This window comes from Mobula birostris, chromosome 11 (genome assembly GCF_030028105.1).
Source record: "Mobula birostris isolate sMobBir1 chromosome 11, sMobBir1.hap1, whole genome shotgun sequence".
Lineage (NCBI taxonomy): Eukaryota > Metazoa > Chordata > Chondrichthyes > Myliobatiformes > Myliobatidae > Mobula > Mobula birostris.
Window position 1 is genome coordinate 49,249,125 of NC_092380.1, and position 121,858 is coordinate 49,370,982.

The 121,858-nt window shown below is 42.5% G+C and overlaps 1 protein-coding gene across 1 annotated transcript; it reads left to right on the forward strand.

Annotated features, from left to right (window-relative positions):
* The first annotated feature begins 26,223 nt into the window (after nt 1-26,223).
* f2 (coagulation factor II (thrombin)) lies at nt 26,224-113,743 on the forward strand. The gene is made up of 14 exons (XM_072272209.1): nt 26,224-26,338; nt 43,162-43,322; nt 58,758-58,782; nt 60,371-60,430; nt 63,050-63,155; nt 69,827-69,963; nt 71,178-71,471; nt 72,959-73,090; nt 87,099-87,222; nt 92,358-92,525; nt 95,417-95,590; nt 99,783-99,961; nt 107,109-107,179; nt 112,598-113,743. The coding sequence occupies exons 1-14, from the start codon at nt 26,263-26,265 to the stop codon at nt 112,745-112,747; spliced, it is 1,857 nt and encodes a 618-aa protein (XP_072128310.1). The 5' UTR covers nt 26,224-26,262; the 3' UTR covers nt 112,748-113,743.
* The last annotated feature ends 8,115 nt before the right edge of the window (nt 113,744-121,858 follow it).

The following is a 121,858-nucleotide window of genomic DNA, read 5'->3' on the forward strand; positions in this document are numbered from 1 at the left end:
GTTTACCAAGTGATGCGCTGGCTGAAACAGCTAATGTTCAAACATTAGTCACCCTCTTTCCTTCACTGGTTAAGCATTTCTTAACTAGTTCAGCTTTTAAGCAAGCACAAGCTATTGACTGGTCAATAGTATAAATGATCTGCTGAATCAGGCACACCGTCTCTGTGTTTCTATCTTTGACTCTTCTGAAGAACATCTTTGTCCAATAATCAGATTTATCTTCTACAAAGATACGTGACAAATAACATCTCATGATATAGTTGTTCAATTCTTTTAATGTAGTCCACAGAAGCACAGACTGACATGGTAGCACAGTACTTTACAGTATAAGTGATTGCAGTTCAATTCCCGCGTTGCCTGTAAGGAGTTTGTGCATTTTCCCCGTGACTGTGTGGGTTTTCTCTGGTTTCTTAGGAGGTTAATTGGCCATTATAAACTGTCCCATGATTACGCTAGGATTAAACGAGAGATCGCTGGGCGACGTAGCTCGAAGGGCTGGAAGGGCCATTCCCAGTTGTACCTCCACAAAAAAAAACCTCAGCAGATGAGCCAGCATCTATGGAGAGGAATAAGTAGTCCACATTTCAGAATAAGACCCTTCATCAGGACCCAAAATATTGGCCACTTATTCCTCTTCGTAGATGCTGCTTGACCTGCTGAGCATTTTGTATGTGCCACTCTGGATCTCCAGTAGCTGCAGAATACCTTGCGGATTTAATGTAGTCCATTCAGATAAAAAAAATACTCCTATACTCCAAAGTTAATTTACTTATAAGAGGAGTCACTAACATAAAAGTTTCTAAATTATTGAACAATTGGACTTAATTATTCTTTCCTCATCATCAATACTTTTGCAAGTATTTATTACTCTGTTGCTAAAATTATACACTCATATCATGAGTCTTACTTACTTCCCAACACAAGTATTTCTTGTATATAATAGTCATAGTAGTCATAGTCATACCTTATTAATCCCAGGGGAAATTGGTTTTTGTTACAGTTGCTCCATAAATAATAAATAGTAATAGAACCATAAATAGTTAAATAGTAATACGTAAATTATGCCAGTAAATTATGAAATGTCCAGGACCAGCCTATTGGCTCAGGATGTCTGACCCTCCAAGGGAGGAGTTGTAAAGTTTGATGGCCACAGGCAGGAATGACTTCCTATGACGCTCTGTGTTGCATCTCGGTGGAATGAGTCTCTGGCTGAATGTACTCCTGTGCCCACCCAGTACATTATGTAGTGGATGGGAGACATTGACCAAGAAGGCATGCAACTTAGACAGCATCCTCTTTTCAGACACGACCTAAAAAAGGAAGATATAACTTGTTTTCATCACATGAAATTTCAAAGCAAACCTCTTTTTATCAAGAGTAAATATTTGTTCTAAGATAAAGCAAGTTTAATTATTGACTCTTAACCACACATAACTCAAAGATGATCAATGAATGATGTACTAGAAACCCAACAGAGAGAAAGACAAAATTTGTTATTGTCACATGTACTGCAGTACAGTCAAAAGATGGTCGTGCATACTTTTTATGCAGATCAAATTATTACACAGTGCATTGAGGTAGTGTAAAGTAAAATAACAGAATACAGAATAAAGTTTAACAACTACAGAGAAACTTGCATGCATGGAACATAGGACATAGGACACTACAGAACAGGATCAAGCCATTCAGCTAACAATGTTGTGCCGAACAAGCTAAAAAGCAAATAAACATCCAAACTCTAATCCCTCCTGGACCCTGTCTATATCCCTCCATCTTCCTTACATCCAGCTGCCTGTCCAAACGTCTCTTCAAAGCCTCCAATGTATTTGCCTCAATCTCAGGCAGTGCATTCCAGACATCCATCACTCTCTCAGTAAAAAGGTTGACCCTCACATCTCCCTTAAACCTATCCTCTCTGACCTTCAATGCATGCCCTCTGGTATTAGACATTTCAACCCTGGGAAACAGATAACTGTCTGTCCACTCTTATCTATGCATCTCATAACTTTGTAAACCTCTATCAGATCTCCCCTCAGAGAAAACAGACTAGTTTATCCATACTCTGAGATAGCACATGCTCTCTAAATTTGGCAGCATCCCCTGGTAAACCTCTTCTACACCCTCACCAAATCCTCAACATCCTTCATATAGTGGGGTGACCAGAACTGTACACAATATCCTAAGTGTGGCCGAACCAGAGTTTTAAAAAGTTACAACAAAACCTCTTGACTTTTGAACTCAGTACTTCAACTAACAAAAGCAAGAATTCCATAAGCCTTCTTAACCACCCTATCGACCCGTGTAGCTATTTTCAAGGAGCTATGAACTTGGATCCCAGGATCTATCTGTTCAGTGACACTGTTTAGGGTCTTGCCCTTAACAGTGTACTGTCTCCTTGCAACACCTCACATTTATCTGGGTTAAACTCCATCTGCCATTCCTCTGCTCATATCTGTAACTGATCTATATTGTGTTGTATTCTTTGCAAGACTTCGGAACCATCCACAACTCCACCATGTCTTGGTATCATCTGCAAATTTACTAACCCACCCGTCTACGTTTTCATCCAGGTCATTTTTATGCATCACAAACAGCTGTGGTCCCAGCACAGATCCCAGTATAACACCACTAATTACAGACCTCCAACTCAAATAAATCCCTTCAACCACTACCCTCTGTTGTCGATGCGCAAGCCAGTTCTGAATCCAAACAACTAATTTGCCACGGAGCCCTTGCATCTTAATCTTCTGGATTAGCCTCCTGAGGGACTTTTTCAAATGCCTTACTAAAATCCATGTAGACGACATCCACAGCCCCACCCTCATCAATCTCTCTTGCCACCTTGTCCAAAAACTCAATCAAGTTGGTAAGGCATGAGCTGCCATGCTGACTCTCCCTAATTAGGCTACGGGTTTCCAAATGCTCATACATCCTATCTCTCAGAGTTTCCTCCAGCAATTTTTCTACAATTGATGTGAGACTCACTGGCCTATAGTTCCCAGGATTTTCCCTTGTTCCCTTCTTCATTAGGGGGGGCTTCTTCACACAGAGAGTGGTGGGAGTATGGAATGAGCTGCCAGACGAGGTGATAAATGCGGGTTCTTTTTTAACATTTAAGAATAAATTGGACAGATACATGGATGGGAGGTGTATGGAGGGATATGGTCCGTGTGCAGGTCAGTGGGACTAGGCAGAAAGTGGTTCGGCACAGCCAAGGAGGGCCAAAGGGTTCTATGGTTCTATGGTAAAAGATCAATGAGCAGGTAAACAAAAAGGTGCATGATCATTATAAGGCAGATTGTGAGGTCAAGAGTCCATTCTATCGTACTGGGAACCATTCAATAGTCTTAAAGCAGTGGGATGGAAGCTGTCTTTGAGCCTGGCTTTCAGGCTTTTGTATCTTGTGCCCAGTGGGAGAGGGGAGAAGAGAGAATATCTAGGATGGATGGAGTCTTTGATTGTGCTGAACGCTTTACTGAGGCAGCAAGAAGTATGTACAGAGTCCTGGAGGGGGTGCTGGTTTCCATGACACACTGAGCCACGTCAGTGCAGACAGAGAAGTTGCTATACCAAGTTGTTCTATATGCAGATAGCACGCTTTCTATGTGCATCATTTACAAATTGATTCGGGTCCGTGAGGAAGTAGAGGGGCTGATAAGCTTTCTTGGCTGTGGCATCTAGATGTTTGGGCCAGGACAGACTATTGGAAATGTTAACTCCTAGGAACTTGAAGCTCTCAACCTCAGAACCATTGAAATAAGCTGGAGCTTGTGCACTGCCCCCCTTCCTGAAGTTAATGACCAGCTCTTTTGCTGACATTGAGAGTAAGTTTGTTGTCATGCGCCATGTCCCTAAGCTCCCTATCTCCTGCCTGTATTCTAACTCATTGTTATTTGAGATCTGGCCTACTACAATGGTACCATCTGCAAACATATACAGTAGATGGAGTTAGAGCAGAATCTGGCCACGCAGTCATGAGCATATGGGGAGTAGAGTACGGTCAGAGGATGCAATCTCGTGTAACAATGGTGTGTGGAATAATTGTGGTGAAGTTGTTGCTACCTGTCCTTACCAGCCGTGGTCTGTTGGTTAGGAATTCTGGGATCCAGTTTCAGAGGGAGCTGTTGACTCCCAGAACTCGAAAGTTTGGTGATGTGTTTGCATGAAGTTGCAGTATTGAAAGTCGAGTAGTAGTCAGTAAAGAATAATCTAACATTGGTGTCTTGAATATCTAGATGCTCCAGAGATGAGTGTAAGGATGAGGGAGATGGTGTCCCTGCTGGTGTTTCAGTAGTAGGTGAATTGCAGTGGGTCAAGATTGGAGTTAATGTCTGCCAAGATCACCTTCTCAAAGCACCTCATGACAGTGGACATCAGAGCTACTGGGAGGTAGTCATTAAGGCACATTACCTTGTTTTTCTTAGGTACCAGGATAATAGAGATCTCCTTAAAGCAACTGGCAACCTCAGATTGGAGCAGGGAGAGGTTAAAATATCAGCAAATACTCACTCTAGCTGATCTGCACAGGATCTAAGGACATGGTTAGGGACACCATTTTAGCCAGTAGCTTTCTGTGGCTTCACTCTGTAGAAGATTGATTTCACATCTGCATCATTGACTGTGGGTTCAAGTGCATTGGAGGCTGTCAGGGTGAATGGTGACATACAAATCCCTGTTTAAAACATAAATAAAATGTTTTCAAGATTTGGAAAGCATTTCAACTGTTAGGAATTATTTCAGTCATTACTCCAGATAATGTCAAGGTATGAATTCAATATGCTCTGATATCACATCAGAATCACAAAGTCTTGTGATATCTTGAATTGACTCATCTCTCGAGTAGTAGTTAACTGTATAAATATCAGGTATAGATTGCAGTAGTATATGATGATCATTGTCTGTGAGTGTGTCTCTTACTGTGATCAAATAATCTATATGGTCATCTCTTAGTCTTCCAACCTACCTTTTCGTACCCCTTGCACTTCTTTTTGTCTACCTGCACTGCACTTTCTCTATAACTGTAACACGATATTCTGCATTCTGTTTTCTTTTTACTACCTCAATGAAATTATGTATGGCATAATCTGTCTGGATCGCATGCAAAACAAAAGCTTTTCACTGTATTGTCATATGTGTGACAATAACAAACCAATACCAATACCAACCTTCCATTTCTGCATAATACTACATTTGTCACCTCCTTACCCACATTTGTAACTGTTTTTCTCCCTTTGAATATTCTTCCCTTGGAAGTTTATTTGTATAATAAACTATTATTCAGGGTTATTATTATTATTGTTGTTCAGGTTTAGAGACAATAGACAATAGGTGCAGGAGTAGGCCATTCAGCCCTTCGAGCCAGCACTGCCATTCACTGTGATCATGGCTGATCATCCACAATCAGTATCCCGTTCCTGCCTTCTCCCCATATCCCCTGTCTCTGATATCATTAAGATCTCTACCTAACTCTTTCTTGAAAGCATCCAGAGAACTGGCCTCTACTGCCTTCTGAGGCAGAGCATTCCACATATCCACAACTCTCTGGGTGAAAAAGTTTCTCCTCAACTCCATTCTAAATGGCCTTCCTCTTATTCTTAAACTGTGGCCTCTGGTTCTGGACTCCCCTAACATCAGGAACATGTTTCCTGCCTCTACTGTGTCCAATCCCTTAATAATCTTATATGTTTCAATCAGGTCCCCTCTCATCCTTCTAAATTCTAGTGTATACAAGCGCAGTTGCTCCAATCTTTCAACATATGACAGTCCCGCCATCCCGGGAATTAACCTCGTGAACCTACACTGCACTCCCTCAATAGCAAGAATGTCCTTCCTCAAATTTGGAGACTGAAACTGCACACAATACTCCAGGTGTGGTCTCACCAGGGTCCTGTACAACTGCAGAAGGACCTCTTTGCTCCTATACTCAACTCCCCTTGTTAGGAAGGCCAACATGCCATTAGCTTTCTTCACTGCCTTCTGTACCTGTATGCTTACTTTCAGTGACTGATGAACAAGGACACCCAGATCTCATTGTACTTCCCCTTTTCCTAACTTGACACCATTCAGATAGTAATCTGCCTTCCTGTTCTTGCCACCAAAGTGGATAACCTCACATTTATCCACATTAAACTGCATCTGCCCACTCACCCAAACTGTCCAAGTCGCCTGCATTCTCATAACATCCTCCTCACACTTCACACTGCCACCCAGCTTTGTGTCATCTGCAAATTTGCTAATGTTATACAAGTGAAAATAATTTTTCTGTGCAAACTGTAAGAGGTAAGCCTTGATAAATTAGATAAGTACACTGCTACACAATGTAGAGCAATAGTGGCTTCCATTAATGTCATTCCCCAGAGACTGTGCATGCCCCTTTCAAGGGAAAATTAGCCATAGTGCAGCAACACTGCCTAATACATCACAGGTAAATCCCCCCCACTACTGGCAATATCTGTAGGAAGCTCAGTCTCTATCATCAAAGATCTCCACCATTTGGGCCATCTTTTTGCAGCTACCATCAGGCAGAAGATACAGAAACTTGAAGTCCCAGAGGACCAGATTTTAAAAAAAACACCTAATTCTCTCCAACTATTTGATTCTTGAATCATCTGGAAACCCTAATCACTACAGTTTAGCCCTTCGCACTAAAATGGATTTTTTTTTGGGTGATAGCAGTTCTTAAATCGTAGCCTCCACCTCCCAGAGCAACAGGTTTGCGGGTTGCCAACTATTCCTAGTTTTCCCTTAAATCACACAGTACCAGGACATCATTGAAGAATCTGGATCCTGAATACCTTTCCCAACAGTGCACTTTCACCAGAAGATCTGCAGCTACAATATTTACCAATATCACCTGAACTCCAATCATATGTGGGAAGTAAAAGCTGGCCATATGGTTGGTGCATTGCTTTCCTTCCAGCTTCTCAGTTGATAAAAATCCAATGTCTACTCACTGTGTAGAGTACACACTGCACCTATGGTGATACACTGCACCATTTCCCATGTTCTCTCCCTTGTACAGGAGATGGTGCAGTGTGAGTCTCACTGTATCCACTCTCCTCCTTCCTCTGGAGATGGTGCAGTGTGAGTCTTACTGTATCCACTCTCCTCCCTCCTCCGGAGATAGAGTAGTCCGAGTCTCTCTCTATCCACTCTACACCCTGCTCTGGAGATGGTGCAGTGCGGGTCTCACTGCATCCACCCTCCTCCCTCCTCCAGAGATGGTGCAGTGTGAGTCTCACTCTATTGACTCTGCTCCCTCCTTTGGAGATAGTGCAGTGTGGGTCTCACTGTATCCACTCTGCTCCCTTCTGTGGAGATAGTGCAGTGTGGGTCTCACTGTATCCATTCTGCTCCATCCTTTGGAGATGGTGCAGTGTGAGTTTCTCTCTGTCCATTCTGCACCCTGCTCTGGAGATGGTGCAGTGCGAGTCTCACTGTATCCACTCTGCTCCCTCCTGTGGAGATAGTGCAGTGTGGGTCTCACTTTCTGCACCAGGAGGTGCTACATCATGTTTCACATTGTCTGCTCCCTAACACATGTCACACTTACACCCTGTGCGTTGGTATGCTGCTCTTGTGCTGTGCTAATATTTGATCACCTGTTGTTGATTGGTGACTCAGCCAGTTTATTCACTTCATTATGTTCTTTAACATGGTTCAACTGAAAAGCAAATTTTGTTTTGCAACCACTTGACTAACGTCCTTTGAAAGTAAATGACTACTTGGAATGTACACCACAGACGGGCCATTTGACCCAAGCAGTACAATCTAGCATTTATGCTCCATTCTACTCATCTAAGTCCATCAGCACTGCCTTCAATTCTCTTCCATCTCGTATGGCAGTCCAGCCTCATCATAAATACTAATCAATTCAAACATTCCCTGGGGGAGCGAATTCCACATTCTCACCACCCTTTGGATTAAGCAGTTTTCAGTTTTAGTTTCCCATTCCAGTCTAAATGGGAGCAATTAACACTGTACTTGACAAATATTTCAGAAATGTAAGCAAAGTTAATAAAATGACACCTCTGCAGCTAAAATTAGTTGTTGATTGAATCACCAGTGTTATGACTAACAAGATCAAGCCTTGTCTGAATGCATAATTTTCCTCATCCATCTGGAACGAGGGCTGCCAGCTTCACTGTCTGGCCACTCTTCATGCCATGCAGCATTGCCTGGAGTTAGATTCTCTGCTTCCATACTCTTCTCCTGGGGTGGTCCAACAAGGCAACCCAACCCCAACACTCACATCCAACACTAGCCTCTGTGATTGTTCATGATAATTTAATTATTCATTAACATGAATACCAATCTCTTTGCTTCTGCCATTCCACCCTTTTGAATGTAGTCTATCCTTTATAGTTCCAAAGCAGATAACCTTACATTAGCTCCTGTTAAAGTCTATTTATCACAGGTCTTAACTACTTGCTGCTGCCATTAATGTCCTTTTATATCTTAATATTTCCATCTTTGCTACCTAAATTGAAATTCTCTTTTCCCATTTCTCTTCATGTTTAAACTTTTAATTTAATCCCCATGATTATTTCATTATGCCTCCAGATTTTGTATCATCTGTAAATTCAGACATTACTTTGTCTAGCTCCATATCTGAAGTATTATTGTACAAAATGGACAGTGAAATTCTTCAAACTCCTATACCATTGCCCCTTAATCTGGGAAACAATGTTTAACGTTGATTTCCAATTTTAAATCAACTTCATGTTACTCAGCTCCATTTCCCGCACTCCTACCCTCACCTCATCACCCCACGGTTGTATCAGTGATACGGTTCCCCTTGTCCTTACCTAGCACCCCCTGAACCTCCATGTCCAGCACATCATTCTCCTCAAGTTTTGCCTTCTCCAGTGGGATCCTACCATGAGGCACATCTTTCCCTCCTCAAACCCTCTGCCTTCTGTAGGGATCACTCTCTGTGTGACTCCATTGTCCATTTGTTCCTCCCCACTAATCTCCATCCTGGCACTTATCCCAGCAATCGTGACAGGTGCCCCTACACTTCCTTCCCCAAACAGTCCTTCACCTGTGAGTCTTTTGGGGTTATCTGTTGTACCCGCTGCTCCTGGAACACATTGGTGAAACCCAGCACAGTTTGGAGGACCACGTCATTGAGCACCTACCAAGAGGTAGGAACTCCCGATGGCCATCCATTTCAATTCGACTTCCATTCCCATTCTGACATTCCTGTCCATGGTCCCCTCTACTGCTATGATGGGGACAACTCAGGATAGAGGAGCAGTACTGCATATTCTGTCTGGGTGAACATCAATTTCTCTTTCCGGTAACCAAACCCCTCTGTTTCTGCTTCCCCCTCCCCTCTTCTTCTCTCTTTTCCTATTTCCCATTCTGGTAAACCTCTCACCCCTTCGCTTCCCCTCTCCTGACATTATTAACTGTCTATCATCTCCCTCTGGAGCCCCTCTTCCTTCCCATTGGTCCATTGTCCTCTCCTATTAGATTTCTCCTTCTTCAGCCTTTTACCATCTCCTCCAAGCTTTCTACTTCATCCCCACCCACATTCCCCCATCAGCTACCCTCACCGATCACCTGCCAACTTGTACTCCTCTCTCTTCCCTATCTTCTTATTCTGGCTTCCGTCCCCCCCCACCCCCCTCCTTTCCAGTCCTGATGAAAGGTCCCCTTCTTATTCCCCTCAATGGATGCTGCCTGGGTGCTGAGTTCCTCCAGCACTTTTTGTGCATTGCTCAGGATTTCCAGCATCTGCAGAATCTCTTGTCCCTAATCTCTTTGCATTGTTTCCTCTGTAGCACCTGTAAAGGGTTTAAAAATTAAATGCTTACCACATTTGCCGCATTTCTCTCTCCATAGTATATGTCACCTCCTCAAGAAACCTTAACAATCTCCCTTCTGACTTCCTGCATATGGGCAGTGAAGTATTAGCGATATATCTCCTGGTCAGGATAGTGTGCGACTTAAAGAGGGATGGTATTCCAATGCAGTTCCTGATCCTGGCATTCAATCCAGTAGAGCATCAAGCATTTGCAAAGCAAACTTGTGTCAGTGGGATCTAACAGCAATATACTTAGAGGACAAATGTTTACATCTGCTTTTGTTTGAGGATCTAATGATCTTGCAATATTCTTGTTGCATTGATGTCACTCACAAAGGACATTATAGCTTTTTAAATTGTTATGCATTGAGACCCAAGTTTTGTGTTATGTCGAGTTTCCAAACATTTTCCTTCTTTTTAAATTGTGTGAAGCAAATAACAAGTGAGTTTTGAGCACAGACCCTCTGCTTTGTGAAATATACAGTGTATGAACTATGAATCGGTTTACAGTGAAATGGTGACTAATTTCATGGTGCTCAATCCCAGGGCAGGCCTAAAACTAAATGACCCCACAGTGCCTTGAACTGCTGCGTCAGTGATGTTATTTTCCATTGCACCACTATTCAGTGTGTCATTCACTGTTTGTTCCTGGTACAAATATTTAAACAGCGCAAAGATGTTCTGTGCACAGCGAAAGAAAGAATTTACATTTCTACAGGGTGTTTCACGTTTCTACAGTGCTGCGTCTGCTACTTTTCACATTATATGTCAATGACTGGATGATGTTAATTGATTGCTTTGTGGCCAAGTTTGTGGAGGATACAAAAGTAGTGTTGAGGCAGCAGGTAATCTGTAGAAGGACTTGAACAGATCAGGTGATTGGGCAAAGAAGTGGTAGATGGAATAACAGTGTAGAGAAATGTATGGTCATACGCTTTGGTAGAAGGAATAAAGGTGTTGCCTATTTTCTAAACAGGAAGCAAATTCAGAAACCAGAGGTGCAAAAGGAGTTGGGAGTACTTGTGCAGGATTCCCTAAGGAATAACTTGCAGGTTGAGTCACTGGTAAGGAAGGCAAGTGCAACATTAGCATTCATTTCAGAGGACCAGAACATAAAAGCAAGGTGGCTGAAGCTCTATATTGCATCAGTCAGACCACATTTGGAACCTCATTTGGGCCTCATTTCTAAGAAAAGATAAGCTGGTATTGGAGAGGGTCCAGAGAAGGTTTACAAGAGTGATTCTATGAAAGAAAGAGCTTTTGTATGAGAGTGTTTGACGGCTTCAGGCTGTACTTGTTGGAGTTCAGAAGAATGAGGGATATCCTCAAACTATCAGGTTTTCTTTGTCCCACCTTGTTTACAATAGAATTCCAGTTCTTACTTCGAGTGAGACCTTCATCTTCGTTAAAATTCTCATTCTCCTGTAAGTAAGAGCAGGAGTTTGATTGTAAGCAAGGTAGGACAATGGAAACCTGATTGGTTGAGGACTAACCAATCAGGAGGGACAGATAATGTGGGTATATACATGTTTCCCCCGCCATCTGAAGGTAGAGTGTTCCTATGAAAGAGTTCGTAAGCCGGAGTGTCGTAAAGTGAAGAAGCAATTACCATTTATTTATATGGGAAAAATTTGTGAGGGTTCACAGACCCAAAAAATAACCTACCAAAACATGCCAAATAGCACATAAAACCTAAAATAACAGTAACATATAGTAAAAGCAGGAATGATATGATAAATACACAGCCTATGTAAAGCAGAAATACTTTTCTACCATCATTGCGGCATTGTCCACCATAACGAAAATCTCACGCAAGTGCTCTCGGCAGAAACACTCTCTCCAGTAACCTTTAAGCTATGAAGCTGCCAAATCGTACCAAATAACACAAAAAAATACACAGCCGATATAAAGTAGAAATAATGTACGTACAGTGTAGTATCACTTACCGGAATCGGGAAGACAGCGACAAGCACACTGATGATGGTGTGTTTGGCTGAGTCATCAGAGGTTGGGGTGGTGCAGTGGTCCCCACCCTCCAGGCCGTGGACCGATACCGATCTGTGAAGCATGCAGGGATGCAGCGGTAGCCAGGACGCACCCAGCACATCTTTAAGAAAAAAGCCGAAATAAACAAGCTAATTAATTAGGTGCCACCCGGCACGTAAATGTCGGCCCAGTCCAAATCGCCTCTGATCTAGGCCAACATTTATGTGCCAGGCAGCACCTAATTAATTAGCTTGTTTATTTTTTCTTAGAGAATGTGCTGGGTGTGTCCCGGCTACCGCTGCATGCTTCGTGGATCGGTATCGGTCTGCGGCCTGGAGGTTGGGGTGGTGGGACACTGGGGTGTCATCTCATCGTCGTCTGTTTCCATCAGGGCAGGCAGGTCATCTTCTTCTATGTCTGCCTGCCTCGATGTGGAAGGTCGAGGTTCGTCGTCTGTTGTGGCTGATGTGGAAGGTTTGAAAAATGACAGTATGCTTGACTGCTTAGCCTCGTGCATTTTTCTATCATACAGTTCTTTGTAAGCACTCAAACCATCCTGCAAATATGCCCTAAACCTACGTACCTTTTCAAAATTAAAGTCGTACTTTCTGCAATCATTGCAGCGAAAATCTCATGCAGTTGCTTCACGTTCAGTTCCTGGACGACTTCACTTTCGGTCCGTTCGCTACTGCATTTGGTTTCGATTGTTATCCTTTCCTCTTCCAATTGCATCAGCTCTTCATCTATCAGTTTTTGGTCATGGGATGCCAAAACCTCTTCAACATCATCTTCGTCAACTTTCACAAGCCAAACTCACTTTGTTCTTACTTCGTTCACCACGATCGAAATGCTTAATTATGTCTAGTTTTACGCTAAGTGTAACACCTTTCCAAGCTCTTTTAGGCTTTTCCGATACCTTAGAACTCATCTTGCTAACGGATGCTCAACATAAATCGAGATAAAGCACAGATGCACACATGCATGTGTTTAAACAATGCCAGCTAGAATGCAGTTCCGGGGGAGGAGTTTGGCTGCTCGGGGCGCGCGCTGCCTTTTTTCTTAACAGTGGAAACACCTTCTGTTAGCGAAAGCAGGTAACTAATGTAGGTGTTTCGTAACAGCGAAAAGTGAACGTTCGAAAAGCGGGGGACACCTGTATACCACTGGACTGCACGTGCCTAGGCATTACCCTGATGGAGATGGTAGAATTTGTCATTGAAACGCTGGTTAAAATCAATACCTGTACCTGGCTGGAAGCCCGAGAAGAGTTTATTAGTTGTATACACTGGGAAATCATTAGATACTCTTGAATATTAAACAATCAAGTGATACAAGGGTACTGGTGTTGGGGAGAAGCATAATCTTTTAGAATGGCTGAGCATGCACATGATCATCACCAAATGATCTACATCTGCTTTTATTTCTTGTGTTCTTAAGTTCATATTACGGTACTCTGGGTAGGTCTGTCACAATGTTATAGTTTACATTTACATTTTCGCTGAGGCTCCTTTTTTCTAAACAAAACCCTTCAGATTTAAGATGGTGCTGCTGAAGCACTGCTGGCAGCAAAAACAACTATTAATTACTTTATTAATCACAATTTTTCTTGAAAATGATCACTGTAATTAATATCCTGTAACTTCGGAGTCAAGCTTTAGAACTGCCTACATGACCAGGCAATTTTGCGGTGCGAAGTCTCGAAGGTGGCGAACGGTTGCGGCGTGGCTTGTATGGGCCAAATAGAGGTGATGAGTTCCGGTCCCAAAACCGGGGAATGAGCCAATGTTTGGCTGCTCGAGCTGACTTGGGGGCAGTTCAAAGCCGCAGAACTGAGGCGAGGCAGAATCGGGGTGTCAGTGCCTTGGGCCGAGAGCGGTGAACAAGCTGAGGTTTGAGTGCGGGGCTGAATCGAGGCGGCAGGTCCCAGACCTGAGAGTGTATTGAAGCAGCAGGGCCAGGGTCTAAGACGAGGAACAACCTGCTGTTTGACCAGTTTAATTACCAGGTCAGATTGAATACGTCAGGGTGTTGGGGCCAAGAGGAGCGGGATGGGCCAGTGTTCAGCTTGCTGGCTCACGCAGTTTATTCGTTTCTACACTGAACTGAGGTTCTGGTTTTCAACTACCGGGCTCCTGGACCGGCTTCGTGGCTGTGAACTCACTTTCATGAATTTCAGTTCTGGATATTATTTGCATGATTTGTTTTTTTTCTGCACATTGTATGCTTGATGTTCTTTTGTAATGGGTTCTATTGGGTTTCTTTGTTTTGTGGCTGCCTGTAAGGAGACAAATCTCAAGGTTGTTTATTGTATACATGTTTTCATAACTAAAAGAACTTTGAACTCTCTCCATAACTGTAAATCCTCAGCTTTTGGCAACATACTTAAAAATATTTCCTTTTCCTGAAGACACACAGCTTCTTCACCTCCGCTGTCAAATTCCTGAACAGTCCATAAACACATGAGCACTCCCTCATTATTTGTCTTTTGCACGATTTATTTTGTAAGTTATAGTATTCATTATGTCTTGCACTGCACTGCTGCCGCAAAACAACATGTTTCACAGTATACAGTATACCAGTAATAATAAACCTGATTCTGATTTCATTTTCTCACATTCTCATGGTGACCAGAACAGCATAAAGTACTTATGCTGTCACCTAATCAGTGCCTTATACGTTCAAGCATGCACTCTGTATTTCTTTATGTTCAGCTGTTTAAAGCTAACATCTCTTCTTATCTGCCAATCCTGGGATCAAACAAGGTACATTCTAAAGTGACTCAGTTCCTTGACTCTTTTTTCGTACACTGCAAATTATCATGCACTCTCTTGTCTTATTCGACCTATCCAAGTGCACGACCTTCATCTTCATCTTTCTTCTTCTTCTGACTTTTAATGGCAGTTAGCAGGCCAACTTAAAAGGTGCATTATTACCACTAAATGGACTGGAGTATGGTTCAGAGGGTTGGGAAATAAAGCCCTTATTAGTTCTTTATCAAATGAAAACTAAATTACTCCAAAAAAGCTCAATAGATTGTAAATAATGAAGAACAATATTGTGATTTAAATTAAAGTCACTTCCATAACGTAGTAAAGTTTTAAAATGAAAACTGTCAGCCCTCCCAAAGCTAGTAGTGCAGAAGGCATTTGCTTTCCTTCAACCTTATACGTTCCACATTGAAAAAGAATGTGTTCAACTGTTTCATAATGATGACAAAACCTATACACCCCAGAGTGATGTTTTCCAACAAGATACAAGGAATAATTTAGCATAGCAGGCCCAATTCTAAGTCAAGTCTGTATAGACCATAAGACAAAGGAGCAGAATTAGGCCATTTGGCCCATCAAATCTGTTCCACCATTCAATCATGGCTGATCCATTTCTCCCCTCCTCAGCCCACTCCCTGGCCTTCTCCCTGTAACCTTTGATGTTGTGTCCAATCAAGAACCGATTAAGCTCTGCCTTAAATACACTCAACGATCTGGCCTCTACAATTGCCTGTGGTAATAAATTCCACAAATTCACCACCCTCTGGCTAAAGAAATTTCTCTGCATCTCTGTTTCAAATGGATGCCCCTCTATCCTGAGGCTGTGCCCTCCTCTCCTAGACCCCCACCATGAGAAACATCCTTTTCACATCTACTCTGTCTAGTCCTTTCAACATTTGAAAGGTTTTAATGAGATCCCCCCCCCCCATCCTTCTAAATTCTAGCAAGTACAGACCCAGAGCTATCAAACGTTCCTCATATGATAACCATTTCAATCCTGGAATCATCCTTGTGAACCTCCTCTGAGCCCTATCCAATGCCAGCACATCTTTTCTTAGATAAGGAGCCCAGAACTGTCCACAATACTCAAGGTGAGGCCTCAGCATCACATCCCTGCTGTTGTATTCTCGAACTCTTGAAATGAATGTTAACATTGCATTTGCCTTCCTCACCACCAACTCTACCTGCAAGTTAACCTCTAGGGTGTTCTACACAAGGACTCCCAAGTCTCTTTGCATTTCAGATTTTTGGATTTTTCCCCCATTTAGAAAATAGTCTGCACATTTATTTCTTCTACCAAAGTGCATGACCATGCATTTTCCAACATTGTATTTCATTTACCACTCTCTTGCCCATTTTCCTCAACTGTCTAAATCATTCTGCAGCCTACCTGTTTCCTCAACACTACCTGTCCCTTCACCGGTCTTCATATCATTTGCAAACTTAGCAACAAAGTCATTTATTTCATCATCTAAATCATTGATATACAGCATAAAAAGAAGCAGGCCCAACACTGACCCCTGCGGAACATCACTCATCACTGACAGCCAACCAGAAAAGGATCCTTCTATTCCCACTCACTGCCTCCTACCACTCAGCTAAAGCTCTAACTTTCCTGTAATACAATGGGCTCTTAACTTAGTAAGCAGCCTTATGTATGGCACCATGTCAAAGCCTTCTGTAAGTCCAAATATACAACATCCACTGCATCCCCTTTATCTATCCTACTCGTAAACTCTCAAAGAATTCCAACAGGTTTGTCAGGCAAGATTTTTCCCTTAAGGAAACCATGCTGACTTTGTCCTATTTCAACCTAGTAATTGTCCCATTACTGCTACTACAACTTCTTTATTTACCTGTGCTTTCCTAATATCATCTTCCAAACATAAAACTGAATCCAACATCATTCTACCCTTCCAAAATCTGCATTCAAAATGCTGATTTTACACCCCTCTCAGCTGCTCTGTTACCACACATTCCATAAGTTTACACAAATGTGACGTTAATGATACTGGTCTGACAGGGGTTTCCCAAGTTTTAGAATAGGCACTACTACTGTCATTTTCCACGAGGAGGGAAGATGGCCTAAGCTCCAAGTATGCTTCAAAATTTTAAAGGGGGTTGTCAGCCATAGGTTTAAACATATAATATCATCCTTTTCTGGAGCTGTCTGAGCTGTATTATTAAAAGCTTTCTTAAATTCACCTGATGAAAACTCTACATCACTAATACTGACATTGCTACAGCTGGCTTCAAACACATCAGGGTATTCACTTAGAGCCTTATACTTACTGTTTAGCCTCTTCACTTAAATCGTCTCGATTATGAATTGCAGCAAATAACCAAGCTAGTAACTCAACCTTCTCTATTTCCGTAACAATTGTATTACCTTTTATAATCAATACTGGAATGTTATTAGCTCTATGAATCCCCCCCTTTTCTTAATCATTCCCCGACATCTCCAAGTTTAATATCCCTTCCAATACTATCACAATATGACCTCCAGTAAATCTTTTTTGCAACCTTCACTACTTTCCTCACCACGGTCTGTGTCCTTTCATACTCAATAAGGTCACTCAGAGAGTGATACTTCTTAACTTTCCTAAATGCCTTAATTCTCTCCCTAATTACTTCTGCACACTCCTCAGTCCTCCCTGCTCCTATTAATACCCTTTTTAAATAGGAATCACTTCTGATGCAGTCTGATGAATTATGTGACATAACTCTTCATTACAAAAATCCACATCATTCTCAACATTCAGCCCTGACAGACGCTCATCACACCAAACCTTAAACCTCTCCCAATTGGCTTTACCAAAATTCCACCTCCTAAAAATGGCCTCCTGTCCCCTATATAAATCCAAACCCAAGCTTATAAATATATAGAAAATGATCACTCCCAAGTATTTCATCTCCTATGACATCCCACTCGCTCACTCACTCCAGCCAGGATGTTCGAAACTAACGTTAAATCTATAACAATTTCAGAACTATTATGAATATTAAATCTCGTGCCCCTCTCATTATTAAGACACACAAGATGTGAAATACAGTATTTTAAAATTCTTCTACAATCAAACCATTACCATCATTCTGTGAACAACCCCACAGTGAACTATGTGCGTAAAAATCCCCACACCATACGACCCTAGGGCTACATGTGCTTTCCAACAAATCAATAAAAAGCTTTCCACCAGGATTATAAAAATGTACCATCTTAGTATCGCTACCTGTTGAATCAAATGCTTCCACTACAAGTGCCTCAAATACTTCATTTACATCCACAACTCAATGTCCTATCCCTTTCCTTATAAAACTTGCAACACCAGCCAATTAATCTATCATGTCTAATTGCAATATAATCCTGCAACGAAAAGCTTAAATGTGGTAACAGCCAGGTTTCTTGAATACATATAACATTGGGTGGATTTGATAAATCAGAAATAAACTCCTTAAAATCTTGATCATTAGAAATCAAGCTTTTTGCATTCCACTGCAATATTCTTAAGCTCATTATGTACCTTTAAAAGGAGACTGAAGCACAAATACCCCACCCATCAGAGCTTCACTCACAGGTTCCCACATAACACCAATTACACCAAAATACTTTTCAGCCGCTTTCACAGTTTTAATTTTCTCAGTACGACTAGCTGCCTGAGCAGTACAATTCACCACATCCGTTATAAACATCACAAGCTTTATTTTGTCAACGAGTAAAGTATCTTTAGTAAGAGAACTATGATGCCGACATACAGCCTCTGACTTCACATTCTGTTCTCTGACTGGTAATACTTTATCAATGTTTGGTTTAACTTTTTGCACAGCCTCTGCATAAGACAGACCTAACTGTACTTTAACCTTTTGAACTTCAGCTGCCTTCTTAAGTACTTCACAACCCCTATAAACTGCATTGTGTTCTCCTCCACAATTACAACAATTAAACTTTACGCCTTCACAATCTTCATACTTATGTTCCCCACCACATTTACTGCATCTTAGTTTCCCACGACATACTGCCGCAAAATGCCCAAACCTCTGACATTTGTAATATCTAAGCGGGGGTGGAATAAAAGCTCGTACATTATAACTAACATACCCCAAACTAACTTTATCAGAGAGCTTTACTTCATCAAAACATATCAATATAGAATAGCTATCCATCCTTTCCCCATTGCTGACTCTACTTGCAATCTCTTTACCTTGCCTTGCAATAAATGAGATTTAACCTTTTTGATCGAAATTTCCACTGGAGCATCCGTTATAACACCCCTAATATCTCCGTTTTCATTAGGTTTTCTGCAGGTGCTCCAATTTTCTCCCACATCCCAGTGATTAATTGTTAGGTTAATTAGCTACTGTTAATTGCTCATTGATGTAGATAATGGGTGAAAAGGATCAAAGATAAGTGATGGGCATGTGACCCTGCAACTTGGTCTGTCTCACAAGAGGGAACAGGACTGAAAGGATTGCCCCGAATGGAATTGATAGGCCAAATGGCCTCCTGGTGATCACTGGCCTTTGATTTTTACAACTGAGTTAATTTTTAGTACAATATTGCTTTTGCTTGGGCCCCAAAGGCTTTTACATTCTTAATCAACCAACAATCTGGGACATTTTCAAAATTCCTGCTAAAATCCATATAGAGCACAACAAATGCACTAGTCTCATTGATTTCTTTGTTACTATCCTAGAAATTCCATTCAGATATTCAGATATATTCATTCCATACTGAATCCATGCAAATTGTTTGTGTCCCTCTAAATATTGATTTATGGTGACCTTAGAATTTTTCCCCAATAATTTGCCTGCTGAGTGTTAGGCTAATGTGTCTACTGTCTATATATATGTATTCTATTTCAAAACAATTAGTCTATCTTCCAGTCCACTAACACAATGTAAGTAGCCAGGGAGGATAGAAAAAAAAATTACAGGTATTTCACTATTCTCTCCCATACTTTTTCTGTAAGAACCTGTGATACATTTTATCCTCCCCTTGCTATGTTTTTAACTATGCTTGGTCTATGGCCTCTTGTCCCAAGTTGAGGCCACCCTTGGGGTGGAGGAGCAACACTTTTTATTCTGCCTAGGTAGCCTCCAACCTGCTGGCATGAATATCGACTTCTCCTTCCGTAAAAAAATTCCCTCTCCTTCCCCCCTTCTTCTATTCCCCACTCTGTCCTCCCCTTGAGTCACCTCCTGTTTCCCTTTCTCCTGTGGTCCACTCTCCTCTCCTGTCAGATTCCTTCCTCACCAGCCCCTTATCTTTTCTACCCACCTGGCTTCATCTATCACCTTCTAGCCATCCTCTTCCTCCCCCCCTCCCCTCATCTTTTTATTCTGTCGTTTTCCCCTTCCTTTCCAGTCCTGAAGAAGGGTCTCATCCCAAAGCGTCGACTGTTTATTCATTTTCGTAGATGCTGCCTGGCCTGCTGAGATCCTCCAGCATTTTGTGTGTGTTGCTTTAACTACGTCTGATATCTTACTGCATCCAGCAAAGTTGAACTAACCCTAACCAAACACAACTGTCCTATCCTCCTTGGCTACTGATATGGTGTTGGTGAGACAGAAGGATGTATAGACAGCTATGTCATCCTACTCTATCATTTCCAGTAATTCATGTGCTTCCAAATGCCTGCGTTCTGCTCAACTTCTGTAAGGGCCAATGTAGATATCTATTTAAAACTACACATACACTTGTTTATAAGTGGAGTGAGGCTTGAACCCACAAGCTGAAGCTGCACCTAACAGAGACACAGCTAAGTTATGAAGATCTCCAGGGTGATTGGGATCCCAGTCTAACATGGATTTATTTACCACTATTGTTTTAATGCAGGGACTTTGCCTTTGAAATTTCCTTTTTAATTTCACTCCTGCATCCTTTATGTTCCTTTAGGTTTTCCGTGGTGTTGAGCCCTTGATATTTGTCAAAACTTCGTCTATTTCTTGACATACAGTGCCTGTAAAAAGTATTCACCCTCTTTGGAAGTTTTCATGTTTTATTGTTTTACAACATTGAATCACAGTGGATTTAATTTGGCTTTTTTGACACTGATCAACAGAAAAAGATTTTTTCATGTCTAAGTTAAAACAGATCTCTACGAAGTGATCTAAATTAATTACAAATATAAAACACAAAATCATTGATTACATAGGTATTCATGCCCTTTTTATATGACACACCAAATCATCACTGGTGCAGCCAATTGGTTTTAGAAGTCACATAATTTGTTAAAAGGAAATCTGATTTTTTTGGAGACCTGTGTGCAGTCAAGGTGTTTCAATTGATTACCGTAAAAATACACCTGTATCTGGAAGGTCCAACTGCTGGTGAGTCAGTATTCTGGTAAACACTACACCATGAAGACAAAAGAACACTCCAACCAATTCTGCAAAAAGGTTATTGAAAAGCACAAGTCAGGAGATGGATACAAGAAAATTTCCAAGTCACTGAAAATATCTCTTGGAGCACAGTTGTCAATCATCAAGAAATGGGAAGAACATGGCACAGCTGTAAACCTGCCTAGAGCAGGCCATCCTCAAAAACTGAGTGACCGTGCAGGAAGGGGACTAGTGAGGGAGGCCACCAAGAGACCTATGACAATTCTACAGGAGATACAAGCTTCAGTGGCTGAGATGGGAAAGACAGTACATACAACAACTGTTGCCTGGGTGCTTCACCAGTCACAGCTTTATGGGAGAGTAGCAAAGAGAAAGCTACCGTTGAAAAAAAAACTCACATGAAATCTTGACTAGAGTTGCCAGAAGGCTTGTGGGAGACTCTGAAGTCAGCTGGAAGAAGATTCTATGGTCTGATGAAACCAAAATTGAGCTTTTTGGCCATCAGACTAAACACTATGTATAGTGTAAGCCAAACACCACACATCATCAAAAATGCACCATCCTTGCCATGCAGCACGGTGGTGGTTGCATCACGCTGTGGGGACGCTTCACTGCAGCAGGCCCTGGAAGGCTTGTGAATGTAGAGGGTAAAATGAATGTGGCAAAACACAGGGAAATCCTGGAGGAAAACCTGATGCAGTCTGCAAGAGAACTGCGACTTGGGAGAAGATTTGTTTTCCAGCAAGACAATAACCCCAAACATAAAGCAAAGCTACACAGGAATTGTTTAACAACAAGAAAGTTAATGTTCTGGAGTGGCCAATTCAGAGTCCAGACCTCAATCCAATTGAGAATTTGTGGCTGGACTTGAAAAGGCTGTTCAATCACGATCCTCATGCCATCTGATAGAGCTTGAGCAGTTTTGTAAAGAAGAAAGGAGAAACATTGCATTGTCCAGATTTGCAAAGCTGATAGAGACCTATCCACACAGACTCAAGGCTGTAATTGCTGCCAAAGGTTCTTCTACTAAATACTGACCTGAAGGGTGTGAATACTTATGCAATCAATTGTTTTGCGTTTAGTAATTGTAATAAATTTAAACGAATTTGTAGAAATTTGTTTTCAACTTGACGTGAAAGAGTCTTTTCTGTTGATCAATGTCAAAAAGCCAAATTAAGTCCACTGCTGTAAAACAATAAAACATGAAATCTCCCAAGTGGGGAGGGGGGGGGTGAATATTTTTATAGACACTGTACATATGGTGAGGAGGGATGCATGCAGTCTAATTTTGGTAGTTGCTCTTTTTATTGGGAACATAGTCTGAATCCTCTCTGCAGGAATAAAAGAAACCATTATGGAATCAGGTGAGACAGTTTTACAACCAGCTTGATTCTATTAACACTTGGACTGGCCAGGACTAAAAGAGGTGCAATGCGGCCAAGTGCATTATTAAGATTGGACTGGGTGAAGGGCTATTGAAAAAAAATGATATAGTTTTGTTTGGCTATATTCATGTGTATGGTTGAATGACAATTAAACTTGAACTCTCCCAAAACATGTTTATTTTTATGAGTTAGTAATTTACAATTTGATGATAGGAACTATTAAGGCAGTTGCATTGAATGTGGGTATTGTGTTTGGTTAGGGTTAGTTCAACCTTTTCTTTCTTTGGAGTTCATACTCCCACAGACAATTATTGAGAGTGACACAGATTGACCTTCCTTCATATTTGGCTTGCATCGCAATCTCCCAGAGTTCTTTATGCCTTGGTTGGTAGCATTCATACCTCCTGGACCTGCACTGTGTGAGCTGCTGATTTTTGGAGGACATTGTAATGTCCCCTCTACCTTTCTCGGGTGAAAATAAAAGATTCGGTAATCTCTTCCAACAATTAGGAAAACAATTCTCCCTGGCAAGTTTGCTGAAATTTATCTCTCAAACAACTTAAATAAAATGGATGATATTGTTACTTATTTACTGAGAGGATTGCTGAGAGTATCACTGGGGTCTCTCTGCCCTCCCCCTCATTTACTGGGTGTGTTGTATATAGAGGGCTTGAATTATTGTTGAGGATCCCTACCACCCATCCTACAATCTCTTTGACCCACTACCATCAGGAAGGAGGTACAGGAGCATCAGGACTGGGATCACCAGTCTGGGTAGCATCCTCTTCCCTCAGGCTGTGAGACTAATAAGTACCCTGCCACTATCGAGGTTTTGTCACTACAACAGCAAGCTGTTTACTGTTTACTGTACTGTTTACTGTTTATCTGTGCTGTGCACTTCACATGCATTTGACTTGTATTTTATTAGCTTATTTGTGGTAATATTTGGTTTTATATATGTATTGGAGGAGTGGCGCCCCACACAGACTTCCAATCTGCGCCTTGTAAGGCATGAAAATGCCCGACACAGGCCTCTCATGGTCTGAGTCGACGTTCCCTCCCCTCCCCTCCCCTATGTATTGTATGAGCTCTTGCAACTCCACTGCTACCCTCTGCTTTCTTCCTTTAAGCCAATTTTTTATCCAAACAGCCAAGGTTCTACTGATCCCATGCCTCAAGCCTTTCTAGATGAGTCTCATTGGGGACCTTGTCAAGTGCCTCACTAAAATCCATGTAGACCACATCTACCACCCCACCCTCATCAATTTCTTTCGTTACCTCTTCAAAAAACTCAATTAGGCTCATGAGGCACGACCTTCCTTCACAAAGCCATGTTGACTATCCTTGAGTAGACTGTACTTCTCCAAGTGCTCGTAGATCCTATTCTTAAGAATCCTTTCCAATAGTTTGCAGACCACCGACGTAAGACTCACTGGTCTATAGTTCCCAGGATTCTCCCTATTACCTTTTTTAAACAAGGGAACTACATTTGCCATTCTCCAATCCTCCAGCACCTCCCCTGCAGCCAAAGAGGATTCAAAGATCATAGCTACTGCTCCAGTGATCTCTTCTCTCACTGCCTGGGGTATATCATGTCTGGCCCTAGGGACTTATCAATTGTGATGTTTTTAAGAAGACCCAACACTTCTTCTTCCTTAATCTCTGCATTGTCCAGCACACAGACCTGTTCTATTTCAACCTCACCCTGATCAAGGTCCTTTTCACTTGTGAATACTGAAGCAAAGTATGCATTTAGGACCTCCCCAACTTCCTCCGCCTCCAGGCACATGTTGCCTTCTTTATCCTTTAGCGGCCCCACCTTCATTCTTGTCATCCTTCTGTTCTTCACATACGCATAGAACACCTTGGGGTTCTCCTCAATCCTACATGCCAAGGCCTTCTCATGCCCCCTTTGAGCTCTCCTAAGTCCTTTCTTAAGCTTCTTCCTGGCTACCCTATATTTCTCACGAGCCCCTCCTGCTTCCTGCTTCTTATATCTAACATATGCTTCCTTCTTCTTCTTGACAAGTTGCCTCACATGTTTTGTGAGTCACGGTTCCCTTTTCCTACCATTTTTTCCTTGTCTCAGTGGGACAAACTTATCCTGAACCCAGCACAAGTGGTCCCTACACTTCCTCCACATTACTTCTGTGCTTTCACCCTTGAACATCTGTTTCCAAATTACTCTCGCTAGTTCCTGCTTCATCCCTTCACAGTTAGCCCTTCCCCAGTTAAGCACTTTCCCATTTTGTCTGTTTTTATCCTTTTCCATAGCTATGCTGAAGCTAAGGGAGTTGTGGTCACTCTCACCAAAATACTCCCCCACCAAGAGGTCTGCCACCTGACCAGGTTCATTACCCAGAACTAGATCCAGTATGGCCTCTCCTCTCGTCGGCTAGCCCACATACTGTGTCAGGAATCCTTCTTGAACACACCTGACAAATTCAGCCCCAGCTATCCCCTTTGCAGTCAGGAAGTGCCAGTCAATATGAGGGAAGTTGAAATCACCCATAATTACAACCCTGTATTTCCTACGCCATTCTAAAATCTGCCTGCTTATCTGCTCCTTGGTGTTCCGAGGGCTATTTGGGGGCCTATAGACTACTCCCAGCACAGTAATTGATCCCTTCCTATTTCTGACTTCCACCCACACCGACTCAGTGGACACTCCCTCTGCAGTGTCCTTCCTTTCTATAGCCGTGATACTATCCCTAACTAGTAATGCTACTTACCCGCCCCCCCTCCCTTTTCCTACCTCCCATGCTATTCCTTTTAAAACACCTAAACCCCGGTACCTGCATCAGCCAATCCTACCCTTCCTCCAGCCAAGTTTCAGTAATGGCCACAACATCGTAGTTCCACGTACTGATCCATGCTCCAAGTTCATCCCCTTTATTCCTAATACTCCTAGCATTGAAATAGACACATTTCAACCCCTCTAAGTGGCTACATTTATGTTTTGTCCCCTGCCTGTCCTTCCTCAGCAACTCGGAACATATAGCATCATGCCCTTGTCCATCTACCCTAATCTCTGCACTCACATTCTGATTCTCACCCCCCTGCCAAACTAGTTTAAACCTTCCCCAACAGCTCTAGCAAACCTGCCTGCCAGGTTATTGGTCCCTTTCCAGTTCAGGTGCAGCCTGTCCTTTTTGTACAGGTCAGACCTTCCCCAGAAGAAATCCCAAAGATCCAGAAATCTGAACCCCTGCGCCCTGCACCAACTCTTCAGCCACATGTTCATCTGCCATAACTTCCTGTTCCTACCCTCTCTGTCTCGTGGCACAGGCAGTAATCCCGAGATTACCACCCTTGAGTCCTGCTTTTTAACTTTTTTCCTAACTCCCTATATTCCTTCTTCAGGACCTCATCCCTACTCCTATCTATGTCATTGGTCCCCACGTGGACCATGACATCTGGCTGCTCATCCTCTCTCCTGAGAATACCGAGAAACCGATCTGAGATATCGCGGACTCTGGCACCAGGGAGGCAACAGACCATCCGGGATTCTTGATCTCTCTCACAGAACCTCCTATCTGTCCCCCTAACTATGAAATCCCCTATCACTATTGCTCTCCTCTTTTCCCTCCTTCCTTTCTGAGCTGAGGGTCCACTGTCGGTGCCAGAGACGCGACCACTACAACTTGTCCCTGGTAGGTTGTCCCCACCAACAGTATATTTATTGTTGATGGGAACGGCCACAAGGGCGCTCTGCTCTTTCTGTCTATTCCCCTTCCCTCTCCAGACAGTCACCCAGTTACCTGTCTCCTGACTTTTAGGGGTAATTTACTAATTACCAAACAGAACATTCTAGTGCCTGGACTAGAGTTCAGAAAAAAAAAGCAGCTTCTGTGCTTATGCAATATGACCCCTCTGTTTTGCAAGCTGCCCTCTACACATGTGGTGTATTATTAACTAAGACATTTCTGTAGCCTCTCTGTTAGCTTTAGTCTTCCAACAGCAGTTGATAACAATGCGGCAAATCAGAGATTCTCTGGTTTTACAGATTTTAATCCTCACTGTTGTCCAATTTTGTCGGTCTGAGAATGGTACGTATGCTTTTTGCTCGTACAAATTTATAATTATAAAGGGTGTTAAATGGGACTACTCAGTGACTTAGGCACTCAGGGTCCAAACACAAAGGTTAATTTCACATGACTTAGTATAAGAGAGGAAAGAGAAGGAATACAAAGGAAAAGTGGAACAAAAGAGGGAAAAGTTGTGCTTCGGTTGGACAAGAGTTTTCGTGGAATCCCATCAGGAACATTGGATTTAGTTCAATGAATTGAACATCAGAAAAGAAATGCTGAAATTGAAAGAGTACAGTGCAACTTTACCAAAATATACGAGGGCTTAAAGAGCTAAATGATGCAGAAAGACTGGGATTGCTTGTATTTCACTATATTTGGAAGGTTAAATAATGATTCAATTACGTTCAGCATGATGGAAGAAACAGAAAGGGATAAGGATTCCAGAACATGCGGTCTTTTAGGAAAGAAATTGAACAACAGTTTTACCCACTGTCCCCCAAAGACAGAGGAGCAGAGACAATTGACATTAGATAAGGATATCTTGGGATATGGATTGCTTAATGGAGATGAGGTGCAGATCACTGACAACTTGCTGAATAGTGGAATACCCTGAAGGGTCTGTTCCTTTGAGTACTTCGCAGGAGGACTGGGCAGAATCGAAAACTAGCATTGTACCCTCATGTGTGTTCATTTATTTCTCCTGATTCCTGGTGTTTCCTTTCTGTTTGTCTGAAAAGTCCAGAGCCATTTAGTTTTGTTGTATGCTGATTTTGTTGATGATTATTCATTTCATTTGTCCATGTAAGAGCTGTTGATGGTTGAAATTAATGTTTATAGTTTCTTCAAGTTGTCTCTACTAGGGTGGCACAACGAGTAGAGTTGCTTCTTCACAATTCCAGTGAGCTGGGTTCAGTCCTGACCGCAGGAGCTGACTTTGTGGAGCTTACGTGTTCTCCTTGACATTAAGTGGGTTCTCTGGGTACTCCGGTTTCTTCTCACTTCCAAGAGACATGGGGGTTGAGAGATTAATTGACCACTGTAAATTGTTCCTAGTGGTAGAATTGGGGGATGGGGGCCACTAAAAACTCCAATTTGTATGTGGGGACTACTAAAGCATTGAACTATATAGTCTGAAGCTTTTCCACAGCTATAATAAGCCCAGCTAGGCCATACCCTCGGAACATTTTGAACAGTTACGAGCTCTGTACTTCATTGGATCTAGAGGGAGTACTAGGATGGTGTATGGAACAGCAAGGGGGGTTAAATTATGAAGAGTGATTAGGGACATTAGGAATTTAAAAAGATGATTTAAGTGCAAAATATTAAGGGGAACTGATGAGGTAAATAGCTAGGTGTTGCATATTTAATATATTCAGTAATGTTTGAGTAATCTTTTATATATATATGTCGATGAAACATTTTTGTTTAAGTAATTCATTAATGTATATATACGTGAATTACATATGCCCTCACTCTATCACATGATAACTGCATGCCTTGCTTAAATTAAATGTGTCGTTCGAAACACATTTCAGATTCCCATGTCTTTTAAATAGTTTAATATTTTGAAGTTACAAAACATAACATTGGTGATGACGCAAACACGAGGAAATCCGCAGATGCTGGAAATTCAAGCAACACACACAAAATTCTGGTGGAGTGCAGCAGGCCAGGCAGCATCTATAGGAAGAGGTACAGTCGACATTTCGGGCCGAGACCCTTCGTCAGGACTAACAGAAAGAAGAGATATTAAGAGATTTGTAAGTGGGAGGGAGAGGGGGAGATCCAAAATGATAGGAGAAGACAGGAGGGGGAGAGATAGAGCGAAGAGCTAGAAAGTTGATTGGCAAAAGGGATACAAGGCTGGAGAAGGGAGAGGATCATGGGATGGGAGGCCTAGGGAGAAAGAAAGAGGGAGGGGAGTGCCTGAGGAAGATGGAGAGCAGGCAAGGAGTTATTGTGAGAGGGGCAGAGAGAGGAAAAAAAAAGGAATACATAAACAAACAAACAAGTAAATAAATAAATAAATAAATATGGGATGGGGTTTCCGTTAATGCCCCTTCTCCCATTCTTACCCCATCCCTTATTTATTTATTTGTTTGTTTGTTTATTATTTTTTCCTTTTTTTCTCTCTCTGCCCCCCTCACAATAACTCCTTGCCTGCTCTCCATCTTCCTCTGGTGCTCCCCTCCCTCTTTCTTTCTCCCTAGACCTCCCGCCCCATGATCCTCTCCCTTCTCCAGCCTTGTATCCCTTTTGCCAATCAACTTTCCAGCTCTTAGCTCCATCCCTCCCGCTCCTGTCTTCTCCTATCATTTCGAATCTCCCCCTCCCCCTCCCACTTTCAAATCTCTTACTAGCTCTTCTTTCAGTTAGTCCTGACGAAGGGTCTTGGCCTGAAACGTGGACTGTGCTGCTTCCTATGGATGCTGCCTGGCCTGCTGCGTTCCACCAGCATTTTGTGTACATTGGTGATGACAAACCCATCACTGACCTGTTGAAGCACAGCAAGACGTTTAAAAACAAAAAAAAAATGGAGCAAGGAACAGTGAGCTAAAAAAAGGCAGCCCAGCCCATGCAGAGAGAAGATCAAGTTTTTATTTTAAAAAAGGCTGAAAACAGAACAATTCACAAGTTCATAAAGAGTGAGTATCGGGTCATAATAGATCATAAAAAAAAAGAATAGAAGTGGCTGGCTACATTGGAAAAATTGATGTGTTTGATTACACAAAAGATAACTGGAATATGTAGACTGAGCTAATTCAACAATATTTTGAAGATAATGAAATAGCCAATGACAAGCGAGTACCAATTTTGCTGAGTGCATTGGGTTTAAAGGCATACAGATTGCTTTGAAGTTTGACTGGTCCAGCCGAAATGAGCTTTGCTGATATTATGGAAGTAATGCTGGAACATTTAGAACCAAAGCCATTGTTGATTACAGAACACTTTAAGTTTCATAAACCGAATTAAAGGGAAGGGGAATCCATTTCAATGTCTGTGGCTGAATTGAAGAGATTCTCTGAGTAATATCAATTCAGTAATGGTCTTAATGATGCACTGAGAGATCAAGAGATCATTTAGTTTGTGGAATCTGACAAGAAAGCATTCAGAAACGGCTCCTAACTGAAGCACAGCTTACATTTAAGAGTAGTTGAAGAGTAGTTCAATGGAAACTGCAGACAGAGACGCAATTGAGTGGCAGTCAGGAATGAAAGTCAGCATGAACATAATTGCAGCGTCTAGAGGGAGGCCTGCCTGGCCAAACAAATTGTGTTACTGATGTGGCAGAGGCTCACATACACCACACCACACCAATGCAGGTTTAAGAACGAAACTTGCAGGAAATGCAACAAAGTAGAACACATGTTGGGCAAACAAAAATAATTGGACCACTCAGGAAGAGAAAAAGCTAAAAACACAAGTTGTAGTATCAAAAAAGGTACTACCTTGCATGCTATTAATGAAAAATCTGATAATGATGAGATACAGGACTGAGTAGACTTATGATTTACAATGTGAAAACTACCAATAGACAAGCAATATAGCTTATACCAGAAGTGAACAGCAAATTAATTAAAATGCAACTCAGTCATTTCACAAAATGAATTTGAATGGCATTTCAAAGATACTGAACTGATAGCTGCAGATATTCAACTCAGAACTTATACTGGAGAAAAGATATTCATAACAGTGAAATACAACAACCAACAAGCTGCATTGAGCTTGTATGTGGTAACATCAGAAGGGCCAGCATTGTGGGGCTGTGATTGGCTGAGACAACTACAATTTGATTAGAGATTCAGTCACAATTTGCATGCAACATCCCCTACAATAAAGTCAACTGAAAGCAAATTAGGAAAGGTACTGGACGATGCCCCAACTGTCTCCATACCAAACACCATGAACTGTTACCCAACAGAGGACAAGTGGGTTTTGGTGCCAACTTCTGTGCCTCCAGCTGGAAAGCATATTGGACCAAGGAAGGACCATGCTACTCAGAGAAATTGTGAAAGTGACGAAAGCAGTGGTCTAAGTACAACAGTTTTTGTAAGGAACATATCTGAGAAAGCTTCTGATATGTTAATACTTGTGAAATGTGGCTTGGTTTTAAGCTAGAAGAGATTTCAGGGAGCTTCTGAAAATGTTGCAAACATTCAGGCTTCCGTGAATATAAAGAACCAGAATCTACTCTGTGTGCATTAAGGTGATTGCATGAATTTCAAGGGGGAGATAAAAAAAAAGCAGCTTGTAAAAATAGATGCAAAAACCAAAGCCTAGCTGGACGAATGGAGTCAATGGAAATATGAAAATGGAAGATAATGTTGTCGGTGAGGAAACCAAGAGGAGAGATCAGATCATAAAGGAAGCAATATAAGGATTAATAAGAGAATACTCCAGTGAACTAAATATACCTTCCAGAGCAAGATGCACAAACTAGAAGAAGGAAGAAGAAAAATGGCTATCACTGTCAGAACCGCTTTCTGCAGTCCCAGAGTCAACTCCTACAACCTCCACGAAGGAAGCCCCAGAGCCTGAGATTGTTTCACAGCCACAAGTCTCTGCTGACAAGCAGAGTGCTCCCCTTGTCAGGAAAGACTTTATCCCACTAGAGTCAGAAAGCCTCCACAGTGATTAAATCTTTAGGTCTGGATGTACTTATACAGCAGTTATATTATATAATATACAGTGTATATAGTTGAGGTGCATACTCTATTGAGTTGGAGTTTATATCCAAACTAGGAGGAGTGTTGTGTATTTAATATTACAATAATATTTGAGCAATCTTGTATGTATATATAGATGAAGTATTTAAATAATTCATTATGAGTTACATGTATAAATACATGAAATGCATATGTCATCACACTAACATGTGATGACTTGCTTAAATTAAACACATAGTTAGACCCATATTCCCAGACTCCTGTATCTTCCTTTGAATTAGTTAATGCTTTCAAGTTACAAAACATAACAGTAGGTGCTGTTTCCACTGATAAAGGAACCAAAGGCATAATCCAACTGGGATTTTCCAGAAGTGAATTCAGAAGTGAAGGATGATAGAAGTTGAAACTCATGCCAGCAGGGTGCATTGCAAGGCACTCAGAACTCTCTTTTGCTGATAGGACATTCACTTGTAACCCTCTCACTGGGCTTGTATACAAACTTGCCTTGTAACCAGGTGACTGAACGGAGAGAAGGCCACCTTTCGAAAGCTATACACATCTTAGGTCGGTATGATGTGGGTTTGAACCAAACAGGAAAGTTGGAATGTTCTGGGGAGAAACATTGACTGTAGCGAATGCTGTGTAAATACAGCCACATACACAATCATTGGTCTCAAGAAATGACATATCGTACATTGGCATAAAATAATAAAGAAAGTATGTTTACCAATTTACCAACTTTATCAAACTGTTAACAGGAAAAGAAAAGAAAGATAAAAGGGCCCATTACAGTTAAACAAGTCCAATGTGCATATAAACATTGGAGCTCATTTCTGAAGTAATCGGGTGTATCACTTCACTCATGTGCTGCATGAAAGACACCAGTAGAGTTTGAGCTTCCCTCGAAGACCATTTCAAATGAACTGGCTAACTCAGGAGTATTGGCACTCCCTCCTTTGAACCATTCATCTGCACAAAGCACTTCTTTAAAAGGGCTCTCCTTCCAATGGCATTCAGTGGCATCTTCACGTGCCCTGCTCCGCTGCTCCCTCCAAAACCAGACTACTGTCCATCAGAAATCTCATCCTGCCTAGCTCTCAATAACGTTCCATGCTGTCCCACTGGGCAGAAAGCTACAACACATACCAAGATAATCCTGATTGGTTGACACAACATTCCTAAGTTGGACAACATGGTTCCTTATCTTCAGCCGAAGCCAAAACACTCTTACTAGCAGGAAACACTGCTTTTGTAGGAAATTGCTAAAATAAAAACACCTCACAGCAAAGCAGTAGAAATCTTAACCGGGGCATTACACACTGCACTTAATTTATAATTCAATTTACCATGTTCTTTGATAAGCAAAAGGAACTGGAAAAATAGGTAGGAGAAGTCAGGGTTACAGATCAACCACGATCGCATTGTGAATAAAAAATTACAACTCTTGTTTCCATTTTCCTTCATCTCCCAAACATCCAGAGCTTTTTGTAGCAGACAATTCCAGATCCAATTTCACAATTGCATACCTCTAATTGTATTTGGGGGCCACTCAATAATTATAGTAAGAAAAATCCAAATACAAAATAGTACAGATGATGGAAATCTGAAATAAATGCAGAGAATTCTAAAGGCCAGCAGAAAGTCAAGGAGCATCTGTGGAAAGAGAAGTAATGTTTTGGTGATGACATTTTTTTCATTTTCTAGGAACATTACAGTATTTCCCTGCAAAACTGCTGCCTAAACTACTAAGTAGTTTCAGAATAAACAGTTGGCTATTCAGAATTTGCACATGTTTTATCTGAATACAAAACAAGACTTTACATTATTTCACTTTGTGCTTAGAGCAAATGAACTGAGCTGTTGAGATAACCAGTAGCTAAGCAGGATGTTTTGTTTTGCTTACCTTGCCTTCAAGGAGATCTTAGGAGGGGTGGAGAGGTTTGGTTTGTGACCTTGTCTCATTTGCCAATGAAGGTGACCCTGAGTTGAATTTTTGCAGTGTACTAGTGAAAATTTTAGCCCCAGACAGAACCCAAAGTAGGCCTCAGTGGCTTTTACAGTGCAAGATATGTTGGCCAAACTTTAATCTTAACCTTTTGTTATAGTGTGATTGAGTTCTGGGCTAGATGTGTAGAAAGAATGAACACTTTGTCTCGAAGTAACATTCCAGAAGGGACAGGAGTCCATTTCACAAAGGTGCACAAGATGGTGAAAATTTGCGAGATCCTGCCAGAGTGAGGTGAAGAATTATTGACCCATCATATTAGCGCTGTTTCTCCCTCCACAAATGTCAGCTGACACAATGATTAGTGCAATCATCTTACAGCACCTGCAATCACTGCTGAGGGGTTGATTCCTGCTATGAGGAGTCTTATGTTTTCCCATGACCATGCCGGCTTCCTCCAAGTGCTCCGGTTTCCTCCCACATTCCAAAGATGTATGGATTCGGGTTATTAAGTTGTGGGCATGCTATGTTGGCACTGGAAGTGTGGTGGCACTCGTGGTGTACCCGCAGCACAGCCCTTGCTCATTTGATTTGATGCAAACGATGCATTTCACCCTGATGTTTTGACGTTTCAATGCACATCTGATGCATAAATTAATCTTTAATATTTGAATAGTCTTGGTGTTTTCTGCCTTTGTAGAGTTGGTTAAAGTGTATGAACAAATGTGAGTGCCCACACTGAGTCTCTTTATTTAAGTTTAACAAATTTGATGAGAAGGTTGCTGACTTTGTTGCAGATTTGAGATGCATTGGTGAATGCAGACTGTAGTATAGATTTTGTGGAGATAGAGTCATGATGCCAAGTTTGCACTGATCATAAGGCATCCAATTACATCAATCCTTTTTTAATTCATCTCACCTCCCCCAGATTTCTTCTGCTTACTCATACACTTTGATCAACTTACAATGGCCATTTCAATTTCCAATATACTTATCTTTTGCACCTGAGAAGAAATTGGAACACCTGGAAAAAACCCGCACAGTCGCAAGGATAACATGCAAACTCCACCCAGGCAGTACCGGAGGTATGGATTGAACTAAGGCTGTAGGACATATGAAGAAGCAGCTCTACTAGCTCCATTAATGTGCTGTCATCTTATTGTGGAATCCAAGAAATCTTGTACTCAAAGAGTGTGAAGAAATTCCACTTCAAGCAGGCAATGGCCAAAAGCATGGGAATTGCTGCATCATTGATTGAACATCCAGTATATATAGTTGGGCTTTAATGAATTTTCTGGAAAAGGAAGAATATCTGAAAGGGAGATGTTACCCTGTGAGAGCATACAAAATTGGGCTAATAAGTACAGGAACACAGGAACAAAGGTCTGCCATGATTGAGATGTCAAAGGACATCTCTCAATTCTTTATGTGAAAGCAAAGCAAACCACCTTGAAAACTGATGTAATTAAGCAATGTGAAGCCTGTTGCAGAGAAAGAGAAAGAATAACATTAGTATTAAAGGGAGGAAAGTGGTGACCTGGATGGATTGTTTGGGCTATTTATCTTGTTAGAAATGTAGTCAATCTTTCTGTATGTCAGAAGGAAAGGGAATGCCAATGAAAACAGCAATATTGCTGCATTATTAGCGATGTGTGAACAGGAATTTCAGCAGTTTTAGTCAGATGGTGCTATGAAGCTCAAGGAATCAATCATAGTCCTTCATACTTACACCTGGGAAAGAATCCAAGTGACTGTGAGAAACAGTGAGAGTGAAGCAAGGTTATTTCTTCTTTCATCAACCGTTCATTAAACCAGGGGTTCCCAACCTTTGCAACACACATCAAGAATGCAGCAGGCCAGGCAGCATCTCTAGGAAGAGGTACAGTCGACGTTTCAGGCCGAGACCCTTCCTCCAGACTAACTGAAAGAAGAGCTAGTAAGAGATTTGAAAGTGGGAGGGGGAGGGGGAGATCCAAAATGATAGGAGAAGACAGGAGGGGGAGGGATGGAGCCAAGAGCTGGACAGGTGATTGGCAAAAGGGATATGAGAGGATCATCAGACAGGAGGCCCAGGGAGAAGGAAAAGGGGGAGGGGGGGAAAACCTGGAGGATGGGCAAGGGGTATAGTCAGAGGGACAGAGGGAGGAAAAGGAGAGTGAGAGGAAGAATGTATGTATATAAATAACGGATGGGGTACGAGGGGGAGGTGGGGCATTAGCGGAAGTTTGAGAAGTCAATGTTCATGCCATCAGGTTGGAGGCTACCCAGACAGAATATAAGGTGTTGTTCCTCCAACCTGAGTGTGGCTTCATCTTTACAGTAGAGGAGGCCATGGATAAACATGTCAGAATGGGAATGGGATATGGAATTAAAGTGTGTGGCCACTGGGAGATCCTGCTTTCTCTGGCGGACAAAGCGTAGGTGTTCAGCAAAATGACCTCCCAGTCTGCGTCGGGTCTCGCCAATATATAGAAGGCCATATCAGGAGCTCCGGACGCAGTATATCACACCAGCCGACTCACAGGTGAAGTGTCCCCTCACTTGGAAGGACTGTCTGGGGCCCTGAATGATGGTAAGGGAGGAAGTGTAAGGGCATGTGTAGCACTTGTTCCACTTACAAGGATAAGTGCCAGGAGGGAGATCAGAGAGGAGGGATGGGGGGGACGAATGGACAAGGCAGTCACGTAGGGAGCGATCCCTGCGGAAAGCGGAGGGGGGGAGGGAAAGATGTGCTTAGTGGTGGGATCCTGTTGGAGGTGGCGGAAGTTACGGAGAATAATATGTTGGACCCAGAGGCTGGTGGGGTGGTAGGTGAGGACCAGGGGAACCCTATTCCTAGTGGGGTGGCGGGAGGATGGAGTGAGAGCAGATGTGCGTGAAATTGGGGAGATACATTTGAGAGCAGAATTGATGGTGGAGGAAGGGAAGCCCCTTTCTTTAAAAAAGGAGGACATCTCCCTCATCCTGGAATGAAAAGCCTCATCCTGAGAGCAGATGCGGCGGAGACGGAGGAATGGCAAGAAGGGGATGGCATTTTTGCAAGAGACAGGGTCAGAAGAGGAATAGTCCAGATAGTTCCCAACCTTTGTTTAATGCCATGGACTCTTTCCATTCACTGAAGGGTACATGGACCCAGGCTGTGGAACCCTGCATTAAATGTACCTTATGTATTAGCTGTAATTGACAAGTTCCAGCAAGAATTTCATATTGAACATGAAAGAATTCTAGAGTTGGAAGCCAAGATGAATCTGAAGGAAGATGGCACATCTTCATTCTTCAACACATAACCTTTATCTTACAGTGAGAAGAAAAATATTGGGGAAAAGCTGAAGAAATAACAAGAAGCAGCCATTGGTTGAGTTTTCTGATTCTGCTCTTCCAATCATTTCTGTAACGAAGACAGATAACATCATTAGGAGCTATGTAGATAGTTAGAAAACAATCAATAGACAATCATTGGCTCAACCAGGTGGAAGGCAGATCTTCACAACCCATGACATGTTATATACTTACCCGCAAATCAAGTTGCACAAAGGTTTAAAGAAGTTTTGGATGCCCATGTTGGAATTTTTCAATATGCAAGCAATCATTTGGGATAGCATTAGGTTTGTACATATTTCAGAGAATAATGGATAGTTTCAGCAAAGGTCTCCTGGACGTGGCAGGAAAGATAGAGTGAGAACACAAGGTGGAACAAGAAGGTTTGCTGTTAAACGAGATACAGTTGGAAAAAGACAAGCCTAGCTCTGCTGTCTCGGAAGCAGTCTCTCATCGTTTTCAGATGGATGCTGAAGGACTCCACTCAGTGCAGTGCAATGTCTCAGCAGTAGTGAATGAATCAGATCCAATCAATTTGACAGAGTTAAATGCCTACTTCGGATTTAGATTAGATTATGAGGACACTCAGTCCTCATTTATTGTCATTTAGAAATGCATGCATTAAAAAATGATACAATGTTCCTCCAGAGAGGTATCACAGAAACACAGGACAAACCAAGACTAAAACTGACAAAACCACATAATTATAACATATAGTTACAACAGTGCAAAGCAATATCGTAATTTGATAAAGAGCAGACCATGGGCACGGTAAAAGTCTTATCCCGATAGCCCCATCATCTCACACAGACGGTAAAAGGGAGAAACTCTCCCTGCCATGAACTCCAAGCGCAGCAAACTTGCCGATGCATTGGAAGCACCCGACCGCAGCCGACTCTGAGTCCGTCCGAAAACTTTGAGCCTCCGACCAGCCCTCCGACACTGAGCACCGAGCACCATCTCTGCCGAGCGCTTCGACCCAGCCCCAGCCGCCAAGCAACAAGCAAAGCTGAGGACTCGGGGCCTTCCCCTCTGGAGATTTTGGATCACACAGTAGCAGCGGCAGTGAAGCAGGCATTTCAGAAGTTTCACAGATGTTCCTCCGTGCTCTCACATCTGTCTCCATCAAATCAGGATTGTGCACGGCACCCTACTTGACAGATAACAGAGATCATTCACCAGAATGGCCGCTGTACGCTGGGTCACACCGCCATCTTCAAAGATTCTTTAGTTACAATAGATAGCTCCTGAAAACATTCCTGCATCATGTTTGGACTTTGTTAAATCACAAGACAGAATCGGTGGGCAAGAAATCAAGAAACGCCCAAGAGTTGATACATTTTCTTCTGAGTTTGAATCTTCTCATTCATTATGATCCAGCAAAGCTTTTGTTGCTGGCCACTGATGCATCATCTTGTAGGATCAGTGTAGTTTGGTCACATCAGAGGAATAATAGGAATAAGTGACCAAATGGTTTTGCATCCATATCCCTTGGACATTACTAACGGGCATATGTGTCAGAATTTGGATCTGGTGAAGTTGGTGATCTACTCTGTGTGTTTAATATGGGTGAAATAGAAGGAAAGACATAATGCTAGAGCTTGTGAAGTATATGATCCTGCTCCTCCACTTTCTCAGGAGGCTAAATAATTTTGGCATGTTTCCCTTTGATCCTCACAATTTTTTATAGATGCATCACAGAAAGCATCCCATCCAGATAGACCATGTCTTAATATGACAACTACTCTGTTCAAGACTGATAAGAATTTCAGAAAGTTGTGGACACGGTTCAGCACCTCATGGAAACCAACCTCTCTTCTACTTGTTGCTTCAGTAAAGCAGAGAGCATAATCAAAGACCCCATCGACCTCTTCCCCTCCCATCAAGCAGAAGATTCAAAAGCCTGAAAGCAGAGACTTCCAGGATCAAGGTCTGCTTCTATTTTGCTGTTATAAGACTACTGAACAGTCCTTAGTATGATAAGATGGACTCTTGACCTCAAAATCCACATCTTTATGGCCCTGCACTGCACTGTGTGTGTAACACTTTATTCTGCATTCTGTTATTGTTTTTCCTTTATACTACCCCAATGTACTGATGTGATGAAATTGTCTCAAAGGATGACATATAAAAGAAAGTTTTTCACTCTCCCTTGCTACAGGCGACAATACTGAACCAATTTACCAATTGATTGTTATGCAAGGCACCGCATGATGTACCTGGTTGTTCTGGTATATCATTGCTGACGCCAAACCAGTCTGATTTATGGTTTTCCTGGATGACAATCATCATGTTTGAAGATCATTCAGGCCATAATAAGACTCTGGTTGAGTAATAGACAGTGATGTGCAGATAAATATGTGTTGGAGCTAGATGTGCTGTACCAGCCAGAACAGATAAGGGCAAACCTTGACATAATGTTCCACTGCAACTGAAGTTGCATCATTCTCAACAAGCAAGAAATCAAATCGATAAAGCATAACTCTTAAGAGCAAAATAATCTCTTTTGGATGATGATGATTAAAAGAGGATCCATCCCCAATAAACAGTTGTTGGCTTGGTCATTTTTTTTGTGTGAAATTGACTTTTAACCTTTTTCACCATTGTATGCATTTTTCAAAACAAGAAAAGAAATATGGAACCTTGGGGCATTAAGACTCCATGTGCTGGCAATCAATAAGCAGTTGTATTTGCAGAGGCATCATTTAATAATATGTGGAGGATTATTCAATAAAAGATGGACTCTTACAGTTCACACATGTTGTTATCCATAATTGAGGCTTTGTGTTCTTTCTGTGAATCTTTGGATCAATTGAGGAATATCATTGTTATAGAACATAGAACAAACAGTACAGAATAGGGACAGGTTCTTCAGTTTTTTGATGTTGTGCTGAACTAATAAACTAGTAATTAAATGCCTAATGAAATTTATCCTTCTGCTTAGAGAAGATCCGTGTTCCTCCATTCTCTGCGTATTCAAGTACTTATCTAAAAGCTTCTTAAATACCTCTATCATATTTGCCAAGCAGCACATTCCAGGCATCCATTACTCTCTGTGTAAAACAACCGCCCCACACAACTCATTTGAATTTACCATCTCCCATCTTAAATATATGCCCTCCAGCTGTAGACATGTCTACATGTCTACCCTGTCTACGCCTCTCATAACCTTATACGGTGCCTTGAAAATGTATTCAGCCCCCACAACTATTTTCACATTTTACTGCTGAAGACTGTACTCTTCCTAGATACTGCCTGACCACCTGAGTTCCTCCAGCATTTCGTGTGTGTTGTTCACATTTACTGTCTCATTTCCTAAATTTAAAATATGTTGAAATAAGGTTTTTTGAGCTAATCTACAAAACATTGTGCATTATGTCAAATCAAAAGAAAAATTCCAAAAACTGTCAACAAGTTATAAAAATTAAAAACCAATATTAGGAGTCTGAAAAAGTATTCACCCTTTTTGCAATTACTACGCTAACTTTCCTCAGGTGCAATATACAGTATTCCTTACCAATTCATCCAATTTGTTGATGTAGAAAATTGGAGGATCGTCTGAATAAATATTCCCTCTCTTTGTAAGGTCTAACTGTATGGTAGATTTTTAACAGGCTAAATCAAAATTAAGCCAAAAGAGCATTCAAGGCAAGTCAGGGAAATGATAACAGAGAAGCACAAATCTGGGGAAAGGTACAAGACCATCTCAAAGGCACTGAACATACCTCAGAGCTCAGTGCAGTCCATAAATGGAAAAAATATGAAACCAGAGCCTTTCAGGTTAGGTCAGGCTGCCCCTCTAAACATTTTTGCCGGAGAAAAATGACATTTGTAAGAGAAGCTTCTGTGACACCAATGGTCATTTTTTGACTGAGTTGCAGAAGTTAGTGGCTGCAACTGGAGATAAAGTTCATGGTTCTACAGTCTCTAAGGCCTTCCACAAAAAGGTTACTTATGGAAGAGTGGCAAAGAAGAAGCTCTGGCTTAAAAAAAAGCATATCCTTGTCCTTGTGTTCAAAGACTTTGCAAAGCGTCACTTAGAATATACCGTAAAGATGTGGAAGAAGGTCTTGTGGGCAGGTAAGCCTATAGTGGAATTTCTTGGCCTTAAGACTAAGCGGTACATGTGGTGTAAATCTAATTCTGTGCATCAGTCAGTTAACACCATCCCTAGCATCCCTAGATTTTCAGCAGCAGGGGCTGGAAATCTGGTCAAGATTGATGGGGAGATGAATGTTGCTATATACAGAGAGATCCTGGTAGCCTCTGCCCAAAAGCTTAAACTGGGCAGTCTATCCTTCAGCAGGACAATGAGCCAAAGCACACTGCCTGATAACCAAAGTGGTTATCTCAGGCAAGACCTCAAGATTGCTGTCCACTGCCACTCCCCAACTAACCTGGCACAGCTTGAGCAATTTGGCAGAGAGAAAGGGGCAAATCTTGCTCGTCACGTTGTGCAAAGCTAGTAGAGGCTTCTCAGAATCAGAGTCAGAATCAGGTTTATTATCACTGGCATGTGGCGCGGGAGGGGGGCGCTGCTGAATTCTTTTACAAGGCACTGTAAATATTTCCCTTCAGCCTCCATCACTCTAGAGAAAACAGCGCTAGTTTATCTAGCCATCCTTTATAGCATATGCCCTCCAATCCAGGCAGCATCCTGGTAAACCTCTTCTGATGAACTTCACTTGGGAAGTTTTTTTATTAAGCTTACATGTAAAGTATAATACTCACACTTCACAATACTTTTCTATAAACTAATATTGGAGCAGCAAAGTGTAAACAGTAAACGAGAAAATCTGCAGACACTAGAATCCATGCAAAACACACAAAATGCTGGAAGAACTCAGCAGGCCAGGCAGCATCTATGGAAAAAAGTACAGTCAACATTTCGGACTGAGACCTTTTGGCAGGACTGGAGAAAAAAAAGATGAGCAGTAGATTTAAAAGTTGAGGGAGAGGAGAGAGAAATACAAGGTGATAAGTGAAACCGGGAGGGGGAGGATGAAGAGCTGGGAAGTTGATTGGTGAAAGTGATACAGGGCTGGAGAAGGGGGAGTCTTATAGGAGAGGACAGAAGGTTATGGAAGAAAGAAAAGGGGAGAGGAACACCAGAGGGAGGCGATGGACAGGCAAGGAGATAAGGTGAGAGAGTGAAAAGGGGATAGGGAATGCTGAAAGGGGAGGGGGCCATTACTGGAAGTTTGAGAAATCGATGTTCATGCCATCAGGTTGGAGGCTACCCAGATGGAATATAATGTGTTGTTCCTCCAACCTGAGTGTGGCCTCATTGCAACAGTAGAGGAGGCAATGGACTGACATGTCGGAATAGGAATGGGAAATGAAAATAGAAGGGGTGGACACTGGGAGATCGCGCTTCTGCTGGTGGACAGAGCGTAGGAGCTTAGCGAAGCACTCTCTGAATCTACGTTGGGTCTCACTGACATACAAGAGGCCACACTAGGATCACCAGACAAGGTAAGTAATCCCAACAGGCCCACAGGTGAAGTGTGGCCTCACTTGGAAGAACTGTTCAGGGCCCTGAATGGTAGTGAGGGAGGAAGTGTAGGGGCAGGTGGAACACTTGTTCCACTTGCAAGGATAAGTGCCAGGAGGGAGATCAGTGGGGTGGGACGGAAGGACAAGGGAGTTGCGTAGGGAGCGATCCCTGCGGAAAGCAGAAAGTGTGGGCGGCGGGGGGGGGGAGATGTGTTTGGTGGTGGGATCCCATTGGAAATGGCGGAAGCTCCAGAGAATTATGCGCTGGAGGCAGAGGCTGGTGGGATGGTAGGTGAGTTCAAGAGGAACCCTATCCCTGGTAGGGTGGCGGGAAGATGAGGTAAGAGCAGACGTGTGTGAAATGGAAGAGATGCAGTTGAGGGCAGCGTTGATGGTGGAGGAAGGGAAGCCTGTTTACTTGAGGAAGGAGGACATCTCCTTCGTTCTGGAATGAAAAGTGTCATCCTGAGAGCTTGTGCAGTAGAAACGGAGGAATTGAGAGAAGAGGATGACGTTTTCACAAGTAACAGACTGGGAAGAGATATAGCTGTGAGAGTACTGATTCTACTCTGGTAATGGTTGGCATTGACTTTGCATGTCATTCTCCAAGCAGTTCTCAAGTGATTATGTGCTTTCAATTTTATATAATATTCTTAAAGTAGAGAACGTATTGATAGCCATTTTCAAATAAATATTTTGGCTTCTTCAGCAAACTGGGTCTATTAGTTGTTTAGAGATTTAGAATCCAAAATTGTAAATGTAGTGAAATCAGATAATTGAAGAATAATTTAAAATATGTTGTTGATTTAAAATGCAACCATTGATAATCCAAATGTTATCTGGATATTGGAAGAACAAATGAGGGGAATAGTATTTTGGCTGTTCATCCTAGGTGAATGTAGCTGTGGTCACTGTAACCTTGGCTTTGAACACAGTAGCAATGTTTACTTTGAAACGTGGCTTACTCCTTCATAACAACTGACTAAATGTTCCTTATAAGGAAGAAACTAAAATGGTCTTGATTGATGTGGCATGCTACAACCTCAGAAAAGTGCAGAAGTTTTGAACCAATAAAATACTCCTCGAGTACAATCACTATAGAAATGAAGGAAATGTTAAGGTAAATCCAGTTTTATCCTTAAATAAGACATCTGTTTCTAACTACATTGACCTAAGTAGTTTGGGCCTCAGTTACTCACTGGAAAACCAAGTGAGTTGAGGACGCCCGGGGGGTGGGGGCAGGTCACACACACAGTTTTCCAGCCCTCAGCAAAGCCGGTGTGGGCAATGGGGAGTGATTCTGAGATATGTTTGAACAACAAGTGACAAGAGAATGTACTGTTGCCTGTAACCAATGCGATGATCTACACATCATTTACTTGTCTCCTTGTGTATTGTTAACCTTCCCTTTGCAGTGTTCCTTGCAGAAGAGGATGCGTTCTCCATGTTGAAAAGAGCTCGACGAGCCAACCATTTTTTTGAAGAGACAAAGTCAGGAAATTTGGAAAGAGAATGTATTTCAGAATATTGTGACTATGAGGAAGCTCGTGAAGTGTTTGAGAATGAACAGAAAACAGTAAGCAACAAAACAGAAATTACTCTTACTTAGAATATTTTAAGTATATTGTGAATACACTCTCTATATCTTTTTTGGATGGGCTTTTAAATACCAGCATTTAACGCAAGTTTTGAGATGATTCTTGAAGCTGGGATAAGGGCAAACATTAATTTACAAAAGCTACTAGCTTTAAATTCTGAAGACAGAATGTTAATAAGCATTCATAACACCTCTTGTGGATTGGAGCTCTGCAGAATTTGGAGATTAACAAAATTACCAGCTCTTGTCTATAGTTTAAACATGAGAAATTCTGCAGATGCTGGAAATCCAAAGCAACACACACAAAATGGTGGAGGAACTCAGCAGGTCAGGCAGTTTCTATGGAAATGAATAAGCAGTTGACATTTCAGGCCCAGACAAGGACTGGAAAGGCAGGGGGAAGATGCCAGAATAAAGAGAAAGAGGATAGTTAGAAGATGGTAGGTGAAGCCAGGTGGGTGGGAAAGATAAAGGGCTGAAGAGGAAGGTATCTGATACTAGAGCAGATAGGGAAGAAAAGGGAAGAAGGAGGGGGTCCAGGGAGAGGCTATAGGCAGGTGAGAAGAGTTAAGAGGCAGAGTGGGAAATAGAAGAAGATGGGAGGGGAAAGGAATCTTTTTTTACCAGGAGAAATTGATATCCATGCCATAAGGTTTGAGGCTACCCAGATGGAATATAAAATGTTGCTCCTCCACCCTGAGGCCATAATGGGAGATGAATGTGTAGGTGTAGCAGTTTGGCTGCTTGCAGAGACAGGTGTCGATGTTTGCTTTCATAATCATAGTTCAGATTACACCTTGTCAAAATAATTTAAGTGTTAGATGAAACATCAGTTTTCAGTTCCAGATTTTAGGTAAATTGATGCCTTGTCTGGTATATGTACAGGAGAAACAGGAAAATGTTGATCATGAAAGAATGCATTTGAAATATAATAGATTGTCCTTCATCAGAACCAACTCTAGACTCTGCTATCTAGCTTAAACACTATAAGATCATAGAATGAAAAGACAAACAGCATACACAGTGAAATCACCAGGAAAGAAGTCTGAACGTACTATTTGGTGAACAGGAATCCACATTAGTCACTTCCTACCATGTCTGCAGGGCATGTGCCCAGTAACTTCTACACAGGGCCCACTTTATTATATACTTAATATACCTAACAAAGTGGCCACTGAATGTATGTTTGTGGTCTTCTGCTGCTGTAGACCATGCACTTCAAGGTTTGATGTGTTATGTGTTCAGAGATGTTCTTCTGCACACTGTTTTTGTAACACATGATTATTTGAGTTATGTGTCAGCTTTATAAAAAACATTCAGCTTGAACCATTCTGGTCATTCTCCTCTGATCTCTCTCATTAACAAGCAACACACACAAAACGCTGGTGGAATGCAACAGGCCAGGCAGCATCTATAGGAAGAAGTACAGTGGACGTTTTGGGTCGATTTCCTCATGTTTGCGTTTCTCATTAACACGGTGTTTTTGCCTACAAAGCTGCTGCTCACAATTTTATTTTGTTTTTAACACCATTTTCTGTAAACTCTAGAGACTGTTGTGTGTAAAACTCCCAGCAGTTTCTGAAATACTCAAACCACCCTGTCTGGCACCAACAACTATTCCATGGTCAAAATCACTTCGATCACATTTCTTCCCCATTCTGATGTTTGGTCTGAACAACAACTGACCCTCTTGACAATGTTTGCATACTTTTTTGCATTGAGTTGCTGCCAAATGTACTTGCATTAATGATGCCTAATAAAGTGGCCAACTGAGTGTATCATAGGAAGGTTTGGTCTTTAAGGCACAGGAACTTTTTAAATTACACTGTCCGTTATATCCCTGACTGAGTATTAAATCAATTTCATATTTTTATCCCAGTCTACCGTCTGGGGAGCTTGGGATCTGATGGCTCTAGCTATGCTCTTTGTGTGAACATCTTAAATCTTCCCCTAGAATGTCTCTAATTGTTCTGAGACTGACCTATGATCAAGCAGCTGTTTCCACTCCAACTGTACAACTTCCTCAGTGCAGTAAAATTGGCAATTTAGAACTTGGACTCCATTTTATCTTTGTCTTCTAAAATATGCTAACTCTAATTGAATTATGATCACTACTGTGGTGTATTCAATATTTCAGTAATATTTTACATAATTCACTACTGGTTATGTATAAAAGTATGTGAATGTCGTATGTCATTATGCCGCCATGTCATATATGTGCGCCTCACTAAAGTAAAAACCTAACGGACAGGTGCTATTGCTGGCTTCTATGTTTTTCTTTGAATTCGTTTCTGGAGTTACAAAGCATAATAGTGGAGATGAGTAAGTTTTAAAATGAACCCAAGATGACTGCCTACCTGTTGAAGTGCAGCATGTGGTTCTTTGGGAAGGGACAGAAACATTCAAGTTTAAAAAAAAAGTTAGAGAATGGGCAAAATTCATGGGTTCATAAACAGTGAGGTGAGTATAATAATAACAAATTAAAAATATTAGGAATGGCTGGCTACATCGGAAAGATAGATGCGTTCAATTTTACAACAGATAACTGGATCCTGTATACTGAACAAATTGAGCAGTATTATAAAGCAAATTAAATAGCCAATGAGAAATGAGCGCAGGTTTTGCTCAGTGCAGTTGGTGAAAAACACACATTTTGCTTAGAAATTTGACTTCTCCAGCCAAACCAGCTGAAATGAGCTTTGCTGATATTGTGAAAGTAATGCAGGAACATTTAGAACCGAACCCATTGTTGACTGCAAATTGCTTTATGTTTCATAAGTGAAATCAAAGGCAGTGGAGTTCATTTTAGCTTATGTGGCTGAATTGAAGAAATTGTCTGAGCATTGCCAGTTCAGTAATGAGCTTAATGATCCACTGAGAGATTGTTTCATTTGTGGAATTTTAGAAGAAAGCTTCAAACACAGCTCCTAACTGAAGTACAACTCATATTTAAAAGACCAATTGAAATCGCTGTGTCAATGGAAACAGAAGACAGAGACACAATTGAGTTGCAGTCAGGAATGAAAGTGAGTGTGAACAAAATTGCAACATCTAAATAAAAACATGCCTGTCTGAACAAACTGTTGTTACCGTTGTGGCAGGGGCTCACATACATCAGACCAATGAAGGTTTAAAGGTGATAGTTGCAGGAAATACACAAAGAAGGACACATACAAACAGCATGCTGGGCAAACAGAAATAAATGGACTGCACAGGGAAAGAAAAAGATAAAAAAATCAAGTTACAATTTCGCAAAGAGAACTAACTTGCAATCTGTTGATGAAGAATCTGATAATGACGAGAATGACAAAGCACTGTGTATCCCTGAGATTTACAATGTGAAAACTAGCAATGGACAAGCAATATTGCTTACACCAGAAGTGAATGACAAATTAATTAAAATGGAAGTGGCTGTTTCAGTTATTTCACAAAATGAATCTGAGCGGCATTTCAAAGGTACTGAACTGAAGCCTGCAGTTATCCAACTAAGACTTATACTGGAGGAAAGACAACTCCTGTGGGAATGATATTCATAACAGTGAAATACAACAACCAAAAAGCCAAGTTGGGCTTGAATGTTCTAAAAAACAGGAGGGCTCACCTACAATTTGATTGGAGATCCATCCACCATTTTCATGCCACGTCCCCTGCAAGAGAGTCAACTGAAAATGAACTCAGAAAGGCACTGGACAACTCAAACACAGTTAGGGTAAAATAATGTTAAGTGAAATGTCACACCCAAATTTTACAAAGTCTGTCCAGTTCCTTATACCATCTTGATAAAGTAGCCAGTGAGCTGGATCCAATAAAGGACGAACGAGTTCTTTCCAAGGTTGAGTGGAGCCCATGGGAAACAACAATGGTCCTAGTAGCCAAGAAGAATGGGTCTGTCAGGATCTGTGGTGATTTTAAGGTCACTGTCAACCCTGTAGTAAAAGTAGATCAATATCTTCTGCCCAGGATAGAGGACATCTTTGCAAACCTTTCTGAAGGGAAACACTCTCCAAAGTGGAGTTAGATAATGCCTACCTGCAGATGGAGATGGAAGAGGAGTCCAAAGTGTTTCTCACCATATGTGCTCACAGAGGACTTTATTGCTATAAAAGACTTACTTTTGCAGTAGCACCTGCACCTGCACTCTGGCAGAAATCTATGGACCAGGTGCTGCAAGACTGCCCGGGCACTCAGAGTAACTTGGATGACAGCATTATTACCGGTAACAATGACAAGAAACATTTCCAAGGTCTCAAGACAGTGTTCAAAATATTAGAAGTTTATGGGCTCAGAGCACAATGTAACAAGTGTCAGTTTTTTGAAGCAAACATCACTTATTGAGGTCACACCATTGACACGCAAGAATTACACAAGAGTACTGAGAAAATTCAAGCAGTGGTGAAAACCCCAAGACCAAAGGACATGTCACAGTTATGGTCCTTTTTAGGATTTTTCAATTACAACTACAGATTGCTGCCAAACTTGGCTACTGTGCTCCACCCCTTGAACTCATTACTATGGATCGAGAAGAAATAGCCATGGACAAAGCAGTTTGAGGTGGCTTTCCAAAAGGTAAAGGAAGTGATGATGTCAGACACTGTACTCACACATTATGATCCACATCGTCCAGTGAAGCTTGCCTGTGATGCCTCACCTTATAGTATAGGTACAGTCATGTCACATGTGAAGGAAGTGAATGTCAACATTGCATCACATTCCTTTACTGCTGCAGAGAAAAGTTATGCACAGATTGACAGAGAGTCTGGTTTGGGGTGAAACTAGTATGTTTTAATCAGTACTTGAATGGGAAAGAATTTACCCTCATTTACTGATCATCAACCCCTGGTGTCCATTTCCAATCCACGGAAGGTTGTTCCAATGATAGGCTTTGTTTCTTGGAGGACACAATTACAAGATTGAATTCAAAAGGACAGCTATTCATGGAAATGCTGATAGATTGCCCTATTCACTTTTGGAAAATGAAATACCTAAAAAATTTATGAAAAAGGACACTCTTTGTGAAGTATTTTCCTTAACGCGAATTGAAAGTCACCCTATTATAGCAGAGGTAATCCAAAGGGAAAACAGAAAAGACCCTACACTGTCTCAGGTCCACATGTCAACCAAAAATGTGGTGTAGAAATTTCAGTTCCCCTCCCCCATTTTTACCAGCACTGGGATGAATTTGCCCTTGATGGAGGTTACCTTATGTGGGGATTAGGAGTTGTTGTAGCAGCCAAGCTGAGAGCTAAAGTGTTAGATGAACTACATGCTGGTCATCTAGCCGTGGTCAAAATGAAAGCATTGGCTGAAAGCTTTGTCTGGTGGACTGGGATAGATAAACAGACCGAACAGTTTGCCATGCACTGTTCAGGATGCCAACATGTTCACAAGATGCTGAGCACAGTGCATATCCACCCCTGGGAATACCCTACATTTCCCAGGCAGAGATTTTGCTGGACTATTCATGGGAACAAATTTCTTGGAAGTAGTGGACGCAGCTACAAAATGGCCAGAAGTGTTCGCAATATTCTCCGCTGTTAATGTGTTGAGTAGCCCTTTCCCAAGGACTGGTGTTCCAGAACACTTAGTCAGTGACAATGAATCACAGCTTCAATCATTCCTGAAAATGAATGGAATAAGACATATTACATCTGCACCGTACCAGCCAGCTGCAAATGGCTTGGCAGAAAAACTTGTCTAGAGTCTAAAGTACGTACTGTGAGCAATCTTAGCAGAACACACTACGCTGACACTGAATCAGAAGCTCACCAATCTGATCATAGCAGATCACAGTGCAGCACACTCCATAACCAACAACTCATCAGCTATGCTGCTCCTGGGTCATCCCTTGTGCTCACGCTTGGACCTCCTCAAACCCAGTCTCAGAAGGATTATGCAGGACAAACAGCTGAGACAAATTGAGGTTTCCTCAAACAAGGAGGTTAGATGTTTCACTCCTGGACAAGCAGTCCAGGTGAGAGACTACAAAGGTGATCAAAAGTGAATACTTGGAAAAATTAAGGATAGAACTGCACCACTGTCCTACACATCATGGATTGTGTCTGATGTCAACTGGAGATGGTACCTTGATCAGTTCAAGAAAGCAGAGTCTATTGTTAAAGAAGAAAGGTGTCCTGCAGGTCCAGACTCAAGTCCTACAACCACCACAGAGGAGGTGCCAGAACCTGAGATTGTTTCACAGCCACAAAACTCTCCTGCAGTGTGACTCCCTTTGTCAGGAAAGACGTTATCCCACAAGAGTAAAAAATCTTCCACAGCAATTAAGTCTTTAGGCCTGAATGGGACAAGTTAGAATTTACTATGCTGTGGATGTCTATATACTAGTTGTATTATATGGTTCGTTTGTTAATTCGTTATGTGTCGTGTCATATGATGTAGGTGATCATGGTCTTTCTATGACCATAACTGTTCTTGGCAATGTTTCTACATAAGCGGTTTGCCATTGCCTTCTTCTGGGCAGTGTCTTTACAAGACGGGTGACCCCAGCCATTATCAGTACTCTTCAGAGATTGTCTGCCTGGTGTCAGTGGTCACATAACCAGGACTTGTGGTATGTAGCAGCTGCTCGTATGCCTCTCCACCAACTGCTGCCATGGCTTCATGTGACCGGACTGGGGGAGAAGCAGGTACTACACCTTGCCCAAGGGAGACCTGCAGGCTAGCAGAAGGAAGGAGTGCCTTACACCTCCTTTGGTAGAGACATATCTCCACCCCACCACCATAATTATATGGTTTAATTTGATATATGTAAGTTGAGATGCATTCAATATTGAGTTGGAATTTAGAGCAAAACAGGGAGGAGTGTTGTGTATTTAATATTTCAGTAATATTCTAAATAATCTATATTGTTTGATTAAGCATTCTTTGTTATTTACATAAATCGTCATGGAGTTATATGTAAAAGTACCTGAATAGCGTACTTCATTACGTCACCACGTCATACATGTGCGTCTCACTAAAATAAAAACCATATGCACAGAAGTTATCCCCGGCTCCTGTGGCTTTCTTCCAATTAGTTTCTAGAGTTACAAAACATAACAGCTACCACAAATGTATTCTCCCATTTGTACTTCTTCACCTGCTTAGCCACATCCCCAAAAATGAATCCAGAATTGTAACTTCTACCTGCACCCCACCTTCTTTCAGGTCTTGTTGCCTAGTAGCTAAAAATCTATCCTTGACTTGTTTAGAAAGTCTGTGCCTTAAATATATATATATGTATATTGTACACTGTATGCATCTCAGTTAATATTAGACTCATTGAACACCTGTACTCTCTCCACCCTTGTTTATGAGAGTGAACAGAGATTTGCATATAGGTTTGTTTCATAGACTCACGCAAGAAAACTGGCCTTTCTGCAAACTGAGTCTACACTGACTATCAAGCAACTGCTTACATGAATCCCAGTTTATCCTCTCCACATTCCCATAAACTCCACCCCCCCATACCCACCCTCTAGACCCCAAGATTTTACCCTTTGCTTACACATTAACTGGCCATTGTAAAATGCCCCTAATTTACCCAACCTGCACATCTTCCAAATGTGGAAAGGCACCTGAGCACCCAATCGACAGATTCAGAGGTCAAACCCACTTTAGTGGAGTTGTGACACAGCAGCTGTATTGTGCTGCCCTTAATTTGCTCTTCAATTTTCCTTGAGTTGCAGGGAGGCCTGTAATGCATACAAATAGCTGCAGTTGCCTCTTTGCAATTCTTCTGTTCAATCCATATGACAACATCTGATAAAGCTTGTGACCTAACATCCTGATCCACTGAGTTCCTCCCGCATTTTGTGTGTGCTCGTCACAGATGGGATTGCTTCTCGAACTAATACTGCTCTCCCTATGTTTTCCCTTCATACCCTCACAATTTATAGTCACACCTCTTTCTGTGTTACCAGCAAATTTTAATCCTTTACCCATCTCATGTAACATTGAGTGTAAATGGTAAATAGCTGAGGCCCTAGTGCTGACTGCGTTTCTCTAATTAAACTCATCTCCCACTTTTAGCCCATTGACTTAACCTGTCTGCTTCTGCAGTCTCTCCGTGTCCTATCTTTGTGTTACAGTAGTCAACAATTAAGATCCAATTTACTAAATCACTAATATAAATGGCTAAGTCTTAAAAACAAATTAATTCTTGGAGTGATCCTACCTGTTACAGCTTAAACCTGAAAATGAAAACCATTTATCCCTACTCCCTTTTCTATCATTTAGCCAATGCTCCATGCTCAATTCTGCAAGCCATACCTGTTATGTGGGATTTGCAGAACTATGATTCTCCGGATTAAGATGAAGATTGAAGGGCGGAGCACCAGTCAAATGAGAGGAATGATGAGATCAGATAGTGGAAGGATTTGTAGTCATATGGGGGTTAGGAGCCTTAGGGATCAGGACATAGTGCCCAGAACCAGCAGGAGTAGGAGGGTGATCGGTGGATAGAAGGTCAGTACTCCTATACAAGGCCTAAAGGATTAAAAATAAGTGTGGGGCTTACCCAGGCATGGTCTAAGCATGGTGCAAAGACTCATTTTCCAGGAATGCCAAACAATGGTTACTCCTGGGACAAATTGATCCAGTTTCCTCATTTGTTTTGTATCTCTCACAAAGCCTAGAAGTGCCCTGCTCAGTTTCCAGAGCAACACTAAGCCCAATGGAAATGACTACCATTCTACCTCAATCCTCATTAAGGCCACAAAGCAAAATGAAACTTATCACTGGCTCCGTCGTCCACTCAGCAGTTGAATGATGGCTGGTGACCTGGTGAAAGTAAAAATTGAAAAAGAAAAAATTAAAAATCAACTATAATTTCTATCTATCATATCAGCAGTTTAGCCACATTATTTCCTCAGAGGAAGCTTCTGGAGTGATGGAGGTGCTCTGCCTTCATATGTTGTCTTAGGGTTTAAGGAGGGGAGAAAGGATTATATCGTAACTGCTGATGGAAGTGTTGAGGATGATGAGGAGACCTTGGCTTTGATGAAACCTCAGATGGAATCTTTCCAACTCTCATCTCTCATAGGTAAAAGTTCAGTTGGGTGAGGTGGAACAAGAGTACCCATCACCCATGGGTTCAAATTATGACAACACCAGATCAAGAGGAACATATAAAACATGTGTAGGAGAGGCCTATTTTCATGATAGACATCTACCATGGATATTTTGGCATGATTACATGCACTAAGTCAGAGCCATTGCTCACAATTGTGGCACAAGTCACAGCTGTGGCTGTATGAATGAGAGCTACAGTGCACACAGGACTAATACACCCCACCCCAATGAAGAAGACTGTGTGGTCAGTTTGTGACATTAGTGTACAAAGCTGATTTGTTGCCTGTGCCCTTCACACCATTGGAATGCTCTTCTGAATAGTTTCTGCTCCCCAGGGAATAAGAATAACCCTCTTACTTTGCAGCTCTTTCATAAGAACCTCTGATGTTGCATCAGAAAATATTGAGAACCTCGATCTCCCTTGTTATGCTATTTCTGAATACCTCCAGAATCAGCCTCAACTCTAAAAGTGTGCCTCCATTTGTTATAGTGACAGTGCATTCTCCCATTTGAGGTGTTGGCTGGCAGGTTTTAACTAATACAGGCCAGCTTTAATTAATGTGTGCCTCTCACGATATTGACATGATTCTAAGATGATAGGCTAATAAGCAACATAGTTATTAGTTTAAGAGATAAAAGCAGTAGGTCATATTGGCCCTCAACCATTCAATAAAATCATATTTGATCCATTGCTTCATTTACTTTTCTGACCAATCTTAAAATCTCTAATTTTCTTCATGTTCAAAAACTAATTGATCTCAACTCTGATTATGCTCAATGTCACAGCTTTGTGAGGCAAAGAATTTCAAAGATTTACAATATTCTACCAAAAATAAATTTCTCTTGATCTCCTGGGCACAGTAGTAATGAGGAAAAACTATTAGATTAGCAGACAGAACTCTGGGATAATGATAGTTTGAAGCGCACTATGACACCTGGAGAAGTTAAATTTGAGCAATTAAATAATTCTTTAGTCCAAAAATAATAAAAAGCCTTTAACAGTAATCAGAACACCATTGGGTTATTGTCAAAATTCTTCTTTAGTATTTTCCTTCAGGGAAGAAAACTTGCTTCCCTTATCAAAGCTGGCCCAATTGTGACTGTGGGCTCAGCATTCTGGTTGAATATCCCATTTTGTCTGCCAGGGCAGTCTGAGTCCATCTAACTTACCAATTATTGGCCTGTAAGTTTGACGTTAGTGGTGGGTAAATTAATGGAAAGTATTCTTAGAGATGGTATATATAATTATCTGGATAAACAGGGTCTGATTAGGAACAGTCAACATGGATTTGTGTGTGGAAGGTCATGTTTGACAAACCTTATTGAACTTTTTGAAGAGGTTACTAGGAAAATTGACAAGGGTAAAGCGATGGATGTTGTCTATATGGACTTCAGTAAGGCCTTTGACAAGTTTCCACACAGAAAGATAGTTAGGAAGGTTCAATCGTTAGGTATTAATATTGAAGTAGTAAAATGGATTCAACAGTGGCTGGATGGGAGACGCCAGAGAGCAGTGGTGGATAACTGTTTGTCAGGTTGGAGGCCAGTGACTAGTGGTGTGCCTCAAGGATCTGTACTGGGTCTAATGTTGTTTGTCATATACATTAATGATCTGGGTGATGGGGTGGTAAATTGGATTAGTAAGTATGCAGATGATACTAAGATAGGTGGTGTTGTGGATAATGAAGTAGTTTTTCAAAGCTTGCAGAGAGATTTAGGCCAGTTAGAAGAGTGGGCTGAAAGATGGCAGATGGAGTTTAATGCTGATAAGTGTGAGGTGCTACATTTTGGTAGGACTAATCAAAATAGGAAATACATGGTAAATGGTATGGCATTGAAGAATGCAGTAGAACGGAGGGATCTAGGAATAATGGTGCATAGTTCCCAGAAAGTGGAATCTCATGTGGATAGGGTGGTGAAGAAAGCTTTTGGTATGCTGGCCTTTATAAATCAGAGCATTGAGTATAGGAGTTGGGATGTAATGTTAAATTTGTACAAGACATTGGTGAGGCCAAATTTGGAGTATTGTGTACAGTTTTGGTCACCGAATTATAGGAAAGATGTCAACAAAATAGAGAGAGTACAGAGGAGATTTACCAGAATGTTGCCTGGGTTTCATCACCTAAGTTACAGAGAAAGGTTGAACAAGTTAGGTCTTTATTCTTTGGAGCGTAGAAGGTTGAGGGGGGACTTGATAGAGGTATTTAAAATTATGAGGGGGATAGATAGAGTTGACATGGATAGGCTCTTTTCATTGAGAGTAGGGGAGATTTAAACAAGAGGACATGAGTTGAGAGTTAAGGGGCAAAATTTTAGGGGTAACACAAGGGGGAACTTCTTTACTCAGAGAGTGGTAACTGTGTGGAATAAGCTTCCAGTAGAGGCAGGTTCTATTCTGTCATTTTAAAAAAAAATTGGATAGGTATATGGACAGGAAAGGAATGGAGGGTTATGGACTGAGTGCAGGTAGATGGGACTAGGTGAGAGTAAGCATCCGGCACGGACTAAAAGGGCTGAGATGGCCTGTTTCCGTGCTGTAATTGTTATATGGTTATATAATTTGGTGTATTTGTAATGTCACACAATCGAAGCTGTCCTCAATATGAGGACAGAACATTCTTTCCATAAAGACTGTGCAGTGGTCACCTCTACTAAATATAAGTATTAGGTGAAGAAATGGTCAAGCAGTTCTATCCCTCCTGTAGGTTTATTTCCTAACACAGACCCAGGATTCAGTCAGCAATGATGCTACAGGCCATGATTCTTGGCGATGGATATTGATATCCCTGCAACCCGTGTCCTTGTTATTTGTAACATGGAGCAGCACTGATCACTCAGCTGAGGGAGAATGACAAGTTGTGGTTTGGAATCTGATGACATGGCACCGCGTACAATCAGGAGTTAATATTAAGAACTTACAGGGTTACTTGCTCCATCTCCATGTTGCCTCCCATCCCTCCACCAGGTCAGGTCAGTCCCAGGTACTGTGATGGAGGAATATGACACATGGTTTATAAGATATGATTCTGGTAAGTACACCTGTCTCTAGGATATAGCATGGTCTGTCCAATCTTATTCTTATACTCTACACCAACATGGCCATGTCTTACTTGGGCAATTCAGGGAGCATCTAATGATCGGTAACTCTCAGGTCACAAGACACATATAGGCCAGGCCAAATAGTACACATATTTCATCATTTGAAGGACATTAATAAAACTGATGGTTATTTACTAATGCTACTTTACTATCTATTTTTTCCATTTATTCTCATCTTATCCTGAGCTGCCATGGTGGGATTTGAACCTGGGAATTGAGATTGTTAGACTAGATTGCAGATGATCACTCCAGAGACTTAGCTATCTTACTCTTAAAAGTCCAACTTGTTATCCCGACATAGTGAGCCTGGGTTCTAGGCTCCTCTCTTAAGCAGCCTATTGGTATCTACCTTCATAATTCATCTCAAAATCTTGTACATCCATTGAGTTAATCTCTCATTCTTCCAAACTTGATTGTTAAAGCCTTACACAAGTTCTCCCCTCAAAACGAACCCCTCATTCCTGATAACAATCTGGTGAATTTAGACTGCACTTCAGTTAGTGGTTGCTGCACAGAGTAATTATCTTCATTAGAATTACTGCACCCAGCCAGTATTTTGCCTGCAGCGAGAAGCAATTATCTGCACCTGTTGATCAGAGCTGCTCAGTTTGGCCCCTGCAATTTTTCAATTATGCAAGTTTTCTTTGCTTTTCTGAACTTAGATTGAAAAGGCTGATAATTAGCTCCTTAGGTGCTGGCAAGGCCATCAGGAGTGGTGGAGACATGACTCAGAGTGATTCACTACCAATGTTCCCTCTAATTTTTAGTAGTCAGTCTGCGCAAAAATCTTACGTTGTGCAAATTTTTTTTCCTGTGACAAAAGTATGTGCGCACTGAATGCACATATGGGACAGTTTATGTAGGTTTACAAAATATTTGACATAAAACTGCACAGAATAACAACAAAATAACATACATATTTAAGTCACACACACAAAAAACGCTGGTGAACACAGTAGGCCAGGCAGCATCTATAGGAAGAGGTACAGTCGACGTTTTGGGCCGAGACCCTGCGTCAGGACTAACTGAAAGAAGAGATAGTAAGGGATTTGAAAGGGGGTGGGGGAGGGGGAGATCTGAAATGATAGGAGAAGATGGGGGGGGAATAGAGCTAAGAGCTGGACAGTTGATTGGCAAAAGGCATACAAGGCTGGAGAAGGGAGAAGATCATGGGACGGGAGGCCTAGGGAGAAAGAAAGGGGGAGGGAGGGAGAAGCCCAGAGGATGGGAAAGGAGTTATAGTGAGAGGGACAGAGGGAGAAAAAAGAGAGAAAAAAAGGGGAAAGAAAAAAATCATAATAATGATAATAATAAATAAATAAGGGATGGGATACGAAGGGGAGGAGGGGCATTAACGGAAGTTAAAGAAGTCAATGTTCATGCCATCAGGTTGGAGATATTTAATTTTTATCATATTTAAGTCACCCAGTTATTTTTCTCTCTCCTGTCTTTGGCATTTACCCATTCTTTGTAAACTCTATCTCGACTAATAGAACTTCCATCCCATTGATAGCTTTTGATTCTCATTAACATATCCAAATGACATTTAACTAAACGGTTTCTCAGCTTGTTTTTGAGTTGATTCATTAGGCTAAAACCTCGCTTATAGTCCACACTAGACGCAAGAAAGGTTCCCCCAATGTCCATCAACTGTGCAAGGTCACAAAACTGTTCATTTTGAAGTACTGTACAAATGCCACCATTTGAGCAAAGTTTGAAATCGGTTTGGATTTAATTTTTTCTTGCATAGAAAATTTGAAATCACAAAACTGTTACAATATTTTCAGCTAGAAAATTGTGATATTTTAGACATAAGGCATTAACTTTTTCATCGAAAAATGTGAAGTCACAATCTGCAATTGCAGAGAAATCAAAAGCTGACCATTCTTGTACCTCAACTTCGATCTCCTCTGAGTTTGATCGTTTTCACTTGCTCATCTGCACTCAGTCGTAACATGTGTAGCACTCTTGTAATGGGTAATGACGGGTTCTGTTGCCTGAGCTTTTGTACACCGTCCAAATGCAATTTATTTGCCAAATGACACTTCAAAGAGTCAAGTTTCCAAATATCATCCCACTTCTTTCCACTTGCAAATTCTCCAGCAACTTTCGCATCTCGACAATACAAACAGATAATTCCAGTTTCCGAATCATACATAAATATTTCTCGTAGCTGAACATTCATGACCTCATCAGCTTTCGGTGTAGCAGTTTCTACTATTTTGTTAAGCCATTCAGCTTTAAACAAATTTGCAGTTCTTTTGCACTTCACACCCTTCGCTTCTTTTGAATTCGACATAGTGAATCAATATTTTTTCCAATAAAAACTTAGTAAGCTATCTACAGGATTTGAAACAGATCTTTGTAAACTTTACAATATGAACACTGTCCGCCAAACATGGCTGCCGCCGTGATGCAGCTGTAAGACCGGAACAGGATAGGTGAGGTGACGTAAATTAGTGACGTGCATTGTGGTATGTGAAAAACCGACTAACTAGTTAACAGAAACAGTTAGCTAAAAGATTATTTTCAATAAGTATAATTATTAGTTACTACATTATTTTAGGTAACTAACCTTTTGTGCGCACATTAATTTCCTTTGTGCACTGGTTGAAAAGCGTATGTGCGTGCACATGCGCACAGCTTAGAGGGAACTATGATCACTGCTGTCAAAGCTCTGTGGGCACAAAAGCCAAGGTTAAAACCTCATTACATGAGGCATCATTGGATGTGAAGCTTGCTCATCTTAACCTGAGTTATGGTGGATTAGTGATTTGTCTGCTTTGGTTATTGTTCACTACTTTGGTACATTGAATGGCAAAAGAGTATTTTATGTGCTTTCACACAATACATTGACACTGGAAACATTGAGTACGATCAACAGGAAGGCATGGGTATTTGTAAAGCAGAGGTTGTTAGGTTCTTGATTAGTCAGGGCAGCAAAGGTTACGGGGAGAAGACAGGAGAACAGGGTTGAGGACCATAATGAACCAGCCATGACGGAATGATAGAGCAGACTCAATGGGCTGCATGGCCTAATTCTGCTCCTATGTCTTATGGTCTTATAGTTTGAACATTCCCGATGGTGGACTCCTAATTATGGCTAGATTGGGAATAACAGGGTCCTTCCCTCCGATCAAGAAGTAAGGAGAAAAAAAGATAGCTCAAAGGATATTTAAAAAAGGTGCATTATTCTGTTGTCTTTCACAGCAAGCAGTGTTCTAACAATTTTCTTCTCTTCTTCAGCGTGAGTTTTGGGGAAGTTATAATGGTAAGAAACTTTTTTCTGTCTCTTACAAACTGTGCATGATTTTCTGATTGTGCCTCACAGATTGCCCTCTGCCTCCCCCTGCCCCCTGCCCCCTGCTCCCTGCTCCCTGCCTGTCAATCTGATACACCCATCCCTCTGGGTTGCTATGATGAAAATACATAGAAAGAGCAGTCTTGACTGTGGGAAGTCTTTGAATAGGGGATTGTGGACTTTGATATACCTAACTTTGTGATGCAGAAGTGGGCTGAGAAGTGGCAGATGGAGTTAGGATGCAGAAGTGGGCTGAGAAGTGGCAGATGGAATTAGGATGCAGAAGTGGGCTGAGAAGTGGCAGATGGAGTTCAACCCGGAGAAGTGTGAGGTGGTACACTTTGGAAGGACAAACTCCAAGGCAGAGTACAAAGTAAATGGCAGGATGCTTGGTAGTGTGGAGGAGCAGAGGGATCTGGAGGTACATGTCCACAGATCCCTGAAAGTTGCCTCACAGGTGGATAGGGTAGTTAAGAAAGCTTATGGGGTGTTAGCTTTCATAAGTCGAGGGATAGAGTTTAAGAGTCGCGATGTAATGATGCAGCTCTATAAAACTCTGGTTAGGCCACACTTGGAGTACTGTGTCCAGTTCTGGTCGCCTCACTATAGGAAGGATGTGGAAGCATTGGAAAGGGTACAGAGGAGATTTACCAGGATGCTGCCTGGTTTAGAAAGTATGCATTATGATCAGAGATTAAGGGAGCTAGGGCTTTACTCTTTGCAGAGAAGGAGGATGAGAAGAGACATGATAGAGGTGTACAAGATAATAAGAGGAATAGACAGAGTGGATAGCCAGCGCCTCTTCCCCAGGGCACCACTGCTCAATACAAGAGGACATGGCTTTAAGGTAAAGGGTGGGAAGTTCAAGGGAGATATTAGAGGAAGGTTTTTTACTCAGAGAGTGGTTGGTGCGTGGAATGCACTGCCTGAGTCAGTGGTGGAGGCAGATACACTAGTGAAGTTTAAGAGACTACTAGACAGGTATATGGAGGAATCTAAGGTGGGGGCTTATATGGGAGGCAGGGTTTGAGGGTCGGCACAACATTGTGGGCTGAAGGGCCTGTACTGTGCTGTACTATTCTATGTTCTATGTTCTGTGTTCTAACTTAAAAAAAGTCTCAAATGCAGCCATAGGTGGGAAAGTGAATGTTTATTGTTCAGAAGAGCTGGTCTTCCTAAGCTATTGTAGGTGGTGGGATGAAAGGCATTTTTTCACTTCACAACTGAATATAAACAAGTCACTTACTCAGTAACCTCTTATGGAAAGATTAAATCATGTTGGTGCCTGCACATGAAGCAGACACCAGGTTTCCTTCACTAATGCAGATGAGTGAACCTGTTTGCTTTCATGTCAATCCAACAGTTTCATGACATTTTCTACCGCTACTAGATTTTGAAAAATAAGTTAAAATTTGCAACCAGCCACAGTGTGTTATTTAAGTACTGTAATCTTTGGGTTATTCATCCAAATGGACTGAGTCATATTCCCCCATTTCCAGTACTCTCAATTTGATACCATGTAATTCGATTGTAATATTATTGTATGCTTTGCTTTCAGCTTGTACTGAAGACAGAACACACAATACCCTTCCAGCATACCTGAGAGATTGTCTGAATGGTAAGTATCCAATGGCCCTCCCCACCCGCCTCATTTGCTTGTTTAACACAGAGCTTCAGACTTTTCACATCATGACAGAAAAATCATTAATCATAAAGTAGTTGTAAATCCCCTGTTGCTATAATTCTCTCCACAACTATTCTGAGGCACCACACACAAAATGCTGGAGGAACTCAGCATCTATGGAAGAGAGTAAACTCGATGGTTTTGGCCGAGACCCTTAGTCAGGACTGGAAGATTTAAACTTCTTAGGGTAGGCATCCTTCGAAGAGACTTCATAGTAGTAGCATTACAAACACGAGAAAATGTCCTGATAAAGGGTTGGATTTCCAGCGTCAGCAGATTTTCTTATCTTCTGAGGCACGTGTACACCACCTTTGGTTTATGTTAATCAAAGTGCAAATTGAGTAGTGGAAATCTGTAAATAGAGGCAGCAGTGTACGTACATCTATTGGTGCTTCTGGACACATCTTCAGTGATGTTCCTGGAATCATCGGGTGTTTCGGGTCTTTCAACATCATACAACCTCCTCCTGGTGACCCAGCTGGGGCTGATCAGACCCCAGCTTGTGTCCAGATGGCTAGCTACTTATGCCTCCATGGCTCCCCTCTTTTGAGCCACAGCCATTTTGAGGCCCTCTCTGCCGCATCAGTGGTACTGCAGATGGCTCTCCTCTTGCTCTCTCCCTCGATGCCCAAAATGCTGAAGGCTCTAACTAAAGAACGGGCTATGAATCCCCTAAAACCAACCTCCACTGGGAGACACCTCGCTCTCCATCCAGCCTGCTGACAGTTGCTGACCGTTCCTGTGTACTTGGAGAGCTTCCTTTCAAAGACCTCTTCCAAGCTATCTTCCCATGGGACTGTCAGCTCCAGCAGCACCACTTGCTTAGTAGACTCAGACACTAGGACAATGTCTGGTTGCAGGGTGGTGGCTGCGATGTGGTTGGGGAACTTCAGCTGCCCTTCGAGGTCCACCAATAGCTGCCAGTCCCTTGCAGAGGTCAGAATGCCTGCAGATGTTCTTTTGGCAGGTATTGGCTGCTCCCCAGCTCTGACAAAGGCAATGGTCTGCTTGGAGGGTCAGGACCGCTTCGCCCACTCAACTCCTGCGCTGACGGCTTCAGCGATGGTCTTCAGGACCTGATCATGCCTCCACCTGTACTGTCCCTCACCAAGCTTGGAGCACAGTGGGCACGCAGGTGACTCTGCCTTGCCCCATGTGTGCAGGTTTGATAGGCTTGAAAGCACATCGTACACTGCCTGGATGAGAAATTGGATGTGGTGTGGTTCGGCTTTCCAAAGATCAGCCCAGGTCACTTTCCTCTCAACCACATTCTCCCATCATGTCCAAGCTCCCTGTTGCTTCACTCCCACTGCCTTGCAGGCTCTCGTCTCCTCCACTACTGCTCTCAGCTCCTCCAGAAAATATTAAACACCATATGTAGGGAAAAGAAGGAGAATCCTATCTGCAGGCTGAGAATAAACGGGGAAGACATAAAACAAGTACAGAAGTTTTGCTACTTAGGAAGCTGGGTGACATCAGATGGCAGGTGCGACATGGACATCAAAAGAAGAATAGGGATGGCAAAAGACACCTTTAGGAGAAAGAAGAGTATACTGACCAATACTAAACTAGGCATGACAACCTGCCTCAGAGTACTGAAATGTTACGTTTATCCAGTTATGTTATATGGCTCAGAATGTTGGACAGTATCTAGTAACATGAGGAAACGAATTGAAGCAGCAGAGATGTGGTTTTTGAGGAGGATGCAAAGAATATCATGGATGAAACGAATATCTAACGAGGATGTCATGAACAGAGCAAACACAAAAAAAGAAATAATGTATGAGATCATGAAAAGGCAACGTAATTTCATTGGACACGTGATTAGGAAAGAGGAGTTAGAATGCACGGTAATTACGGGAAAGATTGAAGGAAGAAAGCAAGAGGAAGACAAAGACAAATGCTGATGGAGACAGCAGTCAGAGAACTGGAAATGAATACCAATGAATTGATCCTCTTGACCCGAAACAGGAGTGTGTGGGCCATGGCAGTCAAAGCTCAAGCTGGGCATGGCACCTGATGATGATGATGATGATGTAAGGAGAGAAGCAAAACTAATGTTTCAAGTGGTGATCTTCCATTTGAATTGAAGGATGCTGGAGATCAGCCTCGTTTAAACAAATGCAGAACACTAAAGGCAAAACAGTAAGTTGTTCATTTCCAACATCTTAAATTTACCCTTTGTTCCTGTTTGATCTGCTGTTTTCTTTTAGTAATTTAGTAGTTGATCATCATTGCAAACAGTACTGGATGCCTTAACAATTATTACTAAATGTCAATAGTTAGCACAGTTCCTGATGAAGGGTTCCGGCCCGAAACGTCGACTCATCGTTTCCACGGAGGCTGCCCGACCTGCTGAGTTCCTCCAGCGTGTTGTGAGTGTTGCTTTGACCCCAGCATCTGCAGATTATTTTGTGTCCTGGTTCATGGACCCATCTCCTAACAGCCGAACTGGACTCTTTGATCTTCTGAAGTCCCCTGGACAGCAGCTATGTATCCAAATGAAAAAGAAACAAAATGCAATGTAATTGAATTTATTTGTTTCTTTTTCAGGACAATGCTATAAAGAAGGTGGCCCAAGTTATAAGGGCAATATTTCAGTGACAATTTCTGGGAGGCAGTGTCAGAGCTGGTCAAGAAACTTCCCACACAAGCCAGAGTGAGTGACTGAGACAGCTTCCATTGATTGTAAAGTAACTGAAAGTCCTTGCATGCTTTATTTTGTCATGACAGCTTGAGTGTGTTAATTCCCATTTATCACAGGTAATTGTATAAGTAGCTGATATCAATGGCTTGGAAGCTGGTGGAATGTCATAGACTGTACTGACTGTTGACAATGATCCTTTTAGGATCCTTACTGGACTGCAGCCTTCTCACCTTCTGGGTGCTTCTGCCATTTCCATTCATTTCAGATTTCTGGCTTCTTTTCTTCGCTCCAAAGCTCATCAACTACAAACCCCATTTCCAGAAAAGTTGGGATATTTTCCAAAATGCAATAAAAACAAAAACCTGTGATATGTTAATTCACGTGAACCTTTATTTAACTGACAAAAGTACAAAGAAAAGACTTTCAATAGTTTTACTGACCAACTTAATTGTATTTTGTAAATATACACAAATTTAGAATTTGATGGCTGCAACACACTCAACAAAGTTGGGACAGAGTTAAAATAAGATTGAAAAGTGCACAGAATATTCAAGTAACAGGGGTTTGGAAGACTCCACATTATGCAAGCTAATTGGTAGCAGGTGAGGTATCATGACTGGGTATAAAAGTAGCGTCCATCAAAGGCTCAGTCTTTGCAAGCAAGGATGGGTCGTGGCTCACCCCCTTGTGTCAAAATTCGTGAGAGAATTGTTAGTCAGGTCAAAAGGAACATTTCTCAATGCAAGATTGCAGAGAATTTAGGTCTTTCAACATCTACAGTACATGATATTGTGAAAAGATTCAGAGAATTCAGAGACATCTCGGTGCGTAAAGGGCAAGGTCGGAAACCACTGTTGAATGCGCGTGATCTTCAAGTCCTCAGGCGGCACTGCCTAAGAAACCGTCATGCTACTGTGACAGTTATAGCCACATGGGCTCGGGAGTACTTCAGAAAACCATTGTCACTCAACACAGTCTGTCGCTGCATCCAGAAATGCAACTTGAAACTGTATTACGCAAAGAGGAAGCCATACATCAACTCTATGCAGAAACGCTGGCGAGTTCTCTGGGCTGGAGCTCATCTCAGATGGACCGAAAGACTGTGGAACCGTGTGCTGTGGTCAGATGAGTCCACATTTCAGCTAGTTTTTGGAAAAAACGGGCGTCGAGTTCTCCGTGCCAAAGATGAAAATGACCATCCAGATTGTTATCAGCGAAAGGTGCAAAAGCCAGCATCTGTGATGGTATGGGGGGGTGCATCAGTGCCCACGGCATGGGTGAGTTGCATGTATGTGAAGGTACCATTGACTCTGAGGCGTATATTAGGAGTTTAGAGAGACATATGTTGCCAACAAGGCGACGTCTCTTCCCAGGACATCCATGCTTATTTCAGCAGGACAATGCCAGACCACATTCTGCACGGGCTACAACAGCGTGGCTTTGTAGACACAGAGTGCGTGTGCTTGACTGGCCTGCTGCCAGTCCAGATCTATATCTTATTGAAAATGTATGGCACATCATGAAGAGGAGAATCAGACAACGGAGACCACGGACTGTTGAGCAGCTGAAGTCTTATATCAAGCAAGAATGGACAAAATTTCCAAATGCAAATCTACTACAATTAGTATCCTCAGTTCCAAAACGATTAAAAAGTGTTATTAAAAGGAAAGGTGATGTAACACAATGGTAAACATGCCTCTGTCCCAACTTTTGTTGAGTGTGTTGCAGCCATCAAATTCTAAATTTGTTTATGTTTACAAAATGCAATTAAGTTGGTCAGTAAAACTATTGAAAATCTTTTCTTTGTACTTTTGTCAGTTAAATAAAGGTTCACGTGAATTAACATATCACAGATTTTTGTTTTTATTGCATTTTGGAAAATATCCCAACTTTTCTGGAAATGGAGTTTGTATTTCTGATTGTACAACTCTGGCTCTAAAACAGTCTGTTTCCCACTGCTTCTGTCACACTGGCGGGGGCATTGGGAGCAAGGGTGGACCCAAATGCAAGACACATCTTGTGAGGTTAATTAGATTTAGTTTATTGTTTGATACCAGGAGAGCAAAGCAGAAGGAGGAATAGCGAACAGGACAAGGACTACGACTAGGCTGGGACCAAGGGTCTGGGCTTGGACTCGGAATCAGCTCCCAGAACTAGAGGAGACATGAAGAGGCTAGGGTATGGACTCCGAGCCAGAGACTGGGCAAGGACCCAGTACCTGGGTCTTGCCTTGGGCTCGGACCCCAGAACCAGGCATGGACATGACATGGGCTAGGGAGAGGAGGAACATGGAAAACAGAGCCTCGGTCTCGGGAGAGCAGGTACATGGAACCATCGACACATACACAGAACGGAGAGCCAGGACCCCTCCTTGGGTACAGGACATAGGGCCGGGACTCATGACCCTCCGGGGGGCAACAGCAAGACAGCCTGACTTACCCCACGGAGGCGAGTACAAGACAAGACAAAACATGACCCCCCATGGAGCAACAGCAAGACGGCCTGACTTACCCCATGGAGGTGAGGACAAGACAAGACAAACACCAAAGAACAACACAGTTCCTATCTAGCTCTAGCGATAGCACTAGACTGAGGTGCTGGCGAGGATTACAGACAAGGGCTAGAGGCGAGAGGGGCAGAGAAGGGATTCAGACAGGGTGGTAGGACAGGAATTACAGACTGCCAGGGCCAGGACATGACTCAGAACTGGGAAGCCGCCAGGGCCAGGACTTGACTTGGTACTTGAATAGCCCCGGAGCCAGGACTTGACTTGGAGCCTCCGGGTAGTGGCGAGCTGTCGACTCCGCTCGGGATCAGGAGACAGCGGCTCCTGATTCTCTCCAGCGGGTTAACTGACGGACCCACCTCAGTAAGGAAACTTTGCAGGCTTGCTTCGGCGAGGTAACTGGACAGGGTTGCTCCGGTGAGGAAAATGCGAATTACCGGCACTCGCTTTGGCAGAGACTAGGCTTGCTCCGGCCAGATGACATCGGCACACCGTACCTTTGATGACTTTGCAGACGCTCTTGCACCGAACGGCTGAAAGCCGGAGACTATAAACTACCAGTTCAGCTGAGCGTTAATTGCCTCTAATCACCAAAGCCGAGGGACACGGGAAAACAGGGGTCGTAACGTAAACAAGGTAAACTTAAAGTGACCCCGATCCGGACCATGACAGCTTCGTAATATGCTGATCTAGAAAATATCTCATTTCCAGTTCATGAATTCATCCTGCCTATTATCGTCATTAATTTAGTTTGTCTGGTCTTTATGCTTTTTGAAGTGCAGCACGATTATTATACTATCCATATTACATGCACTCTAATTTCTTAATTTATACTTTTCCCTGTATTACTGCTACTCTGGAGCTTACAATGTCTCCTGCACCTAATTGTTTCTTTGCTCCACCAAAACCTTATTTGATTTTCTGTGCTCATGATGCTTTCTCTCTACATCCTTTATCCTGGCCTTTAACACCAGACCTATCCTGGTTCTTTTCTATATTGATATCTCTCCCAAAACTGGGAGATTTCATTCCCAACGTGGGGCACTTTTCAACCATGACTCTAATTAATCATATCCATTTATTTCTATTTGTGTCTTTAATTCATCTTTATAGTTATCAACTATAAAAAGGTTTTTAGTTTGGCCTTTTAACTGTTTTTCCATTCTCAGATTGGAACGATAACTGGTACCCTCCCTTCTTGGCAGATTCTAGTTATTATTACCTATTTTGCCATATGCACTGCCAGTAAAAACATTTCTCAAAAACATAATTTTATTGAAAAACATAACTGCAAATTACTTCACAATCACCATGGAACAAGCCACCCAGCAGATATTCAGACCTCAATCCTGGAATTCTGTTTTTAAACTTTTTTGTGTCTCCACTCTTTTACCTTCTATAGTCCTTAAAGTGCCCTTCCTTAACTAAGCTTTTACTCATTTATATGAATATCCACATTTTTGGTTGTTTTTTCTTGCTTGATTTTTATTCTGTAAGGAGCCTCGGGGTTTTTATCAATCAAATGCTACAAATGCAGGTTGCTGCTCGACTAACACTGGGAACCTAAAGGTGATCTTACGAAACATCCAAGATGACATGAATTAGCTCAAGAAGCAAGAATGTCAATTCAGAGTACAACCTTTCATTTATCATTAATCAGCTCTGCTTAGGCCACATCTGGGCTATTGCATATATTTCTGGTCGCCCCACTAAAGGAAGGATGTGGAGGTTTTGGGGAGGGTGCAGAAGAGGTCTACCAGGATGCTGCCTGGTTTAGAGGGCATGTGCTATCAGGAGAGGCTGGATAAACTTGGGGTGGTTTTCTCTGGAACGTCCGAGGCTGATAGAGGTTTATAAGATTATGAGAGGCAGAGATAGACTGGACAGAGAGTATCCGTTTCCCAGGGTGGAAATGTCTAATACCACAGGGTGTGCTTTGAAGGTGAGAGGGAGTCGGTTCAAAGGGGATGTGAGGAGTAAGTTTTTTACTCAGAGTGGTGGATACTTGGAATGCACCACCTGGTGTGGTGATAGAGGCAAATACATTAGAGGCTTTTAAGAGATATTTAGATAGTCACCTGAATATGAGAAAGATGGAAGGATATGGACATTGTGCAGATAGGAGGAATTAGCTTTTGGGGGTACAGCACCATATTGTGGTCTGAAGAGCCTGTTCGATGTTCTATGTAACAGGCTACTTATTAGAATACAGAAGGAATCCATTCAGCCCACATCTGATCCCCTTACCCCTCTCTTTATATCTGTATCTGCCGGCACCTCACATCCCCATCAATTTTACCTTATTCCAGCTCAATGCACCATGTAATAATTTGATCTGTATATCCTGTATGCAAGGCAAACTTTTCACCCTATCTTGATACATATGACAGTAATAAAGCGATGCCAATACAATACCAATTCTTTCCCCACTTACAAATTCCCAATGAAACTAGGGTTTAATTCATCAGCTGAGAAGCCCACCAACAATCATACCTTTGGGATGTGGGAGGAAATAAGCACTCGGGTGATATTACGTGATCACAGAAAGAAAGTGTATACACCACTACAAATACATCTGAGGTCAGGGTCAAATCCGAGTCACTGGAGCTGTGAGATCCCTTCTCTCTGCTTTCCTTTCCACTTTGCCTTTCTCATCTAATCATCGAGACACTAGCAAGGCTGCAGATGCTATGAATTTGAAGCAACACAAACAATATGCTGGCAGAACTCAGCAGCATGAACGGGCCGAGACCCTTCACCAATCCTGATGAGGGTCTCGACCCAAAATGCCGACTGTTCATTTCTGGCTACAGATGCTGCTGACCTGCTGAGTTCCTCCAGCATTTTGTGTGTGTTACCCTTTTACACCTGGGTCACTGGGCATGCATGTCTAGGTTACTGTTTTCTTTTGGGGCTCACTTGGTGTGGTTGGCTGTGGATTTAGTATAAAAGGCCTTGTTTCAAGGTAGCTGAGTCCCAGGCTGCTGTCTCTTGTGTAATCTTTCTTGATATCCCTGAGGAAGTAGTACATGTCACTAAACTGAATTGTGTCAGCTATCTTGTCCTAGCCATATCTGATTAGCGGGCCGAATTTCAGGATGGAAGACTTCGAATCTTGGCTGCTACAATGAGGAGGAGTAAGAGTAAAGCTGGGGGTAAAATCATGTTCACAATATTGTGGAACAAAGAATTATCCTCTGGGAAAAAAAAAGCTGTACCTTCTATGAAAAAGAACTAACATTATTTGTAAAGAATATGCAATTCCTTTGTAAATGGACAAGGCATCGCAAGTGGTGTTCTTGCTAAGGTATCAAGTTAAGGTGTATGAAAGAGTGTAAAGCCTCCATGTGGGGAGGAAAACCAGTCAGGTATCTCCATGGTATTTTATTTATTTATTTGCTTATTGAGATACAGTACAGGATAGGCCCTTCTGGCCTCTCAAGCTGTACCGCCCAACAATCCCCCAATTTAACCCTAGCCTAAACATGGGACAATTTACAGCGACTAATCAACCTACCAACCGGTATGTCTTTCGACCATGGGAGGAAACTGGAGCACCCAGAGGATACCCACATGGTCATGGGAGTACATACAAACTCCTTACGGTCAGCAGTGGGAATTGAACCTGGGTGTGTGAGGCAATGACAATGGAAAGAGATTTCTTGCAAAGGAATTTTGTAGGATGGAAAATGCCTTGAGGACAGTAGTCCCGAGGTTACCCTGTGCAACACACTGGACTGACTGTGCAGAAAGAGTTCAGCCAGTATAGGTGGAACAAATAGTTCACAAGAGTGAGTGCTGAATTCCCAGGATATTGGGCATGACTGAGCTTTTAATTGGAAAAATGGGGCAGGCAGAAAAAAAGTCCCAAAAGCTAACAGAAATATATTTAAAAAGAGTGTATATAAATTACTTTGGAAGTTTTCAAACAAGGTGAATGAATCAAATTCTTAACCGCAGTGCAATCATGTTCTTAGAGCTTCATTAACCTCCAATGAGGCCAACAACCACCTACAAGAGCTTGCGCAATTCAGAAAGGATGCATTGGACAGGAAGGGAGCATGTAGTTGGCATGGTACTCGATAAACCTCCCAACCTGGAATTAAAGCTAAATTGCAAGCATCCAATGACTTTAGTTTTCTCAGGACTAATCAATAATTTATGTCTGTACATTCAGATATAATCCAGTGACACACAACAACTCGAACCTTATTGATAACTACTGCCGGAATCCAAATAACAGCCAAAGTGGACCATGGTGCTACACTAAGGACCCAAAAGTTAGAACAGAAATGTGCTATATTCCTCGCTGTGGTGGGTTTCATTTTTTATTTTGTTTCCTTAGATATATCCCAATCTGTAAAATGTGCATTTTTGCGACCATTGTATGTATTTTAACTTATGTTATTACAGAGATACGTTAACATAGTAACATGTAATTTGTAAAATTCTGAAACAGAGTAGGGTTATACCACCACACTCGTGGTCATAAACAAGGTCAGTTTTGTCTGTGGTTAGTAATGTTTTGGTCCTTTGGGAGTGCAGGCACATAAGGATTAGCAGAAATTGCTGTTTAGAACAGACTAGTTAATTCCATATACAACAAATATTGCCTTACATTAGAGAATGATGTTTCTGGTGGTTGTTGTAATACTTCCTTAATCGACATGCTTATTTCATTTAATTTAAGTAAAGCTTCTATTTTTTCCCTTTTGCCATTCCGTAATGAAGGAAGGCACTAGTCACTCCATCACAAGCAGTCACCCATTCTTTGGCTGAGTTCAGCATGTTGAGACGTAAAATCTATTGGATTATATAGCATTGGGATGATAGAATTGGGTCCCACTCAGGCTCAATCCTGTCCCCACCCAACATTCAGACCCAACTGGTTTGAGAGAGGCTGCTGGAATATAATTAGGTTTACACATCTTGTATAACCTGTGCCCCACTGCTCTGACATTTGTCCCAGAGATGCTGACTCCTGCCTTTTTCTCTTCTGACTCAGAGCATTTTATAGAGGACGGATCTGCAACCTTCTCATACCTCCTTTAGAAACAGTTCTGTAAAGCTATTGATTTAAGGGAATGGAATCAGCATCTTCTTTTGCGCATTGAATCCCCATTGGGTGTTGTAATACTTCACTAAACAGGGTAGGCAGTGAAGCTGTCTGGCTTGCCCAATTGATTCAACCAACTGAAGATTTTCATGCGCTGGCCATTTAGACAAATGGTGAGGACAACAGTGAGCAATCTCACAATAGGTTTGGTTTACAATGAGATTCCATTTTCTGCAGGGTCATAGAAACATTATGGAAGCTGGCCTTTATACCCATGCAGTACATGGTAACTATTGAGCACCCATTTTTGCACTACTGTATGTGGCCACACAAGGAACATGCAAACTCCACACAGACTGCACTGAGTTGCTGGAAATGTTGGACAGCACCTTTACTAATAGGTCACTGTGCTGCCCATCTCAAGGCTAGGAATGTTCAGTTGGATCTTATAGATTTTTGTTTTAAACTTCAGGTGAAGCTTGGAAACCATTGCCAACTCTGCCGCCCGAAGAAAAGCCCTCTACTGATTGCGTTCCAAATCAAGGAAGAGACTACACAGGAACGTTGAATGTAACCATAAGTGGAAAATATTGCCAGGCTTGGAGCTCACAATCTCCTCATAAGCACAATTTTACCAAACAAAACTATCCCACAGCAGGTTTGGAAGCAAACTATTGCAGGAATCCAGATGAGGATGATGAAGGTGTATGGTGTTATACCACTGACCTGAACACAAGAACGGACTACTGTAAACTTAACTACTGCGGTAAGTTGGTTGCTGGTTCTGTTTGGGAACTTAGCATTGACAACAATGCCCTATCAGTTTTGTGTAATAATGCATACTACTTGTGGAAATACAGGGAGTTACATTATAAGTTGATGATAATCAGTGACAAGTTAAATATTGTTTAATGTCACAGGAAATATTACATTATGCTTTTGAGTTCAAGAGAATTGTGTAGAAAGGGAGTTGAGGTCTACTTCATTGACCTCCTTGAGAGACGAATGGTATGTAACAATAACGGGATTGTAGAGAATCAGTCATCAAATCATCAAAAAGTGTTTGAAGTGTTTGTAAACGGTAATGAATCTCTGGAATTCTCTGCTCTGGAGGATGGTAGAGACTAGATCATTGAGTGCATTTAAAGAGGAAGGTGCTACATTTTTGAAAGATCAGGTTATTGAGGGTTATTAAGAACTGGCACAGAGAGCAGATGAAGCTCTGGGTAGATCAGCCAAGATCATATTGAATGGAGGGACAAGCTCGTGGGGCCAAGTGACCTTCTGCTGCTGCTCCTGTTTTCCCATGTTCTTATCTGATCACTGTGCTCTCTGCAAGAACCTACAGTTCATGCCATTGAATATTTATAAGGTAAACAAAGAGAAGTCAAAGGTTTATTGACAACTAAATTCATATGAACCTAAGGGTAAATCAAAGGAAAATGTTGGAAACACAGAACATTTCAATGGGCGTGTGCACTGCAATAGATATATTAATGATTCAGCTCAGGACCAGTCATGTGGAGGTTGAAAAGAGCCCATTGCTAAAATCATTCTTGAGCCTTCTATGTTGTTTATTGTAACAGCCAATTGTCCATCCCAAGACCACCTTCCTACCTGATATTATTGGAGGAGATAACAAAGAATTCTTTGGAATTCTCTACCCCAGATGGCTGCTGGTGATTGGTCATTTTATTGGCAATCAGCTTAATCTGTACTGACAGATCTACACATAATTCAGTAGGGTCCAGCAAGCTCTAAGTCTGCAGTTTTTCCTTAAGGTGGAATAAGCAATGATATCTCAACAGCAGAAAGTCTGTCCATAAAGCAGAAAGGAGGAGGAGCGAATTTATTATTGGGAGCCCTTTTTAATTCTTTTGTGACTCTCAAGCTGGTTACACATGTCAATAATTCTTCATAATCTGTGGTATTTTACTCCCCTCTTTTTCAACTAAAGTATTTACCATTCATTCAGTTTTTGTTCTGTTTGTCCAGATATGAAGAATTCCAAACACTCACAGCCCTCCCCCCCACCCCCACCCCCAAATCTGATCCCAAATGCCTTTTCCCAGCCATCCACAACATCTGGCTGAATTGTCTTTGCTAACTTTCAGGCCTGCTCCTTGATCACATCATTAAAAAAAAACATTTTGGCTATAATTATACTACAAGGATAACTCCTTTCTAGGTTTCAAAGATTCACAGCCCTCCACCCACCTCAGCTCTGATCCCACGTTTCTTTCTGACTATTAGATGATCACAAGGATCCATTTGAACCTCCAATGTTGGAAGAACTAGAGGCCCAGAATACATTCGCTGGTCGAACAACTAAGACTGAGTACGCGACCTCATTCAATCCAACATATTTTGGTAAAGGAGAAAGTGGTAAGTTCAGACCGCTTTTTATCACTGATGTTTAAATGATTTGTTATAAGAATCAGCCAATGTAATAATGACCAGGGAGACACAGAGAGAATCTGTAATTACCAACAAGTACCTTTATTGTCTCAAAGGAAGAACACGTGAACTTACACAACCAAATACCTGTGTGCACATGTATTAAGTTTTCCCTGACCTTCCATAAACAGTCAAAGAATAGAAAATATAATACCAGTTAAAAAGGAGTTCCTGTTGCTGGCCGTATGTTCCTCATGGTCCCGTTTCGAAACTCCAAGTGTCCATGGAGCAGCTCACATCCATGATGGTGAACCTCTTACCAAGTCATCGCTGTCTTCTATGTGAAAACCTTAGGTTTTATATTAATTTCTTACCAATTCAAATATTGCATTCCAGTGTCACTGGCTATTGGTCATGTGTCTGACCTTTAATACCTTTTTATTGGCTCTGCTCCAGGCCTGCATCCATTTATTGTCCTCTTCCTGGCAAGTGACAATCAGTAATTTGTGAGTCTTTGTTCTCAATCAACTTGAATCACGCAGGACAGGTACAAACCCCAACAGTCACAAACCTGCATGTTATATCCAACCAAAGAATACCTTACAAATAACTTCTTACTTGGAAATGATCCCTTGTTCAGCAGATTACCTGAGGCATCATTATTGTCTACTTTTAAACACTGAGTGAATTTAGCTCACAAAGTGGAGAACAGAGTCTCTTCATAAAATGGCAGTCTCCATATACTCCCCTATAAGAACAAAGGCAATTGACCTCTCTGCTTCCATTGTCCTTGAGTCATCCAAAATCACTGATCTGTAGATTGCAGTTCTTTCTGTCCAACAGATAAGAATCTGTACAATTGATAGACTTTGGAATATAATTTGTACAATTGCTTCAGTCAATCTTCCCAGGCCACTGTAGTCTTTCTGAGGTTGATGCGTGCTGACAGAGTTGTTTATAAAGCACTGGGATTACCATTGGCTTCTCTGAGACTGCTGCAGCATAGAGAGCCTGATGTTCTGGATGTATTTTAAAAAGGGTGATAATTAGTTATTGGTTTATTGTTGTCCCATTTATCATGATATAGTAAAAAGATTTCATTTCTGTGCCTTCCAAGCAGAATATTTCCATACATAAGTACATTGAGGTATTACAAAAAAAGGGGGAAAACAGATTGCAAACTGTAGTTTACAGTTATAGAAGAAGTGCCATGCAAGAAGACAAATAAAGTACAAGTGTTATGAGATTAGCTCACCTTGGAGTAGCAAGAGTGAGATCTGTGTGAGAGCAGGACCATTGAAAACAGCAAGCGTTGTTGTGTGTGAATTTCACTCAGGCCAATAAAAATAAGTGAGGTTTAAGTGGAGTGGTCATTGTAGGAGCAGCCATTGTTGGAGTGGGCAGATTTAGAGAGGGAAACTGATGCTTTGGCTCAAGAGGCTTCAACGAAAAGAGGCGGAAGCTAAGGTCCTGGAGGCCATTTTGGATCAGCCATTGTACAAGTGGATCAAGGTAGATGTCTAAGATCTGAAGATTTGGCTCGAGAGGCTTTGGCAAGGAGGCCCAAACAGCAGGTAAGAACAGGCAAAGGTTTGTTTTATATACAGTATATAGTACTTAGTGAAAAAAGCTGATGACCTGGAATCTGAGCTTTGAACATTATGATGCATCAGGGAAGGGGAGAATTATCTGAGCAATATGTTTTAGGAGGCAGTCACACCCATTAGTTTAACTAATTTAATTTTGGCCTGTAGCCAGGGACAAGAGGTGTGACTGTGAGTGAGACAGGTAGGAAGATCCAAGAGGTAGTAATGGAGGAGCGTCAGCCCTTGAACTTGCCCAACAGGTCTAAGATTGTTGCTCCCTGTGACCGTGAGAATACATGGCTGTAGGAAGGATGAGCATCTGAGCCACGTCAATGTTGTTCTGGGAACCATTCAAGAGGGAGTAGAGGAAGAAACTGTAGTTGTAATTGGCAATAGTATAGTCAGGGGAATAGACACATCTCTCTGTCACAAGGATCGAGAGAATCAAAGACTGTGTTTTCTATCTGGTGCCTGGGTTCAGGACATCTCATTTGACTTGGAGAGAAATTTGCAGTGGGAAGGGATAGATCCAGTTATCATGGCCCATGTGGGCACCAATAATGTAGGAAGAACAAGGAAAAAGGTTCAGCTGAGAGAATTTGAACAGCTAGGGACTAAATTAAAATGAAGAACCAAAAAGGGATTGTTATCTGAGTCACATGCAAATTGGCACAGTGTTAATAATATCAGAGAAATGTGTGGCTCAAAGATTGGGAAGGGAAAAGTGGGTTTGAATTTGTGGGACACTGACATCAGTTTTGAGGAAAGAGGTAGCTGCTACAATGGGATGGGCTCCAACTGAACCATCCTGGGACCAAGGTCCTGTTTGAATTGCATAATTAGGGCTGTGGATAGGGCTATAATTTAGGATGTTGGTTCTACAGTTGGAAAGTATGGATTAAGTAAATGGGAAGGAGAGTGAAGGAAAGGCTATGGAGTTCTCCAGAATAATGAGTAATGAATAATAAATGTTTAGAAAGGGATAAGAACTTAACCTCTAACAACATTGAGACAAAATTGAAAAGGGTGGTAAATACAGGACTGAAGGTGTTATATTTGAATGCATACTTCATAAGGTAAATGATCTTGTAGCCAGGTTAGAACTTAGCAGGTATGATGTTGAGGATATCAGAGTCATGGATAATGGAGGATCACAGCTAGGAGCTTAACATGCAAAGATACAATCCATATCAAAAGGATAGGCAGGTGGGCAGAGGGGGTGGACTGGCTTTGTCAGTAAAATATGAAATTATATTCTTAGAAAAAAGCGACATAGGATCAGAAGATGTAGAAATCTTGTGTGTATTGTTAAGAAACTGCAAGGATACAAAGAACCTAAAGGATTATATACAGGCCTCCAAACAGTAGCCAGAATGTAGGGTACAAATTACAACAGAAGACAGAAAGGGCATGTTAAAAGGGCAATGGTCAGTGGTCATGGGGAATTTCAATATGCAGGTAAGTGGGAAAATCAGGTTGGTGCTGGATCCCAAGAGAAGGAATTTGTAGAATGCCTATGAGATGACTTTTAGAGCAGCTTTTGGCCAAGACCACTGAGGACAACTTATCTTCACTTCCCCGCACTTTCCAATTTCCACAGAGATCGCTACCGCCATGATTTCCTTGTCCATTTTCTCTCCACACTGATCTCCTTCTCAGCACTTACGTCAGCAAGCAGCAGGAATGCTACACCTCCCCATTCATCTCCTTCCTCCCCACTATTTGGGACCCCAAATAATTCCTCCAGATGACTGCTGGTCTCTCAGGGTAATCTGCTGTATCTGGTGCTCCTGGTGCAGCATTCTCTACATTGGTGAGACCTGACGTAGATTGGCAGACTACTTTATTGAGCACCTTGCTCCATCCATAACAAGTAGGATTTTCCAATAGACAACTCTCTTAATTCCTCAGTTCATTCCCATTCCAATATATCAGTCCATGGATTCCTCCATTGCCAAGCTGAGGCTACTCTCAGGTAGAAGAAGCAACACCTCATATTCAGTCTGCATAGCCCCAACCCAATGGCATGAACATGGATTTTTCTAAAATAGTAATTTCTCCCCCTCCCCCTTCCCTCCAAGGGAAAACAAAGACTCCATAAAAGTACAAGAGAGGACATGCAATATAGCAAAAAGTAGTGGGAAGCAATGTTCCCTCTAATTTTTAGTAGTCAGTGTGCACAAAAATCTTATGTTGTGCAAATTTTTTCCTGTAACAAAAGTATGTATGCACTGAATGCACACATAGTCATAGTCATACTTTATTGATCTCGGGGGAAATTGGTTTTCGTTACAGTTGCACTATAAATAATAAATAGTAATAGAACCATAAATAGCTAAATAGTAATATGTAAATTTTGCCAGTAAATTATGAAATAAGTCCAGGACCAGCCTATTGGCTCAGGGTGTCTGACCCTCCAAGGGAGAAGTTGTAAAGTTTGATGGCCACAGGCAGGAATGACTTCCTATGACGCTCTGTGCTGCATCTCGGTGGAATGAGTCTCTGGCTGAATGTACTCCTGTGCCCACCCAGTACATTATGTAGTGGATGGGAGACATTGACCAAGATGGCATGCAACTTAGACAGCATCCTCTTTTCAGACACCACCGTGAGAGAGTCCAGTTCCATCCCCACAACATCACTGGCCTGAGTTTGTTGATTCTGTTGGTGTCTGCTACCCTCAGCCTGCTGCCCCAGCACACAACAGCAAACATGATAGCACTGGCCACCACAGACTCGTAGAACATCCTCAGCATCGTCCGGCAGATGTTAAAGGACCTCAGTCTCCTCAGGAAATAGAGACGGCTCTGACTCTTCTTGTAGACAGCCTCAGTGTTCTTTGACCAGTCCAGTTTATTGTCAATTCGTATCCCCAGGTATTTGTAATCCTCCACCATGTCCACACTGACCCCTTGGATGGAAACAGGGGTCACCTTAGCTCTCTTCAGGTCTACCACCAGCTCCTTAGTCTTTTTCACATTAAGCTGCAGATAATTCTGCTCACACCATGTGACAAAGTTTCCCACCGTAGCCCTGTACTCAGCCTCATCTCCCTTGCTGATGCATCCATCTATGGCAAAGTCATCCGAAAACTTCTGAAGATGACAAGACTCTGTGCAGCAGTTGAAGTCCGAGATGTAAATGGTGAAGAGAAAGGGAGACAAGACAGTCCCCTGTGGAGTCCCAGTGCTGCTGATCACTCTGTCAGACACACAGTCTTGCAAGCACACGTACATGGGACAGTTTATGTAGGTTTACAAAATATTTGACATAAAACTGCACAGAATAACAACAAAATAACATACATCTTTAAGTCACTCAGTTATTCTTTTCTCTCTCCTGTCTTTGGCATTTACCCATTCTTTGTAAACTCTATCTAGACTAATAGAACTTCCATCCAATTAATAGCTTTTGATTCTCATTAACATATCCAAATGACATTCACCTAAACAGTTTCTCAGCTTGTTTTTGAGTTGATTCATTAGGCTAAAACCTCTCTCACAGTCCGCACTAGACGCAAGAAAGGTCCCCCCAATGTCCATCAACTGTGCAAGGTCACAAATCTGTTCATTTTGAAGTACAAATGTCACCATTTTTTTAGATTATGAGGACACGCAGTCCTCTTTATTCTCATTTAGTAATGCATGCATTAAGAAATGGTACAATATTTCCTCCAGTGTGATATCACAACACAGGACAGACCAAGACTGAAAAAAACTAACAAAACCACATAATTATAACATATAATTACAACAGTGTAACAATACCATAACTTGATGAAGAAGTCCATGAGCACAGTAAAGTTCAAAATCTCTCAAATGTCCCACATCTCACGCAGACGGAGAGAAGGAAGAAAAACTCTCCCTGCCATACCCGGCCATGGTCCAACTCTGAGTCATCCGAAAACTTCGAGCTCTGATCAGCTCTCCGACACCGAGTACTGAGCGCCATCACTATCCGAACAATTCGACCTCCTTCTTGGTCGCCAACGGCAGGCAAAACCGGGGATTTTGAGGCCTACCCTCCAAAAGATTCCCGACCGTGCAGTAACAACAGCAGCGAACGAGCGTTTCAGAAATTTTTCCAGATGTTCCTCTGTGCTTTCACATCCGTCTCCATCAAATCAGAATTGTCCACGGCCCCTATTTAACAGATACAATATCATTTTTCACCGGAGGGCTGCGCACGCACAGCGCGCTGCTTCTCTTCTCCTCCCGCCCATTTGAGCAAAGTTTGAAATCAGTTTGGATTTAATTCTTTCTTGCACGGAAAATTTGAAATCATTAAACTGTCTAACTATTACAGTATTTTCAGCAAGAAATTCATGATATTTTAGACATAAGGCATTAACTTGTTAATTGCCAAATGCGAAGTCACAATCTGCAATTGCGGAGAAATCAAAAGCTGACCATTCTTGTACCTCATCTTCAGGAAACCTTCCTTCTAAATGAACACAAAGACTATTTATAAAAGTCAACAGCAAACTTGTATCTTCTGTGACGTTTTCTTCACGTTGCTGGCTTAGCAAAACTTTAACTTTGTCACTTCACAAAACATTGTCTCCCAGATACTGCTTTCTTATCTTGTTAATTTTGCCTCGCGCAAAATGAAGTGAATCAATCGGTGTCAGGCCACTCTTTGCAGAATCTTGCACAGTGCAGCCAGTTCATCAAAGACATCACTTAAAACCTGTAAAGCTACTTCGTATGTGATGTTTATCAATTTCTTGTGACAGTATTTAGCCACAGGGTCATTTGACTGATCTTTTTCAATAAAATCTTAGTAAGCTATCTACAGGATTTGAAACAGATCTTTGTAAATTTTACGATATGAACACTGTCTGCCAAAGATGGCTGCCGCCGTGATGCAGTTGTACAAACCGGAACAGGAAAGGTGAGGTGGCGTAAATTAGTGACGTGCATTGTGGTATTTGAAAAACCGAATAACTAGTTAACAGAAACATTTAGCTAAAAAGTTATTTTCAATAAGTATAATTATTAGTTACTACATTATTTTAGGTAACTAACCTTTTGTGCACACATTAATTTCCTTTGTGCACTGGTTGAAAAACGTGTGTGCGCGCGCACATGCGCACAGCTTAGAGGGAACATAGGTAGGAAGCTAGAGGATTGGGAGCTTTCTATAGCAACAGAAGGCAGCTAAAGAAGCAATAAAAAGGAAAAGATGAAATATGATGGTAAGCTAGTCAACAATATAAAAGAGAATGCCAAGAATGTTTTCAAATATATAAAGGGTAAAAGAAAAGCAGGAGTGGATATTAGGCCACTGGAAAATTATGGTGAAAAGATAATAATGCGAACAAAATTGGTGGACTAACTCAATAAGTATTTTGCCCCAGTCTCCAATGTGGAAGATACCAGCAGGATGCCATAAATTCAAGTACTGGGCAGAAGTGAGTGTAGTCACTATTACTAGGGAGAAGTTGCTTGGGAAGTTGAAAGATCTGAAGGTATATAAGTCACCTGGACCAGATTGCCTACATCCCAGCGTTCTGAACGAGGTAGCTGAAGAGCTTGTGGAGGTATTAGTGGTGATCTTTCAAGAATCACTGGATTCTGGAATGATTCCAGAGGATGGGAATATTGCAACTATCACTCCACTCTTTAAGAAGGGAGGGAGAGAAAAGATAGGAAATTATAAACTAGTTCGCCTGACTTCAGTGGCTGAGAAGATTTTGGAGTCCATTATTAAGGATGAGGTTTCGGGTTACCTGGAGGCACATGATAAAATAGGCCAAAGTGAGCATGGTTTCCTTAAAATGAAATCTTGCCTGACAAATCTGTTGGGATTCTTTGAGGAAATAACAGACAGAATAGACAAAGGAGAGTTAATGGATGTTTTTTTACTTGGATTTTCAAAAGGCCTCTGACAAGAAACTGCACATGAGGCTGCTTAACAAAATAAGAGCCCAAGGTATTACAGGAAAGATCCAAGTATGGAAAGAAGGTTGGCTGACTGTCAGAAGGCAAGGAGAGAGAATAAAGGGGGCCTTTTCTGGTTGGCTATCAGTGAAGCAGGGGTTGGTGTTGAGTCCACTACTTTTCATGTTACATAATAATGATCTGGATGACAGGATTGATAACTTTTTGGTCAAGTTGGTGGAGAGTCTATCTTGGGGAGACTACAGATAGATTTAGACTGATTAGGAGAATGGGCAAAGAAGTGACAAATTGAATACAGTGTAGATAAATGTATGGTCATGCTCTTCAGTAGAAGAATTAAAAGCATTGACTATTTTCTAAACCGGGATCAAATTCAAAAATCAGAGGTGCAAAGGGACTTGGGAACCCTTGTGCAGGATTCCCTGTAGGTTAACTTTCAGAATGAGTCAGTGATAAGGAAGGCAAATGCGATATTAGCATTCATTTCTAGAAGACTAGAATATAAAAGCAAGGATGTAATGCTAAGGTTTAATAAGATATTAGTCAGACCACACTTAAGAGTACTGTGAGCAGTTTGGGCTCCGTATCTAAAAATGTGCTGGCATTGGAGAGGGTCCAGAAGAGGTTTTCAAGAATGATCCCAGGAATGAAAGGGTTAATTTATGAGGAGTGTTTGATGGCTCAGTGCTTGTACTCACTGGAATTTAGAAAAATGAGGGGGCATCTCATTGAAGCCTACTGAATATTGAAAGGCCTCGACAGAGTGGACATGGAGAGGATGTTTCCAATAGTAGGAGACATGAGGAGCCATGGTGTGCAGCCTCAGAATAGAAGGATGTCCCTATAGAACAGAGATGAGGAGAGATTTCTTTAGCTAGATTGTGATGAATCTGTGGAATCCATTACCACAGACGTCTGTGAAGGCCAGGTTATTGGATATGTTTAAAATGGAGGTTGATAAGTTCCTGATTACTGAGGACGTCAAAGATTATAGAGAAAAGGCAGGAGAATGGAGTTGAGGGAAAATAAATCTTCCATGATCAAAGGGCAGAGCATATTTGATGGGCCAAATGGTCTAATTCTGCTCCTTTGTCTCATGACCTTATGGAAAGATCAAGACTGCTGTTGTATAAGAGGTCCATTGAGGACTCTTTTTACAGTGGGATAGAAGCTGCCCTTCAGCCTGGTACTGTATATGTTCTCAGGCTTTTTGTATCTTCTGCCTAATTGGTGGGGGAAGAAGAGAAAATTACTGGGCTGGGAGGGAACCTTGATTTTGCTGGCATCTTTTCCAAGGCAAAAGGGAGTGTAGATAGAGTGTAGAAGTGTAAGCATGTGAGAAATATAACTGGGTAATAGGAAGCAAACTGACACCTCCTATACAGTTTAAACACCGGTTAAAAAAGCCACCAGACTGCTTTGCAAATTAGAGTGTGCACTGCGTTCCGTCAGCTACTTAATCTCACCTTTGTCTCATGAATTAGTACCACAATCCACCTAGTATACCCTCATTCTACTGGGTTATTTCCCACTTTATATACAACTAGTTCAACACTGTCCTTCGCATAATGCTTCTTGAGACTGCTAGATTGACTCCCGCTCTTGACATTAATTTACCTGTTGATTACTGGGTTAGCACCAATTTTCTTCTTTATCTACACTTAAACCAATGGGTTAACTCCAACTCCCTTTATTGTTTACTCCAAGCTGCCACAATTCTCCCTTATACCTTTGGGTTACCTCGATTCTCAGTTTAATCTGTTTTTATGTGAGTGAAATAAATCTAATTCACTATTTAATCTATCTTCACACTAGATTAATTCATTGCTGGAATTGTTTAGTCTGCCCCTTGACTGACAGGCTAACTCCTGCTCTCAGCTTTATCTATACATAGGTAATTGTTTTATATCAAACTCTACTACTTAATCTCCCTTTAGACCGGTGGCTTAACTCCGACCCACGAGCTAATCTATGTTTATGTTGATGAATCAACTTCCATACTCTAAATAGTTGACGTTTAAACTGGTGAGTGAATTTTCCATTGTTACTTAATCTGCACTTCTGCTTGTTGGCTAACTCCTCATAAACAATCCTCATACATCTGGGTTAAAGCAAACTCTCACCTAATGTTTAAACAAATATGTTATTAACCATTTCCTGCTAAAGCTATTCTTAAATTGTAGCAGTAATGTCCACTCATTGCCTATCCTCTGAATAATCTACTTTTAGCCTGGTGGGTTCAATCCCATCTCTGACATTCCTGACTCTAAAACTAGTGATGTATTGGGCACTCATCATTTGATCTATCCTAGGTTAACCCCCCAACTCTCTACTTAAATTACCATAGAATACTGTATTTTATCCCACCTTCTGCAAAATCTACACTTAGACAGATAAAATAACATCCTCTGTCTGCTTAATCTGCCTTAATCCTAGTGAATTAGCTCTCTCCCCCTTTATCAATCTTAAGGCTAATGGGTTAACTCTCTGCAATGGGCTGGGTTGATCAGACCCTGAAGTCCCAAACAATCTGAGTGCCCAGGAGATGTGGTAATGAGCATACAAGCACCAAGTAACTCAAGCCTAATTTATTATCATAAAATAGAAAGCACACATAAACTACACAAAATACTACGTATTAAATTACAAAGATTTCCACAAAGATTTCTGGGCTCACAGTTCGCAATCTCCACTTGATTGTTGCTGTCGTCTGGGGACTTGATCATCGCTGTTGTCGGGGACTTGATCGTTGCTGTCATCAGGAGAACTCCGAGTTCCGAATCGTGAAAACACCCTGGATCCACCTGAAGCAGCGATGACCATGATTCAATAAGGGTCATTAACTCCACTGGGTGTTTTTTATAGACCACCCAATAGTAACAGGGACATCGAGGAGCAGATAGGGAGACAGATTTTGCAAAGGTGTAATAATAACAGAGTTGTCCTGGTGGTAGATTTTAATTTCCCAAATATTGATTGGCATCTCCTTAGAGTGAGGGGTTTAGATGGGGTGGAGCTTGTTAGGTGTGTTCAGTAAGGTTTCTTGACACAATATGTAGATACGCCTACAAGAGGAGAGGCTGTACTTGATCTGGTAATGGAAAATGAATCTGGTCAGGTGCCAGGTCTCTCAGTGGGAGAGCATTTTGGAGATAGTGATCACAATTCTATTTCCTTTACCATAGCATTAGAGAGGGATAGTAACAGACCAGTTAGGGAAATGTTTAATTGGAGTAAGGGGAAATATGAGGCTATTAGAAGCATAAATTGGAAATAGATGTTCTCAGGGAAATGTACGGAAGAAATGTGGCAAATGTTCAGGGGATATTTGCACAGTGTTCTGCACAGGTGCGTTCCAATGAGACAAGGAAAGGATGGTAGGGTACAGGAACTGTGGTGTACAAAGGTTGTTGTAAATCCAGTCAAGAAGAAAAGAAGAGCTTACAAAAGGTTCAAAAAACTAGGTAATGATAGAGATCTAGAAGATTATAAGGCTAGCATGAAGGAGCTTGAGAATGAAATTATGAGAGCCAGAAGGGACCATGAGAAGGCCTTGGCAGACAAGATTAAGGAAAACCCCAAGGCATTCTACAAGTATGTGAAGAACAAAAGGATAGGTGTGAGAGGATAGGACCAATCAAGTGTGGCAGTGGAAAAGTGTGTATGGAACTGAAGGAGACAGCAGAGGTATTCAATGAATACTTTGCTCAGTATCCACTGTGGAAAAGGATTTGGCGATTGTAGGGATGACTTGCAGTGGACTGAAAAGCTTAAGCATGTAGATATTAAGGAAGAGGATGTGCTGGAGCTTTTGGAAAGCATCAAGTTGGATAAGTCACCAGGACCAGATGAGATGTACCCCAGGTGACTGTGGGAAGCAAGGGAGGAGATTGCTGAGCCTCTGGCAATGATCTTTGCATTATCAACGAGGATGGGAGAGGTTCCAGAGGATTGAAGGTTGAGGATGTTGTTCCCTTATTCAAGAAAGGGAGTAGAGATAGTCCAGGAAATTATAGACCAGTGGGTCTTACTTCAGTGGTTGGTAAGTTGATGGAGAAGATCCTAAGAGGCAGGATTTATGAACATTTGGAGAGGCATAATATGATTAGGAATAGTCAGCATAGCTTTGTCAAAGGCAGGTCGTGCCTTATGAGCCTGACTGAATTTTTTGAGTATGTGACTAAACACATTGATGAAGGTAGAGCAGTAGATGTAGTGTATATGGATTTCAGCAAGGCATTTGATAAGGTGCCCCATGCAAAGCTTATTGAGAAAGTAAGGAAGCATGGGATCCAAGGGGACATTGCTTTGTGGACCCAGAACTGGCTTGCCCACAGAAGGCAAAGAGTGGTTGTAGACGGGTCATATTCTGCATGGTGGTCGGTGACCAGTGGTGTGCCTCAGGGATCTGTTCTGGGACCCTTACTCTTCGTGAATTTTATAAATGACGTGGATGAGGAAGCGGAGGGATGGGTTAGTAAGTTTGCTGATGACATAAAGGTTGGAGGTGTTGTGGATAGTGTGGAGGGCTGTCAGAGGTTAGAGCGAGACAACAGTAGGATGCAAAACTGGGCAGAGAAGTGGCAGATGGGGTTCAACCCAGATAAGTGTGAGGTGGTTCATTTTGGTAGGTCGAATATAATGGCAGAATATAATATTAATGGTAAGACGCTTGGCAGTGTGGAGGATCAGAGGAATCTTGGGGTCCAAGTCCATAGGACACTCAAAGCTGCTGTGCAGGTTGACTCTGCGGTTAAGAAGGCATACAGTGCATTGGCCTTCATCAACAGTGGGATTGAGTTTAAGAGCCGAGTGGTAATGTTGCAGCTATATAACATTACCTCTAGTCAGTACTGTGCTCAATTCTAGTCGCCTCACAACAGGAAGGAACCATAGAAAGGGTACAGAGGAGACTTACAAGGATGTTGCCTGGATTGGGGAGCATGCCTTATGACAATAGGTTGAGTGAACTTGGCCTTTTCTCCTTGGAGCGGCGGAGGATGAAAGGTGACCTGATAGAGATGTACAAGGTAATGAGAGGCATTGATCGCTGGATAGTCAGAGGCTTTTTCCCAGGGCTGAAATGACGAGCATGAGAGGGCATAATTTTAAGATGCTTGGAAGTAGGTACAGAGGAGATGTCAGGGGTAAGTTTTTTATGCAGAGGGTGGTGAGTGCATGGAATGGGCTGCTGGCGGCGGTGGTGGAGGCAGATACGATAGGGTCTTTTTAGAGACTCCTGGATAGCTACATGGAGCTTCGAAAAATCGAGGGCTATGGGTAACCCTAGGTAGTTCTAAGGTAAGGACATGTCCGGCACAACTTAGTGGGCCAAAGGGCCTGTATTGTGCTGTAGGTATTCTGTGTTTCCATGTTTCTATTCCTCTATCTACATGGTCCCAAGAATCAAGCGAAAGGTACCTCAATAAATTGGGGTTCAATCCACAAGCATAGTGAGACACACAGAGACTGACAAACTATTTGATCTTTTGTTCTCACGCCACTAACTCAACGTAGTTTCTTTCATTCAAACAACTCGAGATCATCGACAGACATCCTGATGCCACTGGTGCGTGAGGCCGGAAAGAATTCGGCCGCCGTCAGCAAACCTTTAACAAACCCCCAGTGTTTAACTCTTACAGGCACCTTACATGCCGTGAATTCACAAAGAGTTAAAATGTCACTCAGAATTGTTCAGGCTTTCATTTAATGTTTTTACAAAATTGAATACGGCACAACACAGTCTCTGATGAATCTATATTTAACTTCTGCCTTCGGTTTAAGACAACCAAAAATTGGTGTCTTATTTCTCTAATCTCTATTTAATCTACCCTTCGACGGGAGAAGGCAGGAAAATGAGATTGAGAAGGAGAAATAAATCAGTTATAATCAAAAGGTGACTCTGACTCAATTAGCCAAGTGGTCTCATTCTTCTCCTGTGTCTTATAGTCGCACACCCTTTGCTAAATCTATTTCTTAAACCGTGTTTAAGTTTAATCTGCCCTGACTGATGTGTTCACTCTCTATGTCTACTCTGAGACAATGAAATAGCTTCCTCCTACTGCTCAGTCTACTTAAACTTCCACTAATTACAGGAAATCTATTCTTGGACCAGTGTGTTAACTCCCACTCCCCACTTTCTTTCCCTCACTGGGATCTCTATCTCTCTCTCTGATCAAGTCAGCACAAAGAGAGCTAAGAAAAAGGCAAGGAAGAACTTGGCATTGACACAAGAGACTACTGGGGTCTGGAGCATAAAAGGAACTGCTGGAGGAACCCAGTGGGTCAGGAAGTCTCTGTGGAGACAAAGCAATAAGAGATATTTCGGGTCAAGACCCTGCTTCAGGAGTACCATCAACTTTTACTTTGCCTCCACAGAGGCCGCCTGACTTAGCATTGTCAAGAAACTGCCATATCCCTGGCATGCCTTGAGATTTGGTATAAGGGCTAGTTACATTTTGGCCTTGTAAATGCAGATGAACTCAAAGCCATTTTCATTGCCTACAGAATGTGGACTGAGACGAATGTTTGAGCGCCTAAACAAAAGAGATGATACTGAAATGGAATTGCTAGCATCCCTGGAAGGTCGGATTGTGAAAGGAGAAGAGGCTCAAATGGGAAGCTCCCCATGGTAAGTGAAGCCTTTCATTGTTGGTATCATCTACAAGTGGTCACTTATACGCTTTCTTTTGGAGGCAGAGTCTGCAGAAGTGGCACGTTAGTTAGGCTGGATGGGAGAAACACTGTTTCACGGCTTCAATGCCACCTGAATTCCATCCTAGCCTCCAGTGCTGTCTGTGTGAAGTTTTCATGTTCTTCCTGTGACAGGGTAGGTCTCTCCCACCTCCTGAGGATTCCTCCCAAGTTGGGATAGTAGGTTAGGTTGACCCCAAAGGTAGCTGAATGACAGAACTGAGGAGAATAGGTTATGGGAAATGAGTGGAGAATGGGGTTTCTCAGTGAGCTAGTTTAGACTCAGAGGGCCAAATGGCTTCCTACATCATAATAAATGAAGAAGAACTATTGAGTGAGTACTGACAAGTTGCTCTTCCTGTCATGTGCTGGGTTGCATTGATGATCCTGCAATTCAGCTCTACAAGTAAAACTGCCACTCATTTATATTCCGATGAGGGTCGGCAGTATTTTCTCATATTTGTCTCTTTTGATTAAAATTAGTGCTTGTACATAGGACATAGAGCACCACAGCACAGTACAGGCCCTTCAGACCACGGTTCTGTGCCGATCCTTTCACCTACTCTAAAGATCAATCTAACCTTTCCCTCCCACATTGCCCTCCATCTTTCTATCATCCTTTTTTACCTAAGAGTTTCTTAAATGTTTCTAGTGTATCTGCCACTACCTCCAACCCTGGTAGAACAACCTATGCACGCATTACATTCTGTGTCCGAGAGCCCACCTGTACTTTCCTCCAACTACTGTAGACTTATGCCCCCTAGTATTAGCCATTTCCAGCCCCAGCAAAAGTCTCTGGCTATCAATTTGATACTTGCCTCTTGTTATCTTGTACTTCTATCAAGTTACCCTTCAGGCTCCTTCGCTCCCAAGAGAAAAGCCTTAGCTCGCTGAATCTGTCTTCATAAGACGTGCTCTCTATTCCAGGCAGCATCCTGGTAAGTCTCTCTCTAAAGCTTTCACATCCTTCCCATAATAAGGTGACCAGAACAAAACACAATATTCCAAGTGTGGTCTAACCAGGGTTTTATAGAGCTGCAACGTTACCTCGAGGTTCTTGAGCTCAGTCCCACAACTAATGGGAGGTTTCGCTGGGCTGCAATCATCACGAGCTCTCACTTTTGACAGAGGCTCGGGGCCTCTCAGGACCTTTCGGTGGGCTTCAGTCACTGAAAGCATTCACTCGTGGGAGAGGCAGTGCAAGGTTTATAAAAGAGCTCGGGCCTTTCATGACTCTTTGCTGAGCTACAATCATTGCGGTTTATTACGCACTTGGCAAAGGCCAATCCAATAAAAAGAAGCAAGGTGTAAGCTGAGTGGCCATTGTGAGAGTGGGCCTGAGTTAGAGTGGTCAGGCTTCAGCTCAACAGGCTTAGACAAGAGGGGTCGAAGGCTCTAAGTAAGTTTCTAGTAATTATTTTTCTTTCTTTGTCTATTAGTACATTGCTAGAGCGGAGAGAATGGTTCCAGTGTTAGTGGTGTGTTCATCACGTGAGATGTGAAAACTCTGGGTGACCTCCAGGTCTTCCTGACAACGACATCTGCACAAAATGTATCGATCTGCAGCGCTTTAGAGACAGTGTTAGGAAACTAAAGCTGCAGCTGGATGACCTTTGGCTCCTATGGGAGAATGAGGAGATGATTGATAGGAACTACAGAGAGGTAGTTACCCCTAAGCTGCAGGGGGCAGTTAGCTGGATAACTGTCAGGCGAGGGAAAGGGAATAGGCAGCCAGTACAGGATACTCCATGTCAATACCATTCAACAAGAAGTATATCACTTTGGATACTGTTTGGGGGATCAACCTACCAAGGGGTAGCCAACATCGACTATATCTCTAGCACTGAGCCTGGCTCTGTAGTTCTCAGCTTTCCAGGTTGAACTCCATCTGCCATTTGTCCGCCCAACTCTGCATCCTGTCAATGATACGTTATAACCAATGATAACCTTTTAAACTATCTACAACTCCACCAACCTTCGTGTCATCTGAAAACATCCTGATACCAGTCACTGAACCCCATCTACAACCACCCCTGCCTTCATCAATGTGCTTTGTCACATTCTCAAAGAATTCAATCAGGCTCACGAGGCATTTCAAAGCCATGCTGACTATACCTAATCAGACTATGCCTCTCCAAACACTTGTAAATCCTGTCTCTAAGAATCCTCTCCAATAAAATGCCCATTACTGAAGTAAGACTCACTGGTTAATAACTTCTAGGGTTATCCCTGCTCCCTTTCTTGAATAAGGAATAACATTTGCCACTCTCCAATCCTCTGGCACTACTCCTGTGGCAAGTGAGAACAGAAAGATCATCGCCAAATGCACAGCAATCTCTTCCTTCAATTCTCATAGTAATCTGGCGTATATTTTGCCTAGCCTCAGGATTATCTATCCTAATGTTTTTCAAAAGTTCTGACACATCCTCTTTCTTAACATCAACATGTTCCAGCATATCAGCCTGTTTTACACTGTCCTCACATTCGTCACGGTCCCTTCACTGGTGAATACTGAAGCAAAGTATTCAGTAAGGACCCCTCCCCCACCACTACCTCCTTTGACTCCAGGCACGTGTTTTCTTGTCTATTCCTGATTGGTCCTAGCTTCACTCTAGATATCCTCCTGTTCTTCACAATGTGTAGAATACTTTGGGGTTTTCCTTAATCCTACTCTCCAGGGCCTTCTTATGTCCTCTTTTAGCTACCCCAACTCCATTTTTCAGTTCCTTTCTGGCTAACTCTCTAGAGCCTGTCTGACTCTTCTTTCTTAAACCTTAAGTAAGGTTCTTTCTTCTACCTGACTAGATGTTCCACATCTCTTGTCAACCATGGTTGATCTTACCATCACCTTACCTCATCTTACCATCACCTTACTTCACCTTACCATCCTCTCCCTGCCTCAATGGGACAAAACTATCCAGAACCGAATGCAAGTGCTCCCTAAACAATCTCCACATTTCTGTTGTGCATCTTCCTGAGTACATGTTCCCAATTTATATTCCCAAGCTCCTGCCTAATAGCATCATAATTCCCCCTCCCCCAGTTAAATACTTTTCCATACCAACTTCTCCTATCCCGGTCCAAGGCAAAGGACAGGGAGTTGTGGTCACTGTCTCCGAAATGCTCACCCAGCAAGAGATCTGACACCTTATCTGATGTGGTTTCAAAAGATGATAGTTTGCAATTTTAGGTAAGTCAGATTGGGAACAGCCTAATCATTACAGTGGAGACACAGGAGAGGCAGATTATGGAATCCGGCACAGAAAATAAACAGCAGAAAGAACTCAGTGGGTCAAGTAAACTCTAAATAGGCAGGGGGATGGATGACATTTCAAGTCGAGACCCAACTATTGTAGCAGGACTAAGAGTGTAAGGGGAAGTTAGCCAATGTATAGAAGTGAGAGGGAGGGGTGAGATAACACTGTTACTTGACAGCTATTGGTATTGGTTTTGGAACTGGTCAAGTATTGTCACATGTACCAGGATTCAGTAAAAAACATCTTGCATACTGTTCATATGGATCAAAATGTTCCACAGTGCACTAAGATCAAATAACGAAAATGAAATTAAAATGCGGAATAAAGTGCAAAAGCTACAGAGAAGTGGCAGTGCATGTGAATGATAAAGTGCAAGATCATACTAAGGTAGACTGTGAGGTCAAGAGTCCACCTTATTCAAAAAAAGGTCCATTCAAGAGTATGATAACAGCTGGATAGAAACTGGCCTTGAGCTTTTATGCTTTTATGCATTTGAATCTTGTGCCCGATTGGAGAGGGGAGAAGAAAGAGTGACTGGGGTTTGAGGCAGCAATAAGTAAACACAGATTCGATGAAGTGCTGGGTGGTGTTCACAACTCTCTGCGGTTTCTTGTGGTCATGGGCAAAGCAGTTGCCACACCAAGCTGTATAGGATGCTTTCTATGGTGCATTGACAGAAGTTGGAAAGGGTTGACTGAAACATGTCAAGTTTCTTTAGCAAACTGGTGGAACTGGATTGGGGGTGGGGAGTGGAGTGATGAACAGATGGAGCCAGATAGGGGAGGATAGCAGAGAGTATTGAGAACAACAGACTGGTAGGTGATAGATGGGGAGGAAGATTAGGCTGGTTAAACAGGGAGGGTGAGGGTAGAGGCAGGAGCTGGTAGATGATAGGTGGAACCAGAAAAGGGAGGTATGATAGCTATTTTGAAACAGGTAGGGGAAGCAAACATGGGGAGAACGGATAGAAATGATAAATAAAAGGAGGTATAACTTGGATGTTGTGTATGCGGAACTTGCGTGTTTTCCCTGTGACTGCAGGGTTTTCCTGCAAATGTTCCAGTTTGCCCCCTACATCCCAAAAAGGTGAGTGGGTTGGTGGGTTAATTGAACACAGTAAACTGTCCCTAGCTTGTGGGCGAGTGGGGGAATTCGGGAGGAGTTGTTGAAGATTTTGGGTAAATAAAATGAGATGAGTTTTAGTGTGTACTTGACTGTCAGCGTGGACGGGGAGGAGGTGGGGGGTTGCTGAAGGGCTCATTTCCATTCTTCATTTTTCCTGTGGTTCTATTATTTTACAACTGCTTCCCCACAGAGTGAAAAGACAGGACTTGTTAAGCCCACTAGTCGAATTTCTAAATTCCTCTGTCTGTGTTGATTATCAATGTTTGGCCAGGGAAGGTGGGCTTTCTCAATATTCCTGTGGCTGTTCTATATCTGTAATCCCAGGGAGTGAATGCTGTCAGGCAAACCCAGACCTGTCCATAGCTCACATTGCCCTATCTACTCCCTCCAGTTGAGAACCTCTAGGTCAAACTCAGAGGTGAGAACAACTGATATTTCTCCTCACCATCAAGATTCTTACTGAGATATGATAAATATAATCAAATACTGTGTAAGTACAAGTGCTTCCTAATTCTTCCCATTGCTCCTGAGTTTGCAACTTCTAAGGCCCAGTGAATAAGTGAATTTCTGATAACTATTTTGAAACAAATTTTGAGACCAATTTTCAAGTTTCACTGCATTTCTGAGTTAAGTTAGAGAACTTGCTCCAAGTCAGTTTGTAGTAAGTATTTCAGTCTCATCTTTTTTTTAGGCAAGTGATGCTATTCCAAATAAATCCTCAACAACTGATCTGTGGTGGAAGTATAGTGAGTGACCAGTGGATCATTACTGCAGCTCACTGTATTCTCTATCCCCCGTGGAACAAGAACTTCTCAGCAACGGATATTGTTGCCCGTCTTGGAAAACATGTTCGAGCTCAGTAAGTTCCAAATCTACAGAGTTCTAAATTGCCTTTAGTTGTGGGCACTAACAACATTCTGCGGCAAAAAGTAATTTCTTCTTGTTGTCCTGGTTCGTTTGACTGCTGACTAATGAATACGATAATGCAGGTGCTAATCGGTTCAATACGTTTATAAAATATTACCGTGTTAAAAAGATAATTGCAGATTGCAGTAGAACTCTGATAACCTGGCATCTGATTGTTCAGGAATCCTGATATCCCAGGCTCTGGAATAAGAGCTGGTATCTAGACCGGGGGCTGGTTCACAGCTGGAGCCAGGGTCTCAAGTCATAGTCATACTTTATTGATCCCGGGGGAAATTGGTTTTCCTTACAGTTGCACCATAAATAATTAAATAGTAATAAAACCATAAATAGTTAAATAGTAATATGTAAATTATGCCAGGAAATAAGTCCAGGACCAGCCTATTGGCTCAGGGTGTCTGACCCTCCAAGGGAGGAGTTGTAAAGTTTGATGGCTACAGGCAGGAATGACTTCCTATGACGCTCTGTGCTGCATTTCGGTGGAATGAGTCTCTGACTGAATGTACTCCTGTGCCCAACTAGTACATTATGTAGTGGATGGGAGACATTGACCAAGATGGCATGCAACTTGGACAGCATCCTCTTTTCAAACACCACCGTCAGAGAGTCCAGTTCCATCCCCACAACATCACTGGCCTTACGAATGAGTTTGTTGATTCTGTTGGTGTCTGCTACCCTCAGCCTGCTGCCCCAGCACACAACAACGAACATGATCGCACTGGCCACCACAGACTCGTAGAACATCGTCAGCATCATCCGGCAGATGTTAAAGGACCTCAGTCTCCTCAGGAAATAGAGATGGCTCTGACCTTTCTTGTAGACAGCCTCAGTGCTCTTTGACCAGTCCAGTTTATTGTCAATTCGTATCCCCAGGTATTTGTAATCCTCCACCATGTCCACACTGACCCCCTGGATGGAAACAGGGGTCACCGGTACCTTAGCTCTCTTCAGGTCTACCACCAGCTCCTTAGTCTTTTTCACATTAAGCTGCAGATAATTCTGCTCACACCATGTGACAAAGTTTCCTACCGTAGCCCTGTACTCAGCCTCATCTCCCTTGCTGAAGTACCTGTTCACCTCCCATTCCCCTTAAAATCACTGGGTTCACTGGAAAATTTATTAAACTACAGTCCGATGTGTAAGCAAAGTGAAATAAAAATGTGTCTTATTAGTCAGAGTAAGGTCCAGTAGTCTGGAAAATCTGCTAATCTAACACAACGAAGATTGTCCTACTGAATGAGTACTCCTATTGGCTGCAGAAGATTTGGGATCTTTCTGATGTTATGACAGTAACAACATAAAGCCAAATCTTTCTTTCTCCTTTCTCTGAACTGATTGTTGGTTAAAATGGATCTCTACAATATGCTGAGGTAAATGGAGTAGAAGCAGGGGTTTACTGTTGAGGGTGATGGTGGGGGAAGGGGGCAGATGGGGAAATACAAAATGGGGAGCCAATCACAAGGAGAGAGGCAGATGGAGAAGGATTAAACAGGGCTGGTTCCAGAACAGATTACTTCCACTCCTTGCTTCCCACCTCTCCAGCATTTTCATTGATCCAGGTAATTTCATAGCCCCCTCACTGACTCAATTTCCAGGAAAGGCCTTTCATTAAGCCTTAGGCTCTTTGTGAACATAATCATGACGCTGACCCCAGCAAAGGCACCTTAAGCATCCAGTCTATTTTACAGTCGCAGTTGCACAATTAAGAGACAAGCCATAAAGAGCCACACAATTGAGACAATGTATTCCTTTACATTACTCTGAATTTATTGTCTCAGTATTGAATGACATTTGAACGCTAAAATAATCAGACTGTTGGTGAGTGGGTTCTGTTCCGGTTTATATTTTTATTCATCAGAATTTAGCGCACATAGACTCATCCATAAGATATAATAAGGTTACAAATCATAGAGATTCAAAGATTCCAAGATTTGAATCTTTATAGCCACAGTTATAGTCCTTCCTGCCAGACCTTCCCCATACGGTCCTTCCAGGTGAGGCAACGCTCCCCCTGTGAATCTGCTGGGGTTGTCTATTTTATCTGGTGCTCTAGATTCAGCCTCTTCTGCATTGGTGAGACTCGTCATAAATTGTGGGATCACCTCGTCAAGCCCTCCACTCCATCCAGCAAAAGCGGAACTTCCCAGTGGCCCAACATTTTAATTCGATTCCCATTTCCATTTTGACATGCCAGTCCATGGCCTCCAGTTGTGCCATGATGTGGCCACCCTCAGAGTGGAGGAGTAGCACCTTATATTTTGTCTAGGTAGCCTCTAGGCATGAATATTGATTTCTCCTTCTGGTAAAAAAAAAACCCCTCCTTCTCCTTCTATTCTCAATTCTGGCCTCTTATCTCTTCTCACCTGCCCACCACCACTCCCTGGTGCCCTTCCTCATTCCATTTCTCCTTTGGTCCACTCTCCTCTTCTGACAAACTCCTTCATCTCCAGCCCTTTAGCTTTTCCACCCACCTGGCTACACCTCCCATCTTCTAGCTATCCCTCCTCCCAACCACCCCCACCTTTTTAATCATCTGTCTTCCTTTTTCCTGCCCAGCCCTGAAGAAGGGCCAAAATGTAAACTGTTTGTTCATTTCCATGGACATGGCCTGACCTGCTGAGTTCCTCCAGCATTTTGTAGGTGTTGCTTTAGATTTCCAGCATCTGCAGAGCTGCTTGTGGTTATCGTTTTTTAACAGTGCTATCTCTTAATTTTAATTTTGTTTTTCCATATTATTTCTCTGATGTCATGTTAAGTTTTCTCCTTTTCACTTTTTAATCGAATATGTTATTAATGTTTGCTGTTGCCGATTCCTCCATCTTTCAGGTATGAGCGCAACAGAGAGAAGATCGTCAAGCTTGACAAAATTATTGTTCACCCCTATTACAATTGGCAATCCAATCTTAACCGTGACATTGCATTGTTGCATATGACGATCCCTGTTTCTTTCTCTAATTATATATCACCCATCTGCCTACCATCAAAAGAAGTTGCCAGGAGGTTTGTATTCAGTGTTACTTGATATGATTACCAGTTTAATTGCGTTTTTTTATATGCATGCACAGATTGAAATAAGTGGGCTTCAATGTCTCAGTACATCCTCAGAATGAGAGGCATAAAATTCCAGGACATTTTCTGGTGATGGAGGTTGCAAAGGTCCTTGTCAAAATGAGTGAGCTTATTAGATGTGTTAGAGCTCACCAGGGACTGTAAAAACAGGATTAAATAACATGAGTCAATTAGCATGTTTGACCATCCATGGTTTCTGAACCATTGCTCATTGTGGCTCAGTATGTTTTATGGTCACAGACCAATTGTGGATACAAGCAAAAATCTAACCATTGAGAACTGGATGTTGTAGCTGTTGGTATTTTCCATATACAGGTTTCCCCCGCCACTCGAAGGTAGGGCGTTCCTATGAAACAATTCGTAAGCCGGAATGTCGTAAAGTAAAGAAGCAATTACCATTTACTTATATGGGAAAAATTTGTGAGCATTCACAGACCCAAAAAATAACCTACCAAATCATGCCAAATAACACATAAAACCTAAAATAACAGTAACATATAGTAAAAGCAGGAATGATATGATAAATACACAGCCTATGTAAAGTAGAAATACTTTTCTACAATCATTGCCGCACTGTCCACCGTAGTGAAAATCTCACACAAGCGCTCTCAGCAGAAACACTCTCTCCAGTAACCTTTAAGCTATGAAGCTGCCAAATCATACCAAATAACACATAAAAGTACACAGCCTATGTAAAGTAGAAATAATGTATGTACAGTGTAGTATCACTTACCGGAATCAGGAAGACAGCACCGAGCACACTGATGATGGTGTGTTAGGCTGAGTTGTCGGAGGCTCCCCAACCTCCAGGCTGTGGACCGATACCGATCCGCGAAGCATACAGGGGTGCAGCGGTAGCTGGGATGCACCAAGCACATCTTTAAGAAAAAAGCCAAAATAAACAAGCTAATTAATTAGGTGCCACCCAGCACGTAAGCGTCAGCCCAGATCAGAGGTGACGCAATCGGCAATCGCCTCTGATCTGGGCTAACATTTACGTCTGGAAGATAAAGACCTCAGAGCAAGACTGCAGTACCAGAGGGACATTGGGCACCGCTGTGTACTTTGCTTTAGAGAGACGTGGCTCAACCCCAGCATTCTGAACGGAGCACTGCAGTCCGTGGGATCCACCTTCCACTGCATGGTTTGGACAGCGGTAACAGGTAAAAGCAGAAGTGGCAGTGTTTGTTTCATGATTAACTCATTGTGGTGCACAGATGTGGCAGTTCTGTCTCTCGTGCTTTGCTGACCAGGAGCACCTGATGGTTAAGTGTCATCTACTTTATCTGCTGAGGGAGTTTCCCACCGTCATCATGGTTACAGTTCACATTCCAATCTGTCCAATGTCAGGCAGGCACTGGGGGATCTGAGCACCATGAACAGCAGTCATGAAACTGCGTACCCAGATGCCTTCTTGATCATTGCGGTGGACCTGAACCAGGCCATCTTGAAGAATTCTCTGCCCAACTACCACTGATACGTCACCTGTGGAACCGGAGGAGCCAACACACTTGACCACTGTTATACCACCAGCAAGAATGCTTACTGTGCCATCCCATGCCCTTACTTTGCCAACTACAATCATCTGGCTGTACTTCTGCTCCCAGCATACAGGCAGAGACTGAGGAACACATCACTAGTGGTAGGACCACAAAGGTATGGTCAGAGAAGATGGAGGAGTGCTTACGGGACTGTTTTGAATCAGTGGATTGGACAATATTCAGATCTCAATAAATATGCCACCGTTGTCACTAGCTTCATCAAGACCGGTGTGGATGAGTGTGTGTCTCTAGAACATATCAGAAGCCATGTTTAAACTATGAGATTTGCAGTCTGATCTGTGGTGTTCAAGACAGTGATCCAGAACTCTACAAGAAATTCTAGGTATGACCTACAAAAGGCTACCTTAAGAGTGAAAAATCATTTCTGAGTGAAATTAGAGATGGAATCAGCTGTACATCAGTTATTACAGGGTTGCATGCCATTACTTCCTACAAGATGAAACCTAACATCATTGATGGCTGTGATGTTTCACTCCCAGATGAGTTCAACACCTTTTACGCACACTTTGAAAGGGAGAATAAAATTACACCCGCACAAATCACTGCAGCCTCTGGTGACCCTGTGATCTCTGTCTCAGAGGCCGACATCAGAACAACTTTCAAGAGAGTGAACCCTGGAAAGGTGTCAGACCTGGTAAACCTGTGCCAACCGACTGGTGGGAGTGTTCAAGGGCATCTTCGCTGCTCTGTCACTGCTGCAGTCAGCGGTTCCCACCTGCTTCAAAAGGGCATCAATCATACTAGTGTCCAAGAAAAGCAGGGTGAGCTGTCTCAAATACTATCACCCAGTAGCACTCACATCTATTATGGTGAAGTGCTTTGAGAGATTGAATTAAATCCTGTCTAAGCAAGGACCTGGATCCACTACAATTTACCTACTGCCACAGTAGGTCTATAGTGGATGTAATCTCACTGGCCCTCCATTTGGTTTTGGATCACCTGGACAACAGCAATATTGATTTCAGCTCAGCGTTCAATGCCATCAACCCCTCAGCACTAATCAATAAGCACCGGGCCTCTGTACCTCCCTCTACAACTACATCCTTGACTTTCTCGTCAGAAGACCACAGTCAATGCAGATCGGAAATACTATCTCCTCCTCACTGACAATCAACACTGGCACACCTCAAGGGTGTGTGCATAGCTTGCTGCTCTACTTGTTCCATACCCATGACTTTGTGGCGAGGCACAGCTCAAACACCATCTATTGTTGGCAGAATTTCAGATGATGACGAGGAGATGTACAGGAGTGAGACAGATCAGCTGAGTGAGTGGTGCTGCAACAACAACCTTGCACTCAACATCAGTAACATCAAGGAATTGATTGTGGACTTCAGGAAGGGCAGGTCGAGGAAAGTGTAAGCTGTTTCAATTTTCTGGGTGTCAACACCTCTGAAGGTCTATCATGGGCCCAAAATAGCGATACAATTACAAAGAAGACATGCATGCCAGTGGCTATATTTCATTAGGAGTTTGTGGAGACTTGGTATGTCACCAAAGACAGTCACAAATTTCTACAGATATACCGTGGAGCACATTCTCACTGGTTGCATCACTGTCTGGTATGGAGAGGTCACTGCACAGAATTGGAGAAAGCTGCAGTAAGTTGTAAACTCTGCCAGCTCCATCATGGGTACTAACCTCCTCAGCATCAAGGACATCTTCAGAAGGCAGTATCCATCATTAAGGACACACACTACATTTTAGAAAGAGCTTCTTCCCTTCCACCACTAGATTTCTGAACGGACAGTGAACCCATGAATACTACCTGATTATTTTTGCATTGCTTGTTTAATTTTAGATATGCATTTCTTATTGTAATTTAATGTATTGAATTGTCCTGCTGCCACAAAAACACCAAATTCCCTTACATATGACAGTGATAACAAACCCAATTCTAATTGTGATCGTTCTGTTTGTGTGAGGTGGTTGTTGAGAACACAAGCATATTTAAAGTTACAAAGAGGATAAGGACTTGGGTGAATAAGGGGAATGTCTGTGATTTGTCAAGGTAAAGGTTGTCCATAATGGCCATCTAAAAGAGCGATGTGAATGATTATCAGTCTGGAGAAGTATAAATGGAAGAAGATGAATGAAGGAGGGGGAGGAGAGAGGGAGAGGGACATAAAACACATTCTCAAGCTGGAACGGTGAGGTACAGAGCATAGCAATTGCTTGAAATCTTAAAGAGAATGTTAGAAAAGCTGGTCATCCGAACCTTGAATTATGAAAGCTGCAAGCTGCCTAGAAAGAAGATGAAGTGCTGTTCCTCAAGGTTGATGAATAATTTTTAATTTCTGAATATTCCAGAATACTCCAGAAATTGCATCGAGGTGCCAACTTCATTGATCAAGTGGGGGAGCAAACTGAAAATTCTTGTTTGTGGTGTGAATAGATCAGATTGTCAGCTCAGGCTGCAAGTAATGCATAATAAAATGAAAGCAAAGCAAGTAGGAGGATGGTCATGGCTGTGAAAATATCTTGGTTATATATAGTAATTTATATTAATTGGAATCATTTCCCTGTAAAAGAGGAGCACTCATGTTCTCTTTTGTTTCCAGGCTGCTACAAAGTCATCATATGGGTAGGGTCACAGGCTGGGGAAACCTGGCAGAATCCTTCGTGAATGTCAATTCCTTGAAAGCTGAGGTGCTGCAGCAAATCCATCTCCCTATTGTTGACCAAGGAACATGTAAGAAATCCACCAGCATTAAAGTGACAAGTAACATGTTCTGTGCAGGTAAGTCATAACCTCATGCAGCATGCAAACAGACTCTTCAGCCACCACATCCAACTACCAAGCATTCATTTACACTTATCTGAAACAAATCCCATTTAACCTCCACATTCCCATCAGATACCCCTCATACTCAATCATTCATCTGTACTCTAGGGGCAATTCACAGTGGGCAATTACCTGAGCAACCTGCATATCTTTGGGATGGGTGAACTGGAGCACCTGGGGAGAATGTGCAAAGTCCACATGAGAAGCATGCAAGTTCAGGATTGAACCGAGGTCGCTGGAGCCGTGGGGCAGGGACTCCGCCAGATGCACCACTGTGCTGTTCTGAGTCAATCTAACAGGTCGTGAAGTTGGTTAGAGCACTGTTTCTCCGCCTAGATTTATGTTTCCCTTTGCCCTTTCATTGCAAGGTATTAGGGTAGTAACGACAAATTGTTGTGAAACTCTACAGAACTCTCACTGAGTGCAAAAGTTTAATAATTCAGTAACAATATGAAACAATCAGCAGTACTTTCAAATGTCTGAAGGGGAAGAGCATTATTGTATATTAGTGACTTAAACTCAGAGACAAATACGGATCAAATGAGGTAGAAGCTCCATTACAATATGAAAGGACTTTGAACGTCTATGATGAAAAAGAACTCATCCCCTACCCAAATTTATGTTGGGTTCTGGCTTTCTCTTTGCAAAACCTAGGCTTCACTTTCCTTCGACTACTTTGCAAGGCCGGTAAAGGGAACCACAAATCAGTCGTAACAATTATCATCGCTGAGTTTGCTATTCAATGTCATGGCAACCCCCAAGAAACATTAAAGAAGCAAGATATGTCATCAATTGGATCCTTGCCATGCAGTCTGTGCGGGACCACTTTATAGAGCTTAATGAATCTTGGAATTGGCTCAGAACATCATGAAGACCAAGGTGTATTGACAAACTACTCCATACCCTACAAAGGACATTGCAAAGCTCCTCATTGATGGGAAAACCCCAGAGAGAGTTAACTTGGTATCCACCTTTCCCAAAAAGCAATTATTGATCAGGAGGTTCCACATCCAAAAAGATGTCACCAGGAACCCAATGTACAGCTTCAGTTATCATCCTGACCCTTCTTGATCAATGTGAAGCATGTGTGACTTGCAGAGCTTGCCAATACAGGAGGTATGGACCTGCACATACAAAATGCTGGAGCAGCTCAGCAAATCAGGTAGCATCCTGTATAAGATGATGAGAGACATTGATCGTGTGGATAGCCAGAGGCTTCTTCCCAGGGCTGAAATGGCTAGCACGAGAGGGCACAGTTTTAAGGTGCTTGGAAGTAGGTGCAGAGGAGATGTCAGGGGTAAGGTTTTTACGCAGAGAGTGGTGAGTGTGTGGAATAGGCTGCTGGTAACTGTGGTGGAGGCAGATACAATAGGGTCTGGATAGGTATATGGAGCTTAGAAAAATAGAGGGCTATGGGTAAAACTAGGTAATTTCTAAAGTAAGTACATGTTCGGCAGAGTATCGTGGGCCAAAGATTCTGTATTGTGCTCTAGGTTTTCTATGTTCTATGTTCATCCATGGAAGGCAATAAACAGTCAATGATTTGGGCCCTATCAGGACTGGAAAGGAAGGGTGCAGAGGCCAGAATAAGGTGGCGGGGGAGGGGAAAGAGTACAAGCTGGCGGGTGATAGGTGAAACTAGGCGAGGAGCAAGGTAGGTGGGTGGAGGAGGGGAGTGAAGTAAGTAGCTGGGAGAGGGTGGGTGGATGACATAAAGGGCTGATGAAGAAGGAATCTAATAGGAGAGGACAGTGGACCATGGAAGAAAGAGAACCAGGGGGAGGTGATGGGCAGATGAGGAGAAGGGGTGAGGTTGTAAACATAATGAGGAATGGAAAAAGAGAAGGAGAAAGTGAAGAGAAATATGAGAAGTTACTTCTCCACCCTGAGATTGGCTTCACTATAGCAGTGGAATAAGACATGAACAGACATATCAGAATGGGAATGGGAAGTTGAATTGAAATGGGTAGGCAGCAGGAGATCCTGCATGTTGCAGCAAAGGGAGGAAAACTGCTCAACAAAGCTGCTCCCCAATCAGCTTCGGGTCTCAATGATGTTGAGGAGATTCGCAGGCAAAGTGCCCCTTCACCTGGAAGGACAGTCTGAGGCCCTGAATGCTGGTGAGGGAGAAGGTGTAGGGGCAGGTGTAACACTTGTCATGCTCACCAGCTTAAATGCCAGGTGAAAGATCAGTGGAGAGTGGAAAAAGAAATCATGTAGAGATCAATCACTAAGGTCTCTATTATATATATTGTATATATATAAAATGTAAAAGAGAGGCAAGAGTAGATATCAGACTGCTGGAAATGATGCTGGAGAGATAATAAAGGGGGAAAAGGAAATGGCAGATGAACTGAGTAAGTATTTTGCATCAGTCTTCACTGTGGAAGATACTATCAGTATGTGGAAGCTCAAGTGTGTCTTGGGGCAGAAGCGTGTGAAGTTGAAATAATTAGGGAGAGGGTTCTTGGGAAACTGAAGGACTAAAGGTAGATAAGATCATAAGATATAGGAGTAGAAGTGAGCCATTCGGCCCATCGAGTCTGTTCCACCATTTGATCATGGGCTGATCCAATTCTTCCAGGTATCCCCACTCCCCTGCCTTCACCCCATACCCTTTGATGTCCTGGCTAATCAAGAACCTATCTATCTCTGCCTAAATACACCAAATGACTTGGCCTCCACAGCTACTCGTGGCAACAAATTCCATAGATTTACCACCCTCTGACTAAAGTAATTTCTCTGCACCTCAGTTCTAAAAGGACATCCTTTAATCCTGAAGTTGTGCCCTCTTGTCCTAGAATCCCCTACCATGGGAAATAATTTTGCCATATCTAATCTGTTCAGGCCTTTTAACGTTCTGAATGTTTCTATGAGATCCCCCCTCATTCTCCTGAACTCCAGGGAATACAGCCCAAGAGCTGTCAAACGTTCCTCATACAGTAATCCTTTCATTCCTGGAATCATTCTCGTGAATCTTCTCTGAACCATCTCCAATGTCAGTATATCCTTTCTAAAATAAGGAGCCCAAAACTGCACACAATACTCCAAGTGTGGTCTCACGATTGCTTTATAGAGCCTAATATCACATCCCTGCTCTTATATTCTATACCTCTAGAAATGAATGCCAACATTGCATTCACCTTCTTCACAACCGACTCAACCTGGAGGTTAAATTTTAGGGTATCTTCCACAAGAACTCCCAAGTCCCTTTGCATCTCTGCATTTTGAATTCTCTCCCCATCTAAATAATAGTCTGCCCATTTATTTCTTCCACCAAAGTGCATGACCATACACTTTCCAACATTATATTTCATTTGCCATTTCTTTGCCCATTCCCCTAAACTATCTAAGTCTCTCTGCAGGCTCTCTGTTTCCTCAACATTAACCACTCCTCCACCTATCTTTGTATCATTGGCAAATTTAACCGCAACTCTATTAATACTGTTATCCAAATCATTGACATACATCGTTAAAAGCAGTGGTCCCAGCACCGACCCCTGTGGAACTCCACTGGTATCTGGCAGCCAGCCAGAATAGGATCCCTTTATTCCTACTGTCTGTTTTCTGCCAACCAGCCAATGCTCACCCAAACCAGATGGTTTACACCCCAGGGTACTGAAAGAGGTGGCTGAAGAGATTCTGGAAGTACTAGTAATGATCTTTCAAGAGTCAATAGATTCTGGGTATGGTTCCAGAGTACTGGAAAATTGCAAATGTCACTCCACTTTTCAAGAAGGGAGAAAGACAGAAGAAAAGAAATTACAGGCCAGTTAGTCTGACTTCAGTGGTTGGGAAGACGTTGAAGTCAATTGCTAAGGATGTGGTTTCAGGGTACTTGGACGCACAAGATAAAATAAGCTGTAGGGGAAATCATGCCTGACAAACCTGTTGGAATTCTTTGAAGAAATAACAAACCGAACAGACAAAGGAGAATTAGTTGATGTTGTGTACTTGGATTTTAAGAAGGCCTTTGACAAGGTGCTACACATGAGGCTGCTTAACAAGTTAAGAGCCCATAGTATTACAGGAAAGATACTAGCATGGATAGAGCATTGGCTGATTGGCAGGAATCAAAGAGTTGGAATAAAGGGTGCCTTTTCTGTTTGACTGCCAGTAACTAGTGGTGTTTCTCAGGGTCTGTGTTGGGACTGATTCTTTTTATGTTATATGTTAATGATTCAAATGAAGGAATTGCTGGCTCTGTTGCAAAGTTTGCAGATGATATGAAGATAGGTGGAGGGACAGGTGGTTTAGAGAAAGTAAAAAGGCTACAGAAGGACTTAGACAAATTAGGAGAATGGGAAAAGAAGTGGCAGATGGAATACAACGTCAGGAAGTGTATGGTCATGCTCTTTGGTAGAAGAAATAAAAATGTAAACAATTTTCTAAATGGAGAGAAAATATAAAACTCTGAGGTGCAAAGGGATTTGGAAGTCCTTATGCAGGATTAATTTGCTGGTTGAGTCAGTGGTAAGGAAGGTAAATGCAATGTTAGCATTCAGAGGACTAGAATATAAAAGCAAGGATGTAATGTTGAGACTTTATAAAGCACCAGTGAGACCTCACTTGGAGTATTATGAACAGTTTTGGGCCCCTTATCTAAGAAAGGATGCACTAACATTGAAGAGGGTTCAAAGAAGGTTCATAAAGATGATTCTGGGATTGAAAGGCTTGTCATCTGAGGAGCATTTGATGGCTCTGGGCCTGTATTCACTGGAATTCAGAAGAATGAGGTGTGACCTCATTGAAACCTATTGAATGTTGAAAGACCTCAATAAAGTGGCTGTGAAGACGATATTTCGTATGGTGGGGGAGTCTAAGACCAGAGGACACAGCCTCAGAATAGAGGGATGTCCTTTCAGAACAGAGATGAGGAGAAATTTCTTTAGCCGGAGAGTGGTGAATCTGTGGAATTCGTTGCCACAGGGGGCTATGAACACCAAGTCAATGGGTATATTTAAGGCAGAGGTTGATAGATTCTTGATTATTCAGGGCATGAAGTGATATGGGAGAGGAGAGGAGATTGGGGCTGAGAGGGAAAATGGGTCCGCCATGATGAAACAGTGGAACAGACTTGATGGGCCAAATGGCTTAATGCTGCTCCTACATTTTATGGTCTTATGGTCTTATAGAAAGCAGGTTGGGGGGGTAGTAAGTCAAAGATGTGCTTCCTCCCCTTTCTTTCATGGTCCACTGTCCTTTCTTCTTCAGCCCTTTACCTCATCCAACTATCCCCACCCAGCTTCTTACTTCATGCCCCCCTACCTACCCACCTTTCCCCTCGCCTGGTCTCACCTATCACCTGCCAGCTTGTGCTACTTCCCTTCCCCACTTTCTTATTCTGGCTTCTGCCCCCTCTCTTTCCAGTCTCAGCCCAGAACAGCGACCGTTTATTCCCTCCATAGATGCTGCCTGACTTGCTGCGCTGCCCCAGAATTTTGTGTGTATTGCTGAAGATGTCCACCATCTGCAGAATCACTTGTGTTTAGGTATGGAAATGTTAACTTACTGGAGAAGCAGTCAGAGTTCTGGGACAGAGATCCAGAAACACAAGGCCAAGTTCCACTATTAGCTCTAGGAAATTGATATTTAAGTAAGAACCAAGTCTGGATTTTTTTAAAAAAGGATTATGTAATGTACTTTTTACCTATGTATACTCTTATTGTCCACAATGGATGCATATAGACCCCCAGTTTACCTATGTGCAATCTGTATGTAATCTTACCTGAGTGAATATTCTAAAGAACTAAATCTGAACTTAACCCTCTGATGGGAGTGGTTGAGCTTCCTAACAAGGATTATTATCAAGGAATGAATTCCCTTGTGACACTTGCAGGCTGCCCCCTGCACATCCGTAGGTTGAGCTTATTGTTAATGCGAACCATCCATTTCCCTGCATGTTTCAATCTACCTGCGAAAAGTAAATCTGATTCTGAATCCCTACAGAGCAGAGAAAATTGGTTTTGATTCTTCTTTAGATGTGGTTATTGCAGACAAGGCTGCACTTACATTCACCTCTCCCCCAGTGGTTCCCGTTCTTACCTCGTTTCCTTATTAGAGTAGAGCACTTTCCAAAGGTCACAGTCACCTCCCCCTGCTCTGTCTGCCTCCCAATTTTGTGTCTTTCTCCCTCTATCATCAACTTGCCTCTGTCTCCCAGGTCAACCCTATTCCCTCTCCCCCGCCTGGCACAACCTACCTAATATCTTGCACCTCTCCTCAATCGCCCAATCACCTCGGACTCCTGCCTTGCCCCTCCCCGTCCACCTCCCCTCCATCTTGCCTCTCCACTCTCAGTCCAATGCAGAGTTTCAACATTGTGTCTGTTAAACAAACTAACTTTCTTAAATGCTAAAAACCTAACACAAATATTCGTACCTGTCATCAGTTCATCTGTCTTCCACTTAAAACAGGTGACTCTTCAGGTAGTTCTAAAAATATACCCATTCCTGCAATAAGAATTAGTACTTGTAAATGCCTCCCCAGAGGGAACATGGAACTAGGAGGATGGTAAAGAAGAGAGGAGTGGATAAGGAGTAATGATAGAGCGTGAAGAATGGATGGATGGAGGGTGCAGAATTGGTCAATAACGAAGATGGAAATAGATGGGAGGTAGAGCGAAGATTGGAGCAGGATGATGGGGGAGTTAAAATAAGGGAGATGGAGATAGAAAGGAAGGTGTAGAGTGAACAGGGAATTCAGGGAAGAAAATTAAAGGGAGCAGTAAAGGAGCATGAAGAAAAGTACATTGTGATCATGAAGAAAAGGGGAGGGGTTTAAGAATGGTAGACTGAATGAAGCAAAAGAACTGGGTGTCAAAAGAAGGGAGAGGGAAGAAGACATTAAAAGTTGTTTTTGGAGGCAGTATGACAGATTGGAATCAATGTTTCCTGTATTAATAAAAGTATAGAAATTGATAAGCATAATGGTTGAGATGGATGCAGTGAGCATGAGTGAGCCAGAAGCTCAGAGCTGCCGCAAACGGCGTGATGAACAGGATACCATAGAAATGAGGAGTTTCACGTGCAAGCACAGCTCTTCAATCACTACAATATTGTCTTTTTTTAATATAAAACACTCTATTTATTTCTCTCTGTAGGCTTCAGTCCAGAATCTGACCGGCATGGAGATGCCTGTGAAGGTGACAGCGGAGGCCCATTTGTAATGAAGGTTACTGTCCTTTTTTTTTAAGATCATCCTTTCCTGTTTTATAAAAGTGCAATTGAAAATAGCGCAGCTATTTGCTTCCTTAGTTTCGCGCCTTTTAGCTGAACATCCTTACCAATGTGGGAGGTGAGAAAAGTGTTAAGGCTAAGTGAATGGGCAAAGAAACAGCAGATGGAAATTACGTGGAAACAGGTTGAGGTCATTCAATTTAGTAGAAGCAGTCAGAGGTTTTTTTTTGAAAAGTAGATTAAAATGAGTTTGATGTTCAGGGGGACCCGAATGTTCTTGTAAAATATTGCTGAATGTTAAGCTCAGTGTAAAACAATACAATCTTATTGCAAGTTTTGAATACAAGAGTGAAGACATTTTACAAAAATTATACGGGACCTGGCTGAGGCAACACCTGAAATATGTGTGTTATTTCTCTTTCCCTTCACAGCCGCAAGTAGATATCTCACCTCCAGCTTCATTCTCCAGTGGTAATATTACATCTTTCCCTTCAGTTAACATTTAACATTACTTTTTCCTTTCAATTGCCAACATGGATTTATCCTTTTCCTCACTCCCCTAGTTGATGTTATTCTTTCCCTTCACTCTGATTTGGTATTACCTTCTGAGGTTGATACTACCCTTTATCATCACATTGCTAGGTTGCCATCGACCACCCTTACTTGGTGGTCTTTGGAATACCCTGTTCCCTTCTCTTTCCAGAACTGATAGAACATTACAGCACAGTACAGGCCCTTCGACCCACAATATTGTGCTGACCTTGAAACATACACGAAGCTCCACCTACCCCTTCTCTACTACATAGCTCTCCATTTTTCTATCATCCACGAGCTTATCTAAGAGTTTCTTAAATGTCACCAGTGTAACCGCTTCTACCACCTCTGGCAGCACACTCCACTCACCGACTATTTTCTCTGAAAAAATTTCCACTGATAACATTCTTCCTACACTTTCCTCAAAACACTTTAACATTTTGCTCCCTCGAGGTAGCCATTTCCGCTCTGGGGGGAGAAAAAGACTTCCGGCTATCCACTCTAAAAATACCTCTTATCATCTTGTTCAGTCCTATCAAGCCACCTCTCATTCTCCTTCACTTCAAAGAAAAAAGCCCTAACTCACTCATTCCTTCCTCATAAGGTATGATCCCTAATCTAGGCAGCGTCCCAGTAGATCTCCCCTGCACACTCTCTAAAGCTTCCACATCCTTCCTATAATAAGTGAACAGAACTGAATACAATACTCTCAGTGTGGCCTAACCAGAGTTTAATAAACTTGTGACATTAGCTCTTCAACTTATTTCCCCAACTAATGAAGGCCTACACACTACATGCTTTCTCAAACACCCGATCAGCTTGCGCTGCAACTTAGAAGGATCTATGGACGTTGACCCTAAGAAGCCTCTGTTCCTCCACACTGCTAAGAATCCTGCCATTAACCCTATATTCTGCCTTCAAATTCGACCTTCCAAAGAGAACTACTTCACACTGTTCTGGCTGGAATTCCACCTGCCACTTCTTAGCCCAGTTCTGCATCCTGTCAATGTCTTATTGTAACCTATGACAATTTTCTACAGTATCCAAAACTCCACCACTCTTTATGCCATATGCAAAATTACTAGCCCACCCTTCCTCTTCCTCATCCAAGTAACTTATAAAAATCACACGGAGCAGGGGTTCCAGAGCGGATCCCTGCAGAACACCACTGACCACCGACTTCCAGGTAGAATATGCTCCATTTACAACCACACTCTGCCTTTCTATAGGCCATCCTATTCAGTATCCACACAGCCAAGTTCCCTGGATCTCAAGCGTCCTGACTCTCTGAGTGAGCCTACCATGGGGAACCTTATCAAACATCTTATTAAAGGCCATATACACCACATCCACTGCTCTACCTCCATGAATGTACTTTGTCACAACCTCAAACAAATCAACCAGGCTTGTGAGGAGCTCCTCACCAAGTCATGCTGACTTTCCCTAATCAGACAATGCTTCTCCAAATCCTTGAAAATCCTGTCTCTAAGAACTTTCTTCAATAATTTACCCTCCACTTAATACCATAAGACCATCAGGCCATTTGGTCCATTGAGTCTGCGCTGCCATTTCATCATGGTTGATCCATTTCCTCTCAACCCTATTCTCTTGCCTTCTCCTTATAACCTTTCACACCCTGACTAATCAAGAACTTAGCAACCTCCACCTTAAATGCACCCAATGACCTGACAACTAATTCTACAGATTCACCACCCTCTGGTTAAAGAAATTACTCCTCATCTCCATCCTAAATGGACGCCCCTCTATTCTGAGGCTGTGCCCTCTGTTACTGGACTCCCTCAGCATAGGAAGCATCCTTGTCATGTTCAGTCTGTCACGGCCTTTCGACATTCAATAGGTTTCAATGAGATCACCCCCACTTTTCTAAATTCCGGTGAGTAAAGGCCAAGAGTCATCAAGCACTCCTCATTCGATAAGGCTTTCATTTCCGGAATCATTCTCGTGAACTTCCCCTGAACCCTCTTCAATGTTAGCACATCCTTTTTTAAATAAGGGGCCCAAAATGGCTCACAATACTCCAAGCGAAGCCTCGCCAGTGCCTTATAAAGCCTCAGGATTACATCCTTGTTTTTTTATTCTAGTCTTCTGAAAATGAGTGCCAACACTGCATTCTCACCACCAACTCAACCTGCAAACTAATCTTTAGGGAATCCTGCACGAGGATTCCTACATGAAAAACATGAGGATAGGTAAGCCCCTGGGGCAGATGGGATACACCCAAGTTACTGTGAGAAGTGAGGGAAGAGACTGCTGCGTCTTTGGCGATGACCTTTGTGTCCTTGCTGGCCACAGCAGTGGTACCAGATGATTGGAGGAGGGGGTCAACACTTGTGAGCTGCTCTGCACAATCCTCACCAATCTGATTTGACACAAGCGACACAATGTACATGTAACAAATAAAGCCAACTTTTCTCTCATTCTGGCACTAGAGATGAGGATTGAACCGAGTCACTGGAGTGGTGAGACAGTAGGCCTACAAGCTGTACCACTTTGCCACTACCTGATAGCACTCAGAAATGGAAGTTCAAGAAAAATGAGAGTTTAAGCCTCACTTTGAAGAGTGCAGCATAAAATCCAGGTCTACATATCAGGGTATACCGCATAATCAAATATTTGGTTCTTCAATGTTCAGCCAGAAGATGATATGCCTTCGCAGATGAATGTAGAGTTTCATGAAGCAGTTTTAAAATGACCAAGAGAATGACAAGATTTTCTCTGAAAAGCAGGTTATCTGAATTCTTACATGATTGTTTTTTATGAGTTTACTAAGCAATAAAACGCTATTGTCATAGTGCTGGGATTATACACCTTGGAAACACATCCTTTGGCCCAACGTGTCCATGCTGGCCAATGTGCTAGTCCCTCCATAGTCCTACATTTCGTCCATATCCCTCAAAATCTTTCTCATTCACATACTTGCCCATGCAACTGCCCATTTTATTCCCATTAATTCACCTAAATTCTACTGCCTGGGGCTAATTACAGTGGCTAATTAACATAGAAACATAGAAAGCCTACAGCACAATACAGACCCTTCGTCCCACAATGCTGTGCTGAACATGTACTTACTTTAGAAATAACCTAGGGTTACTCATAGCCCTCTGTTTTTCTGAGCTCCATGTTCCTATCCAGGAGTCTCTTAAAAGACCCTATCGTATCCGCCTCCACAAGCATCACCGGCAGCCCATTCCACGCACTCACCACTCTCTGTGTGAAAAATTTACCCCTGACATTTCCTCTGTACCTGCTTCCAAGCACCTTAAAACTGTGCCCTCTCATTTTAGCCATTTCAGCCTTGGGAAAAAGCCTCTGACTATCCACACAATCAATGCCTCTCATCATCTTATACATCTCTATCAGGTCACCTTTCATCCTCCGCCGCTCCAAGGAGAAAAGGCCAAGTTCACTAAACCTATTCTCATAAGGCATGCTCCCCAATCCGGGCAACATCCTTGTAAATCTCCTCTGCATCTTTTCTGTAGTTTCCACATCCTTCCTGTAGTGAGGTGACCAGAACTGAGTACAGTACTCCAAATCTGACCAGGGTCCTGTTTAGCTGTTACATCACCTTTCGGCTCTTAAAATCAATCCCATGGTTGATGAATGCCAATGCACCATAGGCCTTCTTAACCACACAGTCAACCTGTGTAGTAGCTTTGTGTGTCCTATGGACTCGGACCCCAAGATCTCTCTGACCTTCCACACTGCCAAGAGTCTTACCATTAACACTATATTCTGACATCATATTTGACCTACCAAAATGAACTACCTCATACTTACCTGGGTTGAACTCCATCTGCCACTTCTCAGCCCAGTTTTGCATCCTATTGATGTCCCGCTGTAACATCTGACAGCCCTCCACATGATCCACAACACCCCCAACCTTTGTGTTATTGGCAAATTTACTAATCCATCCCTCCACTTCCTCATTCAGGTCATTTATAAAAATCACAAAGAGAAGGGGTTCCAGAACAGATCCCTGAGGCACACCACTGGTCACCAACCTCCATACAGAATTTGACCTGTCTACAACCACTCTTTGCCTTCTGTGGGCAAGCCAGTTCTGGATCCACAAAGCAAAGTCCCCTTGGATCCCATGCCTCTTTACTTTCTCAATAAGCCTTGCATGGGGTACCTTATCAAATGCCTTGCTGAAATCCATATACACTACATCTACTGCTCTACCTTCCTCAACATGTTTAGTCACATCTTCAAGAACATTCCAACGAAAATGTAATCTCCTCTATCGCGTATTCTGGCAGTTCCCTTCATACACCCAAAACCTTCTGTGTGGAAAATGTTGGCCCTCACCGGTCCATCGCATCACCAAATTCCTCTGTTTTCTACATTGTAACACCCAAGAATTGTTTCAAAGACTTTAAAGTTCGAGCAACTTTATAGAACTATATAGTTCTGATAATGAAAAACACCAAATAAATCCCCAAGACAGAATTAGGGATCTTAAGTGTTTTACCTTATGCAGGAGTAGTTCCCATATATAGGCATCCATTAGACTCATGAGACCATGGATTTGTGCCTTGGAAGGTTTCCAGGGTGCAGGCCTGGGCAAGGTTGTATGGAAGACCAGCAGTTGGCCATGCTGCAAGTCTCCCCTCTCCACGCCACCGATGTTGTCCAAGGGAAGGGCATTGGGAGCCATGCAGCTTGGCACCAGTGTTGTCGCAGAGCAATGTGTGGTTAAGTGCCTTGCTCAAGGACACTTACGCTGCCTCAGCCAAGGCTCGAGCTAGCGACCTTCAAATCACTAGATGAATGCCTTAACCACTGGGCCACGCGCCAACACCAAGTTCCCATAGTTGATGTATATTAAAGATAATTGTTTTTGACTGTCACACAGAATCCCGAAGATAACCGGTGGTACCTGATTGGGATCGTTTCTTGGGGAGAAGGCTGCGACAGAACTGGAAAATACGGATTTTATACTCATGTATTTAAGTTAAAGAACTGGTTGAGGAAGAGTATAAGGAATTTCCATTCTTCTCGTTAAAGGTTGTAGGGTTCTGCTGTGAAAAGGTTATGGTTATTTTCTGATGTTCACTGAGAAAATTAGGAACAAAGTGTGATGTTTTTAAATTAATGAATCAAACATTGCCAAGCTTGAATTAGTTTTTGATGTGTATGAAATAAAACCATAAACATAATAGATCAAGTTTTCTTCCTGTCACAGTTCTTATTTATTTTTCCCTGTCTATTTGTAATGTAATTTTCTGCTTCTTCACTTATTTAATGATTCATTTATTCAACAAGGATATCTTTTTCAGTATAGATGTGGCGGTTCATAAAAGTTAAACAAATACATAGGCACAAATGTGAAGCTCTTGCACATCTTTCAGGCTCACTCTCATTTCTCACACAGTGGATCCCGGTTCATTGGGCCATCAGTAAATCAGGGCAACCATTTATTTGGTACCACTCAAAGAACAAAAACTAAATTGAGAAAATAGCCAGGATTCCATTCATTTGCTTGGGACACTATGCCACTAAATTGGGGCAGGAGACCGTTGCCGAACAGTTTCTATCTAGTGTCAGTGACAGGGCACCTGCATGGCCGCTAGGCACTATTTTGCATTTAGAACAACTGGTTTTTAATAGTGTCAGTTGCTTGTGTTTGTGTTCAACAGTAGCGGTTTTTGTCACTGCTAGTTGGTGAGAAATAAGCAGTAAGACAATTCAGAAGTGTGTTTGCTCACCCTGGTTTCAAGCTTGCCAGAAACACCCTGGAGTGAAAATGAAGTGACTTCACTACTTCAAGTTAATCATCTTGAATGTTACAATGAAAATGAAGATTTAGAGGATACAATCATCTGAAGGTTTATGTGAAGGCAGTCCATTATCTGCACAAGGTGTCTGCGCTGATTTTGTTCATTTACAGTCAGTCGTAACTATTAGGAGCTAATACAGTTTCATAGTACTGTAGAGTTATTGGTAGTATTCTAATCTGGTCTGTATTTCATTTAAATACATAAATTGTTACTCAGTGAAACAGTAGTTTGTCTTTTTTCTACCTTTTAACTATTTCCATGAAACTTCAGTTAATTGTGGCAACCACTTAATTGGGCCAAAATGTCGTGGTTCTGATCTGCCCCAGTTAATTGGAATCCACTGTATTTGCCAAGCAAAATAACACAAATTGAATTACTGGAAAGAGGCCGAAATTCCAACTTTACATGCGACAGAATTACGATACAAGTAATGTTCCCAAAACATTGCTGTTTTATAGCAGGAAATAGTTCAGTATTTCCTCAAATGTAAAAAAATAAGAATACGGGGATATGGCTGTACTGTATTGTTTACTTGTATCGCTTACTTGTATTGTTTACTTGTCCACCTTGTCGCCTGAAGTCCAGGGATCTAGACAGTAAAGGTATTCAACATATGAGCATCCGTGACATTGAAGCAATTTAGTGGAGAATTCCAAACATTCCAATAGACAGATTTCCTCCTTTCAGGATGACCTTCCCTCCCAACCCCCAATCGCACAATCCTCAAACATCTGTCTGCCTCATTTCCAAGATAAGCATTTAATTTCTACCACAGTAGTAATTTTTTTCAGGTTGTTCTTTTTTTCCCACTCTTTTGCTTCCTAATCCAACTCTTTTCCATTTTCTATTCCAGTTTCCATTCTCCTACATCCATAACTTCTTCAGTGCTCATTTTTCAGAACAGTGGGCTGCTTCCTGTTCTTAGCTATTAGCATTTTACCATGAACATCCAGTCCCTCCTCTATTTTCCAGCAGGCCCCCACACCTCTTTCACTAACTGAATATGTTCTTATATTAAAGAACTTTCCCCAGCTCATTCATTCCTTTAAATAATGTGTTGCTGCAGGAACCCAAGTAGGTCCTGGCTATGCCTGGCTAAATAAGGTTATTAGAATCTCGATTAACCAGACATAGCCAGGACTTATTTGGATTCCTGCAGTGACACCTTTTTTAGTCCCCACCCCATGGTCTGTATTTCTAAAAGACTCAAATGAAAGCAGCTCCTATTCCTAATTGACCTGCAACGTATCAGCTTCCGTAGCAAACCTCATCCTTACTTTGGGGTCCTTTCCAATTCTTCGATTTGACTGTACTCTTAAGGATTGAAAATACACATGGACTAAGATGTTAACTGTCCAGTGCTATCACCAGTGGGATCATCACCTGTCTTCAGGAGTTTCGGCCTGCTTCTGATCAAGACTCCCTCGAGGTGGTGGGCCAGCAGTGCTAAAGCACCACCTCCCACTGGTGAGTTTAAAAACTTGGCATCTGCCTCTATCAGAGTTGTTGGTCACTTCCATCCAACAGATAGTCTACTCTTCAGGTGTCTACGCAACTACTGAAGGGTTTGCAAAAGATGGATACACTAGCCGACTATCTGCCCCTCTGGACGTACTTGGTCCACACCCATGCTGATTCTTTCTCTGCTGCCTCAGCTACAGCCCTGCTGGTTGACTTGATCTCTCTTCTAGTGTAGCCAAGGTCACGCAGCCACTTCTGGAAAGTGAACGCAATAAACCCACAGCAGCCTACTTCAAATGGATAGCATGAGACCTTCCACCCTCTGTCTCTGCACTCTGATCTTAATTCTGCATACTTGGTTAACTTGCACTCATGGGCTTCATCGATGTTGTCTTCCTGGGGGACTGTGAGTTCACCAATAACCACTGCTCTGCTGGTGTCAGACCATACGATTATATCTGGACGCAATGTGGTGAAAGCTATTTACTCCGGGAAACTGCCTTTCCCGTCCAGGTCAGCCTTGACACACCAATCATTGGCTGAAGAAAGTATGCTTGCTCGTGAGCCTGCGCTGTACACCCTTGACTTGGAGCCTTCTTTCACAAATGATATGCGATGTTCTGTGCAACATGGGGCATGAGATAAGTTGTGCTGCAGTACTCTCTGCTCAACCGCTTCTGTTACAACTTTGAGAACATGGTTATATCTCCAAGTGTACATGCCGCTGGAAAGATTGACTCTGCATGCACTCAAAATATGTTATAACTGTGCATGGAAAATTAAGTCCACATAGTTTTATAGGCATCTTCAGATTACTTTGTTCCTACCAAGGACAGTACCTCATCTTCCCAGTTTGTCATTGCTTCAATGATACAAACTTTCTTCCTTTCTCCCCATTAGGGATTCACCTGCATCAATTGACAAGGCCATTGATCATATCCATTACTTCTAGTGACTCTCAATCCTCCTCTTCTGCTTAGAACTATAATAGGATTCTTCACATTTTTAGCTTAAATTTCAATAGACTATCTGTTGCCACTCCAAAACAACATTCCCTTTGCCTTCCAAACATAAAAGACCCTAAGACATAGGAGCAGCAGTGGATCATTCAGCCGCTTGACTCTGCAATGACGTTCCATCATGGCTGATTTGTTATTCCTCTCAGCTCCACTCTCCTGCCTTCTCCCCACAATCTTTGATGCTCTGACTCATCAAGAACCCTTCAACCTCTGCTTCAAATAGACTCAATGTCTTGGCCTTCAAGTTGGCTGTGGCAATGGATCCCAGATTCACCACTCTCTGGCTAAAGCAGTTCCTTCTCACCTGTTCTAAATGGTGTCCCTCTGTGTCCTCTGGTCCTAGACTCATCCACCTCAGGAAGCATCCTCCCCACATTCACTCTATCCAGACTTGTCAATATTCAATAGGTTTCAATGAGAATTCTCTCCTCCTCTCCTCCTCTCATTTTTCTAAACTCCAGCAAGTATAAGTCCAGAGCCATCTAACTGTCCTCATATGTTACACACACAAAATTTGCTGGTGAATGCAGCAGGCCAGGCAGCATCTCTAGGAAGAGGTACAGTCGACATTTCAGGCCGAGACCATTCGTCAGGACTAACTGAAAGAAGAACTAGTAAGAGATTTGAAAGTGGGAGGGGGAGGGGGAGATCCAAAATGATAGGAGAAGACAGGAGGGGGAGGGATGGAGCCAAGAGCTGGACAGGTGATTGGCAAAAGGGATACGAGAGGATCATGGGACAGGAGGCCCAGGGAGAAGGAAAAGGGGGAGGGGGGGGGGACCAGAGGATGGGTAAGGGGTATAGTGAGAGGGACAGAGGGAGAAAAAGGAGAGAGAGAAAAATAATGTGTGTATATAAATAAATAGCGGATGGGGTACGAGAGGGAGGTGGGGCATTAGCGGAAGTTAGAGAAGTCAACATTCATGCCATCAGGTTGAAGGCTACGCAGACGGAATATAAGGTGTTGTTCTTCCAACCTGAGTGTGGCTTCATCTTGACAGTAGAGGAGGCCGTGGATAGACATGTCAGAATGGGAATGGGACATGGAATTAAAATGTGTGGCCACTGGGAGATCCTGCTTTCTCCGGCGGACAGACCATAGGTGTTAGCGAAACGGTCTCCCAGTCTGCGTCGGGTCTCACCAATATATAGAAGGCCACATCGGGAGCACCGGACGCAGTATATCACACCAGCCGACTCGCAGGTGAAGTGTCGCCTCAACTGGAAGGACTGTCTGGGACCCTAAATGGTGGTGAGGGAGGAAGTGTAAAGACAGATGTAGCACTTGTTCTGCTTACAATGATAAGTGCCGGGAGGGAGATCGGTGGGAAGGGATGGGGGGATGAATGGACAAGGGGATCCCTTCGGAAAGCAGAAAGAGCAGGGGAGGGAAAGATGTGCTTGTGGTGGGATCCCGTTGGAGGTGGCGGAAGTTACGGAGAATTATATGTCGGACCTGGAGGCTGGTGGGGTGGTAGGTGAGGACAAGGGGAATCCTATCCCTAGTGGGGTGGCGGGAGGATGGAGTGAGAGCAGAAGTGCGTGAAATGGGAGAGATGTGTTTGAGAGCAGAGTTGATGGTGGAGGAAGGGAAGTCTCTTTCTTTAAAAAAAAAAGGAAGACATCTCCTTCACCCTGGAATGAAAAGCCTCATCCTGAGAGCAGATGCGGCAGAGATGGAGGAATTGCGAGAAGGGAATGGCATTTTTGCAAGAGACAGGGTGAGAAGAGGAATAGTCCAGGAAGCTGTGAGAGTCCGTAGGCTTATAGTAGACATCAGTAGATAAGCTGTCTCCAGAGACAGAGACAGAAAGATCAAGAAAGGGGAAAGAGGTGTCGGAAACGGACCAGGTAAATTTGAGGGCAGGGTGAAAGTTGGAGGCAAAGTTAATGAAGTCAACGAGTTCAGTATGCGTGCAAGAAGCAGTGCCAATGCAGTCGTCGATGTAGCGAAGGAAAAATGGGGGATAGATACCAGTATAGGCTTGGAACATGGATTGTTCCACAAAGCCACTGAAAAGGCAGACATAGCTGGGACCCATATGGGTGCCAATGGCAGTTTGGAGGAAGTGGGAGGAGCCAAAGGAGAAATTATTAAGAGTAAGGACTAATTCCGCTAGAAGGAAAGAAGGGAACTGGTTAGGTCTGGAATCCAAAAAGAAGGGGAGAGCTTTGAGACCTTCCTGGTGGGGGATGAAGGTATATAGGGACTGGACATCCATGGTGAAAATAAGGCGGTGGGGGCCAGGGAACTTAAAATCATCGAAAAAATTCAGAGCGTGAGAAGTGTCACAAACATAGGTGGAAAGGGATTGAATAAGGGGGGATAAAACCGTGTCGAGGTATGCAGAAATGAGTTCGGTGGGGCAGGAGCAAGCTGAGACAGTGGGTCGGCCAGGACAGGCAAGTTTGTGGATCTTGGGTAGGATGTAGAAACGGGAAGTACAGGGCATGGGAACTGAGGTTGGTGGCAGTGGATGGGAGATCCCCAGAGCTGATAAGGTTGGTGATGGTGTGGGAGACAATGGCCTGGTGCTCCTTAGTGGGGTCATGATCGAGGGGTAAGTAAGAGGAGGTATCCGCGAGTTGTCACCGTGCCTCAGCAAGGTAGACGTCAGTACTCCAGACTACAACAGCACCCCCCTTATCGGCGGGTTTAATAATAAGGTTAGGATTAGTGCGGAGGGAGTGGAGAGCAGAATGTTCGGAAGGAGTGAGGTTGGAATGGGAACAAGGTGCGGTGAAGTCGAGATGGTTGATGTCCCGTCGGCAGTTAGCGATAAAGAGATCCAGAGCAGGCAGAAGACCAGAGCAGGGTGGCCACGAAGAGGAGGAGGGTTGAAGACGGGAGAAGGGGTCATCGGTGGGGGTGGAAGAGTCCTTGCCGAAGAAGTAGGATCAAGTGAAGACAGAGCCGGCGGAAGGAGAGTTCAGCGTCATGGTGCATGTGGAACTCACTGAGGTGTGGGCGAAGGGGGACAAAGGTGAGGCCCTTACTGAGGACAGAGCGCTCTGCCTCAGAGAGTTGAAGGTCGGAGGGGATGGTAAAGACCTGGCATGGATGAGAGCTGAGATCAGAGGAGGGAGGCTGGTAGTGCCAGTGGAGAGGGGAGGGTTGGGGTGAGAGGAAGGTGGAGTCTCTGGGGGTCCAGGAGCTGACGATGGGATCTGAGGGAGACGGGGTTGCAGAGTGGTGGTGGTATCCACCCCCACTTTTCCATTCCTACATCGACGACTGCATTGGCGCTGCTTCTTGCACGCATGCAGAGCTCGTTGACTTCATTAACTTTGCCTCCAACTTATAGCCGGCCCTCAAGTTTACCTGGTCCATTTCCGACACCTCCCTCCCCTTTCTTGATCTTTCTGTCTCTATCTCTGGAGACAGCTTATCTACTGGTGTCTACTATAAGCCTACTGACTCTCACAGCTATCTGGACTATTCCTCTTCCCACCCTGTCTCTTGCAAAAATGCCACCTCCTTCTCGCAATTCCTCCGTCTCTGCCGCATCTGCTCTCAGGATGAGGGTTTTCATTCCAGGACGAGGGAGATGTCCTCCTATTTTAAAGAAAGGGGGTTCCCTTCCTCCACCACCAACTCTGTTCTCAAACGCATCTCCCCCATTTCACGTATATCTGCTCTCTCTCCATCCTCCTGCCACCCCACTAGGAATAGGTTCCCCTTGTCCTCACCTACCACCTCCCCAGCCTCCGGGTCCAACATATAATTCTCCGTAACTTTCACCACCTCCAAAGGGATCCCACCACCAAGTGCATCTTTCCCTCCCCCCCGCTGCTTTCCGCAGGGATCGCTCCCTACGTGACTCCCTTGTCCATTCGCCCACCCCCCATCTGAGTTGGATGATCAGCCATGATCATAATAAATGGCGGTGCAGGCTCGAAGAGCCGAATGGCCTACTCCTGCACCTATTTTCTATGTTTCTATGTTTCTATGTTTCATCCCTCCCCACCGATCTCCCTCTTGGCATTTATCCTTGTAAGCGGAACAAGTGCTACACCTGCCCCTACACTTCCTCCCTCACCACCATTCAGGGCCCCAGACAGTTCTCCCAGGTGAGGCAACACTTCATCTATGAGTTGGCTGGTGTGATATACTGCATCTGGTGCTCCCTTGTGCGGGCCTCTATATATTGGCGAGACCCGACGCAGACTGGGAGATCGTTTTGCTGAACATCTATGCTCTGTCCACCAGAGAAAGCAGGATCTCCCAGTGGCCACACATTTTAATTCCACGTCCCATTCCCATTCTGATATGTCTATCCACGGCCTCCTCTACTGTAAAGATGAAGCCACACTCAGGTTGGAGGAACAACACCTTATATTCCGTCAGGGTAGCCTCCAACCTGATGGCATGAACATTGACTTCTCTAACTTCTGTTAATGCCCCTACTCCCCTTCTTACCCCATCCCTTATTTATTATTCCCCTCCTTTCTTTTCTCTCTCTGTCTCTCTTACAATCACTCCTTGCCTGCTCTCCATCTTCCTCTGGGCTTTTCTCCCCCTCCCCCTTTTCTTTCTCCCTAGGCCTCCTGTCCCATGATCCTCTCATATCCCTTTTGCCAATCAACTGTCCAGCTCTTGGCTCCATCCCTCCCCCTCCTGTCTTCTCCTATCATTTCAGATCTCCCCCTCCCCTTCCCACTTTCAAATCTCTTACTATCTGTTCGTTCAGTTAGTCCTGACAAAGGGTCTCGGCCCGAAACGTCAACTGTACTTCTTCCTATAGGTGCTGCCAGGCCTGCTGCGTTCCACCAGCATTTTGTGTGAGTTGCTTGAATTTCCAGCATCTGCAGATTTTCTCCTGTTTGTGTCCTCATATGTTGACCGTTTTGTTCCCAAAATAATTTTCATGAACCTCCTCTGGATCCTGTCCAATGCCAGCACATCCTTTCTTAGATAAGGGGCACAAAACTGCTCATAATACTTCAGATGAGCTCTGACCAATACCATAAGGTTATAAGATACAGGAGCAGAAGTAGGCCATTCGGCTCACCGAGTCTGCTCCGACATTTCATCATGGGCTGATCCAATTCTTCCAGTCATCCCCACTCCCCTGCCTTCTAAAACCTAAGCATTGCTCCCTTGTTTTTTATATTCTTGTCCTCTTCAAATGAATGCTAACATTGCATTTGCCTTCCATATCACCAACTCTAACTTTAAGGAATCCTGTATGAAGTCTCCCAAATCCCTTTACACCTCTGATTTTTGAATTTTCTCCTCATTTAGAAAAAACACTGCACCTTTATTCATTTTACCGAAGTGCATGACCATACATTGCCCTAGACTATACTCCATCTCCCAATTCTTTGACTAATCTCACAATCTGTGTAAGTCCTTTTGCAGACTCCCTGCCTCCTCAACACTACTTGTCCTTACACCTCTCTTCATCTCACCCACAAACCTGGCCACACAGCCATCAACTCCGTCATCCAAATCATTGACATATAATGTGTCAAGAAGCAGTGCCAACACTGATCCTTGTGGAGTGCCACTAGTTGCAGTCAGCCAACTAGAAAAGGCCCCTTTTATTCCCACTCTTTGCCTTCTGCCAGTCAGCCTATCTTCTATCCATGCTAGAATCTTTCCTGTAATACCATGGGCTGTTATCTTGTTAAGCAGCCTCCTATGTAGCACCTTGTCAAAGGCCTTGTGAAAAAATCTAAGTAAACAACGTCCACTGACTCTCTTTTGTCTATCTTGCCTGTTACTCCCTTAAAAGATTCCAAAGATTTTTGAGTAGCTGCTAGTTGGATACCTGAAGCCAGAGAAAACATAGCTCCCTCAAGTTCGCCAACTGAGTAGACAAGGCAGCGACTCACGGCAGTTCCGTGTTTTGT

What these genes read in the sequence shown, in the direction of transcription:
- f2 (XM_072272209.1), top strand. Translation starts at nt 26,263, where the DNA reads ATGCGGCAAATCAGAGATTCTCTGGTTTTACAGATTTTAATCCTCACT. An exon ending in GTGCTATATTCCTCGCTGTG is followed by an intron (nt 69,964 to 71,177) that starts GTGGGTTTCATT and finishes TTTAAACTTCAG; the next exon opens with GTGAAGCTTGGAAACCATTG. An exon ending in CTGTAAACTTAACTACTGCG is followed by an intron (nt 71,472 to 72,958) that starts GTAAGTTGGTTG and finishes TCTGACTATTAG; the next exon opens with ATGATCACAAGGATCCATTT.